Genomic DNA, 141,762 nt, shown 5'->3' with positions numbered 1-141,762 from the left:
AGCCTCATGAAATCACACACTGATCTCACTGGGACTAATTCAATTTCAGGTCTGTAAAGTCCTATCTGGGTTGGTGTGTCTGTGGAGTGAGCTGCAGACCCCGCTGCACCAGTCAGCCGAGTCTGATGAGATCTGCAGCCTCAATCCCATTAGAAATAAGAGATCTTTGTCTGGAGCTCTGCAGTGGCCCCAATCCAAGCCTGTCTCAGTGTGTCAGTGTATGTGTGTGTGTGTGTGTGTGTGTGTGTGTGGGAATGCATCACCGTTCCTGTGCAAAGAAAGTGTGACCTATTCACTTGGTATTAATGGACATTACTCAGGCTGATGATTCAACATTCCTGTCAGATCTTTCTGGGCTGGCACAGCACTTAGACCAGATCACTTCAGGCAACATGAACACAATGGCACCTATTTAACACACAGGCTAAGCTGTCACACTGTCTTCAATGTTATGTCTCTCTCATACACACACACAAAAACACACAGCCTGTGCCTCATAGTAATAAAGCAGAGAGTTAAGTGTCCATTCATAGATTACATATGGTCAATTATTCCTTTGCCTCAATTATGTGACCTTAATTTGTCAGCATTAAGTGTAATATTTCATATAAGAAAGGATTTTTGACATTTTAAGAGGTGATACATAAAATGGAAAAGGTGGAGAAATATTGGGAAAGGGGGGTTTTGCATCAACTACACCCCTTTTTCTGTTTCTGTTTCTGTTTCTGTGCCTTAAAGGTGCACTGTGTAGTTTGGGGGAAGAACTGATTTTTTTATGCCTAAACAAACTCTCTTTATTTTCACGACTGAATAAACTGAATAAACAAACTGACCTTAAAGGACGACACAATTTCATATTGTTTTACTTTGTTTATTTGTGGCGGACCCTGCCACCTTTCTAGCACCAAACAGTGTTCAAGGGATCTTATGAGAACAGCTTGTTTATTCACTTATGGAAAAAATGAACATGTCTGATTTTGTATTATTACCTTATTAATATAGTAAATATTAAAATTCTGAGTTGAATTTCTTCTCCAAAACTACACAGTGCCCCTTTAAATGTTCAGTCTGTGTGTGTGCTGTACTTCTGTCAACCAAATATGGAGAATAATTTCCTCCTCTATAATGTCCTGCCCTAAATACAGAAATACAAACTGTGTCAATGGAGTGAACTTGTGGCTAAATCTCTGATTCTAAAGATGAGTTCCTGGAAAATGTTTAGAAGTTTGAAGAGTGACTCACAGGGCAGGCGTTTGCTGTGAAGGTTGGCCGATGAGGAGCTCATGCTGCAGCCGGAGAGTCGTAGGATACAGAGATGATGAGTGTGTGATGGCCGTCAGCCCTGTGAGAGTTCAGCTGAGGGGCTGCCGATCATCTCCCAACTCCTCTGCTGGAAAGTGACTGATGCTGGCTGGCCCGTTTCCCTCTCCTCTCTCCCTCCAGTGCACTATGAGCCACTTGGATGAGGCGAGAACAAGTTTGTGGCTCTGTGGAGGCGACCAGCTGACCAATGACAGGGAGGAGGGAGGAGCCGAGGGAGAGAGTGAGGAAGGGATTGAGAAGAGGGAAGGAGGGATTTTATGTAACGGAGTGGAAAATACCAAGGAGAGACAGGCACATGCCTTTGTTATTTTTGTCTTCCTTCACCCCCTCCCTCCTCCGCCCTCCCCCACCCTCACCCTCCCTTCTATCTCCTGTTCCCTATCTCCCTTTTGTTGTTACAGATTTAAACACTCTCATTTGGGTCACCTTCAGGGTCAAGTGATGTCAACAAATGTTACATGAATATGTCACTTTAACTGTTTTCTTGTTATTTTTTAGGACTGTTTTTATTATGGATGTAGAATTGTTAGGTGTCTTTTAAATGAATATCCTACAAAAAACATTTTAAGAAAAATCCATTTGTTTCACAAAAAACATTACAGGTTAATCAACTGACAGGAAATGAATCAGTAACTACTTAGATAACTGATAATCAGTGAGAGGTCTCTGGTTCCAGCTTGATCCAGTGAGGATTTGCAGCTCCTCACTGTTTTATATCATTATAAATTGCATGTCTCTTGATTTGCACATTAATGTCAACCGACCATGTGACAATCATCCATAAGCATCACATCCACAACTTCAACACCATATCAATACAACAATGCCAATATTACCTTTACATATCAGTCAGCTGTTTTCATTTGTTTGTTATCATTTCTTATTTCAACAAATGATACCTTTAAAAATCTATAGGAACAAAATCAGACATTTAAAAGGTGGTGGGGACATGTCTCCAGTGTCCCCAGTGCAAATGACACCTTTGCAGACCAAACAATTAATTGATTCATTGAGAAAATAATCAGCACATTAATCCATGATGAAGATAATAGTTGTAGCCCAATTTCACATTTTTCATTGCTTTTACTTTTGCCAGAAAACTTTGGTCCTTATCGTTTTCTAAACTGTGTGGAAACTGATTTGTACATTTTCAGTAAAACATGTTAGATCACCGATCGTTGGCTTTAACCAGGGATGTAAAAAGTACCCAAAACGTCACACTTGTGTAAAAGTACTGATTTTGACATAAAATATTACTCTGGTAAAAGCCAACCATACGAATAATCATGAGTAAAGGTCTTAAAGTATCTGATGTTAAATGTACTTTAGTATTAAAAGTAAGAAAGTAAAGTAAAAGTAAATTGTACACATATTTGCATGTACCTTGTATACTATACTATTATCAGCCTTGACAATTATTGCATCCAACATTTGAGATTATTCAGTTCAGTTCAGTTCATTATCTACCGCTTTTCCGTGAGGGTCGCGGAGATGTTGCCGCTTTATCGCCCCTTTCAGGGGATTGCGGGTTGCGGGTTACTGGGGCCAAATCCAGTTCACATAGGGCGGAGGCCAGGGTATATCCCTGGATGAGTCGCCAGCTCATCGCAGGGCCCTCTGACGGCAGAGGCTGCCACACAAGGTGCCAACTGCGCGCCAGGAGCAGTTTTGGGGTTCAGTATCTTGCTCAAGGATACTTCGGCATGTGAGATTATTCTGATTATCTGAATCTGTTTCTTGTTGTTTTTATCTGATTGCTGGTAAAATAAATAAAATAAATAAATAAATAAAATGTGCTGCTTTGGCTCTGATGCAGCATGACATTTCTACAGTAACTAGTAGCTAAAGTTATCAAATAAATGTAGTGGAGTAAAAGTACTATATTTGCCTCGTTATAGTGGAGTGAAGGAATAAAGTATTAGAAAATGGATATATTTCAGTAAAGTACAAGTACCTCAAAATTACAGCTCAGTACAGTGCTTGAGTCAATATACTTACTGCAGTTACATTCCATCACTGGTGTTAACAACCAAATATTGGGGAGCTTGATTGTCCTAAAGTTTTTTGGGGCTTTTTTTTTTTTTGACTATACACAACATGCAAGTTTGAATCCAGACAGGGACCTTTGACGGAAATTGCATGTCATTTCTCGAGATAAGGAATGACATGCAATTTTCTCTCACTGACTCTCCAATAAAGAGAAAGAAAAAGCAAAACTCATCATTTGCTTCTCAAAACGTTCCTCAGTAGTCCTCATATTTCCTTAAAACATCATTTAGATTCCTTTTATGGGAATCAGTCAGGGAGTGAACACTACAGTGCAATATCTGACAATCTGTGTGTGCTGGACACCATCTAGTGGACAACACAAGACACTTCCACTTCTTCTAAGTTGGACTTGCTGATTACACAATATTTGCATGGAGAGGCTTCACAAAGCAGCATTACATCATCACCTTTATCCAAAACACTGCATCTGCATTTGAGCGAGACTTTAAAGAGCGCCTTGCTTCAGCTGCAGCCAGGAAGAGACGCTGCTGTGAGTCCTTGAGAGTAACTGAGTAACTGTTTGTTGTTTGTTCGTGAGAGAAAGGACAAAGTGAGCCCAATTTGACAACTTCCACAACTTTGATCAAATGTATTTATTCTTATTTAAATTATCCTTACTGTAGAATGACTTAAAAAACATGGTACACAGTTCTTCACACACGGCAACAACTAATTAACACACACTCATGTACTTGTACAAGTGCATGTGCATGGAAACTTTCACTACTGAAACTCACACTTCGTTTCTGTGCCACGCTGAAAAATAAAACTTCAAACACAGGCTGTAATTTAGCAGTTGGGAAGTGGTGGGAGTGACTGGCGATTTCTATCAATAAAAACACTTTGTAAATGTCAGTGGTAATTGTGGTTAAGCCTGAATGTGCGGCAATGACTGCAATGCAGCGTCTTACCATGCCATGAACTCTCGACAGTGTGTGTGTGTGTGTGTGCGCATCAGAGGACAGAGAGAAAACATAGCGGTAGATACACAGAGAGAGAGAGTGGGCAGAGGAAGCATGATGTGACTCAAAGTGAGAAATCCTCTTCACCTTAAAACTAAATTCTGCGTGGGCTTTCTCATGACTGGGGGTTCACCTGCTGAGGCCCTGCAAAATCAATAGCTCAGACCTGGGCTTGCTGTGCTGCTGAGGCAGCCACGCAGCAAAGGCCAAAGTCCTCTTTCTTGTGTTTTAAAACGAGATGTAAGGGGGAGGCAAGCGAGCCAGCAAGAAGAAAGTGAGGGGAAGCATATAAGAAGCGCACAGGCAGGGCGTGGGTGAGGGGACATTGTTTATGCTGTCTGCACAGCTGTGAAAGGCCTCTCTCTGCACAGGATTGGCTTTAGAGCTTAATGCTGACCTTTGAACACTTTGCTTTAAAGCAATTACTGCCATTTCAAAGCATTCATACAGTTTGCCGTCTGGCTCATTGTGGATCGAACATTGTAAGTCTGTAGCTTCCCATTGAGGTGAGAAAAGCAGGAAGTGAGAAACGGCAGCAACAACTTATCAGGCTGCAGATGTGATATAAGATTTTCTGCTTTCGCTGGTGTGTGTGTCCAGGCGAGTCTAAAGCAACGGTTTCCCGCCCTCACTACACCAGGCAGAGCGCCAAAGCCATCAGGCAGTCATACGCCTACCATCAGCTGAGGAGTTGCACAGCAGTCTCATTTCTAATTATACACCCGACAACAGAGAGAGCCACGGAGCGATGGAGAGACTGGAACATGGAGAGAGAGGAAGAGGAGTGTGATTACAAATGGAAGAGAGGCTGAGAGTGCTACTCAGCAGCAAACACAGGGTGAATAAGTTCAGATGGGAGAGATCGAGAGGGAGAGAAAAAGAAAGAAAGTAAGAGAGGGAGTGAGGGAGAAACATCAAATCAGTCTGAGAAAGGTTAACAGGACTGACTGACTAAGTAGAGTGGGAGTGTAAAAGCGAGTAGGAGGGAAGAGAGAGAGAGAGAGAGAGAGAAAGAGGAGAAGAGAAAAAGGAGGAGAGCGTGTCTGATAGACAGTCTGTTGAGCTTGTCTGGATGCTTCTCATCACTCTCTGCTCTGGTTTGCCTTCACACCTGCAGCCTGGGAGGACGACACGAAGCCAGACAGGTGTGCGTGACTGCGAGTCTGAAGATGGATGCACAGAGAGGATGGAGGAACATGTGAGTAAGTCTCTGAAAAGCAGCTTTTTCTTGAATTTAGGAGCATGTTCTTGTCGTTTTACGAGAGCCATTTACAACATGCATTAGTCTAACTCTGAATGCATGGTTGGTATTCTGCATTGGAGGTTAAATTTGGATGTATTGCGCCACAGCTTCATAGATAGACTGTATATGCAATATTGCCACTACTGATATGCAAATACTCCTGAGTGCAGATTATCGTTATCATGACAGCACCAAACAGACTAAACACTGCTGCGCACATATTCCATTTCCCTGTAGTGAAGTGCTCACCTCATAAGGTTATTCAGCCTGGATGACATTACAGTACAGGCCTGTTTAGGTCATGATCTGATCGTACCTGTGTGTCACTCCCTGCCCACACATCTGAGCCATTTAAATAAATTTACATTTACACTGCGGGCACGCAGCAGACAAATACTTATCTATTTATGTCTCCTGGTATAATGCTCGCACAGGAATGTCAGTGTGAGGGTGTTTCTGATCCCACACATAATAGAGCATCAGCTCATATCAGAGACATGCCTGTGAGGCACAGTGAAAGAGGTCCATTCAGCAGCGGTGCTCAGCTATGATGATGACATAATACAGGGCACTGAGATGAGCTTTGCATTGAAAGGCTGTAAAAGTCTTTTCCTTCACTTTGTGTACATAATGCGTCTGCAGAATAGGTGGGAAAATGTGTGTGCGTGCGTGTGTGTATGTGTGTGTGTGTGGCCACAAATTGCTTCTATTTAGAAGTGAACTGACTCACTGTGGTGTTTGCATGTAAAGAGGAGGATGGGGTTTCAGTAGATTGTGTTGTTCGATCACTTTAGTTGTGTGAGAAAGATGCAGTTTGGTTTTGCTTCTATTTGAAAAAGTCACCATACAAATTGAAAAACTGATTGAAAGATGTCCATCAAACTAAACAACAAACTAACTATAACTCCATCAATTGGCAGTTAAAAGCCTTAATTTTGAAGCCGATAGCAAAGTTATTGTTGGTGTGTAAAGGGGATACTTACAGGCGATGATCTGCCCAGGTGGCACTTTCGGAGAGGAGGGGCAAACTTCTGTTACTTATCAAGAATTCTTTGAAAAGAAAGACAGTGACAGAGAGAGAGAGTCTGAATAGAGTGATTTCCTTGACACCTTGTTTGCGAGGACATAAAGAGCACCAATATTTGTTTCTTCTACTTTTCAGATCGTGACGACTTTGGACCTAACTCTCTCCGACGCTTGCCAAGAGACTGGAGTCTGTGTCACATGATCACAACACCTCCTCATCTTCTGCAGGAGGTCATGCAGTGCCAGCGTGAGTGACAGGCAGCGTTAGCCAATGAGCTTCACACCGAACCCAGCTCTCGTCCCAGACCGGGACAACCTCCCACTCAAAAAGAGGGACCAAAGACCGAGCTCACCACCACCACCACAGCACCAGCAGCAGCAGCAACAGCAGGGTGATGCTGTGACGTTCAAGGCGCCCTACCCTTACAAGAGCCATAGTGAGTTTAAGACGAAACACACGGGTCCTTTCCAGCCCGTACCCAAACGGGTTCCTGCACTGTACCAGCCCTGGACTCACACATCCAGCAGGCCCAAACCTCAGGTTGTCTCTGCATTCAGGGAGCATCACGGCTGGGCAGAGTGGAGAGAGTTCAACCCCCTGCACCCTGGATGGGACTTTTCTCACCACTACCAGCACCATGGCCACTTGTCTGGAACACCTGCGCTCCACCCAGGCCACCCACACCACCCTTCCAGATTCAGCCCTGTGTCCCTGGTCAATGAGGGTTTCCAAAGGGTGGCTGGAGGGTACGGCTGGGAGCAGCTCAAGACATTACGAGACAGGACTTTGAACACAGAGAGGCAGAGCAATTGCAGGAATAAAGGACCATATGTGAGGAGAAGGGACAGAAAGGTTGAGTACTATCCCAGGGTTGAAAAAGCAAGTCCTCCATCGTTGAGCAAATGCCTACCTCACTCTCCACATGTGGACGTTACACTGCAACATGATGTGTTGCATAAATCAACAAAGGCTGTCAAACATCCCGTTTCTGGACATTCCTTCATAAGAGTCTCCCCTGATGATAACGTAAACAACACATACACCTCCATGAAGGAGGACACATCAAAATCCTCTGCCCTCACCCCTTCCTCCTCTTCCTCCTCTTCCTCCCCCAACCATTTCCCCTGGCTGCTCCCGCACTTTGTGGCAGGTTCTCTGATCGAGCTCAGAGACGGGCGGCTGAGGAGGGTGGAGCACCTGCAGACGGAGGACTTCCTGCTGGGATCACTGGCCTGTCCGGACCTGCGCCTCAGCTGCTGCACGGTGCAGAGCATCTCTCCTTCAGCCTCCTCCTCCTCCATCTCACGTCTCCTCATCCTGCTCCACGACCAGCAGACCCAGGTGAAGAGAAATCCCTTTGTCGTATCAACCATTTACAGCAAAGCCTACACAGGCAGCTGGCATTATTCTTCTCATGTAGTATACTGTATCTGCCAAATGCTGCATTCTGGTCTGTATATACTTTGAACTTTACATACTACTGCATGAATGGGGTTAAGATATATAGTATGAATTCTTAATGAGAAAATCCCTTAAGTCAGGCTCTTACTATAGCACGTTAAAGGAAAAGGCTGATGATATCTTGTATATTTCTATTGTGAATTAATAGAATGATGTTAATCAGCTCGCCCTGTTCCGTCCTGTTTCATAATACTAAACTGTACCTGAAAGTGATCACATGTCTTGCTCCATATCTCATATACACCAGCATCAGGCCCAACAATGACAAAAAGTCGTTCTTAGGAAATTCTTGATGGTATTTTTAGAGTTTGTGGTTTTCTGGAAAATGATAAAAGTTGTGGATGACTCATCCTGCACTCAGGGGCATTTACCAATTTTCTCTTCCCACAAACATTTTCTAAATTTTTATGAAGCTGCCATGGGTTTATAAAAAGAGGGATGCTCTCAGAGTGCAGTGTTTTGGGGGTTGGCGCCTCACAGATACAAAAACATAAGTTTAGCTTATAACTTCATTAGACAACTATATTTATAACTTCTAACTACAAAAACACAACTTGTAAACTTTATTTGCTGATTTGGGTAAAAGTGGATCTTATTTTATGGAGAAATTATTTTCTGTTTTTTCCCACCGATCTCCGGTTGCTTTGCCTCATACCTGGACAGAAAGCTTACTTGTTGCTAAAGTAACTGCTAACTACAGCTAACCAGCAGCCTGCCAATAGACAACTCCTGACCAAGCGGCCTCCTAGAACAATACAGTCCAGTTACACTATCAAGTTGAGGTTCCTGAGGGAGAGACACCTAGCTTTGTTGATAAAGTAACAGCTAAATAATTGTCACTAGATGTGGCTGCCATTAGCCCGTAAATTAGCCATGCAGCTAGGTTGGCGGTCCTTTTCACTTACCTGGGTCCAGCCTGGTTCCATTGTCGGCTTGCGTGGCTCCTGTTCTGGTGCCCATTCCGGTGCTGCTCCCTTCCAGTATTCCCACTGGGTCCTGTACTCTCCTCCCGTTGGTCCAAATCTCGTAGTGCTAGCTTTGCAAACGACAATAACAATCTAGCTAATCTAAGCTAATTGGACTGCTAGCTGCATGGCTAACTGAGCTAACTAGCTGACGACAGCTAAAGTTAGCAGCAGTTGCTGGTGAGTCCAGTGCAGTGATGTAACATTCGCTGACAGATCAGATTTTTTTTACCTCTTTGGTACAAACTATGGGAACTAAGCTGTACTTGGTGGGTGCTTTTCTTTTTATTGGTGTGCCCTAAATCGACTCCTCCTACGTGGACAGTGAGAAAAGTACAGGTCCAGTGTGCAGGATTTAGGGGATCTATCGGTAGAAAGGGAATATTATATTTATAATTACGTATCAACATCCATTGTAGAGCAACTGGCAGCTATATGCATGGTTTAGGTGCAACAGAAGACAATAATGGCGGGTCCTCAAGGTTAGTGTAGCTGCCATAGCATCAGTTATATCAGAACTGAAGAGTTTATTTCATTGAAAGTAGAGCAAAGAATGGCATTGAAGGTTTGTCTTGCTGTTTTTTCTTCTCTCAACTGGCTTCGGTAAGAGTTTGATATACCACCTGGCGCTCTTCTACTGTTGTTCTGATTGGTTGAAGTTAGCCTGTGGCAGACGGTAATAGACAGATGGTTTGTCCAATCACCTGCCAAGTATTTTTTGAAAGTGCCTGCTCTTTTCCAAACTGTCTCCAGTGGCTCCTTTCCAGATAGTTCTGTGTACCAAACCATCTGGCATGTCAGGTTACCTTAATCTGTATCAGTGTAAACTGTCCATATAGCTGATCAGTACATGTCTGCATTTATCAAAGGTCTGTATTAGACGTATAGAAATGCTTCAGGTAAGTGCATAAAAAAAACTTGGTGTCTAAGTGGTTTCAAGGCTGAAATTATTAAAGATGTTGCTCTCACGGCGATGCTACTTGACATGAATGAGCTGTAGAACAATACCTCCCCCCAGTGAACAAGTGTGTAGCTGCATATCTGTGTCTAATCTTCCTCTACATATGTAACATCTTCCCCCCAGGAGTTGGTGGACGTCTATGTGGAGTACCCGTTCTTTGTGCGTGGGCAGGGCTGGTCCTCCTGCAGCCCTCAGAGGACTGCCCGTCTCTGTGGACTCCAGTGCCGCCAACTCAGCGTGGGGGACGTCTGCCTGGCTCTCACTCCCGTCACAGCCCCCCTGCCTCCACCGTCAGCCACCACGGAGCCAAGAACCTCCCCCAGGATGTCAGAAGGAGGGTGTGAGTCCCTGAAGGCAGAACAACCCCAGGTGCCCCCAGGGCCAGAAAGACCAGATGGGAGGCAGAAGAAGGAGGCAGAGGTGGCCCGGAGGAGACACTACTCAGCCCCTGAGCTGAGAGGTCCAGGGACTAACTGCATGTAGTGAGGAGGGTCAGGAAGCAAGTCAGTCTCTTTTAAGCTCTGCTATATTCAGCCTATACTGTCTTTCTACCTCCTGAATCATATTTCTGTGTTTGACCTTTTAATTGTTTCCAAGGAGTAAAAGCTAAAGAATGACTCTCAGGAGCCCCTAGAGGTAAACCTGCATTAGCATATATGTTGAGGTACGTCAGGGATCAAACACTGACTTGAATTAAAAATGACATTTTTCTGTGTGGCTGATCAGAATCTATCATAACACATAATTATGATCTTATTCATGTGAGAGAACCAAAGTGCACATCAGGGAGCTGATAAGGAAGGTCTTTTAGGTTCAGAGAATATTTTCAGTTTGGGTTTGAACAGTTTGAGCATTCATATTATTTTTAGCGTTTCTGACAAAATCAGCCCACGTTCCCTGAGAAGCACAGAAAAATACACCCTCAGGTTTTTTCACTGCTTATCATATCGTTTATCTCTCTTCCTCCTAATATTATGTAAGACTTCTTTATGATGATGAACGATAGATTTCATTGACAGTAACTTTTCTGATGGAACAGTCGTGCGTTTGAGAGTAAATTTTCACACTGACAATCAACACCACTTTCTCTCGGTAGGATATGTTTTACGCTTCTACCTCTATTTTCTATTTAAGGTGACCGATGCATATAATCTGTGTCTTTAACAGCGTGGGCTGTGTTGTAACATGCTATGTTGGAAGCGCCCAGCTTCTCGGTCAGCGTGAATGCCTGTATCTGCGTGGTTGTTCCGGTATATAGCTGCTCTGCTTTTGTACTGACGCTCCTTTTTAAATGTCTGTCCCTTTTGTTAAGAGTGGAGATGCTCGTGCTATTTCAAAGTACAGTAAAAGCACAATCTGTGCACAGCGCCACATGCCCACACTGCGATGTGATTTCCACAGTTCGCATTAGGACAAAATCAGCTATCACAGTCAGGGCAAAGAAGGTGCTGTACAAACAGATTGGGTTCTTTCTCACTGTTAAATAAATGTCATGTGAAAAATTTTCTGCATATTTTTTTCTCCACAACCCATTAATCGCTCACAAAACATGACAAAACATGAATGCCACTGTATGGGAAATTGTCAAGGTCAAATGAGGTCAAAAAAAACTAAAAAAAACACCTGTTTCTTGTTTGATAGTTTCCATTTATTCGACTTCTTAAATCTGACAAAATAAAATTACAGCTTCCCTTTTCCCACCTGCAGCTCTGGTCTGACACCAGAAGGCAGCTGCAGTCAGGGCGACGGTGCACACCCTGATGTCCGCCTCATGGAGATCAATCACAGACATCTTGCAGACTGTATGCCTGTCACAGGCCTGGTAATATATGTCTGCACCAGGCCTTTCAGTTCCACACACTGTTATTAACAGTCTCAGCTGTCATTCTTCACTGAGCTCCAGCACACGCACAAGCTGCCAGATGTCTTACACCTGATGGGATCCAAATGGCTGCCTGGATGACCAGTTAAACGCCAGTGAAGTAAGCCGGAGAAGATTTCTTTTCTTCTCATCAGGACTTATGTTCCTCCGGCTGTTCCAAAACACAAGTTGCAGTGGTTCAACAGGAGGATGGAGATTTAAAGTTTTATGAGCTGTGAAATCAGTTACCAAATTCACTTTTCCACCTGGGCAATATTTTATATTCTGATGCCTAATGGTCTAAAGCTTAAATGCAGATAGATACGTATTTACGTTCTGTTTCTGACACTGAATGTTTTGTTTAAATCTCTGGAGTAACTTCACAGTGCTCAGAGTCCTTTTAGTGCAATTTTTCTCGTCACACTCAGGAAAACAAAAGAAACTCTTTTGTTCAACCTCTCTCTCTGTGACCAATAGTCGTAATTGATTTGTGGTAGTGGCAGATATTGCATGGGAGGCTCAGCTGCCGGTCATGAGAACAGAACATCAGATTAAAGCTTGTCTTCTGTGGCAGGAGCTCCCTGGTGACCAGCCACTCGATCATCTCTTGTCTCTGATTCCTCCGCCTGTCTTAGGGTCCCACCAGATTTGCGGAGCTCACAAGAGGGATTACGAACAGTCAATGGCAGCCGCAGGCTCTGACCACCATGTTGCGATACTTCTTGAGGATGACGTTGGAGCTGTCGTCAAAGTAGAGCACAGAGATGCCATGGAGCTGGGTGGGGGCACAGCAGGGCTTTGGCACCGTCTCCGGGTTGATAAAGTGCACCTGTGGTTAGAAGAAGAAACATAAATCAGTCCTTACAGAAAGTGGAGGAGGTCGTAGTTAAAGTGTGTGTCGTCAGGGGCTGTGTGGGGCTTACCAGAGTTTGCACAATAGCGTGATTGGTGGCATTCATGTAGGAGTTGAGGGGGAAGGCGCACTCTCCCTCACAGTAGTACGCTGCGTAACCCTCTGGTGCTATGATCCAGTCCTGATCAGAGTGGAACAACAGGCAGATGTCAGTTTACTGGCACTTTTGTAAATAAATACTTATATCAAGATGAGATCGAATGAAACTTCTGATATTTACCTGCCATCCCAAATCTCTGAAACTGACATACAGCTCATGCTTTTTACATCCCTCTTTGGACAGGCCAAGGTTACCTGAAATTAAAAACATGCAAATGTGAGTATACACAATTCTTAAAGGAACAGTTCATCCAAAAATCAAAAATACATATTTGTCCTCATAACTGTAGCGTTATTTGTCCATCTTGATTGTTTGAGTGTGGGTTGCCAAGTTTTGGAGATATCCGCCATAGAGATGTTTGACTACTCTTTAATGTAAGAGAACTAGATAGTGATCAAGTTGTGGTGCTTAAAGTGCCGAAAAAATACATTTGAAAAACTGTATAAGCAGCAGTGTCTGTGTCCAGAAATCATGACCCGGTTACTCAAGATAATCCACAGACCTTGTTGTGATCAGTTTCATTTAGGATCTATTTTCTCTCTACCGAACTACACCAGCCAGAAGGACAGAAGGACAGGAGACTAGCTGACTAAGCTGACATAGTTAGCTGAGGAGGGAGTATCACACACTGTCACGAGCATGAGTCTCTCATCAATGACTAGATGCACACTCTTCTTCTGCGAGCTGATACAATTACCTGTGTCATGATTTTTGTAACGATACATTGCTGCTGAGTTTTAAAAATGTTTATTTTTCCTTTTTTTTTTAGGGCATGGAGCACCACAAGTGTGCCTAGAGTGCCACCTAGTGCCATTATATTCAAGATAAGGTAGACATCTCTATGGCTGATAACTCCAAAACGCTCACCAAAACCATCTAGATGGATAAAAAGCCTTACAGGTCATAGGCGAAAAATAGATTTTGGGTTGACGTGTCCCTTTAAAGTCCAGTTGGTCAAAGTCATAAAAAAACATCAGTCTATGGTGAGATTTGTAGGGTTTAGGCACCTGTTGCAGCCTCCACTGCCTTCAGTGCATCTTGGACAGTCCTCTGGGGTTTAGAGCGGTTGGACTGGCGCCCCTTGTTGCCATGGGCAGAGCGAATGCTGCGGAAGCGCACCTCATTGGCTCTGAAGAAGGCAACCATGAAGGGCTGCTTATCCTGAGGTCCACTGCCTATCACCAGCCCCGCCAGTCTGGGGTTCCTCCTCTGGCCTACAGAGGGAGACAGGGGGAACAAAACTATTGAGAGTTTCAACCAACCGCAGCAGATGGCAAGAACAGACATCCAAGTCTCTACTAAACAGTCATTTGTTCATCCTAATATGACCGCAACGACCACAATCATAAATTGTCCTCTGTAAGAACCCTCTACACACATTCACTAAATATGTGGTGGTCCTTTTAACCACATGATTTAAAGGGCATTAAATCACAACTCCAGACAAAGATGGTATTCTTGCTGTTATGAATCCCTTTCCATGTCACTGTATGCATGATAGTGACTGACCGTGGCTGTCCTCCAGGACCAGGTGCAGGCCAAGGTTCTGCTCAGGGTCGACCAGCCAGAGGTTACTGGTTGCTGTCAGGTCAAAGGCCAGCCAGCCTTCCTCAGCCGCCCACACTTCTCGCTGGTCCAACAGCAAGAGCTCCACTTCACTGAGGAGAGGATAGTTTGTAAGTGAATTCAAGGCGTCTCAAGGCTAAAAGCACTGGATGTCAAACTGAGTGTCAGGTTTTCAGTGGAGTATCCTTGTTTGGCTGCAGACTGAAATATTCCAAATGTTCCTTGGATGCAACTTTAAAGACTGAAATGAACACATCAATTTGACAGAAACCCACAGTGATGAAACATCCACTGTGATTTGTTACTAATCTCTTGTTTTTACGTTCCTTCAGATGGATTTTCATTCCTGAAATGAATAGAAAGCGAGTGTATGAAAACAATCTAGAAGCATGTGGTCTGCTTACCAAAATGGTTAGCTGTCGTGCAAATGATATAAAATGAGTATTTAACAGAGTGAAAAATTCTAAACGTCTTGTGTGGTCCAGTAACAGCTACAATGCATTTAGAAAGTATTAGGACAACATGTTTTATGTTGTTTTGGATAAGTACAGCGGCACATTGGATTCGAAATGAAACAATTGAGGTTAAAGTGCTTGAGTTTGAAGGTGTACATCCATGAGTAGGATACAGAACTCGTTTTATACATATTCCCCCCAAATGCTGCAGGAGAATAACACATTAAAGGAAACCCAGAGGTTTTATGGCCTAACACAGGAATGTTGTTGATTAGCCAAGTCAGACACCTGACCTCAGTCCAACTGAGCATGTGTTTCATTTGCTGAAGACCTGACTGAGAGCAAAAAATAAGAAAAATAATTATTAATGTTGCAGTGTTGGCGTCTGTGGCTGAAGAAACCAAATAGGAAACATGATAACTTTAAGTTTTAATAAATAACGCTGTGTCACCTAAAACTGTTCAACTGTTTTTTTTAAAGGGGGGGGGGGGGGGGGGGGGGCTACAGTACATTGTTTATCAGATGTGGATATAAACATATTAAAGGGCCAATACGTAAGAATTTAAGTTTAAAACATAACAAAACAAAATATGTTAACAGAATGTGATAAAATAACAGTTATGAAGTTATGTCAAAGAAGACTCTGTATTGTGTTGCATTGATATCTATTGATGTTAGCATGCTAACCAGCTAGCCCCAGGCCTTAAAACCTCTTTCTCCTGAAGCTCATGAGCTAGCGGCGTAAATGCCAACACTCCCCCAGTCGTCAGGCTAGCTGTATGGCTAACTGAGCTAACAAGATTACAATGGCTACAGCCATGGATGTATAAACAGAATCCAATTAGCAGCAGTTAGCGGTTACTCTGGCGATATGTTGCTCCTATTTGTTGGGAGTATGAATTTAACACGTGTTTAATTCTTACATATTGCACCTTTAACTTGTATGTTTTGATTATTTAACGCTGGGTTAGGGTAAGTCTGGTGTGAGATGCCACGAGACAAACAAATATGACAACGTGATCATTTCAACATCATAAATATTTGGTTGACAGGAGTGATTGTGGAGATGAAACAACAGATCATGTTTAAAATCAAGCATTTTTCAAGGAGCGTATTAAAATTCAAGCACATTCCTAACTTTGAAAACAGTTCAAATCAGGCATTTTCAAAACTTAGGAGACTTCGTACGGCCTCTGCATGTATCCACCTACAACGAGCAGCCGTTATCAAAGGAAAACTGTATTGATATGTGCTGTCTTGAGGGCAGACTTCTCAGACAATAGCTTTGTTTACAGGCTGACTTTCAGACCCTCAGGCAGACGTCTGTCTTTACTCCTGCCGCCTACTCGTCTGTGTGGATCGGCCTTTGTGTGTCTGTGAATGACAATGGTGTTGCCCTTAACACCGTCGTCAGCCCCGCTGTCACCAATGAAAGACTTAAATCTACTGCCTGCACATGATTCCTACGGCTCACTTATGTCTCCAAGGCAGGCAGGCAGAGCCAAGCAGGTTAATGGGGTTGAGAGTTTTCATAATGTGGGTGGTAGAACTTTGATTTGTGAGGAAGAAGGGGGTGTGTGGAGTCTAATTATGCCATTTCAGATGTGGTTTGACACAAGGAAACAGTGTGAGCGTAACACAGCAGCTGGCAGCCTGACAGAGAAAACAGAGCTGCAGACAGGCAGACAGACAGAAACATGGAGGGATAACTACCTGTGCGAGAGAGTAAAGTGACGTCTTGAGGGTTGAGAGTGTTATTTGTGGTTTGAGCTGCGTGTTATAAATGCAGGTCTTCTGGGGACTGTCCTGTTCTGACTCTGTGAGAGTAAACTTGCTCTGGAGGGAACCACTGTGTTTCTGTAATTGACACTAATGTCTGTGTAAACAGCGGCGGTGCTGACACGAACATCGGCAGAAATAACCTGTGGGGGAATGTAGACAGACACTACCAAAGCACACAGATCTGTGTGCACTTACAGATGGTTAACAACCAGCTTTCACTAAAACACACAGTAGCATGACATGGTGTTTAAACTCAACCACACTACTCGTACTATGTCCCCATCGTAAGAGGATAATCATATGTAGCGATGAAACCAGCAACCATGAAGGCTTGAAGATCCCTTGAGATTGCTTTCAATGTATATAGAACTAATTAGCTCTCTAGTCATGCAGATAGATTTGCTTTTATTATTCTGGGTTTTGAAACATCTGTCTGTGAAGGTGAATGGGATTTCATTGTTGGTGCTCACAGTACTGAAAGAAATGTGACATTTTCCAAACAAATGTTTTTGTAGACAATGGAGTCTAATGATCCTCTAATGAGGTTGACTTTTTGCCATGAAACTTGGTGCAGACATTTGTGTCCCCCTCAGGATGAGCTGTAATCACTTTTATGATTCCTCACTTCTAGCTAGTCAAAGTTTTCACGTATCCATTGGCAGCAAATTTTAAACAGACACACATGGTTCCCACATGATGAATCCCTATGACTTCAGGAATCTCCTGACGTTTCCTTTGTGCCACCATGAGGTGAAAATTTGTGTTTTTTTAAAGGTTAAAAAAAGGTAAAGGTATAGGTTTATTTAATGGTAATTTTACTGAAACAGGGTTGTTGACAGTATGAATCAAAGAGTCTCACAGCCTGAGGGAAGAAGCTGCCCTGTAGTCTATAGAAGATAGAAGCCATTCATTTCCCCCCTGTAGAGCTTTGTAAGTTTGAGAATGTTAGCATGGTAACTTTGGCATTCAGCTCGAAATGTCACTTTTCAGGATTAAATCACATTCATCTCCACTGTATCAGGGTGGTGGCACAAAGCAGAAAAAATACCCTGAATCCCTGGAAAAATTAAAACAAAAACAACTAGAGCTATATGAAGGAATACATCTTTCATTTGCAGTTTGAGTGAACAAACCCATATATGCTAAACATCATGGAGGAGATTGACGCAGAGCAAAAGATTAGACAACAGTAAAACCAGCAAAGAGTCTGTAAAATTCCTGTAAACTTTGACATGTGGAGCTGGAAAGAAAACACTCATACCTGTTCGGAGGCTCCTGCAGGACCTGATAGACGCTGACTCTGAAAGTCTTGTTCTCGTTGCGTTCCTGGATGAACTCTTTATAAATCCTAAACTCTGCTGCTGTGACGGCCTCTCCCTCTGGGATACGGGAAAGGTCAAATCGAAATTCCCTTCTGTGCTGCTGATACAGAAGGTCCTGATCCTGATCAACTGTAAAGAATGCACAAAGAGAGAGGAGGGTGGAGGTGATGAGGTTTGATTTGGTCGATTTTTTGATGTGCTTTATCAAAATCCACCAGATCATGTAGGGCTGCACAACATGGCCTTCAAGGTCCCGTACTAACCAAAGTGAGAAAGCAGGCCTAGCTTCTATATAAATACTGTGAAAGTGTCAAAATGCCTGTACTCAGAAACAGTGCCTTTAAACGAGCTGTCAGGACTTCTGTAACGTTGTGAAATTACAACTATACAGTCACTATCCTGAGCCATGGCCCCGGCGCTGCCAAGGTTACAAAACCACCTGCAGAGCTGATGAAAACACGGTGGGCGGTGCCTGCTCAGGCCTGTGAGAGCTGACCAATGAGAGGAGAATGGGCTTTTCAGGAGGGAGGTCTCAGAGAGACACGACACTAAAACGGAGCGTTCAGACAGAGAGTGAATAGAGGTGCTGCAGAAATGGACTGTTGGACAGAAAAATAATGTGTTTTTTAACGTTAAAGTATATAAACATTTTCTAGTAGGCACCCAAAATAAAAATATTAACCTAAAAATGAGCATAATACAGGACCTTTAAAATAATATTAAAACATTTTAAGTTATATCTCATGGTTTTGACATCTCGAAAACACTGATAAAATGGATATCATATATCAATCATTATTCTTCAATGAATACCATGATATCGATATTACATCAATATTGTAGGAATGACTACTGATATTATCATGAGATTTTTGATAAATAATCATCAGTAATGTGAATATAATGACTAAGCTGATCAAGGCAAGTATTAGAACAAGCAGAACAACATGTGAAGTTCAGAAAATTACATCACTTTACTGTAATGCAGCATTTAAACCCAGGAAAAGAAAACACTATCACGATATCATACTGATTTACTGCCCGGCCCTGGTACCACTATGATATATGGTTTATTGTTGTCTACACAGTGAAATAATACTTCTGACCCTCAAAGGGAAAGTTTGTACATATGCGGAAAAGCCAAACCACTGTGAGCACAATCAGATGGTAAACCAGTCAGCGGTCGCATATCTGTCAAAACTGTTGCTGAATCAAACGACTCTCTGATGTGTGTCACGCTCCCCACAACTCGGAAGCACTGTGTCAGAAATAGGAAAAATCCTGCCTCCACGAGTCAAGTGATTGATCTAAACATCACTTGAGTCGAGTCTGCCATACGTGCCAATGTGGGGGAGAAAAAACACACTCGGGTCTCAGTTTGGCTCCCTGTTTAAATTGCACACATGTGCTGACCACAAGAAAAGGCCCGTTAAGGCACTGCCCGGAAAACCACAGCAGCCAGTGTGCTTTTATAAACACACTCACATAAAGTATAGAGAGACACACAAATTCATGCGAATTAACTACCAGAGTCTGCGCCACCCGCACCTCCCTGATCATTTTGCCATGTATCACCATCCAGTGATTTCATTCTGATTGCAGAGGGTGAAGTAAAGCAGCTGATGGCACTGTGGGCTTTCCGACCCGCCCTGAGCCAGCTGAAGCTCTCCAGCACTCAGACTTTCCAGGGGAACAGTGGTCAGAAAGACCCTAAAGCTTCCTGAAGCTTTCCAGTGTTGTGTTTTTACAGCGTTAGTCAATGTGTTTGTCCTTGGAAAGAGCGCTGGAGGTCTCTGGTGAAGGTGTGCAGAGCGGAGCAGCGATTAGCCACCTAAAACACATCCTGCCCACTGGCCTACACCATGACATCATCAGCATGACATCACCCTGCGATCCCTGCTGATGGTCCGCTATTGTTTCAGCTAACAGGCGACCATACATACAGCCTCCCAGCGCTCTTTTTGCATGAAAGAACACACACACACACACACACACACACACTGAGTCACAGCCTTCTAAAAACATTTGTAACAGCACAAAAACACACACAAGCCGTTTGTCGTTAGGAGCAGTGCATTCTGAGCCCTGCGAGTCATTTGTTTGACCGCAATTAAACGCTGGAAGGGAACGAGGGGTGTTTTTATGAAAGCAATAATTGCTTGTAAGGACTTGGTGTGTTTACGTTAGGGACCATTAGCTGCAGAGATCAGACCTCAGATATGCAAACTTCCCTCTGGGAGGCATTTCAACACTTCAGATTACTCCTCACACTGCAGGGCCACACAGCCGCGGAGCTATCATTAACCTATTGCAATATTATAGTAAGTGTTTTTTTACAAATCAGCATGGGTGGCAGCACAACATGTGCACAAAAACAAAACAATGAAAAATGTGACCTTTTTGGATAAAAATCACTACTTCAGACATTATTTATGTCAAACTATGTGCGTCTGTTCTTCTTTTCTGGACGTGTGACATTTATTTTATGTTGTCCGTCCTGTGAGAGGCATCCCTCCTCTGTTGCTTTAACTGAGGTTTCACGTGTTAAAGGAAGTTCACCCAAAAATGTAATTTCAGTGATTATCTACTCGCCCTCATGTCAATGGAAAGTCAGGTCAAGTTTTTTAGTCCATAAAACATTTCTGGAGCTTTCCAGAGAATGCTGTATCGACGTTGCAGCATTCTCATAAATAACTGAAGTAGTCTTTGAAACAGAAAACAAACTACAGGAAAATAAAATATAAAATGGCTCCGTACAGTTTGTCCAGTGTAATCCAAGTCTCTGGAAGCCCCAAGATCCCAAATTGATTTGAAAAGATGTTGTAATCACTGTGGTTGCTAAGCTAAAAGCTCTAGAACACACAGTGTCTGAAGTGGGCGCACAAGCTCGTCGGCACATCGAGGGCGTAAATGGCGTCTTTTCACATCAATTCGGGATCTTGTGGCTTTCAGAGACTTGGATTACGCAAGTAGAGCTGTACAGAGCCATTTTATTGGTTTTATTAGTTGTTGTTTTTTTATATTTTAAAACAAGTCCCCATCTACTTCAGGTGTTTAGGTGAATGCTGCAACACTGTTTTGCTGTGAATGTTTTGTGGACTACCAAACTTAACCTGAATTTCCAGCGGTATGGGGGTGAGTAGATAGTGGCTGAATTTTTATTTCGGGGTGCACTTGTCCTTTAAAGAGTTTTTTTGGGGGGGCATTTTCTTACTGGCTCTGAGGACAGGAGCTGTCATATGCTGTATGGACCCCCTTGAGGCAAATTTCTGAATGAAAATGAATCATTAATCATCATTCATTAAAGCTATAAATCTATTACTCAAGTGAAAACGTTCTTCCCTTTCAAATCCATGAAAGTCTGCATGTGTTGACAAGTTGCTTAAGCCATTTCCTTACAGATTATTAGAACCATCAAAAAGGCTTTTACTAACGCATGTTGCACATGTGCAGAAATCTGCTGCAGAATGTCAGCATGTCTGCTTTCTGATGACAGAGTGAGTTATTCTGTACAGGATTTGCCAAAAGCCAAAAGATGGCTTCAAGCTTCTCTTTAGGAGAATGCAATTACAATTTGAGCTTCGAACCAAAAAATAATTATTTTGTACTTGGATGAATAAGTAATGAGAACGTTAATGGGATTTTCTGGCAAAAGAAATTCTTAGTATGATCTCCTTATGCTTCCTCCAGATCAGCTTAGCAGGACAAACACATTTCTCCCTGCTTGTTCTCAAAAACACAATACACCCTCTGTTCTTCTCATACCTCCAACTGTTAGGGGAACATTTTGCGCTCTTTCTATTCTAATGAAAGCCAGTGACATTTTCGGTCATTAAGCCTTTTCTCATGCTCTGCAGGTGTGTTGTGGTCCCATACTGAATGCATGTGTGCTCGTCACCAGGCAAAGATTTCGGTCAACAAGCCGGTCAACGTGACGAGCAGCAGGGCAGAGAACAGCTACAACAGATTAGATTGAGTTTTTAAGTCAGGCCTCTTCACTGCAATCAATCTCTTTCTTTATAAACAAATGCACAAGAGAAACTACAAATGTGCAGCGCAGTTGTGTAATGTTGCATGATAACAAGTGATTCTGAAGTACGACCTGTGGTTTGGCATTCTGACACACAAACATATGCAGCCGCGTACATGTATCAGCATGTGTGGCGCGTGTGATTTAGTGTATGTGTGTGGAGACAATATGACTACACATGCTCTTAAATGCTTTCCAGCAAATTAAATAAACGTCAAACGAGGCTAATTTATCTGTAATAATATCTTTATTCTTAGCCCTGTCCACCTGCAGGATATACCTGGGTACACTGGGAGGAGGGTCTGCAGCAGCTCTCCCTCACACTGGAAGCTGTGGTCTCTGGACGGGAAATACCATAATCCAGTTCTGTCTTGAAGCGATCATCCTGGGACCACCAGGACAGAGTCAACTCCGGCACAATGTGGGAGCCCCAGCTAAAAACTCTGCCAATCATCAGCACAGGAGGCCGCGGTGGGCCTGAGAGGGAAATAATAAGCTCTCATTGTGTCCTTTTTTTAACCCTCCTTCCTCTTTATAATCAAACTCTTCAGATGTGGAACCACATAAATATGCTATGAGTTTCCAGATCTCATTAGCTAAAGACTGTCATCTAAAAGTCTACGACTGATGACATAAAATGTTATGTTTTTGTGTTTTTTATAGTCTCCAAATGTTTTGTATTAACTACACTGTAAAATCAAAGTGACTTTACTTCAAAACATCGAGGAAACCGATTATCCTCAAAAATACAAAGTAAAGTAGACTAATAATAACCCAAAGTTGTTCTAACTTTCTATCTTGCACAACTTGAATTTAATTGTCTACTTTTCTTGGTAATTCTGAGGTTATCCGTTTCCTGCCTTCTTTTTAAAGTAAAAGCCAGCTTTTTAAATTAACAGTGTACATTGAAAATGTGATTGAAAAATAACTCGAAATGGTCTTCATTAAAAGACTCAATCTCAATAACATACAAACAAACAAACAGGAAGGTTAAAGGCTTCTTGTAGACGTATCCCAGATGAACCAACTTCATCTGTCTTTTCACACTGGCCCCGAGGCAGGACCGGGGGGCATAGAGACAAGACATGGGCTGGTTTTGGATGTAACCACATCCGGATAAGAGCCACAGGCACCGTGCCGTCTGCTGCTTCACCATAGTGATATCAGAGCCGCTGTAGGATCTCCAAGGGAAACAAAGGCAGGATTTTCCTTTTTATAAATTCAATAATGTCGGAGTGAGCCCCAACTCCAACCTGTGACCCCTGTGATTAACGCCTCCTTACAGACAAATAAATGCAGCACACACACACACACACACACACACACACAAGCACCTGCACTAACAGAGATTACGACAGCGTGTTTAGATGCAGTTTGTGTCTTGAGCTCGGTCAACTCGTCTCTCACTTCCTGGGGGTTTAGAAATACCCGTTCAATTCCTGGTCATGTGAAACAAAGCCATGCTAAAGCCTCTCCCCGCGGAGCTTTTGAAGGGATCCTGGGGTAATCGGATACAGGCATGTTGTCATAACATTTACAGCTCGGAATGCATAATGCTGGATTTCAAGTGAGGAAAGTGACCCATAAGCCACTATGTCAGAGACACTGGCTTTCACACACACTTAACTAATGCACTCTTGTGCTGGATTGTTACGTTTATTCAACCAGACAACAGAGATTAAACTTTCCCTGAACAACATGTTAGCTAAGTAGTCAGTGATTTTAGGATTTTTCAAAGACTATTCAATTAAGAAATAACATTTGTTAAAGATCGTTCTTATTGGAAACATTACCACAGTAAAATAAGCACATTTAGTAATACTTATCCATTAAGTATTACCATACTTAATGGATACTGGTAGTAGTGGAACTTATATATATACACTTATATCTCCATACACTCTCTCAGTGTATCTAACACAATATAGAAACATTATGTTATAACTTTTTATTATAAAGTAAATAAATAAACATAAACTTACCGAGATTGACAAAACTCATCACCATGTCTGCGTCGTCCAGGAAGCGGCTCTCCTGCGGGGTCACCATGGGGGACATCTGGTTAGGCAAATCGGGCTTGTAGTAAGAGTATCCGGGCGGCTCCGGGTCTGTAGAGATGGTGTTGTACAGGTCCAGCATGAACATCGGGGCGGCGTTGTGTTTGGTGTAAACGTGCGGCCGCGGGCGGTGCGGCAGCCCGAGGATGGAGAGGATCTCCCGCTGCATCTCCCTGCGCTCTTGGCTCCGCAGCCGCCGCTGGATGAAGCTGGAGCGCACGTCGTTGTCCATGGAGAAGTTGGAGAAGGCGATCTGTGTGGACAGCACGCAGTAACCCCACGACAGGAGGATCATTATCGTCTCCAAGGCGCTTGTCACCATTTTTACGCAAAGTTTACGCGCGGATGTAACTAGTCGAAATGTGCGTACAGAGTTCTCCTAAACACACTATCCTCTATCAACTCAGAATATCATTCACTCATCATCCTTAGCTGTGCATTGTCTTGGTGTGATAAAGCTGTGCGCTCCTCTGGATAGTAGCTTGGGAATGGATTTTATTGAGGCGCTGTGTCAGGGGAGGGGCAGGAGGGGTTCAGTGTGGGATAAACCAAGTCTGGAAAGATTTGGAGAGTGTGGGGGTGAGTCAATGACAAGTAAATGAGTGTCCTATCATGAAGTGCACTGCTCTGTCTTGGTAATAAGATAGGCGGGGTGTGGACCTCTCAAACCAAAGTGCCCACATCACTGCGTGCTTTGTTTGGACATGTTTGTTTGGTCACTGATGAAGGTGGATTCTGATTAGCACATCTTCTCTCTGACGGTCTCTTCTTGTTCTTTATGGAAGCAGTGGTCGCTCTCTGGGTTCTCAACAGGCCATGAGTACTTGTTTTCAAATCCCTGCCATTTTGGTAGCCCTTTATAATAACCATCAGTAGATCCAATGAGTACGTTTGTAACTTATCAGACTTTAGTTGATAGTTATGTGACTGTCAACAAACAATGAAATGCTTTATAAAACATTAATAAAGCAATTGTTTATTGTTGAGTTACAACTGATGTTTATAATAATTTGTAAATTTTTATTAAATACTGTGTAGCTCATCTATAAACATCACAAAGTTGCAGCTGATGTTTATAAATCTTTACAACTGCTTCAAAAATAGTTTATAAAGCATCTGATTGTTAGTTCACAGTGAAATAACTATAAACTAAATTTTAATTGAGTTTAAATTCAACATTTATTACTGATGGTTATTCTAAAGTGTTACCAACAGTTTAGATTTATTGCCTCTGTGCACATGGAGACAGTCCAACGCTGCTAAAAGATCAATCTAAAGGTGCAGAGGGAAAATCCCCTAATCCCCTCATCAACGCACACACCTTTGAACTCCAACAATAAACTCAGGCCCACCCTAATCGTTGAAGGCCTTGAGTGATCAGCAGCAGCACAGGCACATGAAGAGACATGCCAATAGACCCAATGAATTACTACAACAATGTGCAAAGGGCTCCACTTTGATAGAGAGTTGATGGGGGTGGGGGGTTGGCGATGAATGACAAAACAAGAATCCAGCTCTGAGGTACAGATTATACATGTGCTTCACTCTGGTTTGAGGACAGGATCAGACCTTTAAAGTCAAGTAGGAAGTGAATGTGTCATAACCACAAACCAAAATGACCTTTTACTAATGTGCTCTTCTGTTTCTCAGCCTCTGCCTGTGTATATAGGGGGCCATCGGAAACAATCCATATATGACCTGAAACCACAGAAAAACCACATTTCCATGAGCAACATACATCACTCACTTCACTTAAGATGTTCTTTTCCCAGCAGAGGTCACTTTACATGGCTCATGCTAACTCATATAAACAACAAGAGTCCTCTGTATCCACTACAAACATTTGTAAACCTCACTACTGCCATAATACTAACAATTTAAGACTGTACAAATCTATTTTGCTCAAGGACTCTTCAGCAGAGTGGATGCATGCCAACAGGTCCTGCAAGTGACAGTCATCATCATCCCACTCGTTAAAAACGGAAGGAGGTTTTTATGCTGTGTCGCAGCAGTACCATTATGAGCTCAGCTGCTGACACTTTCAGCCTCAGGGATGTACAGCTTCTCATGATTTAATTCATGCACCGTATTCTACTCATTTGCTTAATTTATACAGACGCATTCAATCATTCATTATAGCCTACATCTCCCAATGGAGCTACAACCACACTGAGTGTTATCGTGTTTGACTGCATGCCTCGGATGAATATGATGCACTGGGAAGTGTGTCCATATATTAGGATCTGTTGTGCTGTAAAATTGACTTTGCACTACAATAGATCCTAATCATATACACCTCACCTAACTGTTGATCAGCCTTATTTCAATTTTGTCTTCAGGCTCCCTCTACAGGTGGCCATCATCTGAACCAAGTTTTTTATTACCCACAGGGAACGTGAGGACGATGCACTTTGGCACAGTTTCCCTTTGCACATAACTGGCTTCATTTTTAATTTTCTTTTATGTTCCATGCAAGCAAAATCTATGTGTGTTGGAAATGCAATACATTTACTAAAGTAGTCTGCTAAATAAGAACATTTTTAGGTCTTGTATTTGACTTGAGTTTTTCCATTGGTGCTACTTCACGACTCGACTTCACTACATTTCACATGAAAATGTTGAATATTTAGCCTTTGTTTATGCTATTTGACTGCTGTTACTATTTACTTTGCAGATTAAGATTTTACGTTCACAAGATAGTTATAATCACCTTGCAAAATATTCTGACTCTTTATAAATCAAAATGTAAAGTAGTTACAATTAGCTCAATGATTAATTGCAACATAGGCTACTGCTTGCTAATGCATCTGCAATAATAAAACACTGAAGGAGGCCATTCTACCTACTGATCATCTGTTAATACTTCAGACAGATTGTGATAATATTTCTATTCTATTACATTAGCCACATTTTGAGTGCAACACATTTACTTGTGATGGAGAGGACTATTTATAAAGCCTACTTTACTACTACTAGTACTTGAATAAAGGATGTGCCTACCTCTTTAAAGAGTATTATTATTACCCTACTTTATATGATACTGTATGTGGGGTTACTGTGGCAGACAGGTGAGGTAGATAACTTACTGAATTGTGGCTCGAAGGACCCATGGACACTTTTTCTACCTGGCTCCTGTAGCTTCTTAACTGTACAGGAATAGGCTAAGCTAAGGTTAGTTAAGGTCCCAAGATAACTATTGACGACACACGTCTCCAAACTGCATCCCCCAAGCACCCTGTGGTTGCTCTCCAGTGAAGACTCAAGTGTCTTGCTGTTGTGCGCTGCCTCCTAGTGGTTACTCTTGAAATTGCATGCTTCCATGGGGTCTGATACGTCACCAAACTGCGACACGCCGAAAAACAAGCGCCACATTTTTGTTGGGGCAAATTATTTGGGCATTTTCAGCAGCGTACAGCCACAGTTTTACAAATCTGGGGTATGTATATTCACCTAGTTACGGGATGATACTGCAGATGGTACCGTGTTTAAATGTGGTGTTTGACAATGTCGCTGCGCAGCAAAGTTTGTAATCTCGTAGCTAACGTGACCGACCACTGTAGATGGTCTCAAAAACTAGCTAGCGTTAGCCATCGTTGAATTATCTAACATTCGTCAAATATATTTTCTGACCCCCATAATTGATAAAGTAGTAGTACATACGCTTTAATATCATAAACGGTTCAACTGCACATATAACGTAACAATGTTAACAAGCTGTGTTGTGTTTAGAAGCTAATGTTGGCAGCGGCGTCTAACGCTGGTTAGCTAGTTAGCTAACATTAGCTGTCAGCTATATCTTGTCAGGTGTCAAATGTTTTGGTTTAACTTCTCCCGAAACCTTACCTGTGTCACTGGAGTTACGCTTGCTAACTGAGTGATATGATAAAGGTCTGGTATCAAATATGATTTAGTGTATGTTGACGCTGTAACGTTAGCTCTAGTGTTGCACACATGCAGTCACATCACTTGCTTGCTAACACGCCCTTTTGAGATTCAACTACAACGTTACATCCAGTTTGTTTGCATCGTTATCTGTTGCCACGATTTGGCTTTTGACGATATTTAGTCTCTCGAAAACAACAGCCAAATGAATGTAGACTGCCATCATGTAAATAACACCATGTCTCTGTCTTCTCTCACAGGCGTTCATTGGGATAACGTTAATGCACTATGAGTTTATTTGGGACAAACGCCGGGTTTGGTACAGGAGGGACCGGTGTCTTCGGAAACACAACGACAGACAGTCATAACCCCATGAAGGTAAACCAGTGGAGTATATGGGCTTTATAAATTATCATGATCTCTCATAAACACTGCCTTCACCTGGACCCTGTTCTTCAAATTAGGCTTAACTAGTTGAGGCTAACAAGATGTCATCAGGCTAAAATAATCCTGTTTAAATCTCAACCAGACTTTTTTTATTGATGATCAACGTGCTGCAATAATGAAACCATACTAAAATCTCTTAAAAAAGATCTTACGTTTTACAAACAAGCGTGGCAGTTAATCATTTATTTTAAAGATTGTTGTTCAAATAACAAATTCGTGTTTTATTGTCAAAGTAAATATATGTAGATATGTTCTGGCTTCATTTGTCTTTTAACAGTCAGCATCTTTTTACTCACATTATCTCATTGAATTTGGTTTGGTTCTTTCTTGTTAAACTTGTTTTGTTTGTTTTTGTATAATTATAGGTAACTCTTCATTGTGAAAGTGTAATTGTGATAATTACACCAACAGATTATAGTGATTTTACAATAACCCACAGCTTCTTATAATTACATCAATATTCTTTCATTATATGTTGAGCCATTTGTATCTGAAATGAGTTTGTGTATGGGTTTCACCCTAAAATGATCCAGTTACTGTCAACAATCCTGAACTTTTGCAAGTTTGGGCTAAACGACTTGCTGCAGTTCCAGATTATTTTTAAATCCACTTGAAGAACCAAAAGATCCAGACTTCTGTCAAATCTTCAACATTGTAATGGATAACTCAGTTATCTATTTATGAATAGCGGCATCCTGTTTACTGTTTTGATGTTTTTCTTTGTTGTGTGTGTTCCCGACTTGTCCTACAGGATGTTGAAGTGACTTCACCTCCAGATGACAGCATCAGCTGTCTGGCTTTCAGTCCCCCCACCATGCCAGGGAACTTCCTCATCGGAGGATCCTGGGCCAATGATGTGAGTTATGTATTCAGTCCCAACATGTGTACACTTATAGATAGATTTGGTTAACCCAAGATGATAGTAATTTACCAGGCTTGTCTTACATGAAGGACAACTTCTGCACTACATAATGAGTTTGACTATTTTTAATCATCTGTCCTCAGGTCCGGTGCTGGGAGGTGCAGGACAATGGACAGACTGTCCCCAAAGCCCAACAGATGCACACAGGTCCAGTGCTGGATGCATGCTGGAGCGATGTAGGTCTCATCATACAAAGTCATTTAAGCACTGTAATCTGCTGAGCCACAGAAAAATGTATGATGTGCTGTTCTCTTTAACCAGGATGGGAGTAAAGTCTTCACTGCTTCCTGCGACAAAACAGCCAAGATGTGGGATCTTAACAGCAATCAAGCAATGCAGATTGCACAGGTAAGATGAGCTCCCCAGATCAAATCTGTGGTCAGAAGAATGAAGCAGTCATCTTACACCCCTCCCCATTTTTCTTCACAGCATGATGGTCCAATCAAAGCAATCCACTGGATAAAAGCCCCAAACTACAGCTGTATCATGACTGGCAGCTGGGACAAAACACTGAAGGTACAACAGCCATTTCAACACATCTGTCAGTGCTCGAAAGGACATTCTCAAGCACATCTGAAAATACAAGACGGTGAAATATGATGCAGAAAGTCGAGGCTGAGTGATACATTCATGATCGTGAAGGCTTATCAGATGCCTGAACACTGACCTGAGTGAGGATTTGACTACTCTGGAACGTTACCACATCAGTTTCATTTTTCATTTTGATGATTGCCAGGTGAACAGTAGAAGTTGGGCGTTCAAATAATAAATATACCAGGATTGTGCTGCTTTTTGTCTTGATTCATTTGTTTAATCACCTGAATGTCACTGTACAATCACTTCAAAAGAACTAATCAGAGAGCAGCATTTAAAACATTGTGTTTATTGTATGACTGAGGAACATGACAGCCTTTTCTGTATTTCTCTTCAGTTCTGGGACACCCGCTCTCCCAATCCCATGATGTCTCTGCAGATGCCAGAGAGATGCTACTGTGCAGATGTTGTAAGTCCACACATTTGATGCTTGCTGAGTAAAAATTGGATGATGTGGAATTTCTTTTTGTGTTTTTTAACCTCTCTGGCTGTTATATGTAGGTATACCCCATGGCAGTGGTTGCCACAGCTGACAGAGGCCTGATAGTGTACCAGCTGGAGAACCAGCCCTCTGAGTTTCGCAGAATAGACTCTCCTCTTAAGCATCAGGTGAATTTTCCTCCTCTGTGAGACTAATATTTCTCTGTATACATTGTGCCTCTTACTTGACTTGATACTAAATATAAAGCAACGCTCTAAAAGATATTAGAGTTTTTTTGTTTTTTTTGACTGTCAATTCAATGTACTTTTCTGTCCTGGTCCTGCAGCACCGCTGTGTTGCCATATTCAAGGACAAGCAGAACAAGCCCACAGGCTTTGCACTGGGAAGCATTGAGGGCCGAGTGGCCATCCACTATATCAACCCTCCAAACCCGTGAGTGTCTAAAACAATCAATGTTCTTACAAGTGAATGAGCTTTTGATGTCTTGCTACAGATGTTTCTTTAGGTCATTTGAATTCAAGCATGTGTATTATATTGTTTTTACATCATTTATGACATGAATGTGTTCCCTGATCCCTTTTAGAGCCAAAGACAACTTCACCTTTAAGTGCCACAGGTCCAACGGAACCAACACGACCACGCCACAGGACATCTATGCTGTAAGTTCTGAGTTTTTACAATACACCCATGATTATGTTATTTCTGTATCCTATGAATAATGTCATGCTTCCCTCTTGTATTTGTTGGATTTGTCATATCTACTGATTTTCACAATAGTTGTATTGACACCATCTTGCTGTCCTTGTGTATCTTTTCCCAGATTCAGTCGTTACACACACTTACCAGCCTAGTTATAATGTTTCAGCTACTAGTTTTCATTTTCTCCTATCAGGTGAATGCTATCTCCTTCCATCCTGTCCACGGCACCCTGGCGACAGTGGGCTCAGACGGCCGCTTCAGCTTCTGGGACAAAGACGCTCGCACCAAGTTGAAGACCTCAGAGCAGCTTGACCAGCCCATCACTGCTTGCTGCTTCAACCACAATGGCAACATCTTTGCGTATGCTTCCAGTTACGACTGGTCGAAGGTAACAAGACTGCTTTTTTTAACATCTTATTGTACAGTACAGTCCTGACCATCCACCATTCTTTATTTGTTTTATCATTCTTGACCTCAGTTGTGGTTGTCCTTGTTTCTCATATTTTGTAATCTGAACTCCTCAGGGCCACGAGTACTACAACCCCCAGAAAAAGAACTACATCTTCCTGAGGAACGCTGCCGAGGAGCTGAAGCCTCGGAACAAGAAATGGTGAGAGAAGGGCTGCCAGTGTCTGTAAGCCTGGAGACTGTTGTCGCTGGACTGGGCTGCCCTACTTTCTCAGTGCCCTTGTGACTCACAGTGGGGCTTTTAAAGGCACCCCATGATCCCTGGCATGCATGTATGTAGGCAGTAACGATAGACATGATTCAGATCTCAGTACTGCCATGTAGTGCTACAGGCAGCTGTTAAGTATGGCAGTGGTACTGTACTGACCTGAGTGAAGTCATTCTGAAGGCTTGTGTGGTTTCTGCTGTAACAGTGTGCACAAACTGCCTCTGCATTTGTACAATCAAGACTTTTGTGGGGAAGTGTATTGCTTTTTTACAGCATTTTGCTTGTATACGTAGTAAAGGTTTGTGCTGTATTTACTGACATTTAAAGGCTTTTAAAGACTGCTATTTATTAAATTATGAAGATGACAATGAAAACATTCAGCAAATATTAAACATAGGCAAGCAATCATTTAGAGTAAATCAACAATCTCCCGCGAGGATTGACTTTTGTCTGCTGAAGAGTGATATTGTACCTTTTTATTCTGTGCAGAAAGCCTCACAGTGAACACACTTTCAGAAATAAACAAAACAAAACCTCAGAAAAATGTTCCCTGTGACTGACTGCTGCCTCCTGTCTTTAGATTCGTCGTGCCAAGTCGCATCTCTTGTGAGGAAATGCGGAAGACCTGCTGCTTTAGTGTGTGTATACGCTCGAGACAGACTCCTTCCTTTCGGCAAACACCTGGACCAATGCCGTGGCGCTGCGTACTGTGCATGGACCAATCAGAGGGGCCTACCCAACCTGGCGTTGATGACAGCTGCGTGACAATTGGTCTTAGAGGTCATCATAGAGGGGGAGGGTTTTACATGTCATTCGTCTTGATGTTTCAGTTATTTTTTTAAATGTGTCCAGCTCTTCATTTTTTTACAGCTCTCCAAAGACTTTTCATTCTCTTCTGACTTGCTGTTTCTCCGTGGTTTAGCTCCATTAATGAAACTGGGATGTAAAATAAATAATTAGTGCATACTAATAGATCTGAACATGTTTATTCCAACCTGAGCGAGTAAGTAGGTTAAAAAATGACCTATTGTGTTTGCTGTATAAATGTTGGGGATTCAGAGAACTGTACTGTGCATGTGAAACCATGAACATCACCACCATCTCATATTTCAGCTGTAAATCTCTTCATCACTGGATAAACTTTGGTCAACATCTGTATCACCATGACCCCTCCTGTCTGCTTGTTTTAATGCAACTTAACCAGCAGATGGAGCATTTTCCCTTTCAGAAGTTACCTGTAGATATGCCTAGGAGCTGACAGAACATGACAAATGAGATCAAAGCAGGACAGTGGGGTTCTTCATCCAGCTTACGTCCTTTTGACAGGGAGACACAGCTGGAAATAGGGGGGACTTATCAAGAGGATATGAATGAGGTGGCATGGGCAGCTACAAAGGCCATGTGTGAAAGGTGAGCCAGTTCATAGAGGAGAAGGTGTGAATTAAATGCCTTTTTATTGAGGTCATTAGAGTGTCACCTCACTGTCAAGCCTGACCCTTGATACTTAGCAGTGAAGCGGGAAGGCGTGCTGCTGCCACAGTTCATCGGCTCCTCTCAGCTTTCATGGGGTGACGTTGGTACCACTTCTCTAGACCACTGTCTCCTGTACTGCTCAGTCAAGCTGCTGCAGGTTTCTGGTATCTATTTAAAACAGAGGCCTCCAGGTCCACCACACTCATGATCATAAATAAGGTCGACTCCCAGGCTCCTATAAGCACCAGGAGATGTATGTGTACTTGGACAGTCGAGCAATTAGAAAACTGAGAGTTGGATTGACCTGTTGCTGGATGTGGCCTTTCCTGCAGAGGTTATCAGTGTTGCTGAGTCACATGTGGATACAAGTAGGAAGCACAACTGGAAAATAAGAGTACACGTTCAATGTGCTCCTTTTTCCCCCTATTTTTTTATAAATGTGCCAATCATTTGCTTTTATGATGGGGTAATAAGAGCAGGCCTGTTGAGGTGACCTCATTGAAGGTTGTCACATTGTACTTTCACCACAAAAGGACAGCTACTTATGCATTTCAGAGGTCTGCCTTTTCAAAAAAAGGAGTTATAAAAAATTACAGTAACTTTATATATGACGACAGTGGTCTTGAATCAATCTCCCATGGTGTATTGTACTGTAATATTTTTCCAGACTTTGATAGAACATATTAGTGAGATTTAACATTATATTCCAGTACATTGATATATTAAAATGACAAGTCACACTTTCCCTATGGGTATATTAAGTGGCAGGGAATTTTCAAAGTAAAGCTAAGGTACAAAGCCAACATGAACAGATTACAAAATAAAAGCTTTGTTTTAGTTGAGGTTCTTCAGCTGTCCCTTGGTTTCAGCTGCACTCTAACTTTTATAATGGCTGTATGTGCCATCTCATGGTTATAAACCAAAGTCATACTTTAACTGCTGCTCAATATAACGCTTGCAAACGTGAATTAGTCCAGAAGCAGCAGCACAAAGCACCATGTGGCAGAGCCGCTCCGTGTCGAGCAGCACGGCGCTTTCTTTGTGTTGTAAAGGACAAAAGCAGGTGCAGCGAGGCGCCGGGAGAAGGCGGACCAATGGGAGGAGCCGCTGCGCAAGTTGGCACCGAGCGGGGACGCCGATTGGCCAACAGTTCTGCGTGGGCGTGCCCTGAACCATGGCGTATAAAGTCTCCCGGCACATTTCCTCGCAGGAGCAACCAGTGTGGACGCGACCAGAGGATACCCCGCGGTGTGAGTCACAGTTGTCACCAGGTCGTTTCAACTTTAAGCGACAGGAGAGGAAACGTACAGCAGAAACAGCGAGGCTAACTTTAGTTTGACTGATGCTGGGACGCTGCTGAGAGCTTAGGAAACCTTCAGCGTGCCTCCCGGTCTTCTCTCCGGCTGACCAATGCTTCTGCATCAGTTCATGAACGGAGCTCTGGACGTCATGCATCCCACACCGCTTCAGAAAGACACTACTTTTACCAAAATCTTTGTGGGCGGGCTGCCGTACCACACGAACGATGCCTCACTGAGAAAATACTTCGAGGCCTTCGGGGACATTGACGAGGCTGTGGTGATAACGGACAGACAGACCGGTAAATCCAGAGGATACGGCTTTGTGAGTACAAACAAGACCAGCCCCGCACCTCCACATCCTCCACGAGCCCAACACCTCGCTCTCATTCACAACTTTGATCACTAACCGCACCACAAGTTCCTCATTTGCTGTAAATCCGCCCCACAGCTTAGTCCCTTGCTATTACTTGTGTTTTAGTGTTTGTGTTCAATTTATGACTAAGGACCCAAATGTCTGCATCTACTGCATGTAATCATTCAGATTTATGTCAAAGGTAATCCTCCTCCGCTGAAGCTTACACGCATAATTGCACAGCACCTCTGTTTTTTCGCCTGGCTGGCTGTTATTTTAGCTTAATGAGGATGAGGGATCACACAAGTTGATGGGTAACTAAGAAGATTATATTTCAACATATGTCTGATGTGCTCCCCCCTCAGTGTCCCCCCTTACTCACCCCTGAGCAACCCCAGCTTAGGGCAATGGGTGTGTGTCTGCACTACTTGCTTGCTTTATATGGTTATTTTGGAGCAGTGGGGAGGTTGACCTTGCACACCCTGCCCTCCATTGTCAAGGGCCGGAGCAGTCGCCTGTAGCACATGATTTACATCACATCTTGGCAGCTGAGAGAGAAATTCCAGCATCAACAAATTAGGTCTCTCATATACTACAAAATGATGTCTCTTTGATCCGATCTAATTGAGTCTGCTGACAGTCTAAGCTGTAGAAAATACTTTTAAAGTCCAAGCTAAAGTTGTGTCTTCTGATCCGAGCTCATGGTGTAAGGTGGGAAAACTGCTGTTTTCCCTAATCCTAATTTGATCCTCGGCCAGAGTTGCTTTACAAAGTCAGGTTAATGAAAAATATCCAAGGACCCTTGTGATGTCTAACTTAATCCGCACTAATAGGTGACACATCCAGCTCCAGCTCCAGGCACAGATACAGATACTCATTCTCTCTTTGACACAAAGAACAGAAGCAGCACCAGAAATGCAAATATTTACTAGAACCTTGGAAAGACGCATCAGCAGCACTAATGTACTGCCGGGCCAAAGAAGGACTGGAAAACTGCTATGTGTGCATGTTTACTTCTAAAGTCAGAATTGGAAGACAATTGCTCTGAGTGTTTACACATCAGCTCCCTAACCCAGAGGAAAGCTGTTCTGGTATCAAACGGTTGTGTGTAGGAGCCAGTGTTTCAGGTTGAACAGGCTCGGGCCGATGTGGGTGCTGCCTGGGACAAGACACACATTTTGTGCGGCATGAGGCAACCTGCTAATTCTGTTTGCAGAGCGTTCCAGTCGGAGAGGTAGCCGGCAGCAGGAGGGGCGCCCCCAAAGCTGAGCGCACCTTTTTTCTAAACACACTTCAGAGGTGGATTAGTAGAAACACCCCCTCCTCCCCCCACAGCCAGGCTCTTCACAGTGTAAACACAGCCTCACTCCTTCCTGTGTGTTCACAACACAGGCCCTGGAGTGGGCTTTGTTCCGGATCCCTCCACTATGAAGAGGCATACTTTATTTATTTATTTATTTTTTTAAAAGAGTCCTCTTAAACAATGTGAGCCGTGGCCTACATTCACTGCCCGGTCCACACACCGAGGTGACTGAACCCTCTGAGTTGGCAGAATGTGGCAATCAAAACAGAAGGGCTCGTCTAATGCCAGGAGGGAGAGAGGAGGGGTGGACTAATACAATCTCCTTAATATTTTGTCCCTAATTGGATAAGCTCCTTGTTGCTCTTCCCAGATCCATATTTCAGCAGGTCTGCCCATGGCTGAGTGGCACTCAAGTGGCTGGCTATCACTGCTGTGGGCAGTTTTCAAAGCTTAGCATTGTGCTTTGTTTGTAGTTTCCCCTTCTTCTTCAGAGAAACAGAATCTGAACAGTGGAAAGCCTGTAGGGGGAAGTTTCTGATAAGACCAACCCTCTTTTTTTTATGCATTTCAACTGTTTTGTTTAGCTTAAATAACTGATGTGTCACTAGCTGTGTTTGTCACATGAGACAATGTTTTTGCTCTTGTTGACGAGTGTGGCTCTGTCATCAGGTGACAATGACAGACCGAGGAGCAGCAGAGAGAGCATGCAAGGATCCCAACCCCATAATTGATGGCAGGAAGGCCAATGTGAACCTGGCCTACCTGGGTGCCAAACCCCGCAGCATACAGACAGGTGAGAAACAAGCAGTGTTGCAAGCAGGCATACAGAGCCCATTTAATACATGTTTGTGTGATTTAGCAGGCTGACAAATCCTCCTTACAAACTTCGGGATAAGGGTGTCAATTATTTTTCTATATCATGTATCAATGATGCAAAATTCTGCTTTTGATAGTATTGAAAGTACCAAAGATGTAACAAAAAGGAAGCCCTACAGTGTTGTGAATTTAAAGAAAAGATTATCTCTTTATTTTAGGCTTTTCTTTCTTTTAGTCGTGCCAGTTGTTTTATTCTAGTGTTGTATAAAAGCTAAAAATTCTGCCATCATGACAACCTTACTAAAAGGTTAAAGAGATGGCTAACTTCCATTTAATGTGTGTGACATAGTTCAGTGCGACAATCCACTCTGACCACATGCATCAGATTATTTTACATACCAAATAACATTCAGTTTCTTCTATGTTTTATTGCTCACTGCGCATTAGAAACTGTTGTTCCACCCGTGGTGGGTTTGAAACAGGCACTGCCTCTGTCTCTCCATGCCCTCTGTGTATTGTTCTCTGATCCTCCTCTGTAAATGCAAATGTGTGTGTGTGTGTCTGACAGCCGGCCTCCTATCTTCCAGGCATATCCATCGGAGTGCAGCCCATTCACCCAGCGCTCATCCAGAGGCAGTATGGGTAAGTGAGCGGGAGTGGGCGCTTGTTGTATTCTCTTGTGTTACTCTCAGTGGGACACCACCAGGCTACTCCTTCTTTGACAAACATGGCCTCTAGAAAGTACATGTCAGTTTCTGTGTCCACATGCAACCCCTTGAGTAGTCCATTAGCATATTTGAGTTTCATGGGGCTGGGAGGGCTCGGAGATGGTTCACATATCTGTGGTAATAGAAAGAGCATTCCAGAGGTGAATGTGTGACTCATTCGTTGGCTTCTGTCAGGAGCCTCTTGACTCGTGTTGTACCTGCCTAAATGGGCTCTGTCACTAAGAAGGCTTCCTAGAAGTGCTTGTGTTGTAGAAACAGGATGGGTAGCGTCTAGGAGCCGCGGTCTGCTGAGCGGCTAATGAGCATTTCACTGCAGTAATGACTCTCCTCACCCCCTGCAGCTCTCAGAATTCATCCCACACCGACATATTTTATAGACAACATCAGATCTGTCTGGAAGATAAAAAAATACCACAAGACGTCAAGTATACTGTATAAGAGGGGTTTAGTGTACATGCTTTGACACATAGTGCTTATAGACTCACAGACGGTTCATAGTTTCAGGTGATTATACACGAGTGAAAACCTAATTATTAACGTTATATTCTGCTCCTTAATTCTACATACTGGATTTTTTAAATATATATAACAAATGCTGAAACGAATGGTTGATTTGTTTGGTTTTCTGTTGGTTGACTAATCAATCAACAACTATTCTGATAATTGTCAACATTAGCTGGTTTTAGCTTCTTAAATTCAAGGATTTTCTGCTTTTTTTCCTGTTTTTAAGTGATTTTAATTTGAAAATCTTTTACAAAATGATTTAAAGATAATCTTTTAATGAAATTAATCATTAGCCTAAGATATATTTTCAGGGTTGTTAAGTCGATCAACAGAAAATGAAACGATTACAAAGAAATTTTAACTGGAAGAGAAAGATCTTCATTGACTGATTTTTAAAAGTTTTTTATGCCTAAACAAACAAAATAAACAAACTCTTAATTTTTATGACTGAATAAACAAACTGACCAACACAACACAATTTCATACTGTTTTCCTTTGTTTATATGTGGCGGACCCTGCCACCTTTTCTAGCTTCAAACAGTGTTCTGGGGACCTTATTTCCTCTGAGAGCAGCTTGTTTTTTCAGTGATGGAAAAGCCCCTTAACTGTGTACATTTTCAAGCAAAACTGAAAGAAACCTATTCCAGCTCAGTCAAAACGAGCACTGTCAATGTGACAAGATCAGTCAGTTAATCAAAAACATAACTGGCAGATTAATATATAATGAAATAATCAGTAGTTGTAGCATCAGACGGTATACGACCTCAGAGCATGTACCAGCATCATGGAAATCCCAGGACAGTCCACAGGGACAAAGACAGAATAAGAAACATTTGGTGCTTTTGGAGGCTGAATAAAGTAAACATCAACTATATCCTCCGCTGTAGGATCACACTGGATCTGCATGGTAAATCTCAGTAGCTAAATCTCATTTTAGGAGGACACTGGGAAGTCCCTCCAATGTTCTGCTACCATAGTGAGCTTGGACAGCAGTAAAACCCTGAGGGGTTATAATGTGGAGCGCAGAGCTGCTCTGAGGCATGTGCCTGACAGGTGCTGGCTCGTATTACAGCCTTTTACACCCCCTTAATCTCCCATGACCACCGCCCCAGAGACGTGGAGAGGCGTACGGAGCACCTGTCCGTCCCCTCTGAGGTTCCTCTGTATGGCGGCTGACAGACGCAGGCCTCCCTAAGATGCAGTGGCTTTTCTCTCACCCCAAACCCCTTAGCAACATATGGTGTGAGGAGACGAGGTCTGAAGTAGGATTTTAAGCAGTGCAGTGGAGTATTGCACGTAGCGGTGGTGTGCTCGTTTGGACTGTGTATGTGTGCTGTATAGCTGTGGTCAGCAGATGCTGAGGACTGTGAGGGCCAGAGGGGGTCACTGAGGCCAGGAACATTGTTTTGATGGGGAGGGGAGGAGTTGTTCGGTGCGCTTGCAGATTCATCGCCTCTCATGCATCACCTCCTCCGCTCGTTCACTTCCCTTCCGCGCTTTCCCACGTCATACGTATCCCTTTTTATTCCTTTAGCACTGGTTTTTACTTCTCCTGCCACTAATGGCGTTTCAGATGGAGGGTTAAGGCACTGAAAACTGACACCTCTGTGAGACTGGGAGGGAGGAGGGTTTAGAGAGGAGATTGAGGGGGAGGAGGGTATGTGGGGGTGTATTCTGGGACCAATGCTTAATGAGACTGTGCTCCCTAGGAAACCCACCTCTACAGGTGCCAAACAAAACACCTTTTTTTCACCCCCTCCTGCTTTCAAAGAATATTCACAATCCTCTCAAACAAAGAGGGAAGGAGGCGGGAAGGAATATCAAGTCCCTCTTCCAAGCACTGTAAGGTGTTGTTAATTCCCCCCGCCCAGACCAGTCCCGTCTGCTTTCACACTTGGCGTTGCGGTGAGTCATGCGCTGAAGGTCATTTGTGTTATCGCGGAGAGATATTTAGCTGCCGGGTGTGATATCGCCCCGGCTTTTCACATTAGCTCATTAAGTGGGCTTCATGATGATGATTACTTCAGCCCATGTTTGTAATATTTATGGGCATCAAATGTTTTCTGGTGAGCACGTCTCTCCAGTGTCTCGGCCTGCCATCCCCAGAGTGGCACTGTGTCAAACACGCACCGACCGACCGTCAGCACAAAACCAGCTGACCTATGATCTTCTGGCCGTCATCCTCATTCCCCTGCCATTGTGTCCCACAATTCACTTGGCATCTGGCATCTCTGTGGCCCGCAGGAACTCTCTGCTGCTGTCCCTAACTTAAGATAGAAGCTAAAATTACAGCTAACATCTCCCATCTCTGCAGATATAATCCAGCAGTGCTTTGTCTCTCCTTAACTGCCCTCAGGCTTACATTTATTTACATGATTTTCTATTCCACGTTACCTACACAAGGTCACTTGATCTTGAGCCTAGATTAAGGCAAACTGCCCGTGGCAACACACTGCCAAGGCCACGGAGAAGGCAGTCTTATTATACACGATGTGAGTGAAAGCACATATACCCCGGGGCATTAATGTATGGTCGTGTTTGAAAGCTGTGTGTGCAAGTGAATGCCTCTTTGTAAGCAGCTCAATGGCACTGCGAGTGCAAAGTGTAGATTGCGCTCATGGGTGGGGGGTTACATTCATTTGCTTATGCTTACTCGGTACATGCCACTGTCGTCTGGTTTTATGTCCGTCACTTTCCTCCCCTTCAGTTGACAGATGTCTGTGTGAGCTTCTGTACTGTTTCTACTGCACTGTTGCTAGAAATGTGGAAACAGGGAATTTGTGCATGTTTCTTAAGTATTAGAGTTGTATATTTTATATATGGCTATATTTTTGAATGTTTGTAATATCACATCATAGCTGGGATTTTTCTTTCACAGACGAACAATAATAATAGAATTTTTTTTTTTTTCTTTTCATGCCTGAATAAACAAGCTGTTCTCAGAGGACAATAAGGTCCCCAGAACACTGGTTGAAGCTAGAAAGGTGGCAGAGTCTGCCACATATAAAAACTATGAAACTGTGTTGTCCTTTTTAAGGTCAGTTTGTTAATTCAGTCATGAAAACAATGGAGTTTGTTTATTTAGTTTGTTTAGGCTTAAAAAATCAGTCCATGGATTAAATTAAATGAATTAAAATGTCTTCCCCAAAACTACGTAGTGCACCTTTAATGATAGAACAGGACCTTTATGTTATTGCTGACAATAATAATCACTGCCATGGTTGCTCTCCGCTGCCAGCTGACCAGTGTACCAGCAGAGGATCAGAAGATGCCCCCAGTACAGGACTAGTCGCGAGGAGGGGGTTTGACAGAAAATGTCTGCCCATCCGCTCTCCCCTCCTCCTCCTCGTCCCTCAGCCAGCCTCTCTCCAAGGTGCCAGTGATGGCTTGAGAGTGCAGTGCGGTGTGCTGTGATGGATTGGAGTGGCTTTTTATCTTCTCCCCTTTTTTGTGTGATATGAACTGAAGAGGTTATGCTGATTGCGGTGTGACTCTTTCCCTGTTATGGCATGGTTTGGGGTTTGCAGTGGAAACTGGTGTGTGGGTGGGTGGAAGAGGGGGGGAGGGGCAGGGGCATAGGAGAGGGGGTGTGTGTATGTGTGTGTGTGTTTTGAGAGCGTGATGACATCCCTATCCATGCATGCATCTTTTGCTGTGCTGCTGACTTCATGGCTGCATCTCATTGCTGATCCTCTTCTTCTCCTCGCTTAAATCTGTAGATTACAATGAAGAAGTAAAGACTGATACAGTCCATGAAAGGAAGATTCACCAGTACTGAGATGCAGCTGAAGAGCGTATCTCCAAGTGACATTTGTCGTGACTATCTTGTGTGATGTTTTCCCCCAAAAGCGTAATATCAAGGGTAATGGCTCTCAAAAACAAAAAATCCATTACATCACCCTCTTAATGGAGGAGGGGGGTCCTCTCCTCTATGCCACAACCATCCCTCCCTATAGACAACAAACCCAGGAGAGATACTTCAAGTCTTGACCAAAAATACTCCTCTAAAGCTCTCTCCCCTTCCCTTTCCTCCGTGGATAAAGCTGCAAAGCAAAGACCGAAAGAGAAGGAGAGATGGTACAGTCCCCAGACCCCACAGCTCTAATCAGCTACATCTGAGGCCCATGAGGCCCGGTGGAGCCTGGCACCCAACCCTGATGAGCTCCCCCGCCACCACCACCTCCCCCTACTAGCATCACCTGCGATTGTCTGTGTGAGATTCACAAGTGAGAACTAAGAGAACGGCAACTTCTGCACAGCCCTCACGCTCTTCCCCTTTTTTGTCCGTGTGTGTGTGTGTGTTTGTGTGTTTGAGTGTGTTCAGCGAGTGAAGAGCAGCAGCTGTTAAAACACTCTGCTGATGCCTGAGCTTGAAAACCTGCCAGTAACGGCTGACTCTATCATCCCACCTCCTCCCCTTCCCTCCCGTCTACCTCAGGAGGCCCTACCCAACAGGTTTGGTAGGTTTCACTAACTGACACAGAGGGTTGAGTCACCTTCGCCTCCTAACCTCCCCTGCCTCTCGTCTCTTTAGTCTTCAATAGCAGTGAATATCTGTGTAAGAACTCTTTAAGATCAGACACCTACTGAGAGTTTATATTGCTAACAGGCCCGCCCTCTGGGACCAATGTAAACAATAGGAGCCAGGCTCTGGTGTTTCTCTGCTCTGCTGCCTCTAATAACCCTGTTTGGTCTTTGTGTCTGTGTGCAGGATGGCCCAGCCATACATCTACCCACAAGCCTTTGTGCAGCCCAGCCTGGTGCTGCCCACTCAGGTTTCCACCTCCGTCAGCAGCAGCCCCTACCTGGACTACAGCGCCGCATACAGCCAATACGCCCAGGCAGCCTTTGAGCAGCAGTACCCGTATGCCGCCTCCCCGGCGGGCTTCCTTGGCTACAGCTACGCCACCAGCCCTTCAGCCACTGCCGGCCCAGCAGCCGCAGCCACAGCTCCGGCCACCGTCCACCCCTCCCTCCCTTCCGCCGCCGGCCCAGCCCAGGCCTTCCTGCACTACGCCCCGCAGCAGCACATCCAGCCGGATCGTATGCAGTGAGAGGAGAAGGAAGTAGAGAAGGAGGTGTGCAGGTGGAGGAGAAGTAGGGAGGAGCGGGTGCGGACCTTTTGGAAAGATGATGGGAAAACACCCTATAGGGTGACCCAGCTATTATCAGCAGGGGCTTTCAGGAAAAAAGGGTGGGACTATTGCACTATACGATCAGGATGAGCTGTTTGCTCATTGGTTAAAGGGTGAAATGGGTGGGAGGGGTCGGAGGACTGTCTTGGTTCAGGTTGGGAAGCTAAACAGCATAAAGTATGTGGTCGCTTCCAAGGGCTTCCAGAAGCTGACACTTCATTTTTTTTATTATTATTATTATTATAATTTTTATTATTGTATTAATGTCAATGTCCATGTTTGTTGGTATGCCATTATTATCAATGTTACCTTGTTGGCTCAATCAGTGGAAGTTATGTGTGTCCATGGTACATACTGATGACTGTTGAGAGCAGTCTGGGACAACACCTCCTCCTGACTCCAGATTATCTGGGATGGACATTAAGGGTGCTGCTGCTTTAGGACATTGGGGGACAGTCAGAGGTGTAAGGGTGCAGGGTGGTGACAAGGAGGCGTCCAGCCATTCTCTCAACCTATCCAGGTAGAGCACTGCTTCATGAACAAACCTCCAGCGCTCAGCTTCGCACAGGAGGACGACAAGAGATTTCACCTCAAGGACAAAACAGAAAGTTTCAGTATATAAGAACAGTGGGAGCACCATTGTTTAGAGACTGTGATGTGAGGAGTACACATTTTTTTTAAATTCTTTTTAATTAAAGAGGCCTTAATAAAAGAAGAAACTCCTTGTTTTTTTATCTCCTGATTTTTCAAGCGCTCCCCCCACCACAGAGCCAAGGGCAGAGAGCCCATTGTAACTGGCCTTTCAGCTGTCAGTTACAATAATCTGGCTTACTCTGATCTTGATGATTTCAAATGGATGTAGATAATCACATGCAGTATGTGGGTGATGGGGACCGGGGAGCGCTGCGTATCGATGTTGAAAGGTAGCTGACACTGAGCTCAAACACCAGTGTATTTTTTTCCCCTCCTTTTCTCACTGAGATTGTCACAAACTGTTGCTCTCAAAAAGGACATTCATGTACAGCATTTTAAAATGTTTTCAGTCATCAAGTACATTTACGATATTTATATGTAGGTATTTATATGAGGTACTAAGTTAAGGTTTTGTTACTATGACTAGTTGTGGCACTGATTTCCATTTAACCTGCAGAGGCATACCTGCAGATCCACAGGTGTCGTGTTCATTTTGTTTTCTGTCCTGTCGCCATGTCAGTGGATTTGCCCTTGTGCACGGCAACTACAGTAGATGCTTGTTTGTAGATCCTCGACTGGTTGCATCAGAAATTGTCTAGAATTTTTTTCAATAAAAATGTCTTTTACAGTCCTCTTCAAAGAAGCCATACCAAAAAAAAAAGAAATAAAGACTTTGTATTTAAAGATGCCTCTTGATTTGTTTTGATTTTTAAAATAAAGCATCAGAAAGGTACCATAATCCTGTCCCAGAGTTCAGAATGCCACCACGTGAGTTATTTGTGTTTACAGTGTGTGTGTTGTGGCTGTGTCATAAGTCACAACAAAACTGAAATGCAGATCCTGCTGTGATGATACTGCTAACACCCTGTGGGGTTAAAGGGTTCAGTTATGTGTGTGAGCTTGTTATCAGGGCTGTGTATGCTGTTAAATCCTGTACAGGGGGAGGGGGGTCAGGAGGCCCAGACTTTTATCAAGCTACAACACCACCACCTGCCAGGGGTGGTGGGTGTTCCCTCAGGCTGACGCATTTGTTCTTTTCTCTGGCTGAGAGTTTTGTGTAAGAAGAAAAAAAATGGTCGTGTTTGTCAGAAAGCGGTTTGAAGCCCCGTTACCCCGAGCTGCAAAGTAACACTTTTTTTTCTCCCTGTCAAACAAGCTCGGCTAGTTCTGTTTCCCAGCAGCGTCTCTACATGTTTATGCTTACATCAGCTATTTTAGAAGATGTGTCACTTCTAAACCCCACTTAGGCCCGGAGAACAAAATGCAAGCAAGGTTGTTTGGAAGCAAAAACACATCCATTATGTTTTTGTCCTCACCCAGGGTGTAATTTATCCTCTCTGTAATGATTTACAATATGGCCTTGAGTTCAATGGATGTTTTTTTGTGGCGCTTTGTTTTGATTGAAATTCATTCAGACCTTATTTACTACGCTTAATTACATGGACACACTGCCCTTTTACATGCCGTTTCACTGAGTTTCAGCTCACATAGCAGCTTTTCTCTCAAATACAGTGTGTCCCAAGTTTGTTAAAGGGGTGCTCCAGCAATTTAGTATTATACTTCCATTGAGTTTGGGACAAACAATAGACCGATAAAAGTAAGACTAAGAGTCAGTCATACTGGTGACTGTCAAGTTTGTATAATGGAGCTAGATATCGGACCCAAAGATGGAGACTATTCAGTGAGAAATGCTAGCCTCGTGCATGCGCTAAAAAGGTTTCTAGCTTCTTTGTTTGCTTTCTGGTTATGCAGCCCCCTGATTATGTGACGTAGTGTTCTCCTGTTGGTCCTGCCTGTGAATTAAAACCTGCATGGATCAAAAATTCATGATGGAAAGCATCAAAATTAACAGTTCAACAACAATAGTAGTCTATGAGGGAAATGCTCTTTGAGCTGCAAGGGAATTTTGCTCTGCAAGCAAGTGGCCACTGGGCAAAATTGGATCAAGGTTAAGCATATCTTGCGTCTCTAGTTCTGAATGATACATTCACGGTGAGGTTGTACAATGTTGCATTTGATACAACTCGAAGCTCAAACATTTCTGACCTCTTTGTGAACTTTTAGCATCATGCACCTGGATAGCTTGGAGGTTGGAAGTTGAACATTTCAACTAGGAATTCCTGCCTCCAGTCCTGGAAGGCAGCAGTGCCTTGAGCTAAATGCTAACAAGGTACAATTTGTTCGCCATCTTAGTTTAGCGTGTTAGCATGCTAACATATGCTAATGACCACTGAATACAAATCACTGCTGAGGCTAATGGCGGCTCCATTACATTATGTTAACAACCCATGAGTCTTCATGGCATGGGCAACTCAAAACGGGAAGGTTAGTCACAATTTGGAAATGTACAATACTACTACATTTCCCATAATGCAACTTGGTAGGACCTTTGGAAAGCTCCTCCAGACATCATTCAATTGTTCTCGCAGGATGACTGAGTGTAATAAGTAAGTTTCATTTGTGAAATTGGTGGAGTAGCCCTTTACACATTCATGTTGTTCAGTGATAACAGCAGGTTGTGTTTGTGTTCAGGAGCTGTGTCTTGGAACAAGGCAGGATTTTACAGCAAAGCACGAGTAGAAAAAAAACAAAGCTCGACTGAAGCCATGCCAGCATGTTAGTGTGTGCTGTAGAAGATGACAGCACAAAGGACAAGTTGCAGTTTTTATGGCTGAATCGTGTCACCGATGTTTAAACACACTTGGGTTGAACAGAATTGATGTCGTTGCTGTTGCTATGTTTACTGGTTGTTGGTGTAGCGAGGCAGCTCTGGTCCCCCTCTCGTCACTGTTTATCTCTCACTATCTCACCTCCCTGGGCTCTGTTTGTGATCTCACTCACACATTTATTTACTCAACTTTTTCTGCTTGTCATTTGTGTTTTTCTTCTGCACTCATGGTCCTGTTTCTCCTCACATGCCAGTTTCTCTCTCCCTCTCCTCTTCCAGGTCTCCCACCTCTATCTTCTTCTCCTGCTCGTGTTCTCCTTGTGAATCACACCAGAGTAGAGGGGAGCAGAAACAGAGCCGGGTGTCAGCTTGATGAACGAGGTCATGCAGGCCCCGCAGACCTTGTTATGCTGAGTCACCATAAGGCCTCCCTCTCTCTCACTCTGCCTCTCGTTCACATGCACATACAAAGTGTGTTCGGTCAAATCTCACTCTCCGCACACTTCTCACTCCATCGTGCAACTCTGACGTCAAGGAATTCCTCAGAACTGTCACAGAAACAGTCGCTCCTTATCAGACTCAACTTTAATCACATACTGGCAAAGACGACTCTTGTTTACATGGTCTCAGAGTCATGTGGGACAACTTTGAGTTATTTAAAAAATCTACTCTAGTTACATCATCTAATTTCTGGTCTGAAATGAGATCCAAATAAGTACACAAACTTGAAGAACAGCAAAGAGAGAACAAGATTCTTCTTAAAGGGTAACTCCACCAATTTTACACTTTAAAGTGTGTTTACAGGTGGTACTTGTAGTAAAGGTACCACTCCATATGTGAAAATAGTACTGTAAAGCCTTTTGTGACTTCAGAGGAAGCTGCATGTAATCTGCTAAATTGCCTCCAGAGATGTTACTAAGGGGCTAAGTTGCATTGTGGGTAATGTAAGAACAATGCATGGAATAAAACATGTGATACTTGTTCCATAACTGAATAAAGAAGCTGTTCTCAGGGGAAAATTAGGTTTGAGGCTAGAAAGGTGGCAGGGTCCGTCAAATATAAACAAAGTAATACAGTGTGAAACTGTGTTGTCCTTTAAGGTCAGTTTTTTTATTCAGTTTCTTCAGTCATGGAAACAGAGAGTGTGTTTATTTAGTTTGTTTAGGCTGAAAAAAATTCAGTCAATACTCTTTCTCTTTCTCTTCTGATTAAGATGTCCTCCCCAAAACTACATAGTGCACCATTAAGTAGCCTACTCTAGTAGCCTAACTTGCTGATATTTGCTATAAAGCCAGGCATTGCAATCATTAACAGTTAAAAATGTCATTAACAATCGTTGACCAATGACCAATGACCAATCATTTGGTCAGACATTGTGTGTAACACGTCATTTTAAAAGCACGCTAAGAAGGTCAATAGTGGTTTGCAGCTAGTTTATACATTCTGTAGCCTACATGCATGAACAATAAATACTGTGCTATACTAAACAACATTTGGTATCATCTCTAGGCTTCCTTGACAAAACTGCAATAATAAATAAAGCTTTGGACCTCAATTTTGTTTTGGCTTGCTGCTTTGCTGTGTCGGCCCTATAGAGTACGCATTTGTAACAGCATGATTAATTATATCTAAACAAAGCAGGGTAGTGCCATTTTATTTATAAGCTTTATAAATTTTATATGATAGTTATGAGCACATAGGGAGCCATTCTTATTTAATCTCCCTTGGAGGTTAATGCTTTATAGAGAATCATAAATAGCACTTTTATGAGCTCCTTATTTTGTAATGGGCTCTGATGATGCGTTAACATTATTTCACGCAAATGATTCCGTATTAAATGGCCCCTGAAACCGGGCTTCTTACACCTGACGGACCCTGTCTCCAGATCTCTCACAGCTCAGTCCCACATGGTCCTCTCTGGGCCTGGGTAGTGTTGGTGCTGTGGTGTCAGATAGGCCTAAGATACAGGCTATATTTACCCACGCTCCAAGAAATGGCCAGACCCCAGAAACCCATCACAGACTGTTTCCCGTGGCCTATTCTCGCGCTAATAATCCATTCAGATAACACAGTCTGGTCTGGAGAGAGTCAGGTTTGATTAAGATGTAGAGACAGTCAGCAGGAGACTGAAAGAGAAAAGTAAAAGTCCTGTTAGATAGAGTGATGTGTAGGGTGGCATAATAATCCAAATTGGTTTAAGGGAGACAATACCTGCTGCATATACAGTATATAAATTACACCCCAAGCTAACGAGAAGTGTGTCAATGAGATTAACTGTCAGTAAGAGGAACTGAAGCTCAGAACAACAGTAAATGATAGACTCGCTGCTACACCTGCAGTGCTGTGCTGTTATTAGCCAGATTCCCAACCTGTGATGGCACGAGGAATGGCGCTATGGAAGGTATTGTTTATCTTGACAGCATGTTGGAGGATTAAGATTTACCCAAATAACAATCAGCCTAGGAGGAGGGAGGAATGTTTGAATGAAAGATAAGCTCCAAACAGACACTACTCTGATGAGCAATGAGGAAATAAGAATAAAAAGCAGTTCAACTGGGAGCAAACTGCCAATAACCTCCAACAAGCTGAGCAACCTCATCGTTCAAAGAAACAAAGAAGAATTCAGCCGGTTCAGCTAGAAAGACTGGTCACGGTCTTAAACCAATACGTCTTCTACATAAACATGCCCCTTTGTTCCATAAGATTTTTGCTTTGACAGCAAGTGTACCATGGACTAGTCATGGATGCAGGCTGTTGACTGAAAAAAAACATTGTGGCAAAGAATCATGTCCAAACTCTTTAAAGAAAATTGTAAAAAAAAAAAAAAAAAGAAAGAAAAGTTAGAAAGGTTCAGCAATCAGAAGTTAGCTAACATTAGCCACCGTAAGGTTACAAGTTTACAAGGTGCATTTATTTATCATTTAACAACGCCAGGGTTGCAAAACGAAATTGAGTTTGATTCTCTTTTTTAGCAACATCACAGAAAAAGAAACAAAAACAAACTATTTTATATGGTGTAAGTGTGGAGTATAAGTTGAGGAGTCTCAGCCTGGGGAATGAAGCTGCTCCATAGTCTGGTGCAATGGCAGCGGATACTTCTGTATCTTTTGTCAGATGGCAGCAGGGTGAACAGACTGTGGCTGGGGTGGGTTTTAGTATCCTTTGGGCTCTGTGCAGACATCTCACTTCACCAATATCACTGATGCTCGGTCGATGGGTACCAATGATGTTCTGTGCAGTATTAATCACCCTCTGCAACTGCCAATCCCTACTCTCTGGGGTCTGCTTGTGAGGAAGTTCAGTATCCAATTGCAGAGTGTTGTACTTAAGCCTAGAGTGTTAAGTTATCCAGTCAGTCCACAAACAGCATTCTGATGTAGCTGTTGTTATTTTAAAGCTGTGTGAAGACTGAGTGGAGGACAGTGGATATGGCATCCGCGTATACACGCTAATTTACAAGAGAGACCAAAACCCCTGAGTGAACTGAATTGAGCAAGGATGCATGTTTATTACTTATGAATGTTTTTATTTGTCAATAGATGTGCTACTTCTTCTTTCAAAAGTTACATAGTGTCCCTTTAACTGTGAGAGAGATTTGCTGGCCATCAAAAGAATGCAATTACACTTGCATCACTTCTTTCCCATCACATACTCCCTTATAAGGAAGCAATGCACTAATGCATCTTATATTCACTGGAATCAGGAAGTGATGTTACTGCTACAACTGAAAAAATATCCATTAATGTTCAGTCATCCGTTCAAACCATTATTTAAGCCTCGAAAGCTCTGACCTACATTTATAATACCTGGACATTTTGAGGAGCCGGAGCTTGGTAAATCAATAAAAATGTTACTGGAAGGTGAACAGCCAGGACTGTGGAGTCTTAGCGAGATAAAGATTGAGATATTTCTGGATCAGTGAGTTTTCAGTGCTCTGGCAGAAACAAGTGTTGCTTATCCAACAGCAGGCCTGTATCCTATCAGCTGCTCCGATGGCCTCTGATGTCACTCTCACACCTCCCGCTCCTTCTGGCACTTCTGCTGGCGCTGGTGATAATGAGATGTGCCAGAGGAGATAGCCGTCTACAGGACTGATACTTGTGGCAAAGTTTATCAAAGTTAATGGGAGTGAAGAGGGTTTAATTAGTTGGTGAGACAGAAAAAGACAGACAGGACAACAGCTGGAACAGGTTGCACTCTGAGTGGAGTGGAGTGATTAAGTGTATCTGGATGAACGGGGCATCTGTGGGTGTGTGGGTTGTAGTTTATGTATCAGTCTGGATGTGTGTGTGTGCCTGTTTATGAATGCATAAATGTGTCTCCCATTAGCACAGCAGTAGTTGTCCCCTACTCTGTAACGTGATCTGAGTTCGTCTCACTCAAGCAGAGCCTGGGGAGCTCCATCAGAGCTGCGCTGTAATCACAAGCCCCAACACCCCCCACACTCTTTTCAACAGCAGCCTCTATCCCACCCCCACGACCCCCAAGTGGAGCAGAGGCGCCACAGACGCTTTCAGCCTCACATCCTCTCCTCACGTCCATTTCACACCACGCCACACCAGTCTGGCAGTGTCGGCAGGCACACACAGGAAGGATTTCTTCCCCAACAAATGCAGAGCAAGCTTTGCAGAGAGAGTTTGTACCGCTGCAAAAGAGCAGCTAATGTAGCATGGGTAACACCCTGCACGGGGTGAGACAAAGCAGTGCATGGAGTGCAAAAAGACAAGTAGAAATGAAGTGCTAAACTCAGGGGTGAGGCGAGGTCAAAGTTTATAATATCGCACAATATGCCTCAACCTTTGGCCACAATATTTTGGACACTTCCTTGCTATGTGTGTGTTCGTCATATGTTGAGCCCAGAGGGAGGTTTGTTGGTCCTGTGCCACATTTCCTTATCTCTGGCCAACATGCTTGCACAAACGAGGGCCTCCACCTCGACCTCAAACCCAGCCAGCCACTGTTGGGGGGCAGAAAAGAGGAGGAAGGGAGAAAATGAGAGAGGGGAGGGGGGGTGAGGAGGGGGGGTGAGGTTAACTACAACAGGATCAGCAAAGAGAGAAGGAGAGGCCCAGCGCCTGACAACAACTGACAGCTGAGCTTCCTCTCTCAGCGGGTCTCTCACGACCACAAACTGACACAGCCAAACACACACACAAATGCACACACATGCGCGCACGCGCACACACACACACACACACACAGATCGATCCACTTCAGCTTCACACATAGCGACTGAGTGGTCATGCACGAATTATACCCATTTTCCCTCTCATGCAGAGTTTGACATTGACTCTGTCAGACTGTGCTGTGGAGCTGTCTGTGTGGAAGAGGAGCTCTTATGTAACAAGTGCTGATGTTCAGTGTGTGAGTCTGTATGTGTGTGATGTTATTCTGGTTGTCCTGTGCTCGCCTTGCTCGGTGAAACCACTTTGTGTGCACGTTCAATGTGTGCGCGGCCACAAGCGCCTCAATATGTGTGGCCACAAACACACACACTGCAGGGGGACAGTAAGCAACAGGTGTAAAACAGGATTTTAAAACACACAGTGAACCTTTTTTCCCCGTTTGACTTCTGAACTTTTGCTGTCACCGCTGGCAGAAGACAGCAGCTGTGAAAATGACCTCTTGTTTGCTTCACACAGAGCGTAGCAAGCATTTTATCTGTGTCTCTGTGTGGGTAAGTGCACTACAAGTGACCTGCTCTTTTTGAAACACGTCTATCTGTGGTTCTGCGTCAACCAGCACATGACCTGTATGTACTGTACCTTGTTATTCAATGGTGGAGAACAGCTGCCAATGTCACAGACCACAGAGCAGGCGTCACTGATAACTGCATTTCAGACAGACAGCAACAGTGCATAGGATATGGTGGTAAATCATATTAGTCACACACATTAGTTAATTTGTCATGAAGGAAGGTCCAGAGTGAAGAGGTCACCTTTATGTTGCTGACTGCTGTCTGATTATTCACAACTGAGAGAGAGTATTTTTTTCTTTCTAACAGCGGAGAGCTTCAAATCTATTTCAGGAAGAACAAAGACGCTGTCAAAGTTGTTTCATTCAGCTGCAGAGACGTGATGGTACTGTGGAAAGAGAATCATTAGGGAAGCTTAGCGGTCAATAAAGAAATTTTCAAAGAGTTAGACCTTTTGTCATGTCCATAATGGAAATATAAGGCTACGGAGAGCACCTGTTAAGTCTCATTATCCAAAGATAACAAAACCTCCGAAGCTCATTAATTAACATGTTATATTTTGTTTGTTTAATCCATGCAGCAGCTTAATTTCGGGAAGACCAGAAATGACTCCCATTATTCAAACTTGTGTTCACGCTGTGCTGGAACCACATCACTGAAACTGACCAGTCATGTTTTTGTAATGTCATAGTTTAACTACCTGAGGAAAAAAATAGAAACTAAACGCACATGGGAGAAGTTATCTTCTCAAACACATGTTTTGGTGTTTGGTGGTCTATTTCAACCCAAACCATGTTTTCCTAAACCTCTCCAGGTATTTTTGTTCCCTTAACCTAAGTGTTTTAGTTCCCTAAACTTAACCAAACAGTGACAGAAAACTGAAGAGAAATGGAAAATAATAAGTTAACATATGATACATAATAATATGTTCCAAACAGGACACCATCCACAGTAAGAGACATATTCTTAACCCACTCAGCTACAACAGCTTGCTCCAGAAATGGTAAACTGAAATGATGGTCCTGGGACAACATTAACTAGAATGGCACTCAGTAGACTCACTCATAGATACCAGCTACCTAAATACACCTGATTTTTTTCATCAAGATCAATGTGTTAGTGTTGAAAATCTGGCAATGTTCAAGAAAGTGAGAAAAAATTCCTGGATCCATCCCTTTATCTGGATCAACACCCAAAGGTATTGGCGTCTGTTCTGTGACAAGACCCTTGTCTTGTCGTGGAAATCTGTTCAGCAGTTTTTGTTTAATCCTGCTCACAAACCAACCAACCAACAAACAAATTAACCTTGGTGAAAACATAACCTCCACGGTGGAGGTAATTATGATGTTCTGGAAGCAACATCAACACGGCCATATCAGATGGACCTGCAGGCAGCAATAACCCCCTGAACAACTACAGCATGCCGTTTGTACACTTTGTTTTTTGAATGGAATAAACCGAAAATGTTAATTAATGAGCTTTGGAGGCTCCTTGCTGCTTAGGCAGTTAAAACCGCAGCATCACTAGATTGAATCCATCTGTAGGTTCTTTGTTGCATGTCATTCCCCCATCCTCTAATGACGCCATAAAAATGCACAAAACATATATATTTTTACAAGTGAGCTCAACAAATGTGCTTTACCCTTGTTTCCAGTCTTTATGCTAAGCTAGGCTAATCAGCTGCTAGTTGCAGTTTCATATTTGCTGTGTAGGCATGAGAGTAGTATTAATCTCCTCTCCTCTCTCTTCCTCACAAACAGAGCCAAGTTTAGAAGACAGCTCTCTCTTTAGACAAACATAATGACTATAAGTGAGACAGGATTATAGAAGTGATACAGCCAAAAAAGGGGCGTTTTTGGACGGGAATCTTATTTAAATGTACAATCCATCCCTCCAGATATTTTTGGCCATAAATTCATCTCTATCTTTTTTCCTAATCTCCTCCACCTCCCCCATCACTCGTGTCTCCCATCATTTCTTTTGGAGTTTCCTTGAACCTCTCCTATTTTAGTATGTTCCATTAAACATGATTTGCCCTCTCGTGTAAAGAAGAAAGTCGCTAAGCTCCCTGTCCTCTCTCTCTTTCTCTCTCATAAAACAATGTAGTCCTGTGTGTTTGTGTGCACGAGTGTGTGTGTGTGTGTGTGTGTGTGTGTTTGTGTGTGTGTGTGTGTGTGTGTGTGTGTGTGTGTGTGTGTGTGTGTGTGTGTGTGTGTTTCCATGCACCAACAGTTATGTTCCCGATCCTGGAGGGAGTGATCAGCTCTCGGTACAGCGAGGAAGACGGTCCACCCGGATTCACCAGCAGCTCTTTATAAGGACAAGGGAAAAAAGGGCCTTGCTGCCTCTATATTTAGATGGACTTTATTGGCCCTCTTGTCTTCGTTTTTTTCTCTCCCCCTCCTCCTGTGCTGCCGCTGTTAGAAATCTCTCACCAAAGCCATGTGGGCGGCAGGCCCTCCTCTCCATCGCAGCGAGAGGAGAGTGAGCCTGATAATGATCTGGGTGATAATAACAGAGCAGAGGAAACGAAAGAGAGATGGGGAGAGGATGGAGGGAGGGTGACAGAGAAGTGGTGGGTGGTGAGAGAAGTGTTTTTCATTGTGTCTCCTTCGCTCCTCAATGACTATTATCCACAGTGACGGTGATGTCCTCTCGTTGCCCCATCGTCCAACCATTCAGACAAAGTCCCGGGAAAAGCTATATGTTATCCATCCATCTGGTCCCATGGGGAGGAGACTGGTGGCCCCTGATATCCCACAACCACCAGAGGCTGAGGTGGCGACACTGTTGCATTGGATGTGTGTGGAAATATGTGTATGCATATCCATTAATAGTCCTCTTATAGGTCCCCCTCAACATACCGCTGCTATCTGGTCTTATCTCCAAAGAGAAGGATATTTCTTAAGAGCCTTGACCTCTACTGTCCAAATTTACTGCCAATGACAAAACAGCTCTACAACATGGTGCACTCTTATCCACCTCCCTCCCTCTTTCTTATCTTGCCCGGCGATTCTAACAAAGTATAGTCAAACACTGATGGCACCGAGCCAGCCCGCAGGAGACTCTGCTACTGAGGCAGAGGTGAAAAAGAGAGAAGAAAAAAAATGTTTGGGATGGGGGCTGGTTGTGGACTTGGCATGACTTGAGCCTTTAAAAAAGGCTGTAAAGAGTGATAAAACCTTCGGCAAACATGGGCTGAGATCTGCCCCCTGAGCAATAACGACTCATTATAGGGTGTTGTAGGCCTTGGGTGTAACAGCAATCGAACCGCAAGCTTATCTCCAGGCCTGATCTCGCCAGATGTTATCAGATTGGCATCAATTTCAATTACCATGAATCCATGAACATACTCACTTATGAATATTCCAGACCTTAACCTCTTCTTAAATAATAAGACTAAAGTCCAAAATACCCAGAACTATTAATTCTTAAGAAGTACTTTTCAAGGAGCTAAAAGCCTGTTGTTGTCAGCGTTTCCACCTCGGTCTAAAGGCCTGCGAACATTTAGTAAATTAGTCTGTTTTTGACACATTATCTTTGTGCGTGACGATTCAACAGCCGTCCGGCCCATCTGTCGCATGCCTTCCTCTATAACTCCATGTTGATGTGTTGAAGCACAACAATCAAAAACAAAAGTAATTTGCAGCTGCAGATTTTTAAAAATGGCTGCTGAAATTAAATGCTGCGACTACTCAACCAATCAGAAATGCTCAGTGCTGCAAGCCCCACCCCCAAAGTTCTTGAAGGCTACTTTTGGAAAGTACTGCCTCCTGAGCAGGGACTTTCTGGGGGTTAAAATAAAGTCTAATTTAGACCTGGTCCCTGCAGTGGAAACTCACTGAGTAACTACAAAGGTTCTTAGTCCCCTGGGAAAGTGCCTGCAGTTGAAACACAACTTAATGGGGCACTAAGTAGTTTTGAAGAAGAAATTCAAACTCAGAATTTTTATATTTACAATATTAATGAGGTAATAATACAAACTCAGAAATATCTATTCTATTCTATATCTAATTGAATAAACAAGCTGTTCTCAGAGGAAAAATAAGGTCTAAGGTATAAACAAAGAAAAACAGTATGAAACTGTGTTGTCAGTTTGTTAATTTAGTTTGTTTAGGCATAAAAAAAAAACAGTCAGTGAAGATCTTTCTCTTCTGATTAAAATTTCTTCCAACATACTCCATAGTGCACCTTAAAAGGAGCTCAAACACCAAACTGAAAGAAAAGAACAAGATGCGAAAAAGGCCGACTGTTGAACTTGAACACACCGCAAAGTCTACATGAGACAGCCAACAAGCTTGTATGTTCTGAGCCTGCCTCAAAGGAAATACCTCTCTGCTGATATACAAATCATTGTTATGATTAAACAGCATTCTTGATACCACTCTCACTAATAAAGCCACTTCTAATTAAGATTACATCTGATGAAACGTAGCAAAAGGCACCGGCAAAGACGAAGAAGAGCAAAATAAGGAGAAACAGCAATAAATGAGTGAAATCATGAACACCACAGCAACAGACTCGAGGGACTTTCCCTTTCTTTTTCCGTTTCTCTTTTCATGTACTGATCAAGAGCTATTACACCTTACAGCCATGCTCACAATGACAACCTTTCCAGTTAGGAGCTTTAATTTCCACCATGGTCATCATCTTAGTAACTATACTGGTATGCTAACATTAGCTAATAAGCACTAAATACAAAGTACAGCTGAGTTCATGTGAATGTCATTAGGTTTGTATTGTCATTAGTACCGGATAAAGTTTTGATCTGATGATGGTATCAAACTCATAAGGGATGCATCGTGAGTGGGACATGAATGTCTCCAAAACTAGTTTCAGTCCATCTTATAGTTGTTACAATATTTCCCTTAAAACACGAAAGTCAACCTCATGGTGGCACTGGCAGTCAAGTCAGGTGTCCATCCTCTGGGGACCATTAATCTCATGGTTAGACCAGCTGACCGACTAACCCCCATTGCCATCCACACAGCCATACAGCATGCCTCATAATGCCCTTACATCACAGTCTACACTTGTCTGACTGGGGTTGTTGCCTCTAATACTGTAAGTGAATGGCTTGTCTGTGGCTGGTTGTGCTTATCTTGTACAAAATACCCTGGAGGAATGACAGGCTGGAAAGGGGGCCCCAGAATCTTTATCTACCTCACCGATGAGCGGAGCCCAGGCAGGTGGGGCTGAATGAGGCACAGCGATTTGCATATGAGCCGCCAAATTCAGGAGACACACAAGAAAAACATCAACTGCCATGCAAATGAGAGGCAAATGAGATTCAAACCAAGGTAGAGGAGGGGTCAGAAAGGGGAGAGCACAGGAGTGTTTTTGTGTATGCAACACTTGCGTACAGTGTCATCCATGCAGCTGCTGGTGCCGGGGCTAAAAGGCCTGTCAAGTTTTACCACAACAGCAACAGCAGCCTTCTGGGGCAGGACAAACTATGACATCAGGATGGTGAAGACAATAGCTCTCTGTGCAGGAGTAGAGCCGAGGCGTGGCCAGGCTGGACAGAGGGTCTTGTCAGTGGACCAGCCGTCCTCAGCAGCTGTCTCAACCTCTGTCTGTGTCTCTGTCACACATGCAATTTCAATTCAGCATGAAAGCTTACATAGCATTAGGACAAAGGATCGACAGATTTATGTTAAATCCCTTTACCCCTATGTGTGTGTGTGTGTCTGTAGTGTGTGTGTGTAGTGTGCGTGTCAGCCTCTCTCTGTCCATGCTCAGTGCCAGCTCAGGAACGCAGAGACGGAGGTGGAGTAGGAGGAGAGCCCCGGAGAAAGAAACATAGTTCGTACGAACTGGTCAAACAAAGAACCAATGGACAGAGAGGCCTCCACTGACAGGAGATTAGGAGTGATAGAAGCATAGATGAGTGTGTGTGTGTGTGTGTGTGTGTGTGTGTGTGTGTGTGTGTGTGTGTGTGTGTGTGTGTGTGTGTGTGTGTGTCATCCTGCCCACATGATAGCACAGTATTTACACACTAATTGTCTTCTCGTAATTGCCTGAGGAGACATAGAGAAGGATTCCAGACATGAAGCCGCTGCAGGTCTTGTGCCAGAATACTCAAGTTATTTACCCTCCAGTGGAGAGCCCTCTCCTTAAACAGCTGTAAAGGTTTACAGGCCATGACAGAGAGGAGCGAAGAAGCTCACCACAGAGCTGAATTTCACATGGAGAGAGGAGAGGGAGCTACGTGACCAAGAGGAGCCGTGGCTGAAGTTAGAGCCTCATGCTGAAGATCCATCAGGGACACACCACCTGGGCTGTCAAAAGGAGTCTGGCCTTTAAAAAAACAGCTCAATACGTGACGTGCAAACAACGGACGGGCATCATTGAGCGTGTATGAGCCAGTGTATAAACAGAACCCACCTGCCCTTCAGTTTAGGTCTAATGACAACAAATGCAACAAAGGCAGTGTGCGGTACGCCCAGCCTCGAGGGGCCGCCACAACCATCTATTCAGCCTCTCATTCACCTGTGAGGAGGATTCAATAGGTCTGCATGTTATTAAAAGCTTTCATATACACAGGCTGATGGCATTATGAATTTGCGTAGAGGACACCGGCCTAAACTGAGGGGGTTTCACACAATGATTGGGCCATTGTTGGAGCCTCCAGTCTGGCTTTTATTTCGAACCAGGCTGCCTTTTTTTCTTAAAAGATGGTTCAGCTGTATTGTTGAGGATCTTGTCCGCTTCCATTCAGGTTCTCACCATTACAGCACATTATGTATTTTCTCATACACATGTAGAAATGTTAAGAATCAGAACATGTTTGTTGCAAAGTAGGTTTTTACATACAAGGATCAGTAAACATAGTAAGAAAAGTAAGATAGTAAGAAAGTAAGAAGTAAGAAGTAAGTAACAGTAAGAAAAAGAAAAAACAAACATGCAAGAAGAATCTTAAATTGAAAATTGAAAATTACAGTAAAACATATGTAAAATGTGTCTGAGCTGAGCAGTACAGTTCTATGGTGAGTTGTAGTGTAGCTACAATACATTTCTATATTAAAAGGACCACCAAAATTCAACCAAAAATCTCAAATACATACCTGTCGTGCTATTTATCCATCTAGGTCCGGACTGGCCAAAATGGAGTTTGATTTGGTCTGCCAGATGTTTCTAGCGAAAGAAAATAAGAAATAATAAAAAAAATTATAAAATGAATCACTGTTTATACTGTTTTACTTTTCTCAAATGGTTATTTGCATAGGACATGTATGCCACAGAACTGGTTCCACACACCACAGCATTTATAGCCTGAGGTCATTTCCAATGCCCATGTCTAGATGGGCCTTTAAAATACATAAACCTCAACAACAAATACACAGAGGACAGTACAAACACAAACACAAGAAATACATTCAATAAAATGCAGACAGCACAATAAAAAACACAAACACTATAAACTTTTATAAAATTATCCTGGTAAAACATGTTTGTTCACACCCTTCTGAAGTCATAAACACAAGAGAGAAAACCATTTTAAAAATTGATGACCAGAATTTTTTTTCTCACTTGCCTCTCAGGTCTTCCATATAGTTCCATCTTAACACACTTTCAGCCCGTGGTCCATTATTAAGTTTTAGTTTTGGCCATCCGAGGGAAAAGTTTTGGGTGGCACTGATCTAAATTGTTTCGGTGTGAGTTGCCGAGAGATGTCTGCCCTCTTTCCAATATAATGGAACTAGATGGCACTCAGCTCGTGGTGCTCAACATTTGAAAAACTCAACAGCAATGTCTCTTTCCAGAAATCACAACCCAGTAACTCAAGATAATCCACAGACCTTGTTTTGAGCAGATTCATGTACAAACTATTTTCTTTCTAAACTAAATCTGCCGACTGAAGCCAGACATCTTTACGGTTGATATCTCCAAACTGGGCAACTCTCACCAAAACAATCTAGATGGATAAATCTTACCCACAGGTAACAGGGAAAATATGCATTTTTGATTTTGAAGTGAACTGTCCCTTTAAAAATGTGTATTTTCAATAAACATCTGTTTGACAGCAACAAACCTGGTACACTTCAGTTTGTAATGCCAGAGGCTTGTGATTTTGAAAGTCTTGTGATAGAGATTTCTCGAGCACAGGGAGATGATGATGATGTTGATGATGGAAAACTATCAAAAATGCTGGAATATGGAAAGAGATTTGGATCTACAGGCATTAGTTTGGTGGCCACATGTCCCCTCACCTCTCAGTACATTTTGAATTTATTGTGTGAAAGCAGCAGTGTGTTGATTGTAACCATGTGACAGTTTGCGAAAGAAAAAGTGTGTATGACTGTTCTGGACTGAGTGACCCTCACACACAGCTGCACACTGTGAGAAACAAAGTCTCCTGCTCCATCCTGGGATCAGTATCAGTGAGGATGTCTTCAACACCACATTAACACACACTGTGTTTGGCTAATGACAACCACTGGCCATTTGCTATGTAAAATTAGTGGAACCAGACGGTCAAAAGACGATGACTGCCATCTTGTGGTGGCTCAGTGAAGAGGAAGAGTGTGGTGGGATGGGACACTTCTCAAAATGATCTCTCAGAGGGGGGGAGGGAGCCAGAACTCAAAGGATATTGATTTTCAAACACTGACGGTAGAAAGACGTGTTCTTGTGTGATATTTCACATGTTTGACACATTAGATTGTGTGACAAAAAAAGTTGTAAAAATGTTACGCAACCAACATAAAATACACATACACAGATGAGGAGCACTGTGCAAAGCTCAAGGCAGCTGCCTTTGGGTGCTCCTCTAGATGCTCCGTCCCATTGTTGTAATAATATTATTGTAATAATAATAATAGGCATCATGCTAATGGAAATTATTTAACAATGGAGAAAGCTGAACCTCTGGGTTAACTTACCACAGGCATTTGGCTCAGTTTCCCCCATTGCCGCTGATTTGGGGAAAATAGTCTCATATAAATATTTAATAAGATTTGAGTGCTTGATTATAAATCAGCATTTTCTGCAGATGGTTTTAACTATAGATAAGTATGCACAGAGATGAGAAGCATGTTGTTGAGTTGTAAGAAAAGCTACATTTTGTGTTTTTCATACACAGAAAAAAACTTTGAGTCTTTAAGTCATTCTGATTTATTCAAACATTCATGTGTACTGTTTTCATAACATTACAATAGTAAACAAAATATAAATCAACGTAAAAATTCAACTGACATGAAAAAAGTTAAACAAAAAGGAGGAAAAGTCTTTAATGCCTACTAAATGTTACTGATCAAATGAGCTCTCTGCTGTACATGACGTAAAAGCTACTACACAAATGTCCATAGTGAAATCACACACACCTGCAGTACACTGTATCATACACCATCATGGATACAGCTGTTCACCGACTGTGTAACAGCTGTCACAGCTGCTCTAATCTGTGTCAATCTTCATTCTGGTTAAAAACCAGACTCGAACTGTGTCTTCCTCTATCCATCCAGCAGCTTGAGGATGCTTTCCCTCTCCTTCAGTGCTTTCCAGGCCTGGTCTTTCTCCTTCTTGGTCGGAGTGCGTTTCTTCTGCCTGGCTGCCATGATTCGTCGAAATCCCTCCATCACCTCATTGTCAGACACCCTGACTCTCTGCCTCAGCTCCTGCTTGCGCATCTCCTCTTTCGCCAATCTGTGAGGCAGCAGCAAATAAAAAGTTAATGTCAACAACTGATCATGGATCAGACTTGTATGACTGTATAGTACAGTTTATATCATGGCAAATATAATCATAGTGGCTCTGTATCCTCACCGGAGCAGCTCCTGCTTACGGGCTCTGTTGTGAGCACTGAGGGCTTTGAGCTCTGCTTGTCTCTTCTGCAGCTCTGCCAGCACCTCGTCCTCAGAGTCTCCTCCTGGCCCGGGTCGCTCCTCAGAGTCCAGCAGCCCCTGAGCCACCAGCTCTTCTTTGATCCGAGCCTCCAGAGAACGTGTGTGAGGAACACTGGAGGGGGAAAAGAAAGAAATTAAGTATGTGACATAGAACGTACCAATCTCCAACCAGTCTCACAACTAATATACCACACTGTGCGGTGTGTGAGTGCAACTGGTGTGATGGTTGCCAAGGTGCCAAGTTATCTGATTTGGAGAACTGATCTTTGTGCCTTTCACTGATATCTAGACGTAGATAGGCTCGACTGTTGCTTTTCATTAGAGTGATGCGTCACCACGGCCGCCATATTGGTACAGGGCAGCCGCGACTCCTTAAACATGTAAGTCTATGGAAGCAGGAGGTCCATCCATTATTAAAATCATCATGACTGTCTGAATATTCATACAACTTAAATGCCAGACACATATACAGGATACTTGGTTAAATCAAAAAGTACTTTATCTGATCTAGAAAATAACACAAATATTTCTATAATGTAATATTTAAGATTAACTTTCTTTAAGCAATTATTTTTCCAAGTGCCTGTAAAATGACTGTCATGATGTGATTTTATTTATAACTTTGGAAACAAATGCACACAGTCTGTATAAAATATAGTGTTTCAGCAGGGTTATGCAGAGTTGCACTGTAATAGTTGCATATTCTGATAAACAAATCTTACAGTTTTGTGCAAATTCATAGAAAAAGTTTGATGATGATTGATAAATATAATTTTCAGCATCCCACAGATATATTACTTAAATAAAATATTCATCTTAAATTGGCTAAATATAGCATCAGGACGGTCACTTACCTGTATTTAAGCTTAAATGAAGGATATATTATTATGATATATCAAATTTAACTCCTCAATTGTGAAATGATTTTCCCTGTTGTTTGCTTTTGGTATTTATTTTGTTAGATTATCCAAAAGCAGCACAAAAGTCTGGCATTTTCTACTATTTGAACAGGACAGAACCACAGAGCAAGATGGCTGTACCACAAATGCACCACACAAGCCTGAATGTGGCATCTTTGTATATATCTTCAGGTGCATCTGATATCTTGTATGTTTGTTAAGTGTTGCACAAATACCTATAAGCTTTTCCTTGGCTGCGAGGAGAAGTCCCAGCACCATCATTGGCATCCTTCCCTGAAATGTCGGGTATAGGAGAATCCTCCATGGGGGATATAATGTTTTCCTGGAGGAAAACAGAACAAAATCTGGCAAATTATGGTCATGTTTCAGTGTTAAACAGTAGTTTAAGAGTTTTATTAGCGTGCGTGCTTGACAAAACATTAAGTCTACAACATAATGACCTCTACAAGGGCCTGGAGCAGACGCTGTGTGAGAGGACCGAAGGGACATCCGTCTTCTGGAGATTCATGTTGGGACTCCGACTTTTTCAACAGGGAGTCCACATCTAAATATTTGAACATGAAGATGAGGATAAAGGTGAATACATGCTCGTGCAGTAACTGTCGTCTGGCATGTTCATACCAAGAGCAAACCAGCCCGTGGATCAATTAAGGTGCAGTCTTCCCTCACCTTTAGCATCCAGCTCAGACAGCGGTCCCCCCATGAGGTTCTTTTTCTTGTCGTTGGCTCGAGCTCCTTCCCTCTGCTCCTCCAGCAAGTCCTCCTGAGCCCAACGCTGAGAGTAGTGTTTCCCCAGAGCTGGAGTCTACAGTTAACACAGACAGAATCAAAGCGTAACACATTTAAAAATGATACATTTCACTTAACACAATAAAAAGAACCTGAATTTTGGCCATTTTTTTTGTTTGAATTTGGGTATTTTCCTGTCATACTTTGAAATACTCTGCTTCATCCTCCGGGGGTTTTAGAAGCTCCTCTAGCAACCGGATCTCTTCATTTGTGATGTCAGCACAATATGGCTCGACTGATGCCCAAAATCTGAAATTTAAAAAAGCCAACATTTTAAATACAAAGATACCTTGCCAGAACAAAACTTATTTACCTCAGTTCATACACAAGTAAGTTGAATAGAGCCTTATTTAACAGGGAGGTGAGATGTTACAAAGAGCTGGTGTCGCTGCTGACCTGTTGGGTGCATCATTTTTAGGAGTGCGGGGAATGTCTTGTGGATCGTCTGTAAATTCATACTCTTGGACTTTAGGCTGCATATTTTTGATTTTGGGCCGGCCAGGACCTGGACCGTGACTGCCTTTGCCATCCAACTTCTGCTTCTTTGGTTTGTGCCGAGAAGAGGCAGCAGGATCTGGGTCTTTCCCCATCTTCAGGAAGCGCTTATCCCCCTTCTTGTCCTGCCAGTCTGTGAGGATCTGAAAGGCAGCACACACAGGGAGTTACAAATAGTAACCAACAAGGGATGAGATGATGAGATGTAAACAGTGGCAGCTTCCCAGCTTGCTCCCACCTGTCTCTGCTCCTCCAGGGCTCGGAGGCGGCGGCTGGCCGATGAGAGGAGCGTCTCCAGCTCCAGTTGGAGGGTGTCCAGCTCCTCAATGCCGATGCCATCGTCCTCTGAGCGGCCGAGCACAGCAGTGTAGCGGGGACACACCTTCACATGCTCGACCGGCTTGAAGTCGTAGTATTTCAGAGGGGGACAGTCCTTTAACTCACTCATGATGCTGTGAGGCAGAGACCTGGCAGAGTCTGAATGACCTGAGACATGAAGATGGACAGCGTGGATAATAAAAGGAGATGAGACTCTCACACAGTGTCCAGTTGTTGTTCTTTGTCTTGTCTGTGTGTCTCTATATTTACACGCGTTAACCACACGCGCGCGCGCACACACACACACACACACACGAGAGCACGCACGCACCCAAATACACGTACACGCAGGTCTGCTGCGGAGAACGCGAGCTCGCTGGGCCCGAGCGGCACAAATTACTCCTAAACAATAATAATGGGCCGCTATGATTTCACATTCTCTCACATGTATATTTTACAAGAAGGACCTTTAAGATTAAAAGAGCTGGATGGTAGAAACTTGAAGCAGGGATGTATTTTTGAATGTTTAAGAGCAGCGATATTTACCGTCAGTGAATGGAATCCATGATGGAAAAAACCATCGCGATTACAGGGGGAGGGGGGAGAAATACATTCACATGGTATTATGACCCATTTTCGAAAAAAATAACGAATTTTAAGACAAAAAACAAACGATACAACTTAAACGCATAGGCCGAGGGTATATTTCCAAATCTCACTGTGTATCAAAAATAACCCCGAGGAGTTGTGCATATATCAACCTACTGCTAGAATGGTATCATCGGAACAAACCATATTGTGTCAGGGTGTGTAAAAACTCGGTTACCGCTAGACCCGTAACTCAGCTATTTAACTGGGTCATACACAGGTTATAACGCTGTCATTTAACCGCTTTTATTCAAAACGGGTTCAAAAAGATCAAAATTACACCTGGTCCAACAGCCACACAGCGAAATGTCTCCTGTTCACAGAGCGGAGTGGACGCATCGAAGGGTACGCTCGATTTAGAGCACCCGTACTCCACCTGGGCGGTGTAGTACGCGCAAACAACAGCATTTCTGCTGTGCGGAGACACCCGCCTCTTCAAACGAAATGAAAACTAGCGCACCATATCTGTACCCGACTATGTAGGATTTACGGAAGAGCAGTCCCAGGCGTGGCTGAGGAACTTCCGTCTTCTACAGCGCAAAAATGGTGAGTGTCTGTCACTAAATGTATCTTTATATTTTATTATTTAGCCGTTTACCGCCGCTTACTAAGGCTACATTCGAGGCGAGATTAGCTAGCTAGCTCCGTGTATCTCGTAGACGTTGTTTCAGGTCGGCTGCAGTGAAATGAGAGGACGGGCATCATCCTTGATACGATCTGCAAAAACTAAAGTGACTGAGCTGAGCTGTCTTTTCCTCTCGGCCCCCTTTTCCTCTCGATACTAGCTCTCTGTCTGAAGACGGTGGACAAGCTTTTTATATTCCGGGTTAAGTAGAGTGATGTAGATGGATATAAATAATTTGGATGATCATGAGCTGCAACCTCGGTCACCTGAAAGCATCCTTTAATGCATAACATAAATAACTTGTATCAGGTAGATTCTGATTGCCTCCATGTTTTCTTTTTAAAATGACTGTTCGTAGATATTTCTTCATCATTTAAAGGTGGTAAACTGTAAGTGGGTTGTGACTGATCGATAGCCTCTGCATCCCTGCATACAGCTCACTTTGGTTCCTGATTAAACATGACCTCAGACACTGGTTGAGTCACGCTCACTACAGTGGAAAGGTTCAGTTTGACCATGTATCCTGATCTAAACAACAAATGCATCATCCAACAAGATCCTCTGACCCAGACATTGATCTCATTCAATCTCTCCCCTAGACAGCGACTCTGCGCCCCTACTTAAACGCTGTGAGGGCCACCCTGCAGGCGGCCCTCTGTCTGGAGAACTTCTCCTCTCAGGTGGTGGAGCGTCACAACAAGCCAGAGGTGGAGGTCAGGTATGTTTAACTGCATGTGTGTGGAGTCAGCAGCCTCACTTTTTATCCCCCTGCTTTGCTGCCTCCTGTTTCTCCAGCCCTCAAGCCCTCTGTGGATCATCAAGCTGTCACACAAGTGTGGACTTGTGCAAACTTGCACAAGAAAATGTAGGAGGGAAAAAAAATTACACAAGCACAGGCAAGGCTGTAACATTAGCCAGCGGGTACTTGCTGCAGCCTATTGCAGGTGTCTTCTCAATACAACGTGTAGATTGAGAGTTTTTCAGGAAGTCACTTTAACTTCTAAGGTTCAGTGCAGAGCTGCACAGGGTCCCAAGCATAATGACTTTGAGTGTCTAATAAACATGATAGTTTAAAACCGAGCGGGCCTTTTTAAAAAATTTTAATGGATGCATTGTGCTGCGATTACAGGAGCAGTAAGGAGCTGCTACTCCAGCCTGTGGTGATCAGCCGTAATGACAAGGAGAAGGTTCTCATTGAGGGATCCATCAACTCTGTCAGAGTCAGCATCGCTGTCAAACAGGTGATTGAAACACAGCTAAACTTGGACTGTTTTTGGTTATGAGCTATTCACATTTCTTAATATTCTTACGTCTAAATGCATTAAACTGACGCATTAAAAACGCTGTTTGTCTGCAGGCTGATGAGATTGAGAAGATCCTTTGCCACAAGTTCATGCGCTTCATGATGATGAGGGCAGAGAACTTCTTCATTCTGAGGAGGAAACCAGTAGAGGTAAGAGTGGTGGAGGAGTCATCTGGGTTGTATATAGTAGAAAAAAGTAAAGTGAGTGAGAAAAGAGGAATCAGCATACAGTGACTGTGACGTGAAGAATCAAAATGAAAAATGAGGAACAGTGTGAACTTTTTAATATGGAAAATGTCAAAGGTGCTTCATGGTTAGATTTACAATATATATAATATATATTTCCATGAATACTTAAGCTGCAACTAACAATTATTTTCATGTTGATGAATGTGTTTCATCTATAAAATGGTGAAAAGATGTCAACCAGTGTTTTCTAAAGCTCAAGATGACTTCCACAACTCAGAGACAGTCAGTTTACTGTCATAGAGGAGTAAAGAAAGCAGAAATACTGAAGATAAATGCTGAATACTGAAGCTAGCATCAAAGAGTGTTGAATGTTTTTCTGAAAAAAATACTCAGATTAATCGTTATCAAAATAGTTAGCAATTTTCTAATTTCCCTATTTTTATAGTTGAGAACTAACTGATTAATTGTTGCAGCTCTACTGAATGTTACTGAAAGTGATACTTTTGTCAATTTTTTTTGCTGGTATCGGACTCACTTTCTCATTTCCTTGTTCTCTTTGCTCCTCTCACCGTACTGTGATTTCAGGGATATGATATTAGCTTCTTGATCACCAACTTCCACACGGAGCAGATGTACAAACACAAGCTGGTGGACTTTGTCATCCACTTCATGGAGGAGATCGACAAGGAGATCAGCGAGATGAAACTGTCCGTTAATGCCAGGGCCCGTATTGTCGCCGAGGAATTCCTCAAGAACGTAAGAAATACTTTCTCTGCTTTTCCTGCCTGAAAATGAATATTGACATCTTATACATTTCTGTACTTAATAATTTGACTTGTCCCGTCCACAGTTCTGATAACAGTGTTGTCCACGGTCCCACACAAGCTGGGAAAACGCTGCAAGGGCCAATCAGCACAAGAGTGGAGAACTAAAGGAGTTAACAGCCAATCCAGAGGACACGAGAGGAACATGACCAATCTGGCGATGACACCCTTTGCGCCCATCTCGAGTATTTCCCTGTACTCATGAATATCACTGACTGTATATAATGAAATATTTACCAGTTTCATTTTCAGCCACTTAGAACAAATCCCCAAACAAAGGCGGGTCCTTAAAGTATTAATCAAGTTGATATCCATGAATACAGGGGCAGTGAGAACGTGTTGCTGCAAATCAAAAGGCCAGGTTTTTATATTTTGTGTATGTGAGTCTGTATGTTCTGTCACTGTTGTTTCAAATTTGTCTCCAAACTTTTTCTGTTTATGGAAAGCAGTCTGTGTGGCGTTTAATTGCAGACGTGGAGCAAGAGCTGTCTGTAAAGAAACCACCAAAGCCCATGTATGAAAATAATGAGAGAAGATAATAAAACTCTGTTGTTTATACCTTTGCTGTTCCTGCTGATGTATGTCATTCATAGTGAGCATGTTGCACTGCCTCTGTGTCTATAAATGGATTTGTTCTGCTGCTGAGGAAGTTGTTTTAAGTCAGCACTTTGGCCACAGTATACACACTTACTGTGTTATTTCAGCTGTGAGGAAGAGGAAGTAATACCGTCATGCTGCAGACAGTGTGTGAACCATTTTTGTTGAACAGTTAAAACTAAGATGAAATGCTTTAGTTTCAAACCTTCTACGCAAGACTTATACTGCTGCTGTTGCCTTGTTCAAGTGCACTGACCCACTGACCCACTGTGGGAATTCAAAGGAGGAGCTTTAAGGCCTGATTTTTAATCGTAATTGCAGCGAGCTAGACAGATCGTAGATAAAGTTATCTGCTGGACACTCCCTGCTGCTTCACCCTTCTCTCATTTTGAGTGGCAGACAGATCTGGCCTCTGTGGTCTCCATCCAACTTCAATCAACTGGCGAAGCCTTCTGATTGCACCAGTCCAACTGACACATTATTATTATACCAGTACATCTCACCGGCATCCTCCACATTACAGAGTTGAAATAATGAGGCCATTACTTAAAGGGCGTAACCCAATTCTCCTGAGGCCCCGAGACCTAAAACTGATTTGAAAAGATGTTATTTACACCTTTGTTGTGTGGTCAAGTCAGTGCACTCAATGGCATCCATTTTGATATTTGATTATTTATATATTGTTTTGTTTTTTTGAGAATTCCAAAACATCACTCGCTCTAAGTGTCTCAAATGTGAATATCTGCTGGTTTATTGAGTGAATAACTGAGTTGTAGACAGTTGTTAATGGCCATTTTTGAACTATTTTCTCACATTTACAGACTGAGAAATGTATTGATTAGATGAGTGTTGTAAGTGCTGGCATATTAATGGAAACGGAAAATAATCCCCAGTGCAGCCCTCATACATAATTAAAAAAAACCACAATGAAGTTTTATAACAAAAATAACACATCTTTATTATTGCAGAGTCAGGACGTGCAGTTTGAAGTTGATACTTTATTTTTACATTTCCAGGACGTGTGTGCTCAGATGTGTTCTTCACAAGCATGTTTTGATTTCATTGAAGTGTGTAGAATCATCAGCTGAGGAAATACATCAGTATAAAGTCAAAGTGACTGTGTGCTGACCATAGAAAACCTAATGATGATCTCCCGGTCCGTCAATTCTTTGAATCACCTCACAGGCAAAATTTTTAGTATCGTTTTCCAGGTAGGTTTGTACCCTTCAAATTGCACATTATTACTGAGGTCACCTTCACATTAAACAACGATTGCACGATACACAAACATGTCAAACATGTAGCAGAAAGTCACATGACCATTGGATGAAACCACACGGTTAACACTTAAAAATATATACGTATATACACCATGTAGCTTTCAGACATGAACACTGACGCCTGAATGCATGATGTGTTCAGGTTGAGCTCCCTCACATCCCCTCAAAAACACAGACGTAAGTGTTACAGAGAGAGGTGTGTGTGTGTGTGTGTGTGTGTGTGTGTGGCAGAGGTGTTGAAGGAGGAGGCACATCACCCAGAGGGTCACCACTGTGAGCAGACTGGAGAAAGTGAAACAACCACAGGAGTCCGTCACAAGGGAGCGAGAGACAGAGACTGCAGCCTCGCAGGGTTACGGCAGGCGGTCAGAGGTGAGGAGGGACGGTCTGCAGGGCGGCTTCAGGTGTACGGTGGATGTTCACATTCTGGAAAGAGGAACGCATCAGTGTCAGATGCCTTTGGAATAAATACTAATACATTTACAATAAGCTCTGCAGTCGTGATCACACATTAAACACTTCAAGAAAGTAATACATACAGCATGTCATGTAGTGTATCTGTTTTGTTTGCACTTGTGATAACCTCTTCTTTTTGTTGATGCGCTGTAGTCTCTGTATGGCTCATTGTTAAGGTTCGACCTCTTTCAAACTGTGCCGGATGCTTCGTTAAGTGTGAGATTACCAGAACACTTTCATAGCTGACAGACGCTGCCATCAACATAAAATGAGTCATTGCAGCAGCATTTGTTTACCTCATGTTTTCATGATGTGTTTATTTTCATCACACCATCATGTACACGGAAGCCTTATAACAAAGTCCCAAATTATTCTCTGCATTTTTGTTTTCACTCTAAATCTTGGCAGAAAAAAATCTGAGACACAGTGAGTGTTTTGTTCAAGCTGATGAATGGCAGCATTTTCTTATGCACCCCAGTGGAGCCTTTGCATATGAATGAATGGGGAAATCAGGGTCTTGTTTGCACAGCAGAGAAAGCAGGAAGGGCACTGCACTGAACGTCTGATGTGAAGATAGGAATAGGAAGGAAGTAGTCGACCTCTTTTGATGACATGTTAGCACAAGCAAGAAGCATCCAACTTTATCCTAAATTTTACCTTCACTGTAAAACATAAGCCAAAACTCTGACTCTGAGAAAACAGCTTTCATGTCAAACGTTCTAAAATGAAGCACGAGAAGAGTGTGGTGAGGATGCATGGCATGGTTGAGTGGAGTTTATTTAAAAACATTTAACAGAAATATTGCCTTCAATCTGATCATTGAATAGACTTTAAGAACCTTCACATTGTTGAACACAAAAGAACAAAAAAAGTATGTCTGTAATCTTCATTAGACAGTGTTAGACATCCTACAACTAGAGACAAGCTCTAATAGAGGACATTTAATGAGGAGATACAGTTGATTTTTATGTGCAAAATATAAAAAAGCACAACCTTTTTGTTGTGCAATGCTGTACGATTAAGATTAGAGTGTCCTGACTTCTACTAACAGAAATATAAAGTGAATGAGACACTGGTTTAAGTTAAAATAGTTTAGAAATCAGTTCAACAGACAAGATCAAAGAGAAAATAAACTACACGTAATCACTGCTTCAACAAACAAGGTGCTGGAGTTTCATTGTTTCACAGTTGGGATTACAGCATCAGTTCAAAAAGAAAAAAAAAACCTTCATCAGCTTTTCATTGATTCTCCAAAAATGGGAGAATGTGCACGACACAGGATCCATGTCATAGGATTAATAATCAAAATTAGAAACTGGATTCCAGTCAATTACCACCACCATCATCACGTCTTAAAGTATTAGTGGAGGAAAAAACAAGACAAGAACAGTGAAGAGAGATTCAATCGAAGGAAGGTGGAGAAGAAAAGACTAGAGGTTGAGGAGTTTGGCAGGTACATTGTGCGTCTGAAGGGTAGAGAGTGCGTAAAGAAGGGTAAAGGGGGGTGGGGGTGGGCTGAGGGGTACTGCCTCATTGGTGAGCTGGCACTGTTAGCAAAGCCTCCTCTGACATCCGCGACACTTCTACGTTCTGTTTGATAAAACAAAAAACAAAGAGGGGGAGGGATCAAAACACAGGGGAGATATGAAATCCACTGCACACACTGATTAAAGGATCATTTCAACCCAAAAAAGAAAATTTAGTCATTAGCAACCCACAGCCACACAGATGCAAAGTCAGGTTAAGTTTCGTAGTCCACAAACATTTCTCGAACTTCACAGCTGAACAGAGTTACAGCATTCTCCTAAACCCGCCTGAAGTGGGTGCACGAGCTCGACCGTGCGGGGGTGAATATTATCTTTTCAAGTCAATTTGGGATCTTGGGGCTTCTGGAGACCAAGGAACTATTCTATGTCTTCATTATGTGTCAATTTTTCTACTTCAGTTGTTTAGGAGAATGCTGCAATGTTGTTTTAACGTGAAGCTCGAAATGTTTTGTGGACAAGAGGTTGAGTAGAATGACTGAATTGTCATTTTTGGGTGAATCTATCCTTTAAATTAAGAGGACTGTTTGTCACACGGTTGAGGTTTTTGTTAAGCCTTTGTTATCAGCCTTCTTTGCCAGTTATGTGGCAGTCGTCAAAGTGAAGGTGAGTTAAACTACTCCATGCAGGCTTTTCTCATGCTCAGCTAATGCTTTTTCTTAGAAAAATCAGACGGACCGTCTGTCGGCTACAAAGACATGAATAATTTAATATCCCACAAAAGGGGTTTACGGGCAATGATTAATGTAAAAATCCCAAACTTCACCTGTGAGTGTGAATACATTATTCTGATTGTACTGATTTTTTTTAAAGAATTACATGACATGACATTACTCATACACAGTATATTTTCTGTCATAATACATTTGCATTGTGACGGGTGTATTTCAATGAGAACCATCACTGGCTCTACAACTATGACTGTGTGACTATTCTGATCAGCGCTTTTCAGCATTAAACCCTGTATGAAACTGTTACATCATCCACTCAGAGGAATGTTTGTCTAAAGGGTGTGAGGGTGAATAGCAACAGGAGCATTAGTCATTGTTTCTGTTGTGTTCTGATAATACATAATCCACACATAATCCAACCAAAACCTGCTCTGAGTTCATTAATATTTCATACCAGTGCTCATAAAAACATGGCCGTCAGAATGAACTGCTGACAAACAAATCTGTTTTGCATTTGATAATGTGACATTCAGCACCTGAGCACCAACCTGTTTGTGAACCCTCCTACACTGCAAAAATGGGCCAGTTATACTGTGTGTGTGGTATGATGTTATACCCACCTCTGGTCTTTCTCGGTGTGTGTTGACTGCATCCACATTTAAGCAGATGGACTCCACCTTACAGCCTGAGTATGCACACAGAAGTTTGGTTTCATTAGTTCAAGGTCGCAGATGAAGTTTTTTTTTTGTGTTATTATTCATTAGAAATAGATTTGTTATGTTGTTATATTGCTAACAGGAGAGCAGTCCTACCATAGGCCACCGGCGTTAGCTTCAGCACAGTGTGCAGCGGGCACTTCAGGTACGGCAGCTCTTCTGCGGGAAGACAAACACACAGTTCATGAAACTACCCAAACAACTCTTATTCCTGTACGTCATTTCCAGGCATTTATATGAATCATTTCTGATGTTCAAGTGTAATTTTTCCTAACAAGAACAACAGCCCACTTTGTTGTGTCTTCTGCATCTGGTAACATAACATGTGAAGCTCCGTCTTGAATAAGGACCTGCAACCCTGGAACTGGAACTAGTTCTAAATTATTTAAAACCTGAGGATTTTTTCAACTGTTCAACAAGCTTGAACTTTCAGAAAACTGTGCTCGCAGTGTCCCATTAACCACTGGTATGACTAATGTTTAGCTAACAGCAAATTGTAAGATCAAGCCAACTCACATTAGCAGTACAATAGAGGGAGGACAGTGAACAGGATAAATGAGAGTGGCTGATATCTATGCTCGTCATCCTTTTTAAACTTCACCCTGTGTTTTTAATTCCAGGAAAATTGTTTTATTTAATTTGTTTCCATGTGGATTAAGAGATTAAATGGTGACTTTGCTGTTGTAAATACTGCTGCTCTAGAAACAATATTTTGCTGTATTTAACAAACAAATCAATTCTAATCCTGCTTTGAATTCATTGTATTATCAATAATAATATTAATGATTTGCATTTTTAGTTAATTATGCAAAATATCTGATATGGGTATCTATTAATGTCATTAGTTAAACAGTAGTATCATAGCCATTGCTAAACTTGAGCTATAATTTATACCATTGTAGTATTTTGAAAAATCAGAGAGCCATTGAATTATTTTTAATCTGACACAATTGCTACAGTAACCTGGTCTACAACATGGAATTCAGGTCAGTCAGCCAGGAGTAAAACACTCTTCTCCATCTGGGCACGCTGGAAGTATGTCACAGCTTTACACTGAATGTGTCACAGTGTAACAAAACATTTTATCCAGTGCCTTATTCACAACCAGGCATAAAAACTTGTTATATACTATATGAAATGCTTGCTGCATTCACTAAATTGCCTGGCAACAACCTCTGAAGAAGTCAGCGAAACAGAATTTGATCTTATTTGTGTACGTTTCGGTACATGTGATGAAATTCTTTTTTTAGGCTTGCTCCTTGAGGTTCAGTTAAAGGACTAACCTGCAGTCTTGTCCAGGAAATAGGCCAACAGGCAGCGCATTACGGCCTGGTGACAGATGACCAGCACGTTCTCCTGCCGCTCCAGCTCCATGATGACTGGCTCCAACCGCTGCACCAGGTCCTCATAGGACTGAGTCAGAAGAGAGACAAAAAGAGGCAATCAGACAGGCGGAAAGCAGACTGCTACACTTCTAGAAATACAATCTGTTCTCGTCACACATTCTGCTGAATAATCACTCTCAGGTAAACAGATTGACATTTTAGCAAGTGGAGAAATCAATACAAGCTGTCTAGACCAACACTAGCTTTAACAAGATTCCCTAAAGTCCTACATCAGCACTGTCCGCCTGGGCAGCCAACTAATGCCCACATCCATCCTCCTGTGTCAGACTAATGGAGAGGTAATGGGATGAACTTAAGGTGACAACAGACCAGCGGGCATTCAGACCCCCCCTACACAGCCTGACCAAACAGTTTTGGCACGCGCGCATACACACACACTCACAGACTAATGTGAAGTCTTTGTTCATTGTCATCTGGTGTTAAGCCAAATCTGTCTGAGACGTGGCTCGGCTGAGCTGAGGCTCATTAGCAGAGCGCAAGTGGCCAGTGGCCATCTGGATTCTGTGTAATTGTGTTTGTGGTTACGTGTGTGTCATTATATTCACACAGAAGGACTGTCTCAGCATTTCAAAATTCAAACAAAGATGCACTGTCCCCAAGCATGCTACCTCGGCGTTAACATGAAAAAACACTACAGTTACATAACTACATTGCATGATTAGACAAGACCGAACGTGATATTTCAGACACTGACCTCTCCTTTCGGGTAGCGATAGCGGTATTTGTCCTGGTCCCTCAGAGCAAACTCCAGAGGAAAGTGGCCCTGGATCTCCTCATACATCATTTCCTCACAGACGCCCTAAAATGACACGGCACACAGATTAAACTCCATCAACGCTGCACACATGCAAGCAAACAGCTGTGCTTATCAGTCGAGAACGTAGCACTCACTGCATCGATCTCATTCAGGACCTTCCACTGCTCGTAGGGCACACTGAGAGCCTCGGCTGTCTGGATGGTTCTCTTCATCTGACTGGTCCACACCTTCAGGTCGCTGATGCCCTGTGACTGGATGAACTGGCTCAGCTTCTTCCCGAACTGCAGGGAGAAAAAAAAATTTTTTTAGTTCTTAAATAACTCATCCAGTCAGGTCTGTAGACAAACAGTATCTCTTGGTAAAAAAGTTTTATATACCTCTTTGCCTCTGGGTGTGAGGCCTGAGTCTCCTCCAATTCGACCCTTGACATTGAGCTCGCTCTCGCCGTGGCGGCACAGGTAGATGGAGCGTGGCGTGATGTGGATGTTCATGAGGTAGTAGACGATCCGGCTCTGGATGTGGTCCAAAACCCTGTTGACCAAGTACCGCTGACCCACGTCCATGATTTTGATGTAGGAGAGATCTCTGAGGGGGGAGCAGAGACATTAAGCCTTTTGTGCAACATTGTATGATGTGACTGAGCCAGAACCAGGTTACAGATCTGAGTAACCTTGCATAATTAGTACTTTAAGAAAACCAATTATAACTGCATAAGCATATTATGAAGCTAAAAATCTCAGAATAAGTGAATAAGTGAAAACTATGTGTTATGCTGTATTTTCATATTAGGCAAAAAGCATTTATTTTAAACCATGGAGGCGTAGCACTATGGGCACTGATAAAGAGGACTATACTGCATAATTAATGTCACAACAACCTTAGGAAATGTCTCTAGTTTGGTGGCTTTTCCTTATGTCAGCAGATATATTAAATTTAAAGTTCATAATAATGTTCTTAAAACTGCTCATTTGCTAATCTAGTTATAGCCCATATTTGTTATTCACAGTTACGGCTCTCTCCACAGCAGCTTTCTCCTCACCTGTCCAGGACTTCATCCAGCGTCTCGTAGGAGTTTTCATAACACTTGATCCTCTTCATGAAATCTTCCACTGCTTCTTCTGTGTTGCAGTTGGTGTAGTCAGGGCTACCCAGCTTCACTTGCTAAACAGAGAAACAGCAGAGGAGTGAGTACAAGTTCATTTTCTCTTGCGATAAAATGAGCAGATAAACTCGAGACACTCACCACTATGTTCTCCTGAATGACATCTGGGTCTTCACACACAGACTCAACAAAGAACACCTGAGGGAAGAGGAGGAGGAGGAACAAATCCAGCTTAGTGTGAAGGCCAACACACTGTGACACCTCCCAGAATTGTGACCCAACAATTTACCTTAAAGCCATTCTGCTCTGCAAACTGGATGATGGTTTCCCTCCTTTCTCTGGTGGTGTTTGTTGCATCAAACACCTGCTCAACACATACAGGACAGTAACGGATTAGCTTTATTTGACTAGCCTGAAACATCTCCACTAATACACAATCTAACATTTGACCCACCGCAACTTGGCCTCCTTCTTCTGTGAGATACTGTCGCACATCGTTCAACGCAGCCGAAGCACATTGTCTGTAGAGATCATACAGATATAAATGTCACATGGTTGGTAGATAAGTAAATTGTTAAAGCTGTCAGATACCAGTTGCCACTCTTACCGTCTGATCTTTAACCCCTCCTCGTTGTCAGGACGGAAGAACTCAAAAGACTTGTAGATCTTCACACACTCTCTCCTGTACTGCCCAACATTGAACTCTACAGGAAAGACAGAAGCAAGGACACTCGAGCTCATCTTTCTCTTGTGATGCATGTACTGAATCAACTCCCTTTATCCTCTAGATTTGATGTTTCTACAACTGTGCCTTATTTCAGTGAAGTATATAATCACTGAGGATGATAATCCTGAAAAGACGTACCTCTGGTGGGCACTCCGATCCAGTTAAGATAGCGGGTCAGCTTCTTGGAGATATAGGTCTTCCCCCTGGCAGGAAGGCCCACTGTCACAATCAGGGTGGGACAGTTGGTCATGCATACTGGAATGGGAGAAAAGGGAGAGAGGGAAGGCAGCTTCAGTCATGTGCTGATCACACATAACACACATGGACGATGTGAAACTGATCCGTAACGCCTCGGTCAAAGCATATTAGTGCATCTCAAGGTTTTGTTCAGCATTTTTCACAGCCATTGCAGTCAAAACCTGCCCGTACACTATCTTGCATATTATATTGTAAGATAAAGATATAAAGATTTAATATTAACTTTAGATTGACCTTCTTGGCATGTGTAATCCAATGTTATCACACCAACCTGCCGATATAGTCAGTGAAGAGCAGACACGTCCCAGACATTGTGAAACACTGCAATTAAACTACTGAACACATCTGGAAAGAGGGGACAGCTACAAAAATTTCCACACTTAGTGTGTGCACAGATGACTGGGTCAGAGAGCATGATGTGGTGTGTTACTTCACCATGTACCTTCTTGCAAGATAATGCCAAAGTTTTTAAATTGCCCGTCTGCAAAAGCAGGGGAAAGGACAAAATCTATCTATCTACACAGGCTATGTGCATGCATGTTTGGAGATAATGAACATTAAGTTAGTTTCTTCAACTACCTCCCTAATGTCAGGATTTACCCACCACAAGCTCATGACTTCATTGGCATTTTAAAGTCTATAGGCTCACAAATCCTATCTCAATCAGGCCTCTCACCCTGACCACACAGAGAAGACCAATGTGAGCGTAGACAGAAATGCAGCAGCACATCCACAGGGCGAATCACTCACATGACTGCAGGGATACAATTCCTGTTTACTAACAGCTGGTGCTTGACTTGGCACACAGTAACAATGAGATACACATCCCTAGTAGTGCCAGTCTTTTCCCCTCGATGCGAGCAGCCTTCCTTTTGCGCGAACATCCAGTGAATCCTTATATAACGGTGTGAACCAGATGGCGGCGGCAGCAGCAGCAGCAGCAGCAGCAGCAGCAGCAAGACGTCTGAACTGCGAGCTGTGCTCTTCGCGCTCATTAAAACCATAGCAACGTTAGCTAGCACATCAAACACATCGAGTTTTACATGTAACGCTAGGGGGACGGATTAGCATGAATTATATCTGTACCACAGGGCCTTAGCACTGCGTACTCACAAACGAACAACAAACCGTAAACAAGCAAATTAATTGTTTGTTACACATTAATCCACGGGTGACACAGCCGTACATCCGTGTACGCCAACAACTGCCGCCACGTTGTCATACGCACCCTTTCTTTGAGAAATGTGTTTTTCGGGAAGGCCATTTTTACACGGCATCCAGATCTTCTTCAGAGGATTTTGGGTGAGTTCCCGCGGAATGGAAGGTGTATTGTCCTCCATTCCGTCTTGCTGTGAGGTGGAGGCAGCCGCGCCGGGAACACGGGACTTTTTCCCGTGATGCAGCTCTGAAGGTGACCGGTGTTTCATCGGCGGTGCTCTGCGGGGATGGAGACAGCCCCGGTGGTCGCCGGTCTCTCTCTCTCTCTCTCTCTCTCTCTCTCTCTCTCTCTCTCTTTCTCTCTCTCTCTCTCTCTCTCTCTCTGAGTGGTCACGTGCTCCGGTCTGGCCACCGTGGAAATCAACGGTCGGCCGTAATGACCGCAGTACGGGCGCAGCGTATATTCTACTTTACCGTAAAGTGACAGCTGGAAAAGGGCGCAAGGATATTTTCAGTGACATGTGTGGTAATATTCCTGGATTTAAAATTGCGTTTGATGCGGAAGAAGTTATGCTAGTTTGAAAGAGACACTTGTTTCTACACGTGGCAGCAGGAGAGGAACAGGTGAAACTAAGTACATGAATGATGCTGCATGGAACTAAATCATCCTTGTTGTTACACTTTTCAGATATAACAAGTCAAAATATCTGCTGTGGAAAAAGGCCAAGGCTGTTATCTAGTAGCCAAACTATACCAGAAAAGTGATTTGGTCAATTTGTTTTTAAAGTGGTGTTAATTACTTTTTAACCTCTTGGTGGCAGCAGGACAACTAAAACAAAACCATTATCACTTCTGAAATAGTTATTATGAATTACACATCCAATGTATGTCAAATATTCACTCTGCATTCCAGCTCTTGTTCTCCACCAACTCCTGAGGGAAATATTTGTCTGCTGTTTGCTTCTGTAGCTTTCAGTCAGCTTTTACAGCCTCTTCACTCATAACATCTGCCTGCTATGGCTCAAAACAAGATTGATGAGAGCAGTGGGAGAGAACCAAAAACATTAAAGTCATAAAAATGCTATCTCAATGAGCTGAAAGACACTAAAGTGCTGCGTAGAGCTGAGGGGAAGTGCAGCTGAGAGATAATTCTGTCAATCTCCTCTCACATTGCACGTAGTCATGTGCTACATTTAGATAAAAAATATTGATTAGTTCAGTTTTAAGAGTGGAAAAAATAGTTACCTCCTGATTGGTTTGTTGGTTGGTTGTCAGAGGGATTACACAAAAACTAATGAGCAGATTTGCATGAAACTTGGATGGAGGAATGGGTCTCAACCCAAAATAGACCCCAATAGCTTTGGGTGAGGATCTGGATAAAGGGACAGATCCAGGATTTTTTAACTCACTTTCTTTAACATTGTGAGATAGGTGTTTTGTTTTCCATTTTTGTTGGTTTCTCAGGATCTTAATTAAAAAACTCAGGCATATTTAGCTTGCTGGGTACAACAATTTTGTGCCAAGGCCTAAATTTCAGGCCTTGGCTGAGTTATGTTCTCTGAGTGCCATTACAGCTAGGAATGAGTTTGCTGACTAATTTAGTCTAAATAGCCTATATCCTTAATGGAAGCAACAGCAAACAAGAAAAAAATAAACATGCATTGTTTAATTTGTAGATTCCACAACCAGTTTTAAGCACACAAAACCATTTTGTCTTTCTTTCTACAGTACATGCAGCAGAGAGCGATTCCTGGTAGAACTCCTCAGGGTGCTATCTAAAGGTTAAGGGGGTCAAGGTGGTGAGTTGCCATCCTTAAGCAATTATGCACCAATAAATCCTTTAAAAACAATACTACTGTCACACCAAACGAAGTGAATTCTGAGACAGCAGCAAAGAAATGCAGCTTTAAATGCCTTGCAAGCTTTGTCTATCCAGATGCGTGTCCTCACTTGTTATTTTGCCTTACTTATTGATGCACTTAGTCTGGTGACCTCACACAATGTCCAGCATAGCTTTGGCATGTACTTATGTCTAATCAGCCAGAATGACTCGAAACACCGGTGTGGGTGTGCACTTACAACATGTATTCACTATTGCTTAAAGATTGTGGTATGTTTGGCCTAGCACACTGGTTTGCTTCAGCGGTTGCTTAAGACTTGACCCAGGGCTAAGTTTGCCTATTTCAGAGGATTATGTTCGCAAAATGTAATAATAACCTACAAAACCAGTCAGTGTTGTTACTTTAAGCTCAGCTGGCTTCAAATCATTAGTATGGGAGTCAGTCCAGACTGGAGAGGCCTTTGTTATCCTACAGACATTTCCTGTGCTCAATTAAAATTCTTCAAATCAACATCATTTAATAATCTGAATGGTTTTCTAAATATGGAAAATGGCTTTTGGTCATTTGTGCTCTGAAGAAAAACCTAATAGGGTCATTTTGATATAGAAAAGAAAGGCCTGGAACAACACAAGACAACTTCCTGAGTGTTACGGACAAACTACAAATTTAACACATTTTAAATATTGATTCTTTTTTAAATAAAGAATCAATATTAGCAAAATAAATATAACAATAATAACACTAATGAGGGCTGACTCATCTAGCTGCTTCAGTTTCAGGGTTCTAGTATAATGCATGCTGGCTCACTGTCACACTGTCGGGACTTACTGGGACACTTGGTTGGAAAACAGAGCCATTGTTAATGTTATTAGTGACTTCTGAGCTTTTTCTTCGGTGACAAAGACCAGTTTTCTCTACACAATCTTCATTATCTCTTACACATCAAGTTTCAACATCTCACAAATTGACTGTTGCCAACATTTTCTTTCTGACACTGACAGAAGCTAAAGCCTTACACATGAGCTGGCAATGTCCATGAGATGGCAGCATTACACTCCCTTTTTCTGTCTGTAAATTGACCCAGACTTGTAAACTCACAGAGACACCTGTAATTCAGTCCAACTCAACAGTTTTATATTTCCTATAGATGTAATGCTGTTCAATGATCAGATTCTAATATTCTGTCCATCTCAGGTGAACAGACTGCATTTTAAATTAATTCAGTCGAGTACATCTTCACCGTCACAAGAGATAAATCTGCACCACACTAACATAGTGACAGCAACAACTTGACATTATAAGCTTTACACAGAAGGGACTTTTTGCAGAAGTGTTGCACTGGACTGAATTACACTGCACAGGTGTGCCTGGTGGTGGGTCAGTGCACATTTTCAGGTTAGTAGGCCTATCTGTTCTTCTGTTTATGTGTTCCTCGTGGCCTCATCTGATGCACTGATTATATTAAGCTTTAGGAGTCAGTCTAGGTGGTGGAGTAACAGAGCCTGTGACCTAAATATGGTGCGATGGAAGGGTTTCTAATTAAATAGCTCCTTCTCTCTCAAATTCCCTGACTGCTAGTACACTATAATACATGTCAAGTTCATCAGGTCCACAAATAAATGGCACACTGACTCATACTGGGGATTTATTTTTAACTTTTTTCAGCTGGGTAGTAAAGAGTTTTAAAGAAACTCTTTCAAACTGTGGCACATACTGTAAAAGTAGCTTATCTGATCTGCAGAAAGCTCAGGTAGCCTGTGTTAAACAGCACGCTCATGTCTTGCATGCTGCACACTGGGACACATGAACAGGAAACAGATCTGTGCTCCTCCTCCCAGCAGCAGCAGCCAGGGTCTGATTGCAGCTAACAGCCTTTAGCCTGTCATATACCGCACAAGTCATTCCCCAATATAGTAGGCTATGTTAAGATCACAGTGGGCAGGGAGGCAGCGACCACCGGGCTGAGAGACAGACCCACCTCATGAGCCAAAATCTGAGACTGACATGACATGCATCGCAGCGTGAGGAGCAGCAGCAACAACCATAAACACAACAAACAGCAGGAACACGCAAAAACAGTTACCTCCGTAAACAGCAGCTCCATCATGATCGCAGGGTGGAGAGTTAAAATAATAGCAGCCTTATAATAAATACAGCGGGAGGATCAGCTTCAGTCTATATGAAGCGTCTACAGTGTTTTATTTAATAATGTCAGCAGCAGCAGCAGCAGCACATAAACATCCGCCTGGCTCTTCATCCTCTGTGTTACAGCACATCTGTTACAATAAGCCTGCTTCCTATACAAAACTGTCTGTCGCCTGTAGTTGGTATGTAGGGTAAAGGTCTCGGTGACGGTGCCAACACACCGACTCTTGTTTACGTCTTGAAGGGCTGCTCGACCTGCCTCTCTGAGCCCGACACTCTCTGTCCTCCGCTCAAAGATGCACAATTTAAAGTCGCACAAGTGAACCAGAGCGTTCAAAGCGACGTGTCTTACCCGATCTGTCCTGGTTCTGTGTGGGCTTGGGTCGGCTGGAGCAGCCTCTCATCATGGGCGTCTGTCTGATGGAGCGCAGCGGCTGGCGGTGTGTGTACGTGCGTCCAACAGCAGCCTGCTGAGCGCTGATGATGATGATGATGATGCTTGTGTGTGCACACACCCACTGTCTGCGTGTGGGACCTCAGGGCTGGAGGAAGGCTTTCTCCAAAACTGGAGTGAGGTGTCAGCCTACCTGCCCCTTCTCCAACACCCCACCCACCCTCTGACAGGTGGGAGGTGTCCCCAGCAGTCCTGACAGGGCTGACAGAGCTGTGCTGTTACATACAGGAGACACTACTGCACATTTTAAAGAAACAGTCATGTAGCTTAACTACAGGCCCCCCACAGGCAGTCTTAGCAACATCCATCAACATTCAACATTAAAATCTCAGACAATAAGAATTTTGTTATAGAAGCCTTAAAGGATAATTTCACTCAAAAATGACACTCACTTATTATCTACTCACCCTCGTGCTGATGGAAAGTCAGGTGAAGTTTGGTCGTCCTCAAAACATTTCTGGAGTTTCACAGCAAAACACCTTTGCAGCATCCTCGTAAACAACTGAAGTAGATGGGGACTTGTTTTAAAATGTAAAAAACAACAACTGATAGAAAATATAAATTGGCTCCACACAACTTGTACAGCATAATCCAAGTCTTCAGAAGTACCGAGATCCAAAATTGACTTGAAAATATGGTTATTTACACACTCGACATACGGCCAAGCTCTAGAACCCACTTCAGACAGGATGTGCTAACTCTTTTAGCTTAGCAGCTACAGCTACTTTTAAAAGGGTTTAATTAACATATTTTCATCAATTTGGGGTCTTGCTGCTTTTGGAGACTTGGATTACACTGGACAAACTGTATTTAGAACAAGTCCCCATCTACTTCAGTTGTTAAGCTGTGTTGCTGTGAAGCTCCAGAAATGTTTTGTGGACTATCAAACCTCACCTGACTTTCCATCAGCATGAGGTGAGTAGATAATGGTTACATTTTCATTTTTCTGGGTGAACTTATCCTTTAAATAATTATATGCCATGTGAAGAATACCATATATTCACTGCTGAATGTTGAGAGCGAAACTTAAGTCTGTATTGGAATATAACAGGGAGAGTGTAGAAATTTTCCATCAAGTCGAACTTGCAGAACTTGTTTATCTGCAGTGCCGAGAAGTATTCACCCTACATGACCACTTTATGGTCAATTGCGCAGCAGCCTATATCACTATTGATTCATTCACCTTTTTTTTATTTAACACATATTAAAAGAGCAGAGGCTCTGTATCAGTATCTATCTATATCTATATCTAATTGATTGCAAATCTCTACAAATTGATCTAAAGCAGTCCTCTGTGATGTATCACACCCTCTCTCGGTAAATATGAGTTGTTACTATCAGGATGGAGGTATAGTGTACCACTTTTCTATTGCTTTATACCCTCCAGTATAGCTCAGATAAACTTGTGATATGAGGTTTGTGTCACGTATGTTTACCTTCTTTATTGTTTATGTGTTTTTAGCACTTTATTTTGAAATGTCTGTCTTTGATTGTAATAAATGTTGTATTGTTGTGGCTGTACTTGTCTGGCAGTTGCAACAGACACAAAAAAGATTTTCCGGAAGGATAATAAGAAATTGCTTAAAATGACAAAGTGATTGCGTCACTTTACATCCCATCACAAGCTATGATGACACACCTGAATCATTGCTGATGCAGCCTATTGTTTCGAGAAGTTGTTTTTCAAGCTGTGACAAGTTAGGTAAACACTGACGTTAAATCTGTGAAGTAAGTTGACAGAGAAGTAATCCGCTGGTCCCAGAAACAAGGCCGAACAATGCCAAGACAGTGAATAATCAGGAGACTTACTGTAAGATCAGTCATATGATCAGACAGAATGAAAACAATGTGGCACAGGTCTGACATCACACCTGTGGACACCCATGTAAATGAGCTACAGGGTATCATGGCTCAAATTTTTGTGCTCAGTTTAGATCAATTTATCAAGTGATTTGTTTTCATTTTGTCAATTTTTCCTTTAATCTGTGTAAGAAACTTAACTTAATCTGTTGAATTTTAAGTTGCAAAACTGTGGTGGATCCAGGTTGGGGGTTGGATAGTTTTAGTAAGTATTGAAATGATGAAATTTAAGAACTATACTTTACAGACTTCATTTGCCTAGCTGTCTCACCCTGGGTGCACAGTTCTTTAAAATCATGTAAATTTGGTGGCCAAGGGGAAGCACAAGCGCTCCTGACATGAAGCTAATTCAGTGACAGTAATGATAGCCTTTTCAGCAGCCTATGATAATGCTGATGCTAACAGTCAAGCACAAGGCCTAACACTGCACTTCTATGGGTTAAGGAGACAATCACACACACAGATAAACGAAAGACACCAGGGAATTGTTGAGGCCTACACACCGTAAAGGCCATGAAACATCCAGAAAGGGAACCAGTGGACGCCCAAAAGGTTCAGACAATGTGAGCAGCAAATGACAGAGAGGGACGAAACAGTGGAAGGTCAGATGGCTGTCTCAGCTGACCTTAAACACATTCCTCCCTAAAGGGCAAAGTGATCTACCCCCACCCCACCCATCCTACACTCCCTGTGTGAGCCCCACAGCCAAGCCTCAGGCAGCACACTAACTAGTCAGACCTGTCTCAGCGGGCTTTATCACCGTATCTAAAAGGAGATAGCATAACGTGAATAGTCCTGTGCAGCTGCAATTAGTGAGATGTAGTAGTTAACATGACCCAAATTATTTGGTTCCTTAATTTGGAATTTCACTTTATTTCCATAAATACAACAATCACTCGCAAAAAAGATCAATATTCATGACTCCTTCTGCTCCATGCGCCAGGCTGTTTCATACATGGACAGTTTTCATTGCACAGTTCTGAGTGACAATATTTGAGAAAACACAACATTTTACAAAAAACCCAAAAAGATATTTCACAAAACACAATTACATTTCAGATTACAGATTCAGTTTACCGCCGGAAAAGGCTCTCTGATGGCAAGGTAAAGCGGTGAAAATCTAAATGTAGTGTACACTTGTGTGTGAAATAAGCTTTTCCACATTACACATTAATTTAAGCCTGGAAATGAAGCTCACTGGATGTAATCAAACAGTAAATGTCAGCAAGGAAGTGGTTGAATGCTAACGTTAGCAAATGGATTATCAAAAATGTTGCTTCATCTGGAAATATGACCCGGTGTCCCTCCAGATTTTCACTATCTTCTCAGTTGTTGATCACTTTACAAGTGGTAAATTGAAAACATTTTGTCAGATTCCCCACGTTTATACAACTTGCAACCAGCAAAACAATTTCCCACCCAGAGGAAAATGCCCGCTGTGTGAATATGGTCTATTGCTTAGCTTCTTACACCTGTACTCCTGCTGGTTACCCTGACTATGGACCTCCTATAACCCCACTTCAGAAGACCCAAACTGCCCCTTTAAAACAGCTCGTGGAACCCTGAAAGCATGCTTGAAAAACTCATACTGAGGCTGAGAGTAGTACACAATTTAAACAGGAAATGAATCGTCGCCAGGGACTCGGCTTCTGTCCAATCACAAACAAGAATGTTTTCTGTTATCTGAAATGTTGTTGGGTTTTAACTCTCAGGGCCACCGTAGACTGTAGCCATTATTACAAGACGCAATGAATCAATACTGGGCTACTCTACTGCACAGGCTGAGACTTGCATTGAAGTTTCAGAGGTAAGAGCAGACAGTCATATGAATCAGTCTAACTCCTAAAAGAATATAAAAAAAATTACAAACAAAAGTATTTAAAACACATCCCAATGTCTCCTGTGAACTGTGCTGAAAAAAGTGACCTATGACTGAACCTATCGGCTGACCCCAGACCTAAGTACTGTTGCCTTCCTCTTTATGTCAGTGCCAAGGCCTCTGGTGTGTGTAAACCTCTGGAGGGGGAGAATCAGTGACTGCTGTGGAATAACTCAAGTGGGAAGTGTACCAGACACTGTTATGTCAACATCATGAAGACGTTACTGTTACATGCTGAAATTTTGACTGCGCCTGCCTACAAAATGGCTGACTAACAAGGAAAAATACTCGCCACTGCCACCACACCATGATGAAATATGTCTTTTGCAACATACTGTAAATTTCCAACTACAAATACTCTAATTCTTATTGTCTTATTTTGAAAACGTCTATACTTTCTTCAAAGATGTGGAGCACCAGACAACTAACAACAGCTGGAAGGTCATGCTCTGTTTGGGCCACTTCTAATCATGGCTGACATCCCTTATTTACAGCAGGGGAAGCCAAGTACTTCTTATGATTAGCTTCCCCTAACCTATCCCCTAAATACTAAAGGGTGACCATGTGATCGAAGTAGGGGAAAGGTCTTTACCATATAATCTAAACATAATAATGGTGACCTTTTCCAGTTGAACACAAAGTCAGTGGCTGCGTCCCAAATAGCCACTCCACTCCTGCTATTTATAGCAGCCTCACAAAGCCTGAGAGGCTCAATGACAAAAACAATAGATCCAAAGTCCACAGAACTAAAACATCCTGCACGAAGACACTCAGGCTATACTTTATAAAGGTTTATTTACAGCCGTATGGACAAATACAATCTCTACATGGAGCAGGTGTACCATACAGATGATGTTTCCATTATTAAAGGCTGCTCTGTCTTCCTGAATGTGAAGTGAAACTGTGGCCTTATTTACAGGAAGCATTATACTCAACCCCCATAAACACACTCGCACACACACACGCCCACACTCACACACAGGACCTTTCAAAAGAAAAGTGTCACAACTCATCCGTGTAGCACAGCCAGCCATTACCCCACTGCTGCTTGCATAAAGCTCTCTGGCCTCACACTGAAAGGAAGCAAAGCGCTGCCTCTCAGAGCTCCATTAAGAGGACAGATCGGCAGCAGTGACACTGATTAAAAGTACTGCTCGGTAGGATGTGTATTGTTTATTGTTGCTTGGATGAAAAATACTCCCCTGGGTGATTTTATTGACAAGACAGTCAGTGTCATACTTTGCTTTAATTCATAAAAGCAGAAGACAGACAATATTAAGACAACGCAGGTAATAGTGTGTGTTCTAGTTTCACAGTCTGTCCACAGTTGGTTTGTCTTTGTGTGTGTGTGTGTGTGTGTGTGTGTGTGTGTGCGTGTGTGTGTGTGTGTGTGTGTGTGTGTGTGTGTGTGTGTGTGTGTGTGTGTGATTTGCACACTAGTGCATAGTTACACAGAAGACCTCAACCAAGCACTCAAATACACAAAACATGATCACTACAAGTACCTCATGTCTGCACACAGACACACTTAGAAACAGGCAAGATCTAAAAATGACATACATATGTAAGAATAATTAAAAACAGATGAGGCCCACAGTGAGCAGAGCTTTTGACGTCTGCCACTGACAGGAAAAACAGGTCTTGAAATGTCTTATAAATGTCCAACTCTGACTTTGCTGTTCTTCCAATGCTGTCCCTTTAATTCGGGGAACATTTCCTCAACAACCAGTCTGTCAAGATTACTGGGCAGGTCTCTGACATGATCCTTTCCTGCACAATTCAACTTCCCCTTCCTCTTCTGAGCTGGTCTTCTTTGTCATTGGCAGTTCTGCCTGGATTTACATCAACAGTCCTCTGGGTCTCATTGGCTTTGGCAGACCGTGGACCCGCTCTTGGCCCCTGCTGCGGCCTTCTTGCGTCTCTTGTTGAGTAGTGGGTTGCTGGAGGTGTCCAGATCTTTGATCTTCACCTGGTCGTAGTCCACACGCATGGTCGCTAAGGCGTTGGTCATCTCCTCCTGCGAAAGACAAGGGCAAACGGTCATTTCAGTGAAGAATATCTCAGTTATAAACTAAAAAGGGCAGGGAGTATGCTATGTAGGGCACATCTGTAGTAAATACACCTTTGTTGAGTCTCACTCTCTTTTTGTTGGTGCTTTAGGAGTTTTTAAATGATTAATGATTACAACTTTTACCCTTCTACCTTCCATAGACTTAACCAAATCAGTGGAAATATGTTTAAAGCAACAGTTTGACATTTTGAGAATGCACTTATTTGTTGTAGCCAGTTAGCTTAGCTTAGCATAAAGATGCGAGTTCGGTGCTGCTGCGTGGCATTACAGGCTGGGCACACTGGTTGCCTGTGTGCTGCGTGGCCTATCTGTTTACATGGAGTTTGCCTTTGATAATTATCAGTAAATATGATGATCTGATTTTCCTTCACCCTGCTGAAAGAGCGAGAAAGCGGGAGGGGGATGAGAGGGAGCGAGGGAGACAAAGTGAAAGAAAGAGAGTGCACAAGTAAGAAACTGCCCCTCACTTGTTGTGTGTGTTCTGTGACTTATTCTAAATAGGCCAGCCTCGCTTGACACGGGCCTGATATGCGGGTCTCAGTCATCCTGTGTGACCGGTCTAACCTGTCATCATGGATGCCAAAACACCAGTCACACAGGACACCTGAGACGTGCCTCTCACGCGCGTGTCAAGCAAGGCTGCTAATCCATAGTACATATAAATAGAACATATATAATACATACATAAATAGTACTATATTAAATAAATAGTACATAGAAATAGTACATATTATAATTGGTGAGCAGCAGAGGTGCTCTGCCAGGTGAGCTGTTTCTGGTCTTTATGCTAAGCTACCTAAAATAATCGAACCTTATATTTGACATACAGATGTGATAGGTGTATCAATCTTCTTAAACTCTACACTCTGTGAGAAAACATATAAGCCCTTTTCCCATAATGTCATTTTTTGGTCCTCTCAGGGCTGTTCTACAGTAATTCACTTAACAATTAGTAGTGCAGGTAAGAAAAATAAAATACAAAAAATGTGGACTGAGTAAAAAAAGAAAGAAAAGAAAAACTGTCCAGAAACATTTCCATGAGTTGCATGAAGGCCACTAGTCAGTCCTGAACTATACAACCTATGTAGAAAGAACATGAAGTCTCTTGTTTTGTGCTTTTCGAGAAGTGCTTGTGCAGGAGTGCAGTCTGTGACATTTTTACGCAATGTAGCTTTGCCCATTGCAGAAGTGAACAGTGGCATATTGTGTGCGTATCATTTTAGAGAAATGTTCCTTTCATATGTTATCACTTCAAACTTGCTCATTCAGCTGTTGTGAAGGAATGCACTATTCTACTCATGGTTTTGCTCACATTTAGAGCCACTGAAAGAAGATGGAATTGCACAACTGAGACATTTTGTACAGTACTGTAGAATTAACCCCAAAATGACTTTATGACAGCAAACAGTGTTCTTGTTTAACATTTTCTTTGTGTAAAAATCACAAAGAGTTGTGAAGAATGGCTCAGGGCTCCGTGTTTGAGTGTGTGTGTGTGTGTGTGTATTGAATGTTACAAATAAAAATCAGTGTACTAGTACGGCTCAGACTTTAAAACCAGTTGTAGTCTTCTGTTGCGCTGGACAAGCCTTGAAAAGGTTAAGAAAATGACCCTGATGATGTCATAGTGATGTCACCAGGGGTCTCTCAACTTGGGCTCAGAGACTCCAAATTTTAACAGTAAGCAGTACAAACTGAGTGACAAGAGGTAGAAAGATATTGGTATGTATGTGCAAGCATGTAGGGTAAAATGAAAGATGCTCTTGAGCTGCATTATGGCATATCCAGCATAGGAGCTTCCCCCATACTAGAAGCGTGAGGACATCTAGGCCTTTGCGCCATTGATTTGACAGTTTCTTCCCTAAATGTTATGGATGTATAAAGTATGATAATTGCTGGAGAAACCCTGTAACACTGGGCCCACTTTAAGGCTTTGATAGCCCTGCAGTGACAGGTTGTAATGTACATGAGTGACCACAGGGGGTCAGTGTTGTTCTGCTCACCTTCACATCCTCCCACATCTCTCTGTCTTCAGTCAGAACTCGGGTGGTGTGGAGGGGAGTGGAGGGAACCACCATGGACTGCTGCAGTGCACACACACACACACACACACACACACACACACACACACACACACACACACACATAAAGATACAGATATGAGCAAACAGATGTATAGTCAAAGAGGAAGCAGAACAAGAAGTATATCATGTCTATCAGTACTCGACACATATGTACTTACATTAATCCAGGGGTGGTTCATAAACTGAGTGATGGTCATCCTCTCGTTAGGGTCTGTCTTCAGTAGCTGATGGATCAAATCTTTTGCTGGAAGAGGAAAGGCAACGCAAAGTTAATTACATTATTAATAGCAACACACACCGCAAATCTTGTGTCTCATCAAGCTTTTCCCGGTCTCAGGGACCAACTGGCCTACTTATAGTCATGAACTGTCATTGGACACCAGCAGGCCGCAATGAGTTATCTGTGTTATCTGTAAGATGAGTCATAGAGGAGTTTTAGCACGATAATTAGTTGTAAGTCTTTAGCGGTGTTAAACTCCAGGAAAGCACCAGTAAGGTCATGCCTGTGGGTGCTGACAAAGAACTAGAGTGACCTTCAGGGCAGCACTAAACTTCTAACCAAGTCAAACAGAGAATATAGTCTAACCTAAACCGTAATGTGTTGTCGGTTTGCTGAGACTGCACTGAAGCCTAAAGAGGTGATACAGCACAAAGTTTCTCGACCAGCTGCAGCTGATCACGTACTGAGGTTTTCTATATGGGAACGTCTTTGACTCGGTCATCCAGTAAACCTGTGGTTGCAGAGTCAGTTGTTTATTGGTTTCCTGTTCTTGACTGGGACACTTCAAGCTTGACAGTGAGGCCATGGCCACACTGAAGCAGGCAATATGACTAAATATGAAGTAAGGATGTGCATGATCATCCTTACTGAATATCATCATTATTTTATTAATGTACACATTTAAATTACATACGTAATGTGAACTGAAATCTGTGTCTTCCCAGTCAAATGTTGCTTGAAAAAGAAATGAACATCTGTTTCCAATGTTAACAACAGTGGTTAACTGTTGTGTCTCAGATGTCTTTACTAGATTTGTTATTGTTAGATTTTTTGTTACATTGAATATTGTTTTCACTAAATGTTATTTGTTAACTTTAATGTGGTTGTTGAGTTGTTTTCATGTTTTGTTGGATAATGTGCAGTCACTTATTGAAGAATGTGATTAACGCTTTCAAATGGCTCTAATATAATCCACACAATATATTAAAGTTTAACCATAAATTGTGCTAAATTTTTACTTTTTTCAGAATTTTTTCTTACTTTAAGATGAGTCGACCTGTCTAAGTCAAAACTTATGTTTAAACTTAATGGAAAGCAGTCAATAGGAACATCCCTAATGACAACGTTGTTCACATTTCACACAGGGTTCAATCAAGCGTTTTTTGATCACTTTGTAAGGGGTCATTTTACTGTCCACAAGAAAAGTGCCAATTTCAAAAAAATGCTTAAAGGTCGTCATCTTTCTCTTTCAGTTGGAAAACAAACAAAACTGTCTCTTGCCACCATCATCTGGTAAAGAGTTGGACAGAACAGACCATTTGGACAGACAGCATGGTTATTCTGCTTGGTCTCAGCAGGGAAAGCGTCTACATCTGACTATCTGAAAACAGCGCCAATGAAGAAAGGTAACACACTTACTCCATGCCACAAGACTTTATTAACGATTATTAAACTCATGGTGAAGTATACGTAAAGGCGTTACCTTTTTCATTAACCTCTGGCTCATATTTTGTGTTGACCACAGCTTGGAAACACAATGCACATGTTGTCATTCACATATCTGTCTGTTTGTGTTGTTAAACAGCTGCATGGCAAAGTATAAAACAGTGATTTAAGAGCTATGGAATATTAAACTTTTCATAAATGTACAGTTGAAAATATGAAGTTTAATATTCCAGTGTTGAGGTTGGACAGTAAATTTGCCCAGAATTTTGTGAAAAATTGAGTGAAAAACATGTATTTTCAAATGTGTAAGTATCAGTGTGGAGAGGGCCTGTGTGTGAGGTTTTCTCACCTTCCTGTGACACTATAGCCCACTCCGGGTTGGGGAACTCGTACTGGCCCATCCTGATTCTCCTCTTCATCCCTGGAGAGATGGCCTGGCCCGTGTTGGAGTAAAATGGAGGGAAGCCACACAACCTACAGAGACAAACATGATGAGCGGATGTGCAGCTTTAAAACCTTGAGAAAAGTGACCTATGCTTATTTTAAAGATATCCAGAGACAGAGTGCATCATACATGCATACATCAACATTTTTGTGGTGGCATCCACCCAACCCCACAGTGAGTACTCACAGGATGTACATGATGACGCCCAGAGACCACATGTCACATGACTTGTCATATTTCTCTGGGCCCAAAACCTCAGGAGCTTATCGCAAACACACAGAAATAGATAAAAATTATAAATGGAGATAAATGGCAAGAACTGGCTGCAGCAACTATGTAGTTTTTCCTTTCTAAAAAATCTGTTAACATCTGTCAGTGAAAGAATATAAAGATACTTACCCACGTAGTAGGGTGTATAACAGGGAGTCTGCAGAGGGTTGTGTAGAGTGGTCTCCTTAGCGAAGCCAAAATCTGTTAATTTGAGGATACTGTTTCTTTCTTTAGTGTTGTACAGCAGGTTCTCTGGCTGGTGAGGAAGAAGAAAAATAATTTAACAAAATTTCCTTTAAAGACCCAGAACTGATCATAATCTTCACAATTTGGGCATTGATCTTCATCTTTGAACCTTGATGTCTCTGTGCGCAATGTTGATGTTGTGGAGAAAGTCAATGGCCGTGCCGATGTCCCTCATTATCTCAGAAGCCTCTGGGAGGAAAAGAGGAAAACACACTCTCTCAAACCAGAAGCAGTTCCAGGGTCACACAATAACAGATACAAATAAAACAGACATCTTGTAAAATGAAGGAAAAACAAATATCTTCTTTTCTGTTACCTACATTCCTGTCTAATTTTCTCCAACATGTGTGCCTTATATCACACTTTCCTGGGAACGATTGTTTATTATTTCTCTCTGTCATCCTGTGATGTGTTTAGAACCAGTGGTGGAATGTAACTAAGTACATGTGTTCAAGTACTGTACTTGTGTACAAATTTGAGGTGCTTGTACTTAATTTGAGTCTTTTCTTCTCACACCACTTTCCACTTCTACAACTTCTCTATTGTGTTTGTCATTTGGCAGAAAATTAAATGGCATGGTATTTCTCACGTTAAAACATTTCATGTTTCCAATAATTGTATTTCTTTTAAATAATTTTGATGTTTGGACTGTTGAACTGGACAAAACAAGCGTTGGAAAGGTATCACTGAGCTTTGGGTAATTCAGACCTCATTTTTCTTTATTTTCTGAATTTTTACAAAACAATCAGTCAATTAACTGAGAAAATAATCAGCCAATTAATCCTGAATAAAAATAATAAGTATAAATCCTGTTCAAAAGAGTTCAAATGTAATCCCTTTTTTTACTTTTAATACTGTAAGTACCATTTTTAAAATTATATTTGCATACAACATTTTCAAAACATGACGTTAACGTTCTAACTAGCATTTGTACAGTGTGGTATTTGTACTTTACTTAAGTATTAATATAAGTACTTATTACATAGTAAGGATCTGAGTACTTCCACCAACACTTTCCATCTATTTATCAGTCCTCACCTTTCTCAGTGAAGGCCTGGTCTCCTCTGGCCTGGATCCTGCTGAACAGCTCTCCTCCCTCCATACTGGAAACAGACAGACACACACAATTTAAACAAACTGCACACAGGACACTCCAGGGAGTAATGTCACCTGTATATCACAGAAATTAACTTTGAATGAAGTAGAACTCTTCTGAGGATTGCTTGAAACTTTTGTGATCACTCAGCAGATCAGGGCTCCTCATTTTGATATCTACAGAAAATATCAAGCATCTGCCAAAATTATAATTACAATAATGTTAAATGATTTCCACATTGTAATTCGTGTTAATTCTACCTGTGTCATGTGGTGCAATAAAAACACCTGGAAACAATAATCAATAATCAATAATTGTAATCACTTACAAATCAGGGCAGTAACTTATAAACGGGTTGGATTTCAGTGGATATCTGTTGAGTTGTTTACAGCTCAAAACACAGAAGTATTCAACCTGGAGCTTGCAGTTTCTTGAAAAAGAGAAATGGTAAGTGAAATTGAAATTCTAGAAAATACCAAGTAAAAGTACTCTCTTCTAAAACTGCCTCAAATACGGAAGAAGGCAAAGGTACAAAAGGAACCAACAGGGTTTTTTTATGAAATGAGCCTGCATGTCATTGTTGTTACAAAACATTTTTTCCCTGAGATCTTTGACCTGATTCTTTTAAAGTTCAGACACTGAACAATTAAAAATGATTCAGTATCAGCTTCCCACTCTCAGCTTTCACAACCAAACATCAAACAGATGTGATGGGATGCCTGAAACTCTCCCCTCTGCTCCTCAGAAAAATATGTTTGTGCTCATTTAAGTGTATTAAGTAAGAGCGTACTTTTTGTGGTTCATGCGAACAGATGAACAGATAGCTGACAGAGAAATGTGACTGCAGTGGACCGTACTGCCTTCCTCCTCTGACCCTCATTCATACAGGAAGCAGCTCGCAGTGAGAGATTACTGAGAGCACACACAAACTCACAAGGTCGACAACACACCGTAGCACACAAACAGTTGCTGTGTCAATAACTGTGATGATGAGAACCACTTAGTCAGTTTAAAATTCCCATGGAGGACAGTGTCATTTCTGTGGTTTCTCCTTTACCCTCCCAATTGTAATGTGTTTTTCCACTCAGAGGTGGAGGAGAGGGTAATAAAAAGTGCAAAGCTCAACTACCTGTATGCACATCAAAGCACACACACACACACACACACACACACAATGTGTTATCACCATCACTGGAGTCACTAGGGGTATTACGAGTGTGTCGTGACAGGTGAAGCCCTGAGAGAATTCACTCTCTTTATCATCATCATCAGTGCCGACACCTTCACTCGTCTAGTCTGAGCTTCAGGTCTTATGACTGACCTTTAGCATGTGTTAGTTCTGTCTTCAGTGGCACAAAGATTATCCTCTGACACTACAGACAAATACACACACAATACCTGTTTGACAATGTTTCAGTTTTGTTATGAATACTCTCTAAAGAATGCGATAAAGGAGAAAACATCTAGAATACATTGATTCTATATGGACTACTGACGATTGGTTTATCAACTGGATCTAATATACAGTGTTCGCGTATTGCGTCTTGTGCTTCGGGAGCTGTGACGGTGTGTTTGTGTATTTGTTGTATTTTCACTGTATAAACAATGTGTTCACACACAAAACACACATGTGCCTTTTCCCACACATACACTTGTATTCATAAAGGAAGAATGTGCGGTGAGAATGTGGACAGCTCACACATAATTCAGACCAGGCGTACACATTTCTGCGGTTGAAATGATGAGGTAGGCATGAAATATAAGATGACAGATGTAACAAATATTGTTGGTTTAGGTTGTTGATTGATTGGGTTATTAGTTTGTCTACACAGCCTTTTGTAAGTAAGTCGCTGAGAGACGCATTATAAACTTGACTTCACCTTCTTCATGAGTGATCGATCTGTGATTAATTAATGATCTTTTTATTTGATCTGTGGAGATTTGTAGAGAAGCTCTATAGATTAATCATTGATCATCCTTCTGTAGTTTAATAATGACTGAGATATTACACACAGCTTTATAAATCTGACGAAAATGATGCAACTGCATATTTCAGGTATTTGTGCTCACACACAGTTTCAGTGAATCTACACAGAGTTGCATGCATCTGGCCCTTGCAGTGTTAGTATTTGGGGAAGGTTTATGTTTACAGCTGGATGATATTTGTGTTTACATGATGTTGAAGCAATGTGCTGCTCGAGGCGATGGTGGGTTAACATCCCGGAATATTTGGTTTGTAGTTTGTTAATGTGTCTGAAAGGATGGGTTTGGGTTATGTAAGGCCAGACATTGAAATAAAATATTCATTCATTCATTCATTCGATAGGCTGTATTTTGTGTGAAAATATATGAGCATATTGGACGTATTGGGAGAGGTCATTTCCTATACAATCTTTGGGAAAATGTCTTCTGTTCAGTACTGTAAAATGAGATTTATTTTGTTAACCTGTAGCCTTCTCGACATGGTGGATAAACCAAATGTTATCATTTGACTTATTCTTACAGAAAATAATATGTTGTTCATGTACTACTGTAAAAACATTCATACTGAAGAAACAGTTTGAGCTTTAAATGTATTTTATCGTTGTGTGTTGACTTCCACACAACCTGAAGGATTCTTCTTCGTTAATCGCTGGAGATGGTTTGATATTGTTTTTTGAACTGTGTACCAATCAGATACTAGTGACTTTGGCTACTTGTGCTGTTAAAATAAAACAGTTACGTTGCATACAGGTGTGCAGGACAATGCTGGGAAGTAGAAGTATTCCTGTTTCTAATAAATATATAACATTGTATTGGTTGGGTGCATAGACTTGTGTGCTAGCTGGAACTGGAACCAGCATTTTAGGCAGTATCCAGGCTTTTCTAATACTGGTATTGAGACAACCCTATTTTTAACAGAGCAAACACAAAAATTCCAGTGGAAAGTTGTGGAAACTGAGAGCGGAAATAACTTTGGATTTTCTTGTCAACTGTTTGATGAATCCACATCATCAGTTCAGAGTCTCTGTAAGCTCTTTGCCAATTTTGGACTTTTATCTACCTAATGTCAACAATTCATGAATTAAGACAAATAGTCTTAAATTGACTACGAGGAACTTTCAGTTTTTGTTGATTCTGCGGTACAACACCAGCGCCTGCTGTTGTAAAGGTCTTTGCTAGCGTGTGCCGGCCAAGGTGGCGGTGGCGTGTGCATTTGTTTTGGAAGGAGTGACAGAGAGATCGCAGGATTGATCGCTACGAGGTAATGTATTTATATGCGATTTGATATGTGATATATGGGATCAGACCTGAGCACAGGCATTAAAAATAACTATATAAAAATAGCAGTGTTTTTGCTGATGGTCTTGTTTGCTGTTACAGATTATTTATAATCATCAGAGGAATCACAAGACTGTTTCACAAACACTTAAAAGTTCCTCGTAGACACTTCAAATAAATGGTTCTGAAGGAAAGTGTTCAGATAGGTCTGTGTGTGTAAACTGGTGAGCAGAGCGGTGACATGTGAATCCTACCACTCCATGATGATGAGCAGGCACTTCTTCCCATGATGCATGTTCTCATACAGGCTGAGGATGCGAACAATGTACGGCCCTCCTGACACTTGCCAGTGGAGCTCCACCTCTCGTCTCGCTTTGGGGCAGTCGTACAGAATCTGGCACACAATACAAAATTAATGAAATTAATGCTCAGTGTATGACGGGACCAACAAACTCAGTACATTCAATTCTTTTGTTAAATTCTAAACCAGTTTAATATTTATTTATTTTTGTATCGACTTTAATGTATTTATGTTTCGTTTATATTAGGTATTAGGTACAGTGTCTGTTATAGAGCATGCTGTAATTAACAACTAACAAAATTACTCATTTCAGGTTAAGGTTTACATACAGTATATGAAGCTTTTGGTCTCGTGTAATGAATAACAGGAACTTTTGACTCTGAGCATCCATTTGCAGATCAAGACAGAGTTTATTGATTGAGTTGTTTGACTGGTTTCAGCTTCTCTATTGAGAGGACTTTGTGCTTTTCTCTGTTTTGATATCATTGTAAATTAAATATCTTTCTCTTTTTTTAACTATATATAATCACTGTCGTCTTACATGGTTAGATAATTATTCGATTTTGTGTTTTACTTAGTGAAAAGTGACCCAGTAAATAGAGCAGACCCAGTAAGAGAAAAATATGAAATAACAGCTTACAGAAAAAAACAAAAAAAACAAAAACAAAATGCAATTATTGAGCTCATCCTCACTGATCTACTACGTGTAAGCAGAGGACACACACTGTACAGTCCTTAAGGCAGCCTAGTCTCATAAACACACACGCAGCAGGTGTGGACCCTGACATAGCACACATCTTCAGTCAGGGTGTATTTTTGGATATGACAGTGATGGAGAGATCCTGCTGCTCACAAGGCCGGTCTGGTCACAGGCCGAGTCTGGAGTACATAACACACACACACACACACACACAACCACAGGCTGACTCACTGACGTATGACAGACAGACAGACACACACACACACACCACACACACACACACACACACACACACACACACACCACACACACACACACACACACACACACACACAGACACTAAACCTGTGTTCTCTAACAGGTGAACTTTCTCGGATGTGAAGGAACATTTCTAAACCTTCAGTTTCAGAGGAGTGAAGATGGAATCATTTCAAAATGTCAGCGCCGCTCAGTTTTAGCTCGTTAAAGTCAGAGAGGAAGTGGCCAAGGGTTGCGAGTAGCAGGGTGTTGAAAGTAGAAGTTGAGAGTTTCCGTTGACTTGTTTGTCGGCTCCACTACTACATGTGTCCTACTTTGCAAAGCAAAGCAGTGGGCAGGTTTCTTTCTGCTGTGTCATTTATAGCTTTATGGCTTTAATCAGAGCAGACAGCTTGTGAGCTGGTTTCTTTAATTTCCTGCAATGAAGCAGAATTGGCTTCAATAAAAGAGCTGTGTGGATTAAATACACATATAAAACACTGAGTGATGACTGAGAGAATGAGACAGACACAGTTAATCTTCTCATGGACTCTTTTCTTATGTGAGGCAACATCATGGAGACTAAATGCACACTTGTCCCTGATCCTGCTCTAAGCCAATCAGCCACATCCTTACACTCCTCTAAACCAATCTCTGTCCATAGAGACTGTAAATCACACTGACACACACACATCTACCTGAGTTTAACAGCACACACACTCATATTGCTCCAACATATTTGCACTCTATCAGAGTGTTTTACTGTACACCTTGATAAAAAGGAGGTTTATCTTTACAACTTCTACCAATAAAGAGCTGCTCATAAAGTATACATGAAAGTGGTCTAGAAGTGGTGTAAATTTAACCAACAGGTGTTAATACACGTGATTGTCTCCAGTAATAACAATGTTATACTGCTGGACTACTTTTAGTTTATGACCAGAATCCTGGCAGTTTAATACAATTACAGTTTTTTTTTAAAAGCAGTCATTCCAATGTTCCCTGTGTCCTAAGTGCCCCAGATTTATATGACAAAGGGCCATACAGTTTGTTCCGAGGGTCCTATGTTCTCCGTTTCTAGGGTTATTTGACCCAAACAGATACGAAGGGTTAATGTGTGTTAATGTAATATTGAACTGGGAAACAAAGGACTTAAAAAACGTAGTTTGGCTCCAATTTTTTTTTTAAATAAAGTGCTTTTCACACTGCACTTAGCCCCAGGCTAAGGGAGCTGTTAGCTCCAGGCTAAGGGAGCTGTTAGCCCATGGCACAATCCTGGCAGATTCCAAAGTGGGCCAAGTTCAGGGTTAGGGCTTGCTGGCCAATGCACCAGAGCAGGGTCAGCCCTGAGTTTAGGCTAAAGGCTAAAAGGTGCCAGTGTGAAATGAGGCCAAAGTGAACAGTGTAGCAACACAACCTTGTAGAAAGTTAACATTAGATACATGTTAAAACAGTCAACCCTGGGCTAGTACAAATGCAGTGTGAATCATATGGCCCTGGGCTTAGGTTAACCCTGGGTTAACAGTTCATGCTTGAAAAGGGGCTAAGTTATCCCAGGGTCAACTCTTGGCCTAGAGCTAAGCATAGCCCTGGGCTTCGAATATACGTTGTGAAAAGCCTTGAATAGCCTTGCTTTGAGCTAAATGCTAACACTACAATGCTAACATGCTGATGTTTAGCAGATAAAATGTTTACCATGTTCACTAGCTTAGTTTAGCATGTCCGCATGCTAACATCTGCTAATTAGCACTAAACAGAGAGTTTAGCAGGTTTTTGGTCATAAAACAATTGTACAAATAACAATGTTGACCTGATAAAACGTCAGACTGACAAAAATCAATAGGATTCATCTGGTGGGCTCCATGAGACTTTCAAGGATGCTTCTTTCATACCCAATCATTATACTGCTGGTTACCAATTAACCTGTTTTACCTGTGGAACGTTCTGGATTCTGCCATAACTTTCCCAGTCTATTATTTTCCCTGATCTATAAGATCCTCAACCACAAAAGATCTCCTATTGTGTTCATTCAAGACAACATGTTGATCGTGTTTCCTCCATGCTGCAGTCAAAGCATATAATGAGAGTCAATGGAGACTCATAAGCCCAAAGCTCTGAGACTGATTAACTTGTTTAAGAGCACCGACTGCCTGCAGGGAGGCCTGCATAAGATCTGAGTGCAGTTTTCAGCAGTGTCTGACCAAACCACAAGATTTTTTCTGACAGTTTGGTCTCTGTGGGTCCCAGAGGAAACCCAGATGCTCCGCAAGTATGAAAAAAGGCTGACCATAGAGGTGAACACACACAGAGATTTTGACTATGAATGGAAGCCTGTACACAGACCTTCAGCTTGTACAGCTTTCCATGCGCTAAACTGGAAAGAGACTCAAGTGCTAAAATGGAACAATCACTGGCCAAGTACTTGCTTCAAAATGGTATTAACAGTTAATGGTGGTGTGGTGCAGCACAGGGAGCTCACAGGTCCGTCTCCTCCCAGGAGTCACACAAATCCAAATTAAAAGAGTCCTGATGGCTATAACTGAATTACATTAAAAGGATGGCTCCCCTCCAAAGTGGATTAAACCTATACCCATCCATTCAGTTTAGAGCTCAGAGCAACACTTAATTAAAAAGCCACTGAGCTGGTCATCCCCCTCCACATCAAACACTCTCAATTATTTCCTTTTGCCTTGAGATTAAAATAATACAGGGACTTTGGGAAATGAGCTTAAATGGTATTAAAGTAGAATAAAAACGTGTGTCAAGTAAACTCAAAATACTGTCACTTAGTCTGGGAAAATTCACAAGCAAACCAACAGAGACGCCAGTTAGAGCTACAAGGCATTTTGTGATCTCCTGAGTGTTTCCTTTCCAGACACACCTGCAACAAAACGTTTCAAATACAAAAGGCTCCTGAGCTGTAGTACCATGTTAACAGCACAATGAATTCTTACAAGTTATGCTTTTTAAAATCAACTCTGACATTTAAAAAACATTTCACAATCGCAATCAATTCAGCAAGTAACCTAAAGCTCACCCAAAAAAAACATAAACTCAGTCATTACCTACTCACCTACAAACCGATGAAAGGTTGGGTGAAGTTTCGTACTCCACAAAACATTTCTGGAGCTTCACAGTAAAACAGTGTTGTAGCATTCTCTTAAACAACTGAAGAAGCGGGGGACTTGTTTTATAAAACAACAGTCAGTTTGAGATCTTAGGGCTTGCAGAGACTTGGAATACACCATACGAGCTGTATGTAGCCACTGCATGTTTTGTTTTTGTTATTACAATTTAAAACAAGTCCCCATCTACTTGAGTTGTTTAGGAGAAAGCTGCAACATCACTTTGCTGCGAAGCTCCAGAAATGTTTTGTGGACTACGAAACTTCACCCGACCTTCCATTGACATGAGGGTGAGTAGAGAGTGGCTGAATTTTCATTTTGGGGTGAACTTATCCTTTAATCATTCTCACTGATCATGTTCTTCTCTCTCCCAGTCTGACATGAGGCCATCAAGCATCCTATCCCTCATGGCCTTTCGTCTTTTGTTTGTGGCTTCCTATTTTCTGCTGCACTTTATCTCTCTTTCTCATCATCTGTCTCTCCTTCTATCCCACAGCCTGGGTCTACAGCTCTGCTTGCGACACTGCTGCTGCCTGTTTTGGCAGCTCAGTTCCAGATGGATTACTGTAAGCCAGTAAATCTCTCTGAGTCTGCGTCCCAGTGGTGACAGGTGACAGCCCGACGACCCGGGCATGTGTGCGTCTACGCTGGTATAAAGGCGTGCCCAAGTTTCCACTTCTGCCCAGAATAAGGTGTCACTGTCAAAATCCATGTGCCTCCACGAAGCAGCGTAACATGTCACAACACATGTGGCTGGGTGACCGCACGCTCCTTAAATTGCATCTGATCCATAGATAGGCTGACATTCTAGGAAACACAGCTCTGTGTTCACATTCAGCTTGTGTACATGTAGAGCATGTGAGCTCAGTGGGCAACATGTACAGTATGTCAAACCCAACGTGAGCAGCAGGTACACAAACATGCAAAAGCATGGCTTAGACATGCATGTACACCAGTCACAGCTTCAGTGTTAGTCTGAGTCCTGTATGTCTGAGACAGGAATCTGAACACAGTAAATAATATATACAATAAAATCAACATTTTTGAATCCTGGCTACAGACTCACAAGTAAACCCACTTAACAAGGCTTAGATCTAAAATACGCAGAAAAAAACACGTTCCCATATCAAGATGTATCAAGATAGCTACAATGACAGTAAATAGGTCTATTTTTTTCTTTATTTTGATCAGCGGTGGAAGAAGTCCTCAGGCCTGTTACTTATGTGGAAGTACCACTGGCTTTTTTTCAAAGTGTTGTTAGTTTGGTAAGTTAGTAGACAATATTGTATTTGTCTGATTTCATTCCAAGCAAATACATGTATGAGCATTTTAATGTAGTTCCTCAATGTGGAGCCAGTTTTAGATACTTTGTATTCTACTGGGTAGAATAGTACTTCCTATAAAGTGTACATGCTAAAACAAGTATGTCAAAATTGTACTTCAGTAAATACTTGAGTAAATGTACTTAGTTACATCATATGGGTAACACACAAAATGCCCAAGGTCTTCAATCATGCTTTAAGTGAATATAAGTTCAACTTTCATGGCTTCAAGTGTTTTAATGAGGTGAGTAAACTGAGCTGAGGGGGTCTATCCTCCACTACCCTGTTTATAACATGCACATCAGTGTCAGGTGACTTGAGTACCTTCAGTGCGCACTTCTGTCCAGTCTTCTTGTTGAAACACTGCAGGACTTTGCCATTGATCCCTAAGCCCAGCACCTGACTGGAGATCTTATAATCGTCCGTCACTGCGTTGCGCTTTATCTCCAGTTTGGGGTAATCGGGCAGGGGGACGTGTGGGGACTCGCCGCCCGCGTCCTGTCCGTCAGCAGCGGGGAGAGCCGGCATCTGCGGCTGCTGCTGCTGTGTCGGCTCGTCAGCCGGGGAGTCCGGCTCTGGCTCTGCCTTTGGCGCTTGGAGCGGTTTCTCCTTTTCGTTTCCATTTTGTAGCATGTTTACACCGGCGTGTTGTCACCAGCGTTACGCAGGAGAAAAGGAAAGTGTGAGTAATTTACCAAAGTAATGCGATGACTCCTGCTGCCCTCCGGTAACTGCGAACAGCTGAGAGGAATCCACGAGCACCGCTGGAGCGTGAGGCTGTCCTGGGCACCGCAGCCCCCGACAGGACTCCACACAGTAATCTCACTGTAGTCTATGTACTGTAGAGCTACGGGGCTAATTACATTGATCTCAACTACACAATAACTACACTACTACGTCTTCAATTAACTTAAATACCCACTTATTTTTTTAAAATAACTATTCTGTCAACCGGTCAAATCTGACTCTTCAAAGAAATCCAAATATTTAAAAAAGATCTGGATGTCCCCAAAATTAAATTCCAGTCAGAGAGCAGTGTGTGAGGATATTCTGCTGGTCCTGGTGATCTCAGTTTCCCGGTGATGTGGTGTTGTGTGGCTGTGCTCACATGGCTGGTCACTGTCACTGTTTGTTTAAGCACCACCCTCCTACAGTTAAGTCATATTTCTCAACGGGCCCTATGTGGGAGCCTTAAAGGAGCAGGACGTATAATCAGTTCAGCACTGTGGAGATAAATAAAGGCTGGTAGATGAAAGGAGAGTAGATTTAGAAAACTTACATATGGATGCTGAAAACCCCTGAAACAGGAGCCCTAATCTAACAATCTCACCAAATAATATGAAACTATTATGGCATTCTGAAAAACTGTTTATTCCACAGACTGAAGGAGAGTTTCAGTGAGGTCCTATTTGATGACACAAATGGCACAGATAAAGTGATAAAGTGATTCTGGGTACAGTCATCATCGTAGTGGGCTGTAAAACAAAGATACATTATAAAGATAGGTGTTTTTTTTGTATATGAAAAAGTGTTTGTCTGCGTTTAGTAATCCAGTGCACAGATGAGGGCGACTCCCCGCTTGATCCAGTGTCTCTGACTGCGATCTGTGGCCAGCTCCACGGCGATCACATAGTTGGTGGAGTGACCGGTCGTAGATAGAGTCCCTACAAAAGCACACAAAGCGTTTCAGTGACATGAACACATTTGTGTTTTTCCAGTCTCTGTGCTGTGTCCAGCTTGCCAGCACAAGGTGTTGGCTACGTGCTGCTGTGGGTGGAAAATACAGAGCTGCACTTTCAGACGCTTCGTGAAACAGGACACTAACTGGAGTCTATTTTGGGTGAGTAATAAAACCACCGAAAGGAGATGCACACAAACACTAGAGCGAGCCGCTCAATACCAAGTCACACCGAAGTTTCAGTTAATCCATTTCCATGACTAAAAAAGATTAGTAACACTTAAGATGAGGGAACACATTAGCATATTGGCTTTTTATTAGTCATTATTGTCCATGACCACATTTTGCAACTACTAAGCCATCAACCAAGAGATTTCCGTCAACAACTTCCTAATTAATGCTTTTTGATTGGGGGCAGTGATGGAATGTAACTAGGTTCAGTTACTCAGGTACAAATTTGAGGTACTTTACTTGAGCATTTCCATTTTCTGCTACTTTTAACTTCCACTCCACTACATTCTAGAGGTAAATATTGTAATTTCTGCTCACCACATTTATTTGATAACTGTAGTAATTAGTTACTTTGCAGATTGCCTGCTGCATCAGAGCCACAGTAGTGCATTTTTATTTAATCGTCAATCACATAAAAATAAATACATTTAAAAAAAAAACTGATTCCAATAATCAGGAAAATGCTGAATATCGAACCGATAACTGTCCAGGCCAATAATCAGTTGAACCATAGTATACATTATATACATACATGTTAATATATGTATGTATAATTTACTTAAACTTGTATTTTTGATACTGATGTACACCTATTGCCAGAAAATTACTCTTTTACACTTTCATATCAGATACTTTAAGACTTTTACTCAAGTTATAATCATTAAGGTTAAGTTCACTTTTAACACCAGATCTAAAAAAAAATAGAATGGTTCATACATGTTTTCTAATCTTAAATGTTACCAAAGAATTTAATTAATCTCTAAATAAACAAATCTAATCTCATAAGTAATAGAGATGAATCCAGTCAGATACTGAGTGTACGTACCAGCACGTGTGAGGGTCTTGTAGATGGGGCAGACGTAAACCCCAGAGGTCGGAGGTTCGCGGTTAGGTTTGGGGATCAGCCAGATGATGGCCATTTTTGTGTAGAGCTCCTTGGGCGTAGAATCAGTGAGTTGACCAGCCTCGTTATCCCAGCGAGCCCCCTCCAAAAATAGACCGTGGATGTAGCAGCCTGCATTTGGTTTCTCTGTTATCTCTGACACTGACTTCACTATCACCTGAAGGGAATTACAAAAGAGATGAGGAAGAAACAGGATGTCGGTCAGTATAAAAAATCCGTACATGTTGATATTCATGCAGTTAATTTAAAGTGGTAAATATGCAGTGCTAGTTTGTTTTTAACAGAATGATACAGGCTGTCAGGCTTACTGTCTGACCTTAAAGTCAAATCCAATTGTGTCGATGGAGGTGCCAGAGCAACGGGCGTAATTCTGTAGGGTACCGGTGAGAAAAGCCTGGGGGAAAAAGAAGCCGCTAATCCAGACAACAGGTGGAATGCCATTATGGATCCATCTCTGCAGAAAATTGATCCTCTGAAGCAGGTCTGACACCCAGGAGGCCAGAGGTTTCAGAGACGGGTAGGCCTGGAGGGAGAGAGACGCATGGCCAGGCAGAGTTATGTATTCTTAGAAAGCAGAGCGTTGACTTATTAGAGCAGCACAGAAATGTCACCAAAAGTTCATCTGATGTCCCGTGCACTGAAATCACTCCCATATGTCAAATGTCAGCGTCTCATCTCAACTGGATGCGATAACGTCATCATATTAGTTCAGTTCAAGGCACACCGCAGTGTTCTGTACTTTGAAATTTGGGGTTTGCATTATCTTAAAACAATCATTTTAAAGATGGAGGATTGTGCTTAATTTGTGTTTATTTTGAGCCAAGCTGCCTACAGAGTAGTAATTAATGTTAAAGACACATTTTGTGATGAATCCATTTGTGGCTCTTCTTCAATATGTTATGCTACATAATGTTTTAGAGCGGTTGTAACATGCCATCTGAGCACTGGTCACTGGTACCCACAAGGGAATCAGAAGGAGAATAACTGTTGTGTGCATCTTGCCTTGGCTTTCCACATATCAGGCACCACGTTGTTGAACAGGCTGTTGGCCATGAGCTCCAGCTCTGATGACATTGGCAAGAAGCCCTTCAAAGCCTTCACGATATCGCTGAGACTCTGAGAGATGACCGCCAGCAACTTATTATATCTGAAAGACAAAAAGGTACAAAGAACAATTAGTGAAGTACTAATGATTTATACTGACACTCCTCAGATCACAGTCATAACTGTATCCTACCATTAACTGATTTTTAACAATCACAAGAATATGTGCATCATCCAGGTTTATTTATTTAATCAAGATGTGCAAAGATAAATACATAATAATTCAAAGTCATAAAGGAAAGTAAAACAGTCAAATTTAACATTTAACATTATTTACTCTGAGGGCCCTCACTCTAATCAGTGAAATGGATTTCCAAACCCATTGTTACAACCTAATGTAACTTAAATTTGACTAATAATAATGCTAACATAGCTGTTAGATTTTGTTAAAAATCTAAATGAGTAAAAGCAGTTTTTAAAAGCTAAATTAATTCCTCAACTAGCCCAAGGACACAATGTACGCAAGGCTTGATCTAAATACGTTCAGATGCACAACCTAACAAACAAATGTTGGCCACCCAAAAAGTTGTTTATAACACGAGGACAACAACACCTGAAGGAAAAAAAAAAGAAAATATTTTTCTTGCCCAGGTATAAAAAGGAAATAACAGATTTGCGAGAGGCTGATAGGACTGTTGACAGCAAAACCAACGTCAGGCTCAGAGATTTCTGGCCTGGACAAGCTGCTGTCATCACAAGCTACTGCAGCTCACACACAACTGAATAAAAAAGTTGTTATAATTACAGTATGAGCACAAAGCTGATAATAATATGGTTACTGGCTGTGACTTTTAAGGATACATTTTTAGCTTCTGGTCTCAAATAGAGACATTACATTACAGGTTACACATATAATTATTATTTTTACCTCAAAAGTGAGGTGAGCTAAATGCTGTCAGAGATATGTTCAGTTCAGCACAGATGGCAGTTTCTTTCTCTGATGTTGAAGAATTACCAAACTCTTATGCAAAAGATTAAGGACAGCTTCATTTGCTGATATGAGTAATTGGGAGTCGTCCAAGTGACGTGTGTTATTATATCAAGGAGACCTGCAGTGTGGTTTTGTAATGTTATCTTCTGTAACAGCTTGTTTTGTTACCTGATGACCTCCTGGATGAGCACTGTGTTCATGGACTCTTCATAGAGGACCGGGTACTTTTCCATCACCTCCTGCGCACTGAAAGGTGGAGGAATCTTCTCAACGATGCCCGTCACCGTCTCCTCCACTATCTGCAATACAGGAAGAGGCACATCTCCGATTAAACACAACATGTCTCAGCCAGAGTTCATGCATTTATAAAAGGTATTGATTGACGAGGTATTTCTTACAAGCTACTCAACATGGCCAGTTATGTTTGGTTTGTGTTAATGGAGAAAATGATGGTGTCTCATTTTGTATTAAATAACTGTAGTATACAAACTATAATATGATGCAAGTAGTACAAAAAACATAAGAGTAAAGAAAACATACAGATATTTTTACCTCCTCCAGGGTTTTGCCCCCAGCAGATGCAGCTTGAGGCTGCAGACGCATCAAGGCCCCCAGCAGAGCGAAGGTCTCATTCTGGGCAAAGCTGATGTTAGCGTTGTCATGGAGACCAAAGATCTCAGGTGTATCACTGATGGGCAAACCATGAATGTATTCCAAGTAACCCTAGGGTGAGAATTGCCATGACAAACAGGTCACGCACTGATACCAACTGTTGTCAATTAGTTTGACAGTCAGCAGCTCCAATGTTGCAGTAAGTCCTGTGTCCTGTGACCTTTTAACTTGCTCGGTTCTCTGACCAATCAACTTTATTCCACTTTTAGCTGTTGTATATTTGAATGATTCTGATGTATTCGTGAAATGAGCCTCTAAACCAATGAATACATATTGTACATGACTGTTTTCAGCTATAAAAAAATATCTTCCTATTTTTGTGTTACAAAGAATCATGTCATGTTTCGTAGATGGCACCATTATATACAGTAAGTGAGCCACCCTGTCATTCCCAACTCTAGAAAATATATGCAGTTTTGAAGTACACCAGCTGATTCAGGGTTAAATCTAATCCACAACTCTCATCATGATATCTTGAATGTTCCTGAGTTTATCTAACCTTGATGTCCAGATTTGTGTCTATCTGCCTGTAGACTCCAGACGAAGAATAGACATGATCATCAATAAGCACAGCATGACAGTAGAAATCCTCCAGTACACTGAGCAGACATCGTCTGTCCCAATCATCTGTCACACGGCCGCCATAATTTATCTCCCCTGCAGTGTATTTAAGCACCTGGACAGGTGGAGGACAAAAAGGGAGACAGACGGATGAACACGCTCAAACACGCACACATTCCCTGGCTGAGGAAAAAACTGTCTCTTACTAAAGGTGCTGTGTTTCTGTTGGCTTATATCCACAGTGGATGAAAAACATTTCACAATAGCAAAAAAGGGTGAGCAATGGTTATTAGTGCATGACAAGTTAGGAAAACTAGGTAGAGGATAAGTAATGGTATAAAACAGAACGAGGAAAAAGGACAGCAAGACAAACAACATAAGAAAGAAAATGAAAACAATGTGGCTTTGGAATTGTGCTCTTTACAGGTAGGCAAATATAGACAGAAACCGTCTCTCTCCCACCTTGTATGGGATGTCCTGGTACTCGTCCAGGAACATTTTGAGTTGGCTGATGCAGATGTTCAGGTCCCCGTCTGTGAACTCATAGGGAATGTTAAAGCCCAGTGGGCCAAACTTCCTTCGCTCCAGAGCAATTCCATGGAAGAGGCACAGAGACAGGAGCAAAGACTTGAAGTGTGACATCTGGAGAGAAGAGAGGTGAGGAATACGTTGGAGATAAAATTAGATACACCAGATGTCCTCAAAAACAAAAAGGCAGCTGTTTTCATTAAAAGTGTAAGAAAATATAAAAATGATAAGCTGGGTGGTGAGGGAAGACGAGGCAGACCTTGGTGGAAGAGGAGATAAAATCATTGGTGAATCTCAGGTAGGTTTTCTGTAGATTGGCCTTGATTCCTCTGGGAGGCTCGATGGTCATCTTTGACCCATTTTGGAGAATGGACACTGGGAACTTGTAGCTGGGGAGACTGGTTAACCACAGACGGAAGTCCTTGTGCACCTGTTTATGGGTTGTGAGATATGTGGTGCCAGTGGTTGAGGAAGTAATTAATACTTTCAAAGTCAATGAAAGGCCTGTGTAACATACAGTACAATGCCACAACAGTGTACAGTATGTGTATGCAAATGTGCTGACCTTTACTGGGTCGATGTTCTCAGTGAGTCTCTCCAGGGCAGGCATCCAGCTTGGCGCCAGGTGACAGTCCTGGAGGAAGACCCACTGCCCTTTTTCCATGGCAGTGTGCATCATGGTCTCAGCCCGGGGGCCCTGAATCACACAAACTTAACATGAGGCTTTAATTTAAGAGGCAACATCCATGTTTCCAAGAAGTTTGATCCATATTTATGGAGCAGTAAATGTAAGTATAAGTAAAGCCAGTTTGACATTCTAGGAGTCTTTCAGGAAGGCTCAAGAGCACTGAGTTCAGTATAGATCTAAATTGAGGACAGGGTGATGCAACAGCTCAGCATGAGCCAGGATTCTAACTCCTATAATTGCAAGTAATGTGATAAACACACGCTTACACTTATTGAACAGCCACAGGGGTAGTGTGTTGCCAGGAGAAATGTTTGATCGGCCACTGGGCTTTAGGTTTATGGAGGATGGGACTGCATTTATCATAAAACCTGCACATGATGTTAAAGTGATTGTTTTCTGAACTCATTTACAGTGTCCCGGAATCTAGCATCTATGATCGTGTTATGGTAACATTGTCCTTGCCCGTGGTCAGAAAAAGAGAAAACAATTCTCACCGAGGTGGCCATTCTTAATGAGACAAATGAGAATGGCCTGGTTCTGCGAGAAAGTGATTTGCAGTGGCTTTTCTCCAGAGTCAGACAGAAAGACTAAGAGAGAGTGAGACAGAGTTCCCAAACATCCCCCCGGCCCTGACCTGGCCTTGGCCCAGAGAGATGGCACTCATTTTCTTGGAGAACTGCATGACGTCAGCAAACTTGTAGAGGTCAGCAGCAGGGTCAGTGCCAGGGGACAGGACGAAGATGAGGGGGGTGGAGGGGGACGACTCCTTGAAAACCACAGACAGGTCTGACGCCTGACGAGGGAGAGATGGAGAAAAAAGGCGTGACAAGCCATGACTACTGCTGTCACATACCGTACAGTAGAGCAAACAACCAGGAATTATTTTCAGCTTAGTTAGCACAGTTAATTTTGTATTCATTAAACAATGTTTGTACTGCTGCAGTGACCCAGCCAAAACAAACTGAATCATTATTGCCATGGTAATATTACCATACTTCTAAGCTATTGTCACAGACATTAGAATAACTATTGTGTCACAACATACGTATAGGCTTTCACATCAACATTAATACAAGAGGAACCTACCTGAGGTTCTATGAAGCGCTGACCCAACTGAGCTGATACAAAGTCCTGCAGGCCTTGAATGAGACAGTCAGTCCTCAAACAGCGCAGGACCAACAGCTTCTGGAATGAGTCCAGCTTTGTGTCCCAGTCTCCTGGGAGGGGCTCCCTATAGGCAAATATACATATGCACACCTTGTCAGTTATTGATGGCTTCTACACAGTACAAATGAAGGAAGGTATTTTCACATAGTGGTTATTTATGCGTGCCTGTGAGGCTGGTTGCTGTCAAAAATTCTCTTGAAACCCTGCAGATGTTCGGTGAAGCTCTCTGCCAGGTTGCTGAAGTTGTCCAGAGCGCTGAGGCCCTGGATGTCCTGCCAGGCACGCTCAGACAGCCAACTCCCTGCTGGGTTTGACAGCTCTTGGACGGGCATCCCTCCAGATAGCAGGTAGCGCCACTCAGCCTGCCACAAAGACACAACATAAATTTCATCATACCCAGATGAACTTAACTTCGTACGGAAAACTAAAGAGAGGAGGAACGGACTTCAAACTCCTGTGTTGCTCACCATATCAATTTTGTTCTCATTCATCATGATGCGAGCACACAGGAAGAAGGCGAACATGAGTTTGTGCTTCTCAAACAAGCTGAGGCACACGTTGCTGTATAGGCTGAAGGTGAAAAACTCATTGATGTTGGCAATTCTCCTCTCCACTGTGTCTGTGAGGCAGAAAAAGTCAGTGGAAGCAGAAAAGTATTTTTAACATCTAGTTACAATGTCATAAAAGATTCCAAATGATTTTTCCTTCTGCACAGGTAATATTTTGTATATAAGCTTTCATGTGGAATGTTTTTCTACCTGCTCTCTCAGAGTTGGTGATGCCAGCCATGAAGATGCCAAGGAACCATTCCAGGGAGTACTGGTACATGGGGTCAACCTTTGACAGTTCTGCTACACAAAAGAAGAGGATCTGTGTGCGCACAGCCACAGGCACATACTCCAGACGTGTGGCATTGATGTCCTGCTCTGTCTGCTCTGCCGCCATCACTTTGGCCTGCCAATAAAAACCAACCTTGCGTTAGTAGAAAATCCAACAATAGACTTAAGAGTCTCATGGCACAATGTATAATTATGAACTTCATGTAAGGCCATTCCTGATATTAGCAATAATAGCCCTCCCACTGTCTGACCTTGATTTCTGCAGCTTTGGTCTTAGAAGCCTCCAACACTTGGATGATCTCCTCGTTGTCCACAGGGTTCCCCTCTGTGGAGCTGAGTCGGAACAAGATCTCATCCTCAATTTCTTTTAGCTCCTGTTTCATCTTGGCGTTGCTGATGATCAGCTGGTTCTTAGCCTCCTCCAGGTCTGGACGTTCTTTAGCCACCAACTGGCCCAGCAACTGGTCCTCTAGACCACTGGGAATGCACAAAATGCACATTAAAAAAAAAAATAACAAGACATAATTAAATAGAATCAAGTTCCTCACCTCGATTGATTCTATCCGGTACACAGTCACAACCAGTTTTACCTGTTTTAAATGTGTTACCTTGGTGACAGGGTGAAGTTTATCAGTGTGACATTGGTGGAGACCTCCGGAGAGTAGTGTGGGTTCGGCAGTCTGGTGGTGATGTACATCTTAAAGCCTTCATGGTAACGGATGACTGAATTGCCCTTGAATGTCTAAGGGCCAAAATGTGTAAATTAATCGCTGATGTCTGTGATGCTTGATGGTTTTTTGTAATAAACGTGTGTGTGTGTGTGTGTGTGTGTGTGTGTGTGTGTGTGTGTGTGTGTGTGTGTGTATTCACCTGATGCAACAAGATAGGTTCTAGAGCAGGATCTAAATCCTCTCCTACATTTTCCAAAAGGCAGGGTTTACCGAAGCAAATGGCATTCTCAAGGCTGCGGAGGAAGTCCTGGTCACTAAGCTTCATCGCCTCCAATCCATTGTCCCTCTCCTGGGTGACAACAGGAAGCAGGTATGAATGAGTAATGAATCAAATATAGCTACAGACACTTAGACTCTTTACAGAGGAGTTGTTAGTGCTATGGGATAAGATATTTCCACTGTTTGCCACACAGTCAAAGCAGGCACCTGGGTATGTGTTGAACCTTGTTCAGCAATATGAATAACATATGAAAGTCTGCTATGTCAACTTTTAAAACTGGTAACTAAAGTACAATTACAAGCTATGCATGTGATGTGAAGAGGTTTATTAAAATCTTGATATGGCCTCTTCTCATGTCTTTTTGTCTCACCGGCACCCTCTGCAGTTATGGTTGGATCAGCACACAGAAAAGTGTCCTCACCATGTTTTTGATCCACGTGTTGGCTTGTCCCTGAGGATCAATAAATAGAGCCCAGCGCAAAGAGTACTGGGCAATCACACCATTCTCCACTGACAGGTTATCCTTTGGCAAGCCTGATATCTGTGCACACAGGAATGACAAAGTATGATGCCAATAATGGTACTAAAGTTAATCTGAAAAAGTATACAAAAACTAAAACTGATGTTCTGAATATTAACAGTTCAAATCTGTCTTAAGAGGCTGTGACCCTGAAGGTCAGCTGAACACACGTTAGTTCTGACCTGCCAGGAGTGGATCTGGACTGGATCTCCGAAGGTGTTGATCAGGTTGGGTTCGTCAGTGTGTGGAACATTTAGCTCTTTGAAACAATGAAGCCACTCCTCTGCCATGGCTGCCCTGTACTCTCCCTACAAGAAAAATACAAAAATACACAATGCACCTTCATGCAAATCATACAATCATGCTGCAGATCAGATCAGCATATATAGGTTTAAGTGTAGGAATACACAGACAACTTTCCACCAGGAAAGCATAACAATATTAAATCTTTAAAATGCGTCTGATTTTGATCGAAAATATGTGTATATGCAATCAATTATGGGAAATGTAAATTTATATTATGTATTCATGCTCATGCACTTACAGTGAAAGGTCCCAGGTATGCTACATATGCTGCAGATAGAAGCACATCGCCCGCCACATTGTTGACCATATAATCCAGATGTTGCACTGTTTGCTTCCAACGCACCTTCTCATCTGCCAGTTGGCCTATAAGCTGGAGAACACGAATCCATCATCAAGACATGACAATCCAGATTTAATTAAATTATTATTCTCATTAGACATTACACTGCATTTGACACTGCTTATACAGTATATATTTATATGACATTATGTATGTATTACATGAGCGTGTATGCCATGTTATTATAAAGTTTAAGATGTATTGTTTGGTTATATGTATATATTTCTGTTTGTACTTAATGCCTGATTATATTCATTAGCCATGCATACTATTGTGCATTTATTTCAAATATAGTGTGTGAAAAACTGAAATAGTTTTTCCTTTTTAATAAATTTGCAAAAATGTCTAAAATTCTGTTCCTCTTTGACATTATGGTGTATTGAGTGTAGACTGATGAGGGGAAAAGACTAATTTAAACGATTTTAGCATAACTGCAACATAACAAAATGTGAAAAAAGTGAAGGGGTCTGAATACTTTCTGAACACACTGGGTCTCATTCATGAAACGTTAGTAAATTTGTGCGTAGATGTGCACATAAAAGCCTACGCTACTAAAAACCTACTCCGGATTCATGAACACCGCGGGAAACTCAGATCTGATCGTAAACACGTGTGTATGATCGTGAATGCCAATCCATCGTAAAGTGACAGCGCGCTCCCGGTAATCAGCTATTAGCATAAATCCCCGCCCATGAATTGCCAATGACCACCATATAAGGAGGTGTAGCTGCATCCGGTCGACCTGTCAGTCATGGCGCAAACGAAGAAAGGGAGAGAAAGAAAAAAGAGCTTTGCGGAAGCGGAGATAGAAATACTTTTGGGTGAAGTGGAATTAAGAAAAAAAAATTATTTTCATCTGTTAGCAGTGGTGTGACAGGGACAGGCAAAGCGAAGGCCTGGAGGGAGGTGACAGATGCCGTCAATATTGTCTCTGTAGTCCAAAGAACCATGTCCGAGGTGAAGCGTAAATGATTTGACATGAAACTGGAGGCAAAGAAACGCATAACCTCACACAAAAGAAATATATCAGCCACAGGAGAAGGAGGCTCACAGTCGCAGCTATCACCTGCAGACGAGCGCATCGCGGGGATAACTGGGGAGACCTCTCTGTCAGGAATTATACCTGGCGGAGACAGCGACATGCCTCCACTGGAGCCTATATTTTTATTATCATCATTCAACATGTAGAAAGAACGTGTAATCTATTGAGTGGATTTACATAGATAATTCACAATCATGAACCTAATCTGGATCTTAAACCTGCCAATTGCCAACTACTTTAACTAAATGTGTTATATTTTTATCATATGTTTAGGCTATATCACGTGTTTCAAAGGCATCTGCGTATTGTGTACATAACAGAGCGCAATATGAATTTAAATTGTAATTTCCAATAGTGACAAGCATTATTTATGTGCATTCTTAAATTTACACAAGCACTACGCGTGGTCAGCAGCATGTGTAGATTTTGTTAGTAGCTACGAAAAGATCGGAGCTACTAAAATATTGATGAATGCGAGATGCACGTAAATTTCCGTCTGCGAACAGTTTACACACAAATTCGTTCTGCTCACGTTTCATGAATGAGACCCACTGTATGCACACTGATTTCGCGTAACATACTCCAAACTCTCTTTTCTGTTTCCTTCCCCCTGGAGATCAATGCAGTGTTGTTTTATTTTATCCTATCCCTCCTTCTGACCTTCTCTGTTCGGACGAGGCGGGCCTCACACAGTTGATACTTGTTGTCCAGCTCATCTTTCTTAGCCACACAGTCCTGGAACTTGGCCTGCAAAGTGGCTCTGACACCCTCCATCGCTGCCAGCTGCTCTTTGGCATCCTCCAGGGTGCGTTCAGTCACCACTAGGTCCTTCTGGGCCTCCTGGAGGGCTTGCTGTACAAATATTTACATTTTTAATATTTAGATGACTCTCTTATTTGAAAAAAACAAAACAAAACATGTAAGTGCATTCCTGTCCTACATGGATAATCAAGACAACTCAAATGTGGACTTCAGTTTTTACCCTTTTAGGCTCCACAGCCTTGGCCACAAAGTGATATACATGCATGGCTCGCACCCACTGGCAAATGGAGGCACAGGCTTTGGAAACCTTGGCAATGGAGGCTGGCTGGAATTCCTCATTATCTATGTAGGGCTGGACTGAACTGATCACGTTATCTGGGATGTTGTCCTGCAGAAATGGTTAGTGGGAACTTAAACTCAAATCTCAAAGAGACAATAACAACATACATTTTACATTATACATATAATGATACAGCAGTAAATCTACTAGATATGTGCTCTACCTTATCATACTTGAAGAGGCTATCCAGAAATTTGCCAGGATCTTGTAGCAGACTCATTCCAGGTTCCCAGTAGTCATCGACCTCGGTGCCAGGCTTCTCTTCTGGTACCTTTTTGGGCTTGATGCCCATCATAATGCAAACTGCCTCAATAACCAGCTGCACCCCCTGCGGAGGTTGCTGCATGCCTCGCACCTATGGGAAAAAAACGATTGAGGAAAATCAACAATGTAGTTCTATTTGAAGGATATCTTACCCAATCATTATCAGAATCCCTGACCTCAGTGACATGATTCTTGTTGAGTGACTTGAGGGTGGCGAGGGCAGCATCCAGTACTGGCAGAGCCTCACCCAAGTCTCTCTGGGTGTCTGCTGTGATGGCTCCTACAAAACGGGCTCTCTCTGAAGCTTTGGCTTCCTCTGCCTGCACAGACTTCCGGGTCTCCTCTGCATCCACTGTGTGTTTCTAGCAACACGAGTGTAAACCAAAGTCCATAGGTTATAAGCTGGTATGCTTCCCAGACACACAGCTCATGTTCATATATGGGACATTCATTTTTGTTTCACTATTTTTGTATTGATTTTCTGATTTTCTGTATTGTGGTCAAGAACACAAAATCATCAATATCAACAATTGTAAACTAAAATAAGAACACTTAATGCAAGTCATATCAGTGTCTAGTGAATTCAGAGACATACTATACAATTTTTTTTTTCTGTTTAGTTTCCCTTACTTTGATGGTCTCCATAGTGTCTTCAGTGTCCTTAGCAGCCTCCTCCAAGAGAGCCCTCATCGCCTCAAGCTCCTCCTGCATCTTACTCACATCATCTGCTGTGCTGAAAAGCTAGAGGATCACAGAAGAGCAGATGGTTCCATTAGTGCACAAATTAATCATATGCACAAATTTAATTTCTTTGATTTTTTTTTCCAGTCCAGTGGCTTGCCTTGTCCAGGCCAGTCTTCATGTGGTGGCGAGCGCTACACAGTTCTTGCTTCTTGCGTTGAATGAGATCTGAGAAAATTTTGAGCAGTTCCAGGTAGCTCCTGGGTGTGACATAGTTGTGTCGAGAAAGCTCAGCCAGGTACTGTTCACATTTCCTGGCTACCATCTGATGGATCTTCACACACATCAGCGTCTAGAAAAGGCAATCGATTAAGGAGAGACCGTGCTTAACATCTTAACGTATTTTAGATTTTTCATTATTTAATTTTTTATTTTTAAACATTAATACCATTAAAGCTCACTGACACAGAAACACAGACATTATCCTCACCAGTCCCTTCATGGCTGTGGGGCTGGCTTCTAGCTCAGGGAGCTCATTAAGAAATGATGTGGCCACAGCCTGCAGAGCCTCCTCTGGCCAAGCGTTGAACCAGTCTATGGTACAACATGTCACCAGCGAGGGAAACTGCCTCAGCCGTGCACGGAATACCTCACCAATAGGACTGTGGAGGAAGAAATGAAGAGATGTGTGAGTAGGGGAAAGGGAGAGAATAGGCTAAAATAAGATGAAAGAAGAAGCTTCATCCACTTCTTTTAATTTGTCTTTTTACAAAGTGAACAAAACTTTGTACAGTTACAAACCTCATGCAAAGTACAGTGTGGATGTTGCTGCGAACCCGACTTATGTAGGCAGCCATTAGGTTGGTTTTAGTTGGCTGCTGGCCCAGGTCTTGCACCACTGGCTTCATGGCTTTCAGAATGCGCTCCTGCTCGTCTGTTGCATACAGGTAGGGAACATCCCCAGAGTTCAAAATGTTGTTGATATCCTCCAGGAATGACTCACTCTTAATCTGGAGGATTAAACAAAGGTACTAATGTGTAAAATGCTTCCTTGTCCTCTGGAGAAATACATTATTTTAAACTTAAATACTTTAGATCACTTAGATCTACATTTAGCTTCTTTGTTTATGCTCTTATTCGAATTGACTTACAATAGGTACCAGCAGTAAAACAATATTCCAGTGATGCTGCTAACCTATCACACACAGAGTATACTGTAGTAGGTGAAAAGAGAACACTATTGATACCTGTGTGTCTACAAAGAGGAAGGTGATCTGCTTGTCCTGAAGGCCAGCCTTCAGCATGACCCTTTTAATATCTTCTCTCCACTCTGTCTGACCATAGTTCTTAGCCAGGTCAATCTGGAAGCACTCATAGTCTGACCTGGATATGAACAAAGGCATGATGAGGACCAGGTCACACTTAAGGGACCATACTGATGTTCCTGTATGTTCCAGCACATCAACGATATATTTTACGGTTGAAAAATCTTTATAATCTCTCTATAATGTGCTGAAATGAATGGAAAAAAGATGCTGCCTTTAAAGTAGGACATCAATTTGAAAAAATGTGTGTATACTTTGGAAAAAGGTCAGCAGTAACATAATATGTTTTGAAAACATGCAGAACCCAGCAGTGAGATGCTTTAAAAGAAATATTTGGAGATAAAAACTTTTTTGAAAATTGTGTTTAGCCTGCAGAAATGAGAGATGTACAAGGTGTGGGAATCTCACATATGTGAGGCCAGCTTAGTGAGCGACTGGCGCCCGCTTCCACCCACTCCAAGCAGCAGGGCATTGCCCAGGGGCTGCCGCAGGATGCGACTGATACGGCAGACATGCTCAATGGCGTCCATGAAGAGCACCAGCTTCATCTTGGTGGTACTTCTCTCGTTGTAGTCTCCCATGTATTCCTCCATCACTTGCTTCAACTAGATGATATAATACAAGAGTAAAAAAAAAATGTTTAAGTACTCAGTTACCCTCTTATGCTGTAGAGTAGAAAAAACTGATTAAGAAAATGAAGCACTTTCACAAAGTACAATATGACTACTCATAAGCCAACTGCTCATCTGTTTAGCATCAAAACACTGGCTGTCACCACTCACCTTTTCCTTGTCTTGTATAAGTGTGTAGACTTTGTGTTGTGCCTCAGGAATCATGAAATCTCCATACAAAACAGGCTGGCAGAGCACCACCTCTTCAAAACTGCAGTCAAAGTCGTGAATGCAGTCCTTCAGGAGACTGTTTAACCAGTCCCTGTCCTCCGCACACACCAGGCGGTCCTGGAAAACCCGGCAGCTTTCGTGGTACCACAGTTGCAGCAGCTGCAATTTGTCCTAAATTTACAGAGGTAACAGGACTTTCATACTGGGGATTTTGAGGTATACCTTTTAATCCCTCTAACATTTCATGGTAGTTTGAATTCAAGACATGATTATTCTGGACGTCACATAATACTTCTGCAGTTATCTCACAGCGGCACTGATTTCAAGCACCTAATTACTTTTTATTTCATAATGGTAATGTGATTATGCCAAATTAATTTGATTCTACCTCTATCACTCCAGCCTCCGCCATGAGTATGCCCTGAAAGACTTTTGACAGGTCTCTGAGGTTGAAGGTGTAATGGGACTTGGCTGGAGTTGGGAGGAGCTGGGAGGTGATGGTAGAGTAGACTCGGATAGTAGCGTCTACAAGAGACTCATTCAGCGGCTGGATAGCTGGCACAGGTCCTGATGAAAAAGAGCAGGATAAAGGAGGGAAGTGATTACATTAAAACATGAAATTCATATGAAAATCTATTTACTGAGCCAATGTTTAATCAGAAGACACTTCCACAACCTTTGGTCAACAGCTGTTGTTTTTTAATGTGCTCTATGACTAAAATGAATTTTTCAGATGTGTTTTGTATCTTCTTATATCATGCGAACTATACTAACTCATGCTAATGCTATTTAATGACATTTTTACACACTTTGCACTTTTTATCTACTTTGTTTCCCTGTGTCCCTGACTTACTGCCTGGTTCCTTTTTACTCATATTTCCATCTGAAAGAGAACAAACATTCAGTGAAATAAGTTTTTATTTTCAGAAGCTAATGTAAGTATTCTGTACCCTTCAACACCTGTCTGAGACTCACCCATCCAACTGCCCAGAATGGTGGAGAAAATCGTTTTCTTGCTGGCATCCTCCATTTCAGTGAAGGACAGGAAATTAAAGTGGCGCGTGAAGCGCTGGGTGATGGGGCTCCGGCCTCCATCTGGAGGTCCCATGGCACAGGCAAAATTTATGTCCACGATGTGCTTGAATGTCCCTGTGGAGAAAGGACAGGAAGACAAAAGAGAAGCTCAAGCTAATTAAATGTTTTGCAATTTGTGAAAATTAAAAGTCATGAGGTATTAAAGGAGGAACATTAACATTAACAGTAATATGTTAGGCATGAAGAAACAACCCTGTAGTATTCTCACCTATCTGTTTCCTGTCATACCAGCCTCCATGGTCCATCCACTGCCTCAGCAGTTCAATAGGAGGCTGAGCACCATAGGTCTCCAACATGGGCATGTTCAGGTCATCAATGAAGAAGATGAAATACTTCCTTATCGGGGGTCCAAACACACCTTTCCGCCTGACACAAAGGCACATGCATCATGACTCACAAACTAACATAAATAATGTGAAGTTGGATAGACAGTCCATAATAAAGCATGCATACCTTTTGTCTAGTTTACTGTCAATGTAATCTTGAGTCTGGTTGGCTGAGGTGCGGGCAGAGAACATGAGGAAGTGTGTGATGTATTCGGAGGGCATGTTCCTAAGCAGCTTGTCTGACATGGTCAGGGTCTTTCCTGTGCCAGTTGGACCAATACACAGCACCTGGATCACACACACAATTATAAATCATTAATTTTCAAGCCTAATTTAGTGTCTTTTTAAGTGCTTCAGTATCATATGTTTACAGTTTTTACGAACAAGCGATACTGTTTGGACATCTTACATTTATTTCAAACCAAAGTATTTGTAGACATGTGTGAAGATCAACTACAATCAAAGTACTCACAGGTTTTTTGTTGGTCAAAAGCATATCCATGAGGAAGGACATTCTCACTGTGTCAGCAGTGGGAACGATGATGTCAGTATAATTTGTCTCGGGGGTGATCACAACACTCTTTGCAGATTTCATCCAGCTGACCCACTGGACCTAGAGCACAAACAAAATGATGATTGAGAGAAAAGCAGAAATGCATCTGATGGTCTTTGCTGCATCAAAGATCTGTATGATATGATTACTTTTCTTTCCTCATCTTCATCGTCATCCTCGAAGTTACTAATCCCTGCATCATCGAGCCTATAGTCATACACCAGGGCCTCCTCTGGAAAACACAAGTGAATCTGAAGGAAAAATGCATTTAATTAAATGATATCACTGTCAAGAAATAATCCAGCTGTCAATACAAATCATATTGGAAATATTTTGGTATTTGGATGCGATAAAAGGAGAGATGATGATATGACCTTTTCTTCTGCCATCTTGTTCTTGAGCCAGGCACTGAAGCGTTTACAGCTGGCTGCATCTCCTGTGGTGCCTACACTCCACACCAGAGAGAAAAAAAACCAGGGCTCGATCAGCTCCTTCAGCTGGTCCAATTTCTTCTGTGGTGGCGGCCTCTCATCCTACAAGACGGTAAAGTATTGTTGAGGGATCACAATTAACAAAATTAACAAGCACAAATTTCTTTGAAGTTTTCATCCCTCTAAAGGTAAAATTAGTAACTTCCTTCACATTAGTTTACACTTGTGACGTCGTTGAAATGCAGTGAGTTTCACCACATGTGACCACATAAATTCAACTTATTTATTAATGCAGATTAAAAGATAATGTTGTATTTTAAAGTAGCTTGTACTCATTATTTCTATATACTGTAATAGCAAATGTTCAAGTTGCTAAAACCAACATAATTGCAATAAAATCCAGGTATATTATTTTATTGAGATTCTTCCTAACACAGAGAAGCTGCACACACCTCTTTAGTGTCAAAAGGACTGAAGAAGCAGTCCATAAGTTTAAGCAGACTGCAGGTGAGGTTGCTGTCCAGGGATGTGATGACCTCCTTTACTGATGTGCGGACAAATGTGATAGAATCCTGTGTAAAAGCACAGAAAAATAAAACAAAGGCAGTACAGTCTTTACAATATCAAGATCTAATCCTTAAGATTCCCTGCTGGGTTTTCTCAGTTATGTCTCACCTGCAGGAACCTGGCAAACAGGGAGTCGAGCTGCTCCGTGTACAGTTTCAGGGCTTCAGGGACCCGCTTCAGCCAGCATTCTGTAAAAGGGACGAGGCCCAGAATACTGGGCTCCAGGTAGACCATCCCGCAGCGTGACACTGTCGCGGGAGAGGCCACCGCCAAGTCTTGCACCTCAAACATCATGGTCATCGCCTGCAGGAGGAAGACACAAAACGTCTGAATGCACATGGGACAGAAGACGATAAAGAGACAATAATTAAAACCATGAAAACTCAAGCTTACATCAGTGAGCTTTACGATTTCCCCGGAGCTGAGGCACAGTTTCTTGTTGTCATCCAGCACAGTGTTCATGTTCTCAGTCCATACAGCATCCACTGGCCCATCAAACATGTACCACTTTTTCTCTTTGTCCATGGATGCTGCACCTCCGCGAATAAGAGATGAGAGGATACCGTCGGTCCTATTGGGTCAGAGAGAAACTGTAAGTGTATAGTATAAGTCTGACCTTTCTTGTTCGCTCTCTAGTGTATGTAGAACAAATCATCACTCACCACTTGTGTGTCAGCAGGTCATACTCCCCATAGAGCTGTCCCATGGTGATAGACTTGGGGTTGAGGACATATATCTGCACTGCCTCATACACACCACCACTCACGGAGGGCTGGCCCTGTAGAGCTGTTATTGCCGCACCTAGTACCTCATAACACTAACACACACACACACACACACACACACACACACACACACACACACACAACAGTAATACTTACAAACAGGACTATACAATGCTCTGGATAACTGTGAATAAATCTGTAAACAACATAGTGACAAGTAAAAGACTCACCTTGGTTTTACCTGATCCAGACGGTCCCACCAACATCAGGCTGTGTCTCACCACAGTGGTCTCATACAGTTGAATACACTTTTTAATATACCCTGCAATCACGACAATTCTGTCATCTAGTCATCCTAAGAATACAGGAAATTGCTTATCTTAAAACATATGCTCTGTACATCAAGATACACTAACCGTCCACATCTTTGAGGTTCTTCTTAGCGCAGACATTGCGTATGGACTCTTCCAGTGTGCCATATTTGATTGGCTCCTGTTTTGTCCTCAGGAAAAGATCGGACACGATGCCGTTGAAAAGCTTCAGGTCATCTTGTAAAAACTTTGGTACATTGACATCTTGAATGGCCCGCAGACAGATTGACTCCTGGGAGACGGCGAGAGATGACGACAAAGACATGAATAGGTCGGTTTAGAGGTTTTCAAAATGTGTCAAAAAAATGTGTCAAACATGGCAATTCCAAAATTGTGTCATGTTTTCTTTTACTTTATTTCCATCAAAAGCAAAAGAAACATTTCTCACCTCATTCATCTCTGGATTTTCTCTCTTCAGGTTTCCAGCAGCTGAGATCACAGTCTTCACAGCTCTCATACCAAAATCATAATGATCCTTCATGTAAACAGGATCAAAAGTCAGCACAACTTTGTTATTCTTATATACACACATGCACACATTTACACATCTTTTCATCTTCTCAGGAATATGTTCACTATTTAACTGTATTTTATGCCAGTATTCTACACTCTTATTCTGTAATATGATAATATGTGAAGGTCAAACTAATTCTAATTTTGACCTCCTCTGAATCCACAAAGTACCTGAGAGCTTAGCAGTTCAAGGGAGAGCTTGAAAGTGGTGGTGATCTTCTTTGAGAGGACTTTGGCATCACTGAACCCAAACGAATAAAGGGAGATCTCAGCTATCATGGCGTAGTCAGGTACCATCATGGCCACAGGACGAAAAAGAGCCTGCAGATGATTTAATCTAATCTGTTGAAACCCATCTGCTCATCATCAGCATTACAGTTATTTAAAACTCAATTATGATTTAAAACCTTGAGGTTGTCGGGCAGATCAGTACGTCCAGCGTAACCAGGAATCATAGTGATGAATACAGCGCAAGAAGGGACAAGAGGGATCTCTGTCCCCTCAAACACAAACCGCTCTGCCTAAAAGCACAACATACACACAGTTATATTAGAGATTCATAGACTGCTGGTTTATGTGTGGAATACAATGCTCTTATAAAGTCTTTCCTTACTATTCTGTAAGTAAAAGCAATATTGCTTTTGTTATTCAAATCTTTTAAAGGCAATTTGTTTAATCTTAAAACTATATATTGACTAACTTTTCATTTGATTTATTGACTTTTCAATGCAATTTTTTTTTAAATATCTTGTTAGACTGTAGATGCACTACTGTCAGTTGAAAATAAAAGAAACATAGCCTTATGCATTTGGGAGTTTTTGTTATATCTTTCTTGTTGTACTGAATGTGCACTGAACCGTAACCCCAGTACCGAGGTACGTACTGAACTGTGACTTCTGTGTACTGTACCATGGCAACTCTATTGGTACAAACCTTTTTCTAACTTCATAATAGAAAAAGTACTCAATTATAAGTAAAAGTTAAAATTTTACTTGCCGCACCTGGCCAATTTCAGAATTTGAACTATTGACATCATTAACTTAAATTCTTTAAAACTTATTTCTCCTTTCTTTATTGGTGAATAGTGTAATCTCCTAAAATGCTAAAAATAAAATACAGCTTTAATGAAATAATTGTATTTTTTGCATACAATAATCAATTCTGTAATTCATGATATTGAACTTTTTTCCTTATATCAAAGAGAACTTATTGACACATTTCAGCAATATTTATCATTTCGTAGTGATATAACCATGTGTGGCGCTTGATTCAGATGCGTAACATGCTGATTTTTCTGGTCCCTGTGTTGGTTTTTACATGACACTTATAAAACATCTCCAATTTACGAAAGTACAACAAACATACTTGTTCTGTTGAGAAGTACAGTAGGTACCAATGTGTGAACTTCTATTGAATCAGCTTCTCACCCTTTGCTGTTGGGCCTTTTGTATAGTGGTGATCTGTTGTGCCACCACAGCCAGCACTTCCACATCAATACGATTAAACTCATCAAAGCATGCCCATGCACCAGAGCTGCAAAATGGCAGACAAACAAAAGGCAGCATGAATGTGATTGATGGAAGATTTGTGATATTTAACAGCAACACTGACTTGGAAGTCACTCTTAAATAACTGCCTCTCACCTGGCAAGTCCTTTGAGAAGCTTTCCCATAGCAATGAAGTCGAGCTGATTAGAGCAGTTGAAAACAACTGTCTGGATAGCCAGAGCCTTTCCCAGATCTTTTATGGTTTCTGTCTTTCCTGTACCTGCTGGACCTGCAGGAGCCCCTCCAAATTTCAGGTGTAGAGCTCCTGTTAGGGTCAGGTAGCATCTGAAAGAGGCACAAAGTAGTGTGTTCAAAAGAGTATATGACATTCAGGAAAAATCAGGGTGGAGAACTGACTACCTGTCAGTGAGCGGGGTGATGACCAGACGTCCAGAGTTACCAAGGTACTCATATCCATACAAGAACTCTGCATTCACTGCACGGATGTACAAGTCATCTTTTGCCCAGTAATATCTACAAAAAGGTATCAGATCAGTATCAGACTCATTCTGCTCCCACAGTATTGCAAATGAGAGGAAAGAATAGACTCCAATATCAGGATTGACAGAAGTAAAAAGTGGAAAAAATGTAGAACAACAAGACAAACAGATAACCTGAGCTGGCTGATCCACTCAAAGTCATTGATGCTCGACACCTCCTGCTCCACCAGTTTGGCTGCAACATCCTTAGCATGGACCTCTATGACGATAAGGGCAGACAGCACAGCTCGTTGCATCTTTGACAGACCTCCTCTCACTAGCTGCACCAAGTCACCCAGCTTCAGACACAAAATGGAAAATGTTAAGCATGTCAGTATACAGTTTATTACAGTGTACACAATGTTCAGAGTAAATATTAATAGAAGGTGTATATTTTTTCAATTGATATTGAATTATTTAAAGTATTACTACTGTTATTGGAACATTTAAATTGTTACTACTACTATTACTACTACTATTACTTTGCCTAATACAAAGTGCATACCTGTGTCTGTAGCTGGGGATAAAGGCGGTTGGCCAAGTTTCCTTGCTCCAAAGCCTCAGACACCGCCGCAGTCCAGATGACCTGACAGCCAGCTATCACCACTTGACCAGGCCACGATAATACCCACTCAGTATGAGGTTGCTGAGGGGTCAAGACAACAAACACAGATCTTACAAAAGCTGGACAATTAAATATGCCTAGAAACACATCATGAATATTAAGGTGAGAGTCAGGGTTGCAGACCTCAGGGTAGACTCTGAGTGAGCGGTCAATGTTATCCCTTAATGTGGCCTTCATAGATGTCTCGACGTCCCTGAGCCAGTCTTCCACATTCCCAGAAGGCAACACAGGCAGAAACAGCTTCAGCTCCTCCCCCTCTCCAGAGTACATATGTGTGATCTGTAGATCTGACTGGAACTGAAGCTAAAAAAGTTGAAACAGTCTCAGTTGCATGTGGTATGCATCTTACACTGTCAGCAGTATATGAGCAAAGTTCAGAAACATTGTGTAGAAACAGTCAAAACAAACCTGTGCGATGTTCTCAAAGCATTTGAGCAAGTGCGGTTGTACAGCGGAAGGATCTTTGGTCTGGGACAATATCTCCAAGAGCTCATCATCTGACAGGAAGTAAAACCTGCAAACAGATATACATTGTACAGTACATTGTACTAAGTCTTAAAATAGACAGAGTGTAATAATTTAGAAAGGAAACTCATTCCTGGTCACAGTTCAACCACACACCACTGATGGTCTGGTTGTCATACATATCATCGATGATTCAAGTAGCCCTTACTTTTTTAAGAAATGTGCTTGTTTTCCTTTTAGCATCATAGCTTCCCCCACTCACATCAACTAAAGCAAGTTTCTCGGGCCACTTAGTGTTGGTTAGGAGGTGGTATGATATAAAAAAGTTGACATCATTGCACAGCCTCCACAGGGAATGGTATGTGGAATTAAAAGAGGTCAATCTGTCAAAATCATAAATTGAGAGCCAGGGGAATCACAGGCTCACCTGGGGAAGGACCCTTGTTTTGTCTCCAAGTACTCACTGAGACCCTTTTGCACCTGTTCCAAGAGTGCATTGAGCTCTTTCAGTTTGCGTAGTAGACGAACATCAGAACAAAACTCAATCATCTAAAGATAAACGCAGAAGCACACATTTATAGTTTACAACAAGCAAATGAGCATCATCATCTCACTCGATGTTCATCTCTGTATAAAAACAAAAAAGTCATCCTTTAATATAAAGTGTTTTAGAAGCTCTGACCTTTCGATTATTAAAGGCATTTTTCATCACTCTCCTCCATGTTTCTTCCATTTGCTGGTATCTTTTTCCTTCCATAGGCAGCTGCTGGTTAATATAATCAGAGCTGAAGATGGGCTCCAAGTTGAGCCAAGAGCGCTGGCATGTCAGCCACTCCTCCAGTACATCCTGCAAGCACCAGAGGAGGGCAGTAGCACAACATCAGACACTGCATGATAATCATACAAGACTCAAGACCTTATGTGAATTGCTATGGTTGTGTGTATTGTGTGTGTGTACTTGAGTCATTCTGAGCTTGCTTTCCCAGGCGTTAATGCGGCTCTCAAAGGTTTTTTGGAAGGGAGAGTTGGACATGCTCTGCATCATGACAATGTGGTCATCTAGCAACTGGGACGTTTCATTTGGGCTCTTCAAGATGTAGGTGCCTGTCTCTTTGTAGGGCAACACATCAAAGACTACTGCCGACCACTCTTGCTCTATCTTTTCCAGAGCCTGAGTGAGAAGGTGTAAAAAAAGTTGTAGCCACATATTCACACACTAACAGTGAGCATTAGCAAGGAAAAGTAATTGGAGATGCCTTGAACTAAAAAAACACAAGTCACTTTGCCTCTGTTTCACCATCTATTTGCTTTCATCATGAAAATTGCATTTTTTAAACCATGATGTTGACACAGATAAAAATAAGCTAGCAAAATTCTGTCCAAACTTTGAACTTCGACAGTGACACTAAATTCACTGCACAGCCTTTACTTAACACAAAACTTCATATACTGTTTTCAGAATGTGACTCCTGTTCACAGATACCTGTTCAATGGCGTACTCTTTCCAAGCCATCTCGCTCACATGAACTATGTCATCCACGTGGTTCTGTAGGCCAAGCTCCAGGCAGCGGGAGAAAGGCACGTTGGCTTTGGGCTTGGCATCCATCTGAATGCGTTCTGAAAGCATCTGCCAGTGGCGGCTCCGCATCCCCGGGTTCCCGAGACCCCGAATCAGAGGGATGTAAGGACGGAAGTCTTCAATCTTGCTGCAGATTACAGCTGCCACCAGCTGGCAGTCTAGTGACATGTTAAAGAAAAGAAAGTGGGCCAAGAAAAAAACATGTCAGAAAAAAAAATCACACTTCAAGTTGTAAGGTTTAAATGGTGATCAATGTGTCACCTACTGGGAATGTCCTTGAACTGTTTAACACATTTGTGCATGGTGTTGTGGGTGTCTGTAACTTTGCGCTCAAGCTGCTCAGGATCAATAGAAGACAGTGGGCTATTGAGCCAGCTCTCATGCCAAAGTAGCCAATCGGAGGTGGTGGTCCACAAGTCCTTAAAAGGCTGAAAGTCCTTCACCAGCTTCTGCAGATGATCATACTGTAATAGACATTTACATGTCAATTTCATAAAAAGTATGACAAATGTATAATCTTTCCCGGTTTGTTCAGTTCATAACAAGGAGGCATCTAGTGATAAAATTTATCTTCGCTTGATGGATGCTCTTTCACTTACATTAGTGACAGGAATACCAAACAGACGTTCTCTGGTACTGTAGGTCTGTGCCATTGTCTGGTACTCCTTAAGTGTCTCACATATGCGCCTGACCTCGTTGGCCACCTCTTGGGCATGATCAATGTTTGCGTGGCCCGCAAACTCAGCAACCAACATCTACAACAATTTAGCACCAAATAACATACATTTACTTTGCTGTTCCTTAAAAAATCGAATTTCTAACATTCCTAAAAAAATACAAATCTTCATGGAGTTGTACTTTCAGATGCATCGAAACAAGGCTTCAAGTTCAGGAACTGTTTCCAAAAATCCTCTCAAACTCATCTTTGATAAAAAAAAAAAAATTTTTTAAAAACTTGTTTTCTCAGCTGACCTTTAGAGATTCGAGGCGATCCTCAAAGTTGTTCTGATCGACCAGCTGGATCTTATGGAAGCGCTCCTCATCTTCCACATGCTGGATGGCTGCTTCTTCCATCTGACTGATAATTTTTTGAGGCCATCCAATAGCTGTCCACCTGGGCAGATTAGCAACTATGACAATCACTAAAAAACTATATATCACTCTGCATCCCACACAAGAACATACAGATTAAATTTCAGATATGTTTTCAAACACTTGGCATAATGATTTTCCACTTACTTTTTGTTCATATCTTCATCTGTTAGACAGTAGTAACATTCTTCTAACAGCTCATAGTCTGGCAGGGTCTTGCCAATAAGTTCCTGTTGTAAACAAATTGAAAAAAATGTAATTAAATCAGAATTATTGACAGAGTAACACTTCACATGACGCTCACAGAAAAAGCCAGTTTATGCCTTCAATGTGCACCTTGTAACTCTTGATCTGCTCTGGGATTTGCTTCATCCAGTCCCTCTTTTCAGTCAGTTCCTCAATGCTGGTGGGCTTCTCACGTAGCTTTCGACTCATTATGTTAAACTCTTCACATGCCTGCACAAACATACGCAAGATACAAAATGTATAATTCAATTTAAAAAGGCAGGAAAAGGTTGCTGTCAAACTGAAGTAAATGTAGGTGCGTGTAAAAAAAAAAAAAGATCAAAACAACACCTATATACAGTAGTATACTGTATACTGTATAATCAAATAGTGAATTGTTTTGGGCCTCTTAACAAATGACTTACATCATCAATCTGCTTGCGTAGCCTCACAGCAAGGTGATCCAGCATTGTCTTGGCTAAAGCCTTTCTTTTGGTAGAGAGAGCCTGACGTACAGCTTCCACACGGACAAAAAATGGACCAATGACGATGGAGGATGGCAAGGAGTGTTCGAGCTTCTCCTTTTCTTTGAGATGCTGCTCCACCTCTTCCTTCACTTCTTGGGATGTCTGTTCTGCACACGTATGAGATCTGGCAGAGGAGATATAAATGACTCCAAAGCAGGCTGAATAGTACATAAATCTGACTGACCTGCATCTGTTAACCTGTGGGAGAACTTTAAGCAGACTTACTCGAGAAGGGTTTTGATGTCCGAGTTGTGTAGCTCTAAGTATTTCTCATATTCAGCAGCATAAGCCCTGAGAGGTATGGCTGCTTGTATCAGAGCATTGCGGACCTTCTCTCTTTGCACATTTACTTCTGGTTCCCACAACCTCACTGACTCAAGCAATGAATCACCAACGATGGACAACTTCTGCATCACAAACTGGAACAGACAAGAGAGGAAGAGTGCACTTGTCAATATCATCTTTCATGGATGGGGGAACTTATGAACAAATTTTACATCCTTGTATTCCCATTTCTAATTGAATCCTTCGTAACTCAGGTGACTGAAGATTTTCTTTTACCTTATCAAGTTGCGGTATGTGGTACGTGGCCATAATACCCTTATCAAACAGGTTAATGATAGATGTCTCAAAATTCTCCAGAGGTGTGCCGTAATGAACCCCAGTCTGATCCAGAACCAAGTCCAACAGGAACAGAGCATTCCTCTTTGGCCTAATTATAGAGAATGCACTTATATTAACACAAAGGCTTTGTCACACTCACTATCAAACACTCATTTAAACAGAGCAGAGTGCATAATGTAGAACTGACTCCAAGATCAAGTAACAGAAAAAAAATATACAAAAGCATATGAGCACAAAAGTGTGTGAAGAGGTTTATATAAATGTGAATGTGCACCCATGTGTGCTTATATTTGCAAGAAGTGTGTGTTATCCTACTCGTAGGGGCTAGTGATGAGATTATTGCCCCAGACTAGTTCCTGAGGACACGTGAGCACACTGTGACAGGCGTCCAACAGCAGCTGGGTCAGGCTGGCCAGCGAATCCTGCACGAGGAAGCGCAAGGCGTTCTGCAGGTTGAGGTGCACCGCAGCCATCAGTCTGTAAAGCTCGGAAAACTTGTACGACTCCCAGTTAGACTCATTGATGTTGTAGGAGCCCTGGCCTAAACTCCGCAGGTTGGAAATGATGATGTTGCTCAGTGTTGCTATCCATGTTTCCCTGAGAAACAGGTTAATCTGGAGAAGAAGGAAAAGATTTGATGTTACTTTATTCAAGTGAAATTCAAGTGTCTGCTTGTAGAGGACTCTTTTCCTAACAGTACCAAAAAAAAGTAAAAGTAAAGTAAAGAGTAAGAGTTGACATTGTTAATCTTTTTTTAAATGGTTTGTCCATGGATAAACCACAATTGCCCTGGCCGCCTGTTTTAGCATAAGTAGCAATTCAATTTTGGTGCTACGTGAGCAGTGATTACCAGGCAGTATGCATTCAAATTGCTATTAAAAAGAACTGAAAGCTACTAGCCAAGTGTTGGCAGAAGAAAAGCTACTCAAATACTACAATACCTGAGTCTGGGTTTGAGACTGCATGTTTTCAAACTCGTTCAGTCGCAGTGGTGTAATCGAAGTGATGTTGAACAGTCTCATGGTTGCTACTTTGTTGCAGTCAGCCCATATTTCAGATAACACACGGATCACCTCCGGCTTTGCTAGCAGGGAATTGTCGATAAAAGCAGCTTGGTTCTTCTTATAGGCAGGGTGAGGAATGGAAACGCACCCTATGAATAGATGAAACAAAGCAGTGTGTAGATTGTGAGGGTGAATGCCAGGTATACATTTCTTTGATTTTGACCCCATGGACTCAAACCAATATAGACAAGGCTAACTATGTTACCTTTTTGAGGAACAAACTCAGGATCCTTCTGTGGCAGGGTGATGTGTGAAAACTCCTCCGGATGGCTCATCACTAATTTGTCAAAGCTCATGCGGTTCATTGTACAGTCATACTCCAGTTTGATCTCCTTCTCCAGGTCCCCTATACACTTCTCCAGACTGCACACATTAATAATCCCTTTATTCAGCCCATTAGTTAGTTCACATTTCAACTCAGACGAATCTATTACAAAACAGATCATAGTGTAAAAGGAGACACCAACATTACTTACATTTCTAGCCTGAGGCCAGGGGTTGAAAGGGCATGTCTTTTGATACGCTGGAGACTGAGGGTATCAAGAGATGGGGTTCCCCTCCAGATGGGCATGCAGTCCACAGACAAGTGGTAGAGAAGCAGAGCTTCTGTGTTCTCCCTCCAGCGCAGGGCAAACTGGATACGTTCCATAAAGACATGTGGATCCTCTGCACTGAATAACAATCTGATCCTGGGTACCCAGTACTTAGTGCCTGGTAGCAAGTCATTCACTCCTATGCAACAGAGGGAGATGGAAAGCATACATACATGGTCAACATGACAAACAGAGGGTGACAGAGATAAGAAGAAATTATGAGACAAAACTGTGTCATGCAGAGAGTGCAAAGACATAAAAACCAACCAGGACATTTGCTCTTTTTGTGTTTGTCAGTTGGAACAGGATTTCCTTCTTCATCTGTCAGTTTGGTGTTTTGGTGAACCTTCTGTACCAGGTACTGGCATTTCTCCTTACTATAGTCAAGAACACCAACTAAATGCCAGCTGTACTCATGGGAGGAGCTTTCTGAGTCCTCTTCAAATGAGAAAGACAAGAGTAACCATTAAATAAAAGTAACTATTGTCTATCTACTGTTTACACATGACATTTTTGAGGATAATTTACCAGAAGGAATTTTGTCATCTGTAGGTAGCAGGGCTTTTGCAGGTATAGGTTTTCGATCTGGAGATTGTTCAGCATAGCCCAGGGCGAGCCAGTCCTCTGGTGTCCGGCAGTCATAATCCTCATTGTCAAATATCTAAGGAAGAAAAGCAGGAAAGATTAGTGTGGAGTGGTTTGTGAACCGGGAACCCAAATTCCACAGAAAAGATTGCAGCAGTAACAGACTCACCTCCAGGGGGAGGTAAGGTGACACAGGAGTGTCCGGTGTAGTTGCATGCTCATCACTACTGCTCTGATGTCTCGGCATCAGGAGATTAGAGTTTATGCCTTTTTCTGCCAGGAGCTGTTCAAAATCTACCTTTAAGTATTCCCTTCGACATCTATAAAAAACAATACAGAACAGTATACAGTCTTAACAGCAGGCTGTCAAATAAACCAATACAGTAAGAGAATATTGCTCACTCCATCACTCAGTCACATGTGACCAGTAAATCGGGCCTTACAATATGTTAAATATGCTCATTATAGGAAATGCAAAGAACAAAAAGCTCCACAGCACTAGATGAAGTGTCCTCTTCTGTCATACATGGTGTACACAAACAGTGCATACCTCTCTATTGCTAACTTGCGAGGAATCTGGCCAGGAATGGTTTGGTAGGCGATCTGGATCTTGGGTTTATCTCCACCCTGGCAGAAGTAAGAAGTCTGTGGTTGCTTTGAGGTGGCTCCTTGGTTATCCTTTTCAACAAGATTGTACTGTTCAGATGGAGTGTTGAAGGTAGTACCTAGGAAAAGATTTTATGCACGGCATATAAAATGTTGTATTTAAGAAGAGCACAATATGCTCCTCTTATAAATGCATAGTTAGGATATCAGAAAGAATGACTGAAAATGCCTGCATCCCTAAAGATGTCATCTAGCACAGTATCTTACCTTTTGTTCTCTTGAGATCACTGAACTTGGGGATGGGTTGGCCCTGTGACCTCTGCTGTATCCCAGGACTCTCTGTACATGACTAATGAATAAACAGTTAGTCTTGGTTTTGGTCTTGACATAACAGAAACTCACACATTGCTTCACAATAAAATGTCTGTGCGAATTTTTAGATGTCTGATTTGCATGAGCTTACGTGCTTTTACCTGATACTTGGATGAAGTAATGATGTCTGAGTAGATGCCCCTTTGTTCATTCAGATAGCATTTTCTGATTGGAGGCAGTTTGAACTTGTGACTAAGAGTTGGAGACTTGGGCTCTCGAGGTTTGGTGGGGGGATGAGGCACCAGTACACCGAAACCAGGCAAGTGTTTCCTGTCCATCTTCTACATAAGCAGGAATAGAATAATTTATGTATGAACAACTGAGCACGGATTCAATCCTGTTACTGCTTTCAAAAACTCTTGACGCTTAACCCAACTAGTTCATAATCTGTAAAGGAGAATAGGAGATTAACAACATCCAGTGGTTTCTGCTTCCGGCCAAATTACTACAAAACCTGCAATAATAATTCCGCGTTAGCTAGTTAGTATGTTAGCTAACAATGGCTGAAAGCAGTTCCGACCGTTTGAGTTTGCCAAATAATTGTCTGAATTGGTCCCATTAAACTATTAAGTACGCAACGTTTGCTGCCAATTAATTTTTGTAAACAACAGGAAGCAATCATGTTAACATACCTTACTGTTAATTTTCTCATAAGTTGTGGCCTTTGTGACGTTAAATACTGACGAGCTGAACTTTTCCAATCTCAGTTTCTTCCAAGTGGAAGTTAACTACCGGTATGTGACTGTTGTACGCGGCAACGGTTGTCATGGAGACGAAGACGTGTAGCTCCGCCAACGGCCGAGAGAGCCAGAGCAACGCGACTGAAGAAAGTAGTCCTTCACCGACAAGAAGGGAAGAGCTTTTAACAAAAGCCTATCCGTTTAATGAACGCAGTTTCTGGGAAGCGAGGCGAGAGGAAAAACAGAAAAAAAGAACCAAACGAAGGTCAAAAAGACGAAATGATAGCAGAAGGGAATCAGAGAAAACTGAACTAGAAGGTAACGATAGAATGTAACTGGCGTTAAGTACAGTTAGTTGCTCAGGTAACCAACTGTAATAACGTGAAGTGGGTGACGGTATTTGTTGATAACTGATAAGAGTATTTCAGTTTTATGTTACTACTGGAAATATAAGTACTATTTACTCCACTACATTATTTGACAGCTGTTGACACTTTGCAGGTTTATGCTTTAAATAGTCTACAGACCATGTGATGAATTTAGAAAGTATGCCTGTATTATAGTTAAACCTATACCTCCAGCAGATACACCATAAAAATTCTTCTAATAATTAATAAGTAATTCATCAGTAATCCAGTCACAGGTTCTGATAATATTCAACAGTGGCTGATACCTTTGACAGTAGATAACTTCATTTTGCTGTCAGTACTTTCATGCCTAGAGATTACAACAGTGTTTTTATACTAAAAGATCTGCATACTTCTTTTACCAAGTAAGAAAACCCAGAGTGAAGCCAGGCAGGATGGAAGATGTGAACAAAGAGTAACCCGAGAAGTTAAATTAATAAATTCCATTAGTAATTAAATTATGAGCCTATCCCTGTAGAAAAGCACTGTTCTTTTCCGTAGTAGTTGTGATTCATTCAGTAAAACCATTTCTCATTCAAAGCAGTCGCAAAATCCTGGTTGTCCTCTGAACAGAAAAGCTTAAACTGGATCTGAAAGCAGAAATAAAAGGAGAATATACATTTTGTTAATGGATTGATATGTACATATATCTTAGACATTTTGAGCCTCTGGGAGATTGGTACTCATACTGTGTGTACATTCACGTAACCACCACAAAAAGTTCACATGACACTGTTCTCCACAGGTCAGCACCAGAACAGTCACATCCCATGCTGTTACTGGTGAAGATAGTGATGCTAATGGCAGTAATGATAAGCTAACGGAATTTGATCGGAATGCACACTTTTCTGTTCCTCCATCTTCTCCTTCCACGCTCATGACAGCCTCAATGTGTCCACAAGGGGGGAAACCCCATTGACCCATGCGATCTCCACACTCCTGGGTCACAAGGGCATCATAACCTCGTCTGTTTCCCATGGCAGATCACAGGCATCATGCACTGCGGCCCCTGCTCCTGGCCCCAGCCTCTTCAGTTGAAACCCATCAGAGCAGCCTGAGATTGGGTAGCCAAGCACAAATGAATAGTCTCATGTGTCTCGACCCTCACGTGTCACTTGCAAAGGACATGCTGCCACGAAGACAGGGATAAATTAAGGTGAAGAGGGGACTGATGAGTAGCTGAAGAGGTGTAGTCTGTGGCTGGGATCGTGAGGACAGGAGGGTCGAGGTGACGTCACTGTAATTGGCTGTGTGAGACAGTCAGGAACAAAATGCTTTACAGTGGATCCAAGCACACAGAGGGACTTAATGTAGATGCAGCGGTCACTACTCAAGAAAGGCCTGTTGAATTGTTTGGTTAGAGGTCTTCTGCTTCATTGGCTTCTTCTCAATGGAGCTCAGTCAAAGCGATGACATCACCCACTGAGGAAGCCCAAACCAAATGAAAGACTTCCCCAAGGGTCCAAATAACCCACATCTAAAAATGACATTATCATATCAGAGTGGTCTCAGCACACAAAGCATTCTGCAGTCTATTAATCACCAGCACATGTCTAATGGTATCGATTAAATGAGTGAGGAGATGCGGGCCGGAGAGGTTCCAAAGAAAACCTCACAGGAACCACAAGTCTCTGATGAGGTGGTGGTACTCAAAACATGGTCGCCTACCAATGTTTGGTTGGCAGTGCTGCAGCCATCTCTGGAGCCAGGAGCCCACCACGGTGATGGGACTGGATCGGACAGATGTGGCCAGCAACTCCGGGTGAGTGGAACTGATTAAACCCTAACAAGCTTTGTTACAGCTTTGATCCGCCCTGCACTCGTCTATCCCTCACTTCTCACTCTAACAGTCCAGCAGGAGATAAAATGCTGACATGAAAGATCTGGCTCGACATCAATTGTAAAGAACATCCATATTAGTCACTTGTATAATCACCCAGATGTATAATCCCTCCTCTACCCTCTTCATCCTGAGAACTTCATATTAATCATCCACTCCTCTTCCTCCCTCTCTCCTACTTTTACAGTATCAGGATGTTGTGAGGGTCATGCCTTTGTGAATACAACTCCCATTTTACGCTAATGACATCAGCATGTGCTGCTAACTTTAGCTCCTCCTGAGGGCCAGATGTTGGCTCATGTGATCAAACACTGGCTCTTTCCCTCTTACTGTCACATTGTTGGGCAAGCCAGGAGGGCTTAGCTGTCACACATATTTCCACATACCTCTTTTCTCCTGCAGAAACCCACAATCCGACCACAAATGTGGGCACACCCTTGAGTAGCAGTTTGATTTTATTTTTGCATTTGCGCCACAGGAAGGGAAACATACGAAGGAATGCTATAGTTTCCAGTAAAGTCTCATTAAGCTTTCGTGTGAATAGAGTGTAATTTTTAGTTGTGGCAAAAAAGTGTGAAAAACATGCAGGGAGTTTTTGCCACAGAGCAATAAAGTCTTCCTCCTGATTGGACACTATGGAGCTAGGAACAAATAGAGCTCCTGGACACATTGTAAGAATCATTTAAACTTACCACTTACAACCTAAAGCCCATCCCTGCACTCCATTTTCAAAGCACTTTGTCTCATTTAAAGGGCATCTGAGCCTGGCGACAACACCACTGTGGTCAATAAATGTCACTGGTGTAAGTCCATAGATGAAACAGAACCACCACGAGGGCAGCAAATGTCACGTTAACATCACAGTGTTTTGTGGCAGTACATTTTACAAGAGCAAGAGGAGACATTTTGTACGAGGCCGCAGATTTGATTTTTGTCTGTCCGGTCATGCGAGGTACGGTTGTTTAATGGTGACCCCTGTGCTCGGCTATACATTGAAGTTGCCGTCATGGCTCGGGTGACTCACAGGTGGACTCTTGGAAGCCCAATAAAGACTTTTTTAATGAGTTGAGAAGGGCCTCAAAGCAGCAAAATGGCCAGACATGAGAGACAGACTGGAACCCCCAACCTGTGGAACAGGACCTCAAACAGCTGCGTTTGATTTTTCCTCTCATTTGCTCCATTTCTCAGTGTGACTTTTAGGAGGGGAACCAGAGTCAGACAGCACGGGCCATAAAAATATTCAATGTCGAGGAAGAATCTCAATGATGAAGAACTAAAACTGTTTGTGTGGGCAACCCCGACTCAAAAAAAGTTGGGATGCTGTCTAAAATATAGATTAAGGTCTTTTGTTGCCCATGTATCAACTTGTTTGAAACGTGTTGCTGGCATCAAATTCAGAATAAGCATATTTACAAAAATCACAGAAGTTGATGGCGTCGAACATTACAAAATATTGTCTTGTTGCTGTTTTCAGTTAAGTAAATATCAGAAACGATTAGCAAATGATCTCTAACTTTTTTGGAAGCAGGGTTGCATTTATGTGAGCACAAACATGTTTGTGGCTCCCTGCATCTAACTGAACTCCAATCAGTGTCCAACATTGATCCCAGCCTCATTGTGCTGACCTTTGACCCCAAGCAAACTTGATGGCGGTTAGCTTCTTTCAGCTAGTTTGCCACTTTTTGTACGGCACTTTTCAACGTGCCAAACTACAGTTTCTTTGAATCCATTGGAGGTCTTTGAGATGTTTCAGATATGAGCTGGAAGAGTAAGAAAGCAGCAAGCGGAATCTGTAACACATGTTTCTGTGTGTGTTTTTGTGGTACAAAAACCAGTGTGTGTGCTGGCATTCCAGTTTGTCTTATGTGGGTGGTCGATGGAAAGCCAAGAAAGAGTTGTCAAGAACTCGTGTCTTTGCATGTGTTTGTGTGTCAGAGTGACAACGTGTTTATGTGAGCGAACTGGTGATGCACAAAAGTAAATCTTGAGCTTCTTAGCTGATGACATCATAAACAGATTTAAAGGAGTCAGACAGGGATGGAAGACTGGAGGAGCCAGTAGTGAGAGCGTATGTTTGCGAGTGCGTTTGTGGGTGGGAGGTGACGTTGTTGTCCAATATTAAACAGGAGTTTCAGCTATAAATAAGTCATCATTGCTCAGCTGAAGCCACTCTTTAAAATTCCGGACATTCCTCCTTGTTAAGAATTAATAAAGAAAAAATGCTTTGGCATATTTTTCCCGTCACTTACACACACGTGAGAGTATATGACCAAAATTCTTCCATGAACGAACACCTACAAATCCACACAAGAGCTCACAGATGCAAACATTATTGGTTTGGCGAGCTGCCTGAGTGCTTCAAGGAGGCCTTGACTTGTCATCCTGCCTCATCTCGCCTCTGTCACTTTCTGCTCTGACAGTTTAATCTGTGTCATTCATCCTCTCACATCAAAGAGCAAACATGCAATCTGAACCTAGCATGCCGGCAGATAAGTGCACTCACACACCAGGTAGATGCGCACATGCAGGGGCACGATGTAATTTTGGAGAAGAAATTCAAACTCAGAATTTTAATATTTACAAAATCAATGAGGTAATAAAACAAACTCAGAAATATTTGTCTTTTCCATTACTGAATAAACAAGTTGTTCTCAGAGGAAAAAAGTGTTTGAATCTGGAAAGCTGGTAGGGTCCGCCAAATATAAACAAAGTAAAACAGTATGAAACTGCGTTGACCTTTAATGATGATAAATTAAAGCAACAGACCAACTCAAACTATCCTCAAGAAATACAGTCCTCTTGGCTTTATTGGACTTGAACTAGACCTTTGCAGTTGACCTATGACCTTGGCCTCTAACCTCAAACTTTGGCAACCAACAGACTTTAGGGTAGTCAAAGTATTTAAGAATAATCATTGGATCTTGGATCAATATATCACAGATTCGTACTGTAAACCTGAGTCTTTCTTCAAATATTCGACAGGATCACACCCCATTAACCATGGCACTTACTGGTTGCTCTTGTGGCCAGTAGATAACGTCATATGAGATCCTACTGCGCGTCGCCATAACAAACTGAAACACATTAAAATTAGACTGGCATAATCTTGATCGTTGCCAAATCCACAACCACTAACTGAATAGATTTGGAGAACAAA

General features: G+C 42.1%; 9 protein-coding genes across 18 annotated transcripts in view; 3 read left to right on the top strand and 6 right to left on the bottom strand.

Annotated features, from left to right (window-relative positions):
- The window catches only part of LOC140998399 (dysbindin-like), a 15,199-nt gene extending 13,793 nt beyond the window's left edge, over window positions 1-1,406 (bottom strand). Inside the window, exon 1 of the mRNA XM_073468682.1 lies at window positions 1,243-1,406. Within this exon, the coding sequence (XP_073324783.1) occupies window positions 1,243-1,285 (43 nt within the window). The 5' untranslated portion in view covers window positions 1,286-1,406. The remainder of the gene's footprint in view (window positions 1-1,242) is intronic.
- Window positions 1,407-12,531: 11,125 nt separating this feature from the next.
- LOC140998287 (bone morphogenetic protein 7-like) lies at window positions 12,532-24,399 on the bottom strand. Of its 3 annotated transcripts, none has more exons than XM_073468521.1 (7): window positions 24,003-24,399; window positions 17,930-18,119; window positions 14,375-14,523; window positions 13,873-14,079; window positions 12,986-13,059; window positions 12,776-12,886; window positions 12,532-12,681 (listed from the first exon to the last, which is right to left on the bottom strand). In XM_073468521.1, the coding sequence occupies exons 1-7, from the start codon at window positions 24,397-24,399 to the stop codon at window positions 12,532-12,534; spliced, it is 1,278 nt and encodes a 425-aa protein (XP_073324622.1). The 3 variants fall into 3 exon arrangements, with proteins under 3 accessions (XP_073324622.1, XP_073324624.1, XP_073324625.1); XM_073468523.1 differs by having other exon boundaries at window positions 14,375-14,518; window positions 17,922-18,119; window positions 24,003-24,372; XM_073468524.1 differs by lacking the exon at window positions 12,776-12,886 and having other exon boundaries at window positions 24,003-24,372.
- Window positions 24,400-27,408: 3,009 nt separating this feature from the next.
- On the top strand, window positions 27,409-32,906 carry rae1 (ribonucleic acid export 1). 2 transcript variants are annotated; one of them, XM_073469304.1, is made up of 13 exons: window positions 27,409-27,513; window positions 28,220-28,337; window positions 29,158-29,262; window positions 29,412-29,504; window positions 29,590-29,676; window positions 29,758-29,844; window positions 30,260-30,331; window positions 30,424-30,531; window positions 30,690-30,796; window positions 30,948-31,023; window positions 31,257-31,451; window positions 31,588-31,673; window positions 32,320-32,906. In XM_073469304.1, coding segments are annotated over exons 2-13 (1,107 nt in total). In that variant the 5' UTR covers window positions 27,409-27,513; window positions 28,220-28,247; the 3' UTR covers window positions 32,321-32,906. The 2 variants fall into 2 exon arrangements, with proteins under 2 accessions (XP_073325405.1, XP_073325404.1); XM_073469303.1 differs by lacking the exon at window positions 32,320-32,906 and having other exon boundaries at window positions 27,424-27,513; window positions 31,588-31,677.
- A 1,517-nt stretch (window positions 32,907-34,423) lies between these two features.
- LOC140998603 (RNA-binding protein 38-like) lies at window positions 34,424-44,728 on the top strand. Its single transcript, XM_073468931.1, has 4 exons — window positions 34,424-34,835; window positions 36,838-36,961; window positions 37,572-37,626; window positions 42,928-44,728. Exons 1-4 carry the CDS (start codon window positions 34,623-34,625, stop codon window positions 43,268-43,270), a joined length of 735 nt encoding a protein of 244 aa, XP_073325032.1. The 5' UTR covers window positions 34,424-34,622; the 3' UTR covers window positions 43,271-44,728.
- Window positions 44,729-61,508: 16,780 nt separating this feature from the next.
- Window positions 61,509-66,108, bottom strand: tada3l (transcriptional adaptor 3 (NGG1 homolog, yeast)-like). 4 transcript variants are annotated; one of them, XM_073468755.1, is made up of 9 exons: window positions 65,324-66,108; window positions 64,698-64,945; window positions 64,361-64,602; window positions 64,108-64,213; window positions 63,845-63,980; window positions 63,616-63,719; window positions 63,391-63,497; window positions 62,176-62,367; window positions 61,509-62,055 (listed from the first exon to the last, which is right to left on the bottom strand). In XM_073468755.1, the coding sequence occupies exons 2-9, from the start codon at window positions 64,905-64,907 to the stop codon at window positions 61,863-61,865; spliced, it is 1,290 nt and encodes a 429-aa protein (XP_073324856.1). In that variant the 5' UTR covers window positions 64,908-64,945; window positions 65,324-66,108; the 3' UTR covers window positions 61,509-61,862. The 4 variants fall into 4 exon arrangements, with proteins under 4 accessions (XP_073324856.1, XP_073324858.1, XP_073324859.1 ...); XM_073468757.1 differs by lacking the exon at window positions 65,324-66,108 and adding an exon at window positions 65,245-65,263 and having other exon boundaries at window positions 61,766-62,055; XM_073468758.1 differs by lacking the exon at window positions 65,324-66,108 and adding an exon at window positions 65,123-65,168 and having other exon boundaries at window positions 61,766-62,055.
- Window positions 65,812-68,924, top strand: LOC140998460 (actin-related protein 2/3 complex subunit 4). Its single transcript, XM_073468759.1, has 6 exons — window positions 65,812-65,971; window positions 66,650-66,768; window positions 67,180-67,291; window positions 67,408-67,503; window positions 68,128-68,298; window positions 68,393-68,924. Exons 1-6 carry the CDS (start codon window positions 65,969-65,971, stop codon window positions 68,396-68,398), a joined length of 507 nt encoding a protein of 168 aa, XP_073324860.1. The 5' UTR covers window positions 65,812-65,968; the 3' UTR covers window positions 68,399-68,924.
- A 977-nt stretch (window positions 68,925-69,901) lies between these two features.
- pfkfb4a (6-phosphofructo-2-kinase/fructose-2,6-biphosphatase 4a) lies at window positions 69,902-83,591 on the bottom strand. 4 transcript variants are annotated; one of them, XM_073468969.1, is made up of 14 exons: window positions 83,377-83,548; window positions 77,761-77,877; window positions 77,503-77,599; window positions 77,350-77,416; window positions 77,185-77,259; window positions 77,037-77,093; window positions 76,833-76,954; window positions 76,171-76,378; window positions 75,928-76,074; window positions 75,731-75,835; window positions 74,914-75,043; window positions 73,727-73,789; window positions 73,535-73,599; window positions 69,902-70,669 (listed from the first exon to the last, which is right to left on the bottom strand). In XM_073468969.1, exons 1-14 carry the CDS (start codon window positions 83,429-83,431, stop codon window positions 70,610-70,612), a joined length of 1,368 nt encoding a protein of 455 aa, XP_073325070.1. In that variant the 5' UTR covers window positions 83,432-83,548; the 3' UTR covers window positions 69,902-70,609. The 4 variants fall into 4 exon arrangements, with proteins under 4 accessions (XP_073325070.1, XP_073325067.1, XP_073325069.1 ...); XM_073468966.1 differs by lacking the exon at window positions 83,377-83,548 and adding an exon at window positions 79,109-79,341 and having other exon boundaries at window positions 70,534-70,669; XM_073468968.1 differs by lacking the exon at window positions 69,902-70,669 and adding an exon at window positions 71,446-72,289 and having other exon boundaries at window positions 83,377-83,591.
- Window positions 83,592-88,444: 4,853 nt separating this feature from the next.
- Window positions 88,445-105,159, bottom strand: mapkapk3 (MAPK activated protein kinase 3). The gene is made up of 10 exons (XM_073468500.1): window positions 104,363-105,159; window positions 98,608-98,747; window positions 95,035-95,099; window positions 94,106-94,185; window positions 93,880-94,006; window positions 93,667-93,742; window positions 93,385-93,509; window positions 91,528-91,613; window positions 91,289-91,369; window positions 88,445-89,234 (listed from the first exon to the last, which is right to left on the bottom strand). The coding sequence occupies exons 1-10, from the start codon at window positions 104,669-104,671 to the stop codon at window positions 89,079-89,081; spliced, it is 1,245 nt and encodes a 414-aa protein (XP_073324601.1). The 5' UTR covers window positions 104,672-105,159; the 3' UTR covers window positions 88,445-89,078.
- Window positions 105,160-105,529: 370 nt separating this feature from the next.
- Window positions 105,530-135,956, bottom strand: dnah1 (dynein, axonemal, heavy chain 1). Its single transcript, XM_073468259.1, is given in 77 exon segments — window positions 105,530-105,702; window positions 106,774-107,008; window positions 107,168-107,374; window positions 107,878-107,998; window positions 109,055-109,185; window positions 109,439-109,609; window positions 110,058-110,234; window positions 110,582-110,761; window positions 111,213-111,344; window positions 111,970-112,128; window positions 112,422-112,520; window positions 112,593-112,658; window positions 112,661-112,864; window positions 112,970-113,121; window positions 113,261-113,456; window positions 113,593-113,818; window positions 113,950-114,083; window positions 114,212-114,361; window positions 114,714-114,833; window positions 114,995-115,120; window positions 115,357-115,488; window positions 117,161-117,352; window positions 117,483-117,650; window positions 117,766-117,957; window positions 118,043-118,228; window positions 118,497-118,607; window positions 118,708-118,899; window positions 119,038-119,209; window positions 119,349-119,557; window positions 119,795-119,930; window positions 120,281-120,477; window positions 120,655-120,885; window positions 121,103-121,281; window positions 121,568-121,597; window positions 121,690-121,863; window positions 122,018-122,175; window positions 122,263-122,423; window positions 122,608-122,748; window positions 122,838-122,939; window positions 123,063-123,221; window positions 123,572-123,691; window positions 123,795-123,989; window positions 124,080-124,257; window positions 124,349-124,503; window positions 124,642-124,733; window positions 124,828-125,014; window positions 125,171-125,257; window positions 125,467-125,616; window positions 125,703-125,816; window positions 126,723-126,828; window positions 126,939-127,127; window positions 127,203-127,316; window positions 127,457-127,620; window positions 127,827-128,249; window positions 128,355-128,460; window positions 128,839-128,960; window positions 129,094-129,258; window positions 129,370-129,582; window positions 129,895-130,148; window positions 130,256-130,454; window positions 130,590-130,745; window positions 130,963-131,104; window positions 131,230-131,312; window positions 131,419-131,538; window positions 131,733-131,958; window positions 132,060-132,253; window positions 132,396-132,546; window positions 132,774-133,072; window positions 133,400-133,611; window positions 133,728-133,885; window positions 133,999-134,254; window positions 134,383-134,553; window positions 134,644-134,776; window positions 134,870-135,020; window positions 135,251-135,425; window positions 135,574-135,655; window positions 135,780-135,956. Coding segments are annotated over 77 exon segments (12,549 nt in total). The 3' UTR covers window positions 105,530-105,580.
- Between the last annotated feature and the right edge of the window lie 5,806 nt (window positions 135,957-141,762).

Source organism: Pagrus major, chromosome 6 (assembly GCF_040436345.1).
Source record: "Pagrus major chromosome 6, Pma_NU_1.0".
Lineage (NCBI taxonomy): Eukaryota > Metazoa > Chordata > Actinopteri > Spariformes > Sparidae > Pagrus > Pagrus major.
Note: the sequence above shows the minus strand (reverse complement) of the source record. Positions and strands in the feature narration are given on the sequence as shown.

What these genes read in the sequence shown, in the direction of transcription:
- LOC140998287 (XM_073468521.1), bottom strand. Translation starts at nt 24,399, where the DNA reads ATGGTGACAAGCGCCTTGGAGACGATAATGATCCTCCTGTCGTGGGGT. An exon ending in GATGAGTTTTGTCAATCTCG is followed by an intron (nt 18,120 to 24,002) that starts GTAAGTTTATGT and finishes CATTCTTTACAG; the next exon opens with TTGATCAGGATCAGGACCTT. An exon ending in ACGCTATTGTGCAAACTCTG is followed by an intron (nt 12,682 to 12,775) that starts GTAAGCCCCACA and finishes TTCTAACCACAG; the next exon opens with GTGCACTTTATCAACCCGGA.
- rae1 (XM_073469303.1), top strand. Translation starts at nt 28,248, where the DNA reads ATGAGTTTATTTGGGACAAACGCCGGGTTTGGTACAGGAGGGACCGGT. An exon ending in TGGATGCATGCTGGAGCGAT is followed by an intron (nt 29,505 to 29,589) that starts GTAGGTCTCATC and finishes CTCTTTAACCAG; the next exon opens with GATGGGAGTAAAGTCTTCAC. An exon ending in CCAGTTACGACTGGTCGAAG is followed by an intron (nt 31,452 to 31,587) that starts GTAACAAGACTG and finishes TGAACTCCTCAG; the next exon opens with GGCCACGAGTACTACAACCC.
- LOC140998603 (XM_073468931.1), top strand. Translation starts at nt 34,623, where the DNA reads ATGCTTCTGCATCAGTTCATGAACGGAGCTCTGGACGTCATGCATCCC. An exon ending in AATCCAGAGGATACGGCTTT is followed by an intron (nt 34,836 to 36,837) that starts GTGAGTACAAAC and finishes CTCTGTCATCAG; the next exon opens with GTGACAATGACAGACCGAGG. An exon ending in CTCATCCAGAGGCAGTATGG is followed by an intron (nt 37,627 to 42,927) that starts GTAAGTGAGCGG and finishes GTCTGTGTGCAG; the next exon opens with GATGGCCCAGCCATACATCT.
- tada3l (XM_073468755.1), bottom strand. Translation starts at nt 64,907, where the DNA reads ATGAGTGAGTTAAAGGACTGTCCCCCTCTGAAATACTACGACTTCAAG. An exon ending in CCCTGGAGGAGCAGAGACAG is followed by an intron (nt 64,603 to 64,697) that starts GTGGGAGCAAGC and finishes GCTGCCTTTCAG; the next exon opens with ATCCTCACAGACTGGCAGGA. An exon ending in AAAAATGATGCACCCAACAG is followed by an intron (nt 64,214 to 64,360) that starts GTCAGCAGCGAC and finishes TTTAAATTTCAG; the next exon opens with ATTTTGGGCATCAGTCGAGC.
- LOC140998460 (XM_073468759.1), top strand. An exon ending in AAGCCAGAGGTGGAGGTCAG is followed by an intron (nt 66,769 to 67,179) that starts GTATGTTTAACT and finishes CTGCGATTACAG; the next exon opens with GAGCAGTAAGGAGCTGCTAC. An exon ending in TCAGCATCGCTGTCAAACAG is followed by an intron (nt 67,292 to 67,407) that starts GTGATTGAAACA and finishes GTTTGTCTGCAG; the next exon opens with GCTGATGAGATTGAGAAGAT.
- pfkfb4a (XM_073468966.1), bottom strand. Translation starts at nt 79,307, where the DNA reads ATGAAACACCGGTCACCTTCAGAGCTGCATCACGGGAAAAAGTCCCGT. An exon ending in TCACACCCAGAGGCAAAGAG is followed by an intron (nt 76,075 to 76,170) that starts GTATATAAAACT and finishes TTCTCCCTGCAG; the next exon opens with TTCGGGAAGAAGCTGAGCCA. An exon ending in ATCGCTACCCGAAAGGAGAG is followed by an intron (nt 75,044 to 75,730) that starts GTCAGTGTCTGA and finishes CTTCTGACTCAG; the next exon opens with TCCTATGAGGACCTGGTGCA.
- mapkapk3 (XM_073468500.1), bottom strand. Translation starts at nt 104,671, where the DNA reads ATGCTACAAAATGGAAACGAAAAGGAGAAACCGCTCCAAGCGCCAAAG. An exon ending in CTGCTCATCATCATGGAGTG is followed by an intron (nt 95,100 to 98,607) that starts GTAGGATTCACA and finishes GTCTGTTTCCAG; the next exon opens with TATGGAGGGAGGAGAGCTGT. An exon ending in GGCGTCATCATGTACATCCT is followed by an intron (nt 93,510 to 93,666) that starts GTGAGTACTCAC and finishes TTGTCTCTGTAG; the next exon opens with GTTGTGTGGCTTCCCTCCAT.